Consider the following 144,179-nt stretch of genomic DNA (forward strand, 5'->3'; position numbering starts at 1 on the left):
TAGAGTTCACCCACATGATCCAGAATAATCTCAAGATACTTAGTCATATTTGCAAAGTCACTTTTCCCATATATAAGGCAAAATGCCCAGGTTTCAGCAATTAGGACCTGATATGTTTGGGGGTTATTTAACCTCCTATATGAGACTACAGGCCTCACTAAAACTCCACCAGGCATCGGTATGTACTCATTCATGCGTGTATATAGTTCTCTGCAATTTTATGCCCTGTATAGATTTATGTAAATATACTCAATATACAGAACCATTCACCACTGAAGAATTCTTATCACTAAAATGTTCTTTGCTATTATCCCCCATTTCATAGATGAGGAAATGAGAAATCATACATTTTCAACTTGCCCAGATTTACAGAGTAGATAGCATGATGTGAATGATGTGAAATTCCAAATGGTCATCCTTATATCTTTCTCAAATTTGTTTGTATTTTAGTATATTGTCATCAGGGTTTTAAATTTTTTTTAAGTTTTAAAATTGTGGTTACAATCACATAACATTAAATTTATCAACTTTTGACTACTTTAGATCCCTCATGAGTGAATCATCACTATTTGTTTTGTGACTGGCTTATTTCACTTAGTATAATGTTTTTGAAGTTCATCAATATTGTAGTGTGTGACAGGGTCTCTTTTAAGGCTGCGTAATATTCCATTGTATATATATACCACATATTTATCTATTTGTCAATGGACGTTTGGGTTATTTATACTTGACTATTGTGAATAATGCTAGAATGAATGGATATGTAAATATATCTTTGAGATCCTTTGAATTCTTTTGGATATCTATCCTGAAGGGAATACATTACTGGATCATATAGTAATTCTATTTTTAATTTTTCTGAAAGCTTGATCCTATTTTACATAGCGGTTGCACCATTTTACATTCCTGACTACCTTTAGATTTTTAAAGAAATCTAAATGAATACCCTAGGGAGTAACTCCCCACTAGCATGGTGTCCTTGTTTTTATAGGCAGCATATGAGAGTTATAGGTACCTGTGTATCAACAAAGTCTTTGTACCTGACCATCATTGAATCGTTGCATCCATTCTCAAGAATTAATTGCTCCCTGTAAATTTGCATAGTCTGGGGAGTCAAAAAAAAAAAAAAGACTTAAAGGAAGGGTGATATCCACACCTAGCCCTGACTGGTCCTATCAGTTAGTTAGCTGGGCAAAAAATGGGAAGAAGAGCTTCCAGGTTGGTAGAGCAGCCAGAAACAACCCAGCGATGAGAGAGGACTTGACACATGCAAAGAATTCATGTTCCATTAATATGGCTGAGGCTTAGGTATCTTATAAAAATCCACATTAACTTTCTATTTAATTGTTTTTCTTTGGGAATATGCAGACATTTAAACTTTTTCTGTGGTAATCTCCCTCAAGCAGACAGCAAAGACTGATAACCATCATTCGCTGCAATAAGGGAAAATTTAACTCAACACACACAGGGTCTGAACACTTTATACATGCTAAGAGATGTTGACCTCAGAGTTTATCGTCTTAGTGGGAAAGCCAGGCATTATAGAATTGTGCGTTATATAAAAGGGGTAAAATTGTATTCTCTAGGAACCTGTAGGAAGGGGACTGAGGAAATACACTTAAGATGAGATTTTCGAATTGGTCTAGAAATGTCAATATTATATAACAGCTACACTCAATTTGGAATCAAATGTTACAGTGCTTTGCTTAATTTACACAATGTTTTTGTCAGTTTTTAGGGTCATATCAATGCACATACTCCATTTGTATCTGAAGAATAAACAATTCAACTGTTCAAAGTGAGTAATTTGATATTCGTTGTCTGAGAGGTCTCTGAGCTGGAGGTGCAAGCTTACAAACCAGAAAAAGAGGATTAAAGATTTCTAAGCCAAACGACAATGACTCAGAAGCAGAAGCAAAAGATAATTTCAAGGCCTCGGGTTTCTGTGATAAAATGTGTTTATCTATATCGTAATTGTGAAAGTGAAGGGTAGGAAGAATTACGCATAATTTACCACCAAAACATCACAGCTATTGATTTTTTACAAAATAATTTGTGTATCTTGTACAATTTCAGAGCACTATTTTATTTTCTGCATATGTCCCTTAATAAATGGTATCTTTTTATTAAAAGGCTTTATAATAATTTAATAACCATATTCCCTCAAATGTACCATAATTTGTTAAATCCACTACTTTTGGATATTTTGGCTGTTATAAGTATCTAATTAGCATACGTTCAAAGATAGACATTTTTATGGATTGAAGTGTTTCCTTTGTTTAGCTGTACCCGCTTCACTACAAAACTCCTACCACAGGTCAGTCTAGCAGGACTGGAGTTAATGAATCAGAGAACATGGTGGTTTAATGACTTTGGCTAAATATCCACATTGCTTTCGAAAACAGTGTTAGCAATTTAGACTGCCTCAACTGAGGGCCAGCTTCTCGCCTCTGGCTGCCAACACAGAGTATAATTAAAAACACATTTTATTAGGAAAAAGAGTGGTACCTTGTAACTTTCAATGTTGATTTCTAGTGAAATTACATATCTCTTTGCCTTATTTCACTGCATATCATGTTCAGACACTGCATCCATTTATCTACTTGTAGATTGTGCTTTTAATTTTCTACCTTTAAGTGCTCTTTATCTCATTTCTTTTATGGGCTAATCTTCACCCACTGAATCTTATCCCCTCGAGTTTCATGTTTTTTAACTTCTTGCTTTGGTTTTAGGCTTGGATACGTTTACATTAAATATGCATTATCATGTCTCCTTGGCATTTCTAGCACTTATTTAAAATTTTTGTTTTATTTCTTTTACCAATATTTACCTTATTAATGTAGTTAGTTTGAAGTCACTTCTTTACTTTTATCATTTTCTACTCACATTAGGGTTTGTTTGTGTGTTTGCTTCTTTGCTCTTCTGTGTTTCATTTTAGTTCACATTTAGAACAAGGACTGGAGAAACCAGTTCTCTTGGGAATAAGTGTAGGGAGGATCCAATATGTTCACAGACAAATGTGGAGGCCACTACTGCCCATAAACAACCCTGAATCCTAATCCCTGTCCAGCTGGGCTCTCCAAAATCCTCACTTCTTGGACCTTCCCTCACCCTCAAAAAGAGTCCAGGGAGCTGGGGGAGAAACCCAAACAGTGGGCCTTCCCCCACCCCCTCCATCTAGCCAAACTCCCAGAATTTCCTGGCCAAACAGCTTGCAGCCAGGGCTTTCCAGCATCTCTTATCTAACTTCCCAAGGATGAACACCTCATGTGAGCATCCCTGGGCCCTAAAGGTGGCCAAGGGCTGTTTGATTGTGGTTATTAGGGAGAGGTGTGGATGAGTCTGGGTATCTGTGTATTATGAGAAACCTCCAAATTCAAGAATGTGCAGGAGTAGGAATGGGCTATGGGCCAGAGATAGTTTCTCCCTGTCTCCATGTTCTAATATGGAACTGAAGGGTCTGAGAATTCTGAAGTCGAGCTTGGCATTCTACGTCCTCACGGTTTAGTTTATAATTTTTAAATACTTAAGTAGGATATGTGGGCCTCCATTTGTACTCTTGCTTCAGTTCTTTCGTCGGTAGGCAAATGATTTTCTACAAAGTTTGAATTATCCAAGTACAATTCATCTGGTAAAAGCTGGCGTGTCCCATCAACAGTTATGTAATTGGCAGCTGCCTTTCTCTTCTAATACACTATCCAAGCAAAATTTGTCTGAGAGAGACAAAGGTTTTGGATATTCTTATATCGTAAAACAGTGGGATCGTCAACCAAAGGTCTTTAGAATGAAAATTTCAGTTGCCTCTGATGAAGGTGGTCGCTGGTAGTTCACCACCTTCGCCGTGTCAGGACAGGCTGCAAGGGAAAAAGTTCTTTGAAGCAGCAGTCTCCTGGGTACATGCGTGGGTGAACCAGATGCCCCAGTTGGAGGGATGTACAGTCTGTGTGCCAGGCCAGGTGCCTACTTGGATTCATACGCCAAAGCCAACTGGGTGTCTCGAGATTCCAGCAGCTGGACTCCCACCTCCTTGAAAACCTTGCAGATCTGCCTGACTTCTTTTAAAGAAAAACATTTTATTATACTTTTTTGTTGTTGTTGTCATGGAGTTGCTATGCCAAGCTCTGCATGTATTTAAACTCCTTGGGCTGAAAGCTCTTGTACAACTATAAAATGGAGACAGGCTTACAACTGAATTCCAAACAAAGCTGCAAGCCAATGAAATTAAAAACATTAATATCATATTCATAATGTTTTTCTGGAATTTAATAATTGCTCACAGCATGATTATAGTCCTACCCACTCCAGAACAGGCTCTTTTGAATTCTGCCTGGCTTTGAGAGACCTTATTCTCCAAGGACATTTTATTCTTCAAACCAACTAAGAAGCCTTCCTTCCCCAGTGTGCCAGGGCAGAAGCAGCTCTGCCACTGTGAGGCAGAGACCCAGAAGATGCTTGTATTAAGCTTTTTTCCCCTCATTCTTTCTAAATTAAAACACAAAATTAAATTGTTCTTGAGAACACGAGACTCCACCCAAAATTCGTTGTTTGAAAAATTCGGAATTCTGCTGGTAAATTGTCAAGAAATTAAGGCAGCAACAACCTGATGCAAGAAGCATATGCATCTCAAAAGCAAGATCCTTGCTGTGTCAGAGTGAGTGGGGTATGGTTCTGCCCCTTCCAGCCCCAGAGGCCCTCTCACCTCTGCCAGGGACTTAGAAACAGAAGCCTCTGTGTTCCTAGCAGAACCCAGGTGTACCAAGGGCAGAAAGCTTAGGAAACTTTACGGAAATTAATCATTATCCACTCATACTTGCAGTGATTTCCAAATTTGGGTATGGTAGCCTGGTAATAGGTCTCTTCAGATTAAGATAAGGTTCTGCTGGGAAGAAAGATATATGTCATACTCTCTGCCATCCAAAAATTTATATTCTAATTAGGGAACTTTTAATTTAAAAACTCGTATGTGTTCAAGGGACAGCTGAAACAAAGTTTAACATTAACTCAAGGCAACAAAGATTTTAAAGAGACTAACTGTTTTCCCCCTTACCTCATTACAGTTTCCTACCCAACCTCTTTAGACTGGCAGTTCTCTGAATGTACCGTTCTCTCCTCTGTCTTTACCTTTGCTGTTCCCACTACTTTCTCCCTTTTATCACTTTGAAATTCCTTCCATTTAGCACTTAGCTTCACCTCGTCCATGAGCTGTCTCTGACATTCAAGCCTAGATTACTGCCTAAGATGTATAGCCCTGTTCACTCTCTTTATGTCCCAGGCTGCAGGCAGGCACTCAGTAATTGAAAGCCCACCTTGACAAGAACTCCATTAAGGCTGCTGCCCCTTCCTGGTATCCCTTCCTATGCTGAGCTAGGGATGGAGCTGGCAAGACGGCCTAAGGAAATGAGGACACTCTAGGTAGGAGTGGATTGAGGCCCTTCTTCAACTCCTATTAGAAATTCATATTTAAGGACCAGTGTTGGAGTGGACTGTGGCGCCTTGATCGCATCAAGTATTGCAGAGGGAGTTGTTAGGGCTGTAGAGGTGGGTCCACAGGGACCTAAGCTAGGAGATATTTGGGGAGAACAAATTCTGGCAGAGCAAGTGGCTAAGGCTGGAACCCTTACTGGCTTAAGTCATGCTGGTAGAGTGTCATCTCCTATTTATGCTTAATAGCACTATTCTGTCCTTATTTGAATATCTGAAATGTATTTAACAACTCATTTAGATTATTTTAGTAGCTTTAGTTCTTCAGGAGTGAGTTCTCCCACTTAAGTATGTAGATTGTACTTAAATAACATTGGACTTCCTCGCATGTATTATAATTTTTGCTCAAGAGATTTCTCCTCTTGAGACTTGGCTTGTAGAGTTCTCCATTTGGGCAACTCCATTAGGTTACCTCTGCAAGGTCTTATTTTGGGTTCCCTGATCCTAGATTGTCTTTTATGTTAGTAGATTAACTTAGATTTTCCTGTTCTGAAAATGCAGGTCCCACATGTATATGGTATAGACTCAGGAACACAATTTTATGGTTCCAGTATAGGAGAGGTAACTCTATCTTCTAGTAAAGAACCTGGGCTAGTGGAAGAACATCCAGATTTCTATTTGTGGGTGGGCAGCTTGATCATGGCTTCAGTTTGAGCTCCTCATTAAATGCCAGGCCGGTGGGTATTCTAAACCCGGCTCCTACAGCCTGTATCTGCTCCTAGTCCTGTCATGGGTTGTACAACCTCAGCTATTGCTCTATGTATGTGATACCTACAGTGTCCCCTTTTCTAGCCGTTGAGACATGTATTCTTAAAATATTTTATTACTCAAATATTTTAGGTAATATTCTATCTAGCATTTCTATGTATTAAATACATAGTGTTTTTGAATATGCCCAATCTACCATTTGACCTATATTTTTAGCAAAATATTCTTTTTGGTATTACTTTTGAAAATAATTTCTCTATTCACCTCTTATTTTTCTAGTAGGTTTAAGCAGTTTTTTTAAAGATGTTGTAATCATACGATCTGTAAATGACAGTTTTGCAACCTCCTCTTTATTAATTACACATTTGAATTCAGTCCTTGTTTAAAAAACTTCTAGAACAATTTTCAATAATAGTGGTACTATCAGGTCCTCTCTTGTATCTGACTTTATCAGAAATGCTTCTAGTATTTTAGCATTAAACGAATCCTGGCTTTGGTATTGAGAAATGTTTTCATTAAGATAAGGGAATATCCTTACATTTTTATTTTATTAAGAGGTTTATAAGGAATGGGTGTAGGTATTTCATTAAATGCATTTTCAACATTAATACTTATTATTTGAAATTAACTTATATTACTAAATATCCTAATATAGAATCATTCTTGATTCCTGAAATGAACCTCAGTTGGTCTTGGTGTGTTATTCTATTACTGTCCTGCTAGTTTGATTTCATATATATAATTTATATGAGGTATATATATAGATATAAAACACTATTTTCTTTTTCTTCTCTATTTTATTTACCAAGTAAAATTGCTCCATAATTTCATCTTTATTAGGTTCTTAGATTACTGATTCGTCTATTTTGTAAAATGAATTAAGATATTTCTTTTATTAAGATATTTAGTACCTTAAAGGTTCATTTCAGGAATCAAGAATGGTTCTATGTTAGGATATTTAGTAATATAAATTAATTTCAAATAAGTTAAAAGAGTAAAACCATATGATTGCCTTTATTAATGTTGAAAATGCATTTAATGAAATACCTATATCCATTCCTTACAAATCTCTTCATAAAATGAATTAAGATATTTCTCTATACTCTTAATAGTTTAAAAAGAATCAAAAATATTTATTCATTATTTGAAAGATTCAAATGCGAAATGATCTGAGACTAGAGTTTTTGAGGAGAATTTTCATAATTTCTTCCAATTTATTAATTTTTTTAGGTTTTACATCTTTTTCCAATCCCATTTTGGTAATATATAGTTTCATAGAAGAGCATCAATTTTATTTGAGTCTTCAAGTGTACTAGATTATAGCAGTATTTAATAATCTCATACTATCTATATATCCTGTGTTTCCATTTATCCTGATTCTATGTTTTTCTGCTTTCTGTTTTAGTTTCTTCTTTAAATCTAGCTAGTAACACCCATATTGTTCAGTGATCCAGTATTTAGATTTATAAATTCATTTTATTGTTTCATTAATCATTAACTTCTGATTTGAACTTTATTGCTTCCCTTATTCTACTTTATTTGGGTTTATTTTATTTTTCCAACTTCTTGAAATAGGTGAATGTTCATGTATTTTTTCTGTAATGGCAGCTAACAGAACTGGATTTTCCTCTAAGGTAGTGAACACGCATCATCTGTTGACCTGGTAGGGTATTACACTCACTGGAACCGGCCTTTGGGGATTTACTTACTTTCCAAAGTATTTTGCTACCTTAAACACAAAGGACTAGGTAAGAACCCTGGGTGAGATCTGAACATGCAGAAAATATAATAGCAGAGGAAACATAAACAAATTCTCAGAGGTAGAGAAGGAAGAGAAGTGTTGTCTAGCTGAATGGAATGACAAGTGGTGAATATTTGGAAGCCAGACACATTGGATCTTGAATCCAAGGCTAGAATCTGAGAATTTCTTTAGGTAGTGGAGAACTCTTGATGGGTTTTGCTTATGGTAGGACACCATAAGCTCAGAAGAGGTTTAGGCAGATGCCTGAACAGGGTGTCAGACACAGTGGACAGGGCGGGACATCAGGCACTCCTGCATGACCAGTATTCAAAGTCAAGTGGGATGAATGAAGCTCAGGAGGGTCAGGACAGAGATGTAGGAGTGACAATGGTTTGGATGAAAGTAATCATAGAAGTCCTGAGGGGTTCTAAGGGAGAGGATGGAAAAGAAGAATTGAGGATGAAGCTTTTTAAAGGAATTAAAGAGAAGAGCATGAGATGGAGATAAAGGAGAGAAGAGTCATAGAAGCTGAGGGACAGCTGCACTGTGTTACGAGGAATCGCCGGAGTAAAGCTGCTTGTGGCTGGAGGAGTGAAAGAAAGGTGAGGAGGAGAGAATGCGTGTAAAGATTTCTCTTTCTAATACTAAATGAGGAAATGAGTGTTAAAGAACAAAATGGAAGCATCGGTGGGGTGTAGGTTCTTCACCCTCTCAGATCTTTTTATTTTGTTCACAATTAACAAACGAAATATTAGAGAATAGTTGTTGCTGTTGTCGGGACTGGGGGGTCAAATTTCATTTTAGCTGGCTGGTTAGCATGTGTTCAGTGGAAAATATTGACTGGTATCTTCTTTCGGATAACAGACTTTATCAAAGAGAAGTCAGTCGGATTTAAACAATGGAATGTTTCCTTCATTTCAGAGGTTTACTACAAATTTCTTTTAAACAGAGGTTTCTTGTAGAGCACTGAAAATATTATTCAATTTTAGAAAAATCGTAGATTTGCTGAGCTTTCCCATGAAATGATATGTTAAAAATGCCTTGCAGGCCCACACTAAATTTTAGTAATCCCGCCACCTCCCTCGCCCAATAGTTTCTAGGCAAATATTCCTGATGTTTTGTCACAGTGAGCTGTATTCTATCTGCTTAGAAATTAAATTAGGTCTTTGTGTCTGGGGCCAGATGCATCTGTGTCTCACGACCAGAGGCTGTGAGCTTGCCAGTATCACTTGACCTTTCCAATATGCATCAGCATTCACCCCCACTAGGCCTGCTCATTTCGCCTAATGTCTATAACAGAATAATTGCTTTGGAACTGCAGGGCAGGCCTCCTGCGTCTAGACTGCACGCAGATTAGGTGTGTGTGTGGAAAAGGTCACTGGTACAATCGTATATGACTTGTCCACTGGCAGATACATGAACCATCGTGGATGCTGGGAGAAAGGGACAGTCTGATTAGATCTTAGGCACCTCTTCTAGCCTGATGATTGAGTTACAGCCAAGGGGGTTAGAAGGAGAGGAAAAATGAAGGAGGAAAAGCAAATGGCTGTCCAGGGGACCAGTGACTAAAAGTCAATGCCAAGAGAACAGTGAATGTACATTCAAATGGAATTATTGTGTTATGTGGTTATGAAGGAAGGGAGTTTCCCATTGCAGGATTATTTTTTAGCATCCAGATAAGCAACCGATGTGTCTGAGCCTTCTTGGCTGTCTCTTCCCTCGTTTGGGTCACTTGACTCCTGAGAACTGAAAACATCTCGACCCACACAGCTACTGTCTACATGAACATGACTTTCCTATTTGACTGTTCTCATCAACATAATTTGACTGTTTCAGGAAACTCTTGCCCAAAAGATAAAAGTTGAAACAATTATTGTTTATTCTTGGAAGTTTTCAAAAAGTGATTTAAATGATGATCAAACTGTTCAACTCTTCAACAGAAAAACATCAAATAGCTTATTCTCCCCAGTTTATTGAATCCCTCACCTTAAAAATGTTCCCCTTGCTGTGGTCACCAATCCGAAACTATCATTTCGTGATCCTTAAACCAGTCCTAATCAAGCCCCACAATGAAAGACCTGCCTTAACCCACACTCCAAAACCTCATAGCGATCCCAACTTTGCCTTCCTCTCTCTAAGACACTAGTAAGAATCAGTCTTACTGAGAGAAAAATGAACTCAGCCTTGTCTTATCAATATGGTGTTCTGATGGTATTTTGGGGAAGGCGGCATTTGAGAATCTCATCTGACTCTCCCAAAGTTCTGGAGAAGAGGTCACAGAAGGCTTCCCAGAAGAAGTGAAACTTCTAGAAAAGGTAAGCATTCATTATCTGTGAGGAAGAGTGAGAACTAGAAGTAGAAGGAAGAGCAATTTAAGGAGAAGAACACAAGCTTGTGTTATGGATTGAACTGTATCACCTTCCAAAAAAAAAAAAAAAATCTTGAAGTCCTAACCCTCAGCACCTCAGAATGTGATATTGTTTGGAAATAGGGTATTTGCAGAGGTAATTCAGTTAAAATAAGGTCATTAGGGTGGACCCTAAACCGATATGACTGGTGTCCTTATAAAAAGGAGGAAGTTGGGCACAGAGACAGACATGCACTAAAGGAAAACAATATGAAGACGCACAGGCAGAAGATGGCCCCACGGAGTTGGAGGTAGAGATTGAGTTATGCTGCCACAAGCCAAGAAATGCCTGGGTCTACCAGAAGCTAGGAGTGGGATGCTGGCCGAGTTGACCCCTTGGTTTCTGTGTGTTTCCCTTTGGGCTATTTGAGCTTTAAAATCCAGATCATGTCTGATTGGGGCTGGCACCCAAGTGGCTCTATAATTGTTGCCATCCTGAATTGTTGCTTTCTTTGTTGCCTGGGCTGGGCCCCACCTTGTACAACTAACTGACTTCTTCCCTCTGATTCCTGGATGGGCTCTTGATGGGCAAATCCTGCCCCCTGATACTGTCTTACTTCCCTGCATCTCAGTCCACCTGCCTGCCTGACCGGACCTCTGAACCATGAGGCCTGGATGCCCCATTCCCCCACCCCCACCCCCCATCCCTGTCCTATCTTGAACCAGGACCCGGGGCACCCTGTTGCACAAGGCCAGGGGGGCACCGTTGTGTTATCTGTGAATGGCAACTCTAGGAACATGAACACAACTCCAGAAAGTAACTTTCAGTAGAACACAATGAGAGGGTGCCCTCTTGAGTCATGCAAAGGAAGTGACCTTGACAATGGGACAAGTGTCAACTGCAACCTTAGACATTCTGGAGTCTGGCAGTTCCTCCTTCAGACAAGATTTCTTGAACTTCTATGCCACCCCCACCTACCACCCCTCTTTTCCATCCCATTTCTCCTAGCTGGACCAGGTGGTCTCACAAGCAAAACCAGTGTGCTGACCAGGGAGCGTAGGGGCCTTGGGAGGAAGGGAAGTTGAGGGGCAATAAATAACATCACTTTTCTCATTTCTCAGACTGGGAAACAACTGGAAGATAAGATACCAGGGATGTAAACTTTATTACTGATCAAGCCTGAAAGAAGGATATGGCTTAGATATACACAGTGAATATCCTAACACGTGAGCCCAGAATCACAGTTTCTCTGATTACAGAGCTGCAGTGCCCCCTGCAGTGTCCTTGTAGAATTGTGATTTATAATAAATACATATTTGGTCTTTGTAGCACAGAGCTCCTAAAACTCTTGGAATTTCCTAAGTGAGGAGAAAGACGAAGGCGTCTTTTGTTATGTTAATGAGGTGACTTTTGGGAAGCGCCTAAGGATGGAGGTGCTGGTTGCTAGTGGAGCCAACCATAAGATTAGAGGGTTGGAACTTTCAGGCCCCCACCACTACTTCTGGGGAAGGGAGAGGAGCTGGAGGTTGAGTTCAATTATTAATGGCCAATGATTTGATCAATTATTCCTATGTAATAAAGCTAAAAAAACCCCAAAGGAGAGGGTTTGGAGAGCTTGTGGGTTGGCAAACAAGTGAGGGGAGTGGCAGCCTCCAAGAGGGCATGGAAGCTCTGCACCCTTTCCCCATACCTTGCCCTGTGCTTCTCTTCGACCTGGCTATTCCTGAGGTATATCCTTTTATAATAAACTGGTGATCTAGTAAGTAAAATATTTTTGAGTTCTGTGATCTGCTCTAGCAAATTAATCACAACTCAGGAGGGAGTCCAATCTATAGCCATTCAGAAGCACTGAGGACAAGGTGTTTGAAAGGGGTGGGGTAAGGGTAGTCTTATAGGACTGAACCGCTAATCTGTGGGATCTGATGCTATCTCTGGGTAGATAGTGTCAGAATTGAGATCAATGGTAGGACACCCAATGTGTTGGAGAATTGCTTGGATGTGGGGAACCCCCACCCACATTGAAATTGGTGTCAGAATCTCAAGTCCCCCACAGGGCTGGGCTTGTGCTGCTGAGCCCAAGCACAGACCAGTGGGTGTCCTCTGTGAGCAGGCAGAGCACAGACAGGACCTGAGCTTTGCTCCATTTTTGCCCTGGATCTGACCACTGCGATAGGGTATGGGGAGGGGGGTCTAAGAGTTTCTTCTTTAGTTTCCTTTCTGAGGAGAAGAGCGAAAATTTCCTCATTTCTAAGACGACATGAAAATTGGAGAATGCCCCCCTCCGCCCCACTCCATCAATAACAGAATGGTTTTGTCGTCTTCAGAGCAAAGACCCAGGAGCTGTTACCAGGCCCTCACCAAGCATGGAAGCAGGATGGGGTGCAGGATGTGGAGGTGAGGCAGAGAGGAAGGCAGGCGGGACACCCCTCGGACACCAGCTGGGCTCCTGTTCCAGGCCCATCTCTCTTCAGGATGGAAGAGGGGCTGAAGGAACTGATTTGGAACTGTAAGGAATTCCTTTCTGAGGGGGCAGCTGAGGCAATGTGGGGTTCAGACCGTGTGTACCCTGGACAGAATGCTGCTTTCTTTCTCAGGAATGCTGAGCACAGTGGGGAGTCTGGACCCCTCAGCTGTTCCCCTCCTAAACACTGCCTGTGTGTCTCCTCTGTCCTAGGGCCACCCAGCTGGACGTGCAGGTCAGCCACTGACTTAATGCTGAGTCCCTAAAGCAGCTTTGTTTCCTCAGCAGTGTCCACCTTCTGCTGCTGGACACCCCTCCATATCCTGGGTCACTGGCTAAGAAGCAAGAAAAACTCCAGATGTATGGCAGGCAGTGAAGTGTTGTCACTGAGCCAGATCCCCTGACCCGAAATCCCATTTCTGCTGTTTACTAGCTGTGTGGCCTCGGATGAGATACTTAACCTCTCTGTGCTTTAGTTTCTCCATGTGTGCAGCAGGGATAATATTAATGCCTACCTCATTGGGTTATTGTGAGGAGTAAATGATTTTGTATCATGCTCTTAACTCAGAGAAGGCAAGCTGCTATTTTTATGGCACCAGCTCTAGAGGAAAAGATCAAATGGCCAGGGGAAAGGGGAAGAACTCTACTTTATACTGAGCTCTTTTAGAGGAGCCAAGCTCTATGTGATCTTGGCCACTTACAAGAGCAGAGGAGAGGAATTACTATCTGCCAGTTTACAGATCAAGAGCCTGAGTGGCCAAATGGTCCAGCTGGGATTCAACACTTGAGGTAGCCTATTCCGGACACCATGCCCTCTCTTGCCTCCCACCGTGCTACACAACCCAGAGAAGAGGTTAGGGAAAGAAAACAAGTAGGGTAGATATGGACTTAAAGGGTGATTATCTACTGCGCCTGAAGGAAGGAACAAGGATTGCTCTGATGAAGCCAGGAAGTCTGCTGCCGTCTTTTTGGCTGAAGAGTCACTTTTGTTTCTCAGTCTACAAAGCTGAACCAGCCACCAGTAGCTTCTGAGATCTACATGTTATAATCCAGATACCCAGAAGGAGGCTTCATCTCTTTCCTTCTAAATCTCAGCTCAAAAATTCCTTGGAGAGGGCCTGCTCGAGCCAGGTAATGTCCAGTGTCTATACTTAAATGGCCAGGGACCAAGTTTTCCTGTAGAAATGTGACAATTTCTGTTGCAGTCATGTGGACAGTGGAGGGAGCTGGGAAGCGAAGTTACCTGGGAAAGGAGGACCTGGCAGTCTGCAGGTGTTTACTTGTTAGGCTTATTCAGCTCTTTTTTTTTTCATCTTTTCTCTACTCACACATCCTCCTTGCTCACTCATATTGTCTACCTGTGTTCATCTCCATGTATGCAAATAATGCCTCTCTTTTCAGGCTTCACTCGACCTCATGACTTCTCACTCCCATAACCCACTGCTGCTGCCTGAAACTCTGCATGTTTCCTCGTTTGAATTTCTCAGCTAATTCAAATGGTTTAAAATGTCTACATTTCCACACTAAGCCACTTGATAGGCACTGTCTCACTTAAAGACCGGCTGCCCTGTGGTGCAGAGCCTGTGGTCAGGAATCTTCTAGGACAGTGGTCCTCAACCTTTTTGGCACCAGGGACCGCTGCTCTTATTAGAATCTAATGCTTGATGATCTGAGGTGGAGCTGGGGTAGCGATGCTAGTGTTGTGGAGTGCTGGGGAGCAGCTGCAAATACAGATAAAGCTTTGCTCCCTCCCTACCCCCACCCTGCTGCTCACCTCCTGCTATGCAGCCTGGTTCCTAACAGGCTACAAGATAGGCACGTCTGTGGCCCTGGGGGTTGGAGACCCCTGTTCTAGAGCAATACAAGGCCACACCTTTTGCAGGACTGTGGGCTGGGCAATTCTACTTTGGCATGGAACCGGGATTTATACCGTGAGGAAATATAAAAGGCTCCTACTTCTAAAAGCCTTCCCAAGCTTTTCTGCCCTCAAACTCACTAACCATAGCATTAGACCCTTGAGCCTGCCACAGGGCTCCGAGTGCATTTGCCCAACTCCTACTGCAACAGAGATCCAAATGCACAATGGTTTAAACAAGTTAGAAGATTATTTCTTGATTACATCAAGAAATTATCAGATGGGAAATAAGCAGTCCAGAGCAGATTTGATGGCTTTATGGGGTTGGGGGTCTAAGATCTTTTTCTTTTCTTTTCTTTTTTATATATTTTTAATTATTATTTATACCTACAGCACTTGGTCTTCCTAGGTGGTCTCCCATCCAAGTACTAACCAGGTGCGACCCCGTTTAGCTTCCGAGATCAGACATCAGGCTTGTTCAGGGCGGTATGGCCGTAGACAATGGACCGTGGCTCCACTGGCGTGCGAACCCAGGACCTTATGTGTGTAAAGCAGACATGCTAACCGCTACACTATGGAGCCAAGTCCAATCTAAGCTCTTTCTGACCTGCCGTTGTATGATCCCTAGGGTGTTGGCTGCATCTTCATAGATCGAGAAGTACTGTTACTATCTTCTAGCCAGTGGGAAAAAGGAAATGCATTTCTTTTTCCTTTCAACACAGGAGCCAGAGTTCACACACACATCACTCACATTTCATTTGCCAGAACTTAGTTATATAGCAACATCAAGCTCTAAGGGTGGCTGGGAGGAGTCTCTGCTCTGGGTGGCCATGTGTCCAGCTAAAAGTCGGGGATTCTATTACTAAGGAGAGAAGGAAGAATGAGTATTGAGGATAATAGCATCACCATTTTTCTGTCACTCATTTTCACTCTTCTCTACTAACCAGTTTGTCATCATATCCTGGCACATCCCATTCCTGATACCTTTCTCATAGAATCCTCTCCTTTTCTTCCACTGATGCCATCATGAACAGGGCCCTTACAGCTTTATACCTAGTATCTCAGGAGAACCTCTTAACTGATCCACTTACCTCCAGTCTCTCTTTCCAGCCTCCTTCTGTGATCATTCTAAAGTGCAAATCTGATCATCTGGCTCCATTGTTTAGAAATTCTTCAATGGCTCCCTACTGTCCATAGTAGTGAGATTTTAAATGCAGATTTCTAAATTCCTGAAATTACATGCAGATTTTGCAGATTTTGCAGATTTATGCGCATTTTTCTGAAGAGAGCTTTAGGTTCTCAAAGAGTTCTCTCATTCCCCCTCAAATTATAGGCTTGGGTCCAAATTCCCAACCTACAAGTAAGATGTGTCTACTGACCTTCCTCTTAAATCTACTCTCCAGTCACTTCCCCCATGCAACCTAAACTGAAGTCATTCTGAAATTCTCTACATTGCCCAGACAGCCTGTCCTCATTCACACTCCACTCCACATCTTTACACCTGCTGTTCTAGCTAGCATGCCCTGGGAAGCTCCTACACCTCCTTATGGCTTAGCTCAAAAATCACCTCCCCCGGGAGGCTTCCCTGACTCCCTCTGGCCAAGTTCGTCTCCATGGCACTCTTTGGACCTCCATTACTCATCCTATTCATAGTCGTTGTCAGCCTACATCTGTCTCCTCCACCAAACCATGAACTGTACAGTCCAGGACTTCAGATAGTCCACAAATGTTCGTTGAATAAACGTCGTCCACGTCTCCACAAATCTAAGTCAGACTTACATTTCTAACATGTAAGTCTGAGCATCACTTCCTGTGTTCCTATTTCCTTCAAGTCCAAACTTGTGTCTTTCTTTGTGGCCTTATCTTGCAACATTTCTCTTTTTTCTACTCCGGAACACTGAAGTTCTTTTAATACCAAAATCAGTGTTCTCTCTTATCTAGCAGTTATTTTCTTGCTTCTTCCCCTGCTCCTCTTGGCTTGGCTAATGCCTACTGATCTTTCAGATAGTAAAGATTTATCAGGAAGCTCTCCTGGGCATCCTCCCTTCTCTCAAAATAGGCTAAGGGTCCCACTATGTATCCCATAGCACCTTGTCCTTTTCCAGTCGCAGCATGCGTAATACTGTTCTGTAATGACTTGTCTTCCTCTACTTCTAAATTGTAAGTTCTGTGTCTACCTTGCTTATCACATCCCCAAACATAGTACTTAGAAGGGAGTGGGTACCTGATACGTCTGTTAAATGAAGGTTAGAGGAATGAATCTCTCAAACATAAACCTGGTTTTCAATAGCTTTCCCTTGCCTTTAGAACAAAGCCTAATCATAACTTTACGGCATTTTGTGATCTGATCCCCATGTTTTTTCAGTCTCATCTCTTCCAAATCTACCCTTTGATCTTAGCATCCCACTCAAACTCTATATTACAGGTTAATTCACATGAATGAAGCTTCTCAAATGCTTCTTCTCCCATCTTTCAGTACTGGTCTCCCTTAGCAATACTGGTCTCTGTGCCTGGCACACTCTCACCTTGCCTCACCTCTTACTCCTCTTCCTTTTCTGGCTGACAGCCACTAATCTTTAAGTTTTCAGTTCAGATATCTCTTCTGCCAGGAAGCCTCCTTTGACTTCCTAAAATCAGCATTGGTGCCCTTTCTTGACTCCCCTTTAGTCTGGGCTTCCTTCTCACCATTCTGTTTTCCCAAGTAGATTGTGAGATGAGTCTGAACTGTGTCACTGTGATGACTCTCATGCAAGACCAGTGCCTGCACAGTGAGCACTCCAGAAACATTTGTGGAATAAACTATGTTGCCTGACTTTACTCCTTACTGTTGGCACGTGTCTTGTCTTCCAAAAGCAGATTGTACACTCCATAGAGGCAGTGAGCGGAGCTAATGATACCTGTGTGTCTCTCCCCAGGCCTGAGCTCAATACCTGTGCCAGTAAGCCTGATATATGTTGCTTGGAGACTATGCTGTCAGGCACTTGATAAATGTGTTAATTAGTGGAGCCTTGGCTTAAGGTCCTGGAAAGCCTGGGTTTTAGATCGTGGAAACCTTAGACACTGTTTTTGTAGAGGAGGCCAAAGCTGCTTTCTAAAACCCAGTGTTGAGAACAATGTCAGGCACCTGGTGCTTTCAACAGACATTTGTTGAATGAATTCTAGAGCCAAGGAACAGTGGGGCGGGTGGCAGACAATCCAGTGGTTATAAGATCATGCGTTCACATTCCAAACTCAAGACTGAAAATCTTGTCTACGGCCATGCCACCCTGAACAAGCCTGATCCCGTCTGATCTCAGAAGCTAAGCAGGGTTGGGCCTCGTTAGTACTTGGAAGGGAGACCACCTAGGAAGACCAGGTGCTGTAGGCATAAAAAAAATTTTAAAAATTAAAAAATTAAAAAAATAAGGGATTGTAAACTGACAAGGTCCTTGCAATCTGTGAGGTGAACCAAGGGTTGCCTTGCCTAAAAAATAAATAAATAAATTTGAAAATCTTGGAAAGCATGGACAGTCTTTTTGATAATGATTCAATGGCTTCAGACTCTAGGAAAACCAGTTTGCTTTCTCTGGTGAAAAAAAAAATAGTTGAACACAAATGAGATTTAAAAAAAAAAAATATGACCAAGTTAAAGTTGCTACCCTAATGCGAAATGCAGAAATAAACCCTAAATTGGCAACCACAATAGTAAATAAGACTCACATTGCAAATTCCCAAGAACTAAGAGCAGAAAAATGCAAAGACAAAAAGATTGAGGGGCAGCATTTTAATATACTAACACATGTGGTGTAGCCCAACATCATTGGAATACCCTGGGAACTGGTTAGAAATGCAGAATCCCAGGCCCCCTTCCCTCCTCAGACCTACTGCCTTCTAACAAGATCCTAGATGTGTAGGCACGTCCAACTTTGAGAAGCACTGGGGGAGAACATTTATTAATGTAGGGTTTTGCTCTTAAAATGTGCTTTGAGGTCAAAATAAACCCGTTTAAAGCATTACAGCTTATTATTTGCTCTATTCTCTCTACCTCTGAACAACACCGTCACATGCTTGTGTCCTTCTCTGGAACTCTGAGCCTTTCTAATGAATCCCAATGGCAAACCTCTGTATGTAGTTTTTATGGATTAAAAGTGGATTCCAAAACTTCCATCGCTGTGCCTTGCACAACACTCCCAGGAGGTAGGCTGTATGCTAATTTCCGTTTTCAAAGATGATGAAACTGGGGCCCAAGGAGGTTTCATGACTCACCCAAGGGGCAGCAAACAAAGTGGCATCTCAGTCAAAATGAGAACTCAAGCTTTTGTGTTTTCAACGTGAGACTCACTGAATGTTGATGTTTTTCTTTTTTATATAAGGTAGTTTTGTGCATAAGAGACTTCAAGGAAGAACATATTTGTAGATACCCTGTGTAAGTTGCTGAGTATGAACCATGCACATGTGGGCCCTGGGATTACGGAACTTAAAAAAAAAACTATCTAGTAGAGAGCGATGTTAGCCTAGGGGGTGCCTTGCCTCGCCTGGCTCCCATACTCCTGCTAAAGTCCAGGCTGGAAAGTTCTGCAGTCTGGGGCCTCAGAGCCACATGGGGCTTATAGTTTGCTCACAAGGGCTATGAGTGGAGAAGAGCTGGGATTACCATGGATACAGCTATGGAGGAAATGTGGTGGCTTCTGGATGACAATAACTCATCCTAAATACATGTGGTGTGCTTCATTGGATTGAATTTCCTGATTAATTCCAATTTCCCTGGAGAAAGCTGGAGCCACTCAGTGACTCGGAAATGGTTGAGACTGTAGATCTGGCACTGACGCCAATGTGCTTCATCCTACCTTGTCTGAATTTAAAATTTCTCTGTCAACCCCAACTGAACAAACACCCAAAATGGAGTCTGTTCAGTTCACCTGTCTGTGTGGTGATTCTCCTAGGGCCTTCTAGAGAATGATAGCCAAGATGGCTGCTTAAATCTTTCCCCCATCCTCTCAGACATGCATATTCAAGGGGACATAGTCATATATGATTGATAAAAAACAAAAAGATGGTGCACTTTAAAATTCCATGTGAAAAGTATTGCTTTTCTAATGTGCTTCTACCTGCTCACCAAGCAGTGCTACAAAGGGTAGAGTCATGAGGAATTTCAGGCTGAAGATGTTTGGGATTTTAGATGACACCAGTGCACCTTGCACCTTGCACCCTGCTCTGCAGCCCGCATTGTTTGTGGGCTTGGCCTAAGGCAAAACTATGAAGCATCCTAATGAGCAGAATTATACAACAGGAATGTATGTGCATATTTGACATAGCTTCTTCTCTTGAGGGGTGGCCCTCGGCCTATAACCCAAGGGTGAGGGAGAAGTCCAGAGAAGAAGCCTTTGTTCCTGGCTGCCAGTTTTTCCACAGCCTCTATGGCCCCAGGGACCTGCCCTGCTCTGCGTGGGCCCGCAGAAGCCCTGCAATTTCCACATGGGCGGGTGATTTCAGAACGATGGACAAAGCTGTTCGGCCAGCCTACAGGGGAGAAAGAAAAGGAAAAACAAATTTTATCCTGTCTGCCTTCTGCCCCAGAGAGGAAGGGTGAGTTAGGAGTAGTGGGCATGCATGGAACATAGAAGTCTATTCCGAGCATCTAGCCACCCTAGGAGTGGAGGAAATTCAAATGGCATGAGGATCATGAGAAATGGACCCCATCCATGGAAACAACATTCACTCCTGAGAAATTCGTGTCAATAGAAATAAAATGTCACTTGGTTTTTAATACATTTTTTAAAACTGGAAAACAGAAAACATTAAATAAAATAATCCTTTCATTATTCCATTACACTGACCTAAATGAAAGTTAGCATTTCGATATGTCTGCCTCCAGTCTTTTCTCCTATGCAAATTTATTGTTGGTTTTCAGATAGAGGAATGATATAAATCTACTTCTATTTTGAACTTACCATGGTATGCTGTAAGATTTTTCCCTGTTCATACGTAGTCATCATAACACAAAACTTTTCTTATTGGCTGTATAATATTCCATAATTTACTCAACTATTTCCCTCTCTTGGAGACTTCGTGGTTTCCAAGTCATCATAAACTTAGTGCCAAAAGCATTTTCCCATTTCTAATTATTTTCTAAGGACCGATGCTTAGAAGTGGGCTCACAGCACAGAAAGACATGCCCCCTTTGACCTCCTGGCGCACGGTTTCCCTGGTACTCGTCACGCTGCTGCGGCAATGCAGGCAGCTGCTGGGACCACTGCCTGGAGAAGCTGTACTTGGAGGGGCTCTAGAGTGCAGGCAGCACCGACCGTTCTCTCGGGGAGACGAGGGGAAAAGCCAATGTGACGTGGTAGCCGTTGAGCCTTGTGAAGGCAGCCACAGTCTCATGAGTGGGCTCAATCCGATATTCAGAATTCTGAAATCCAAACATCTCTAAAAACCACTCATTTGAAGGTAAAACCCAACCTGATGGTGTGAATATGTTTACATTTTGTTGCATAAATATTAGGGTTTGATCTTTGGGGGGCACCCAAGATCCTCCCCCAGATTGTTTTCTATTCTACTGTATATTGTGGGGGATTACTTCCTAAATGCGAAAAATCCACAGAAGCAGGTGGGCAGTGTTCACACTCAGCTTAAACTGCAGTTTTTTCTCCATGTACCAGGATGGAGTCCAGCTGCCATCAGAACTCCGCCCCCCGCCCCCTGCCCAACACACACACACACACACACACACACACACACACACACACACACACACACACACACACACGTAAATAGCTATAATGCACAGCAAGAAGCCAAATGAGCCAGAAGAGGAAGCTCGAGCTCAGGAGAGAGGATAGCCAGGGTGTGTGTGTGTGTGTGTAGGGCAGGGGGAGCAGAGGAAAGCCATGGAGTGTCAGCAGGACCCCGAAGGATGGCATATGGGCTTCATAAAACGTATGAAGTTCTTTCCCTGAAAGCCCTCACGACTGCCTGAACTTCCCTTTACCACCCTTTTAAAGTTGCATTTGTGGGGTTATTTGATAAATCTCTGTCTCCACAAGGTCAGGCCCTGGATCTGGCCTGTTCCTGTGGCCCAGTGTGCATGTCCCAGCTCCTGGCCTTGTGCCTGCTCTTCAGTAAGCACTCAGTATGCACTGCTGTAAGAGGGAGTGGTGGCATTTACCTGGGATTCTTATACTTTGGATTCTTATAAGAACCTCTGATGGTTTTGTCTTGTATATAAATGTAATTTATTTAGCATAGACATTAAAGATAACTTTCTGAAAAAAAAAAACCCAAAAAAACAGAAGGAGTGCTAGATGATCACAGAGAGGTACTGTATTCATTTTAATTTGATGAAGAACCCGAGCAACCTAAATCCTAACGAGCGTCTTCTTAGATTGGGCCCATCTGGAATAAAGAGAAGATTTAAAGCAGAGGAGTCTCATAAAAGCCCCACAATGGAAGAGCCTGGCTTTATTTAGGCCTGTCCTCCTGCACTCGAGATGTCATTGCTGTGCTTTGTCAACTTTGAGGCTCCAAATAACCTCGAAGATAGTGTGATTACTGTTATTATGGAAAAGAGCCACAGGGTCAGTCCCAGAGGACCTTTGAACAGGACCCATGTGGAGATGACACAGCCTGTATCTGTGGGCCCCTCATCTGCAGGCATGGAGAGTGGGAGATCCCATTCAGCTCAGGAAGTGTGGCCAAAAAGACCACCTGGGGAGGGTGTGTCCCTTAAATGCTTCTGCAAGAGTCCTGGGAACAAGCCCACTGTGTGGCGCTGCAATGGGAGCCAGGTGTGGCCAGCCGCTGCTAGGCGACACTGCAGGCCTAGAGACAAAGGGGCTGGGGCAGCCCCCACACGCACGCACAGGTGTGTGTGTGTGTGTGTGTGTGTGTGTGGCGAGGTTCTCTTTCGACATGACAAGAACCCATTATGTATCAGACAACGACAAACAAGGCGTAGTATCTTCCTTTAGGATGCCTTCAATTTGATGGGTGTTTCAGAGAGCTGCCAAAACCAAGCCTTTCAAAGGGTGAGCCTCTGGGGCCTGGGGCTCAGTTCTCACCACCACCTCCCCGACCTCATCACTCTTGCAGCTCCCCCCACCCCACCAGATGCTGGGCAGCTGATTTCTTGAATTACTTTCTAAACCTAGGGAGCATGCCTTGCTGACTGCTCTGGCGGTTCTGCATTTATATCGACCACTAAATGTTGGTAGGATGAGAGAAACCAATTTCAGAACATTAATTCTCTCAGTTTTTAAGGTTATTCCCAAATAATCCCTGCATCCAATCTCCGTAGGAAAGGTGAACAATAAAACGATATGGACTCTGCCCCTCAGTGTAAAGCTTGAGGCATAGGGCTTGGTGCTGGGTAGGGCCCCAGTCAGCAGTCAGTCCCCACCTCTCACAGAAATTTCTCATCCAAGTCGGCCTTGGGAACTTTGGGCGTGAATCCTGAGTTGACCCTGACTGGAGCAGGCAGCATGTGACTGGGTGGTGGGGGTCTAGAACTCCTGCACAGCTTGTGCTCACTGGGCATCTCTAACCCTCTCTACCTTCTGCTACGACAAGCTTGCCAAGCCATTTTTGGTTAGCTGTCCAGTTTCTCCCTTCCAGGCTTCGAGCCCTGCCCCGAATTGCAGGTAGCCCGGTCCTCAAACCCAGCCTGACTCTTCCCCAATGCAGAACTTGACTGAGATGGCTGTCTGAGCCCACCTGGATTTCAGCACTCGCCAACATAAGGGTTTCTCAACCATGGCACTACTGACAATGTTGGGCCAGATCATTTGTAATTCTTTGTTGTTCCTGTGCATTGTAGGATGTTTAGCAGTGCTCTTGGCCTCTACCTACTAGATGCCAGGAACACCTCTCCTGAATTGTGACAAATTCAGATGTCTCCAGACATTGCCAAAATTACCTCAGAATGAGAACTACTGGACTAAACCAGGTATGTAGACCGCTTGGCTTTGACCTTTGGGGGCCAGTCTCCCTTTGATTGGCTCTCTTACCTAACTCCAGACCTTCATGCTTCCTATTCCCTCCAGACTCTGTCTGCAAATGCCAAGGACCCTACTTGTTAATGTAGTAGTTGCTTCATTTCAGCTCTCACTGTTGACCTGTTCATAAAAATTACAGTTACCACCAACTGAGTGCCTCTTAGATGTCAGATACAGGCTGTACAAACATTACTATATTTAGATAATGTCTATTACTGTCCCTATTTACAAATGAGCATACAGAGACTCCGAGTGGTTAGGTGAATGGGCCAAAGGCACACTGTCACTGATCCCAGTTTCAAACCCATGAGTGTTTAAAGTCCGTGCTTCTGACAGTCACCGGAGTTGTCACAAGTACCACACAGCCCTCCTGCCATAACTCTTCCTCCACCTCCTGCAAGCAGCCATTTAGCTCTCTCTCATCTGTGACAGATCTCCACAGGTATCCAGGAGATGCTCTCAGAGTCACTGCTTGATTATCCCAGCTAACCGGGGACTTCCGAAGCTCATGCCCCTGTCCCACAGGCCTGCTCTCTCAGGCCTCCCTGAGGCAACAGGAGTGCTCTTTCCTAAAAAGGCCCTGGGCCTGTTCCAGATTAAGGGGTTGTCTCCTTCTCCCTCAGGGCGACCTTGCAGGGAGCTCATTAACACAAATAGGAGGCTCTTATTTCCAGCAGCCGATGACCATTCCCACATGCATTTCAAGAGGGTCTGTGCTCTCTATCTCAGAAATAGCTTTGGAGTAGAGCTGAGTTCACGGGTCCTGAAGACCGTGGACTGGAGTGCCTGCTGCCTGGTGTGTGGTTTGAGGGACCTAGCAGCTTGAATCACTCACTGATGGAACAATCTTGGATAGTTCCCTCATGGCCTAGTAAGAGGGGCCGTCTCTGGGAAAGGAGGGGACTCTTTTCCCCTCCCCACCCAGGCCTTTACTCCTTTTGAACCGTGGATGTTAAAAAAATACAGAGAAGTCTGTTTAAAGCATTAAATTATAGTGCCAACATTAAGGACAATGCAGTCAGACCTGATCTTGAATCCCTGCTTCGAGAATCAGTATCTTGTGACCTTATGATAGTTACATAAACTCTCTAGGCCTCTGTTTCCTTATCAGTAAAAAATGTGGATCACAGTATCTGCTTGACTGAATTATTGAGAGGATTAGTGAGGTAATGCATGGGAAGAGTGTAGCTCTTACTGCAATGATCAGTCATAGTATCACATGACTGATTTATTTATTCAGCTATTTGATTCATTCATCTAATATGTGGCAGACACTCTACTAGGTGCAGAGGATTTACTAGGGGACCAGAGATGTGGACTCTACAGTGTGACAGCAGTGACAGTGATGCAGCTGTGTGATCTTGGGTATGTCACTTAACCACTTGGTGCCTCTGTTTCCTTGTGAGCAAATGCGAGGTATCAACAGAGTCAACCTCACAAGGTTGCCACGGTAAATGCTTAGTATGCTACCTGGCACCGAGAAAGCACTTGATACATGTAAACTATTATTATAATTGTCATCATCATCGTCACCATCACCATCATCATTATCATCATTGCCATCACCTTATAAGGAAGTTTATTTAAGAACCATGTGTTTGGCACTGTAACTTCAAGAAGGTTGGCTTTATGAAATGGGTTACTCTGTAAAGTGGGTCACTATCAAGGAATAGACCTAATTTACATTTGATTCCTTCATCTAGCCTTTCAGGAGTCCCCATGGATGGCAGAGGTTCCCCATCCAAGCTGCTGCCTTAAAGTCCACATGCTGTCATTGTGGTGACTAGATGAGGTTCAGGGCCAAGGCCAGGCATGGGCACAGTCCCTCATAATGGTGTGAAAGGCTAGAGTTTGGGGTTTCTCAGCTCCAAGACTCCAGGCATTCACCATGAATCATCTCATTTAAATCCCACAACAGTGTTATGAGGTCAGTTCTGTCGCTACTGCTATATGGTTCCTTGAGTTCTGCTGGCTGGCAAGGAATGTCTCAGGGAGGGAAGTAAAACATTCACTTGTTAATTTCCTGGAAGTCTCACCTTGTCAGTCAGGCTGCTGTCGCAGGCCGGGTGTGCCAGAAGCAGCCGCACCATGTCAGCATTGCCATGGCGACAGGCCAGCATGAGGGCCGATGATCCATCATGGTCCTGCAGGTTGACATCTGCCTGGCAGCTCAGTAGCGCTTGAACCATGTCCTCCCTGTCATGACTGACTCCCAGCATCAGCGCAGTCTGGCCTCCCTGCACACAGAGCACAGAATGGGTGAAGCTGTTGCCTACGGGGAGGGACCTTACTCCAGCCTGGGTGTGCTCAGGAATGACTTTTCTGGAAAATGTCCATTGACCTTAATTTCCTTCTGCCATTGGTATGAGACATCCTTCTCTGCCTGACAAACTTCTATTCTTCTAAGACACTAGCTACATCTTCTCTAAAGCCTTCTACCAATTCCTAGGCACTGGATTCATAACACAGAACTTACCACTTGGCATCACAGCCTGTTAATCTCTTTCTTGTGGACTGAAATTTCTGATGGCAGGGACTAAGTCTCTGTATTTCCAGTGCTTGGCAATAAGCATGCACTGATACGTGTCAAACGATGGAATGGAATAAATGAAGGACATGACTTCTTACTGCCTGTCCCAGCCTGACTTCTACCAGGAAGCCTCAGTCATCTTGAAATACCTCTGGTATTTTCAGTTTAATGACACTCAGGACCCTCTTGTCTCAACAAGAACTCTGTTTGCACGGTCCTATGGTCATTTCTGATCCATGCCCACTGATAATTTATCACATCCCTGAGATCATCAGTGGACATGGCAATAGACTTAGAGAGTGAGTCCAAGCTCTGGTTCTGCTGTTGCCTCGTATGTGATCCTGGCCACTTCGCTTGTCTTCCCTGAATCTTGGTTTTTCTTTTCTTAAAAATTAAAATAATGGTCTGTCCTATGTATCTCATAGGGCTTTTGTGAGACTCAAATGAGATAAAGGATATAAATATAATATTATACAGTGGTAATTTTTTTTTATTACAAATTGACCATCATTTCTCTGAACAGATTTTCCTGAATATACATAGTCTTCCCATAGGACTCAATTATGTTTGCCCTCCTGGTTCTCCTGGGTTCCAGGCAGGTCAGGCTTGTCCCTCTGACTAAACGTCAGGTTTTGTAAGGTGGTAGAAATGAGGCAAGGATTGTTTTCTCTTCTTTCAGATCCCCCGTGGTTCTGAGCACAGTGTCTTACAAGTAAAAAGTGTTAAGGACATGTTTGCTGATGTGTTCACTGATTAAAGTGCCAATCTGTAGTCACAGATGGATTGTGTTTCCCTGCCCAGAACTCTAGGGCTTCGAGAAAGAGGGTTTGCAATTGGAAAAATCCTAGCTCTGCCGCTTATTACCTACATGAATCTGGACAAGTTAACCTCTTGGTGACATTTCGTGATCTGGTAAAAGGGGATTCATTAACAATATTACCTGCCTCATGGGGTTGTTGTGAGATCTGAGCACTAAGCAAATGTTAGATAAGTGTTAGCTATTATTATCTTTATGAAGGGTAGAGATAATGTATGACAAATGCTCAGTGTGCAGGAATGCATTATTAGGTGTCCTGGTTCTCCATTTCTCTGGAACCCAGACAGATCTTTCCAGAGAAGGCTGTTTGCTTTTAGATTTGTTTATACTCAGCCCTAAGGTTGTTTACTGAACTAACCAGGCCATGAGGTTTCCATCCAAACCCCTCTCTCCAAGTGGTATTATAGCTGGATGACATATGCAGATTGTCTTCATGTCTGCCCCTCTGTCTGACTCAGAGCCCCTTCCTTCCTTACCTCCCTCCTGGTCCAGTTCAATACAATTTAATTCAAAGATTGTTTACAGAATACGGCTATATGCCAACTGCTGTGCTAACCCTGAAGGTACAAGGAGAAATAAGTAGCTTAGCTCAGAACACTCTCAGCCTCCCTACTCACTCCTATTTAACATTGTATCTGCACCTCTCCTCAACAAAAAGCCACATGGGGAGCTGAAGGGAGCAGCTGCAGTTATGAATTCTCATCACTCCTTCGGTGACTTGGAATGAGTCCCTTTACCCTCCTGGACCATCAATTTCTTCTCTGTAATAAAAAGGTGTTGGTTTTGTTTGTAAGTAAGCATCCTCTCTTGCAAGAGGCCTAATTTAGAAAAAAATAACATGCTTATGGGAAACATTATTTAAAATGAAAAGTTTATTGAGTTGTATGGAGTAGGAGTTGTAGGTGGGTGAAATACTTTGAAAATCAGAACGTGATCTACATATTTCTGTTTCTTGCCATCAATAGGATTGCTATTAGATGAAGTGTGCAAAGTGACTTTGCCACCAGGTTAGGCTACTGTCTGCAATCACTTTGGTGGGGTGAGGGGGAGCGAGGTTAAGATATCGTTGGGAGACAATTTTCCATGTGTCTCTTGGCTTTCTGCACATCTTGTGAGTGAAGCGTTATCTGGCCTTTTGTTCTAGACTATCTTTTTAAGGATGTTTATACAGTGAACAGCCTTGGAAGATAGAGATAGTGTGTTCTCTAGAACAGAGGGTAGACATGCTTACTGACCAGTATAAAAGATTCAAGTTCTTTTATACTGGTTCCTCTCTACAGGGTTCCTATCTAGTAACACAACCCACTCGGTGCACAAATCTGACCCTCTCGCACTACCCTATAGAAATGAGGAATTGAGATTTGGGAAACTGGTGTAAATACCGATGCTGTGGCTGCTGCTACTGCTGTGAGTAATTCACTGTTCTTTGTCTCTGGCATAGGAGTCTCGTGTCATCTGCCAGCTTCCATGATACTATAGCATGCTAATTTGTTAGCTTTAAGGTAGAGTACAATCTCAGACCCTTCACAGTTCTTGATAGTTAGTCTACCATCTATGATCACTCTAGGGGGAAAAAAGTTGAATGCACTCTACTCGCTCTTGTATTAGTCAAAGATGGGTAAGTGGCCTTTTGAGGAGACCCTGTTGTTACATAAGGACACTTACTGGGTCAGGACCATACTCTTACTCTGTATTCTCAAGTAGACAGGTCCAGAAGCTGAACAGAAATACCCCAACCCCCTGAACCGCTTTGTAATTCATGATTAAGGTTCATCTTAATCATAAATCTAGAGCAGCCAACTTGCAAATCATGCTTCTAGAGTATCCAACTGGCAAACGCCTTCTCAACGTGCTAACTGTGGGAACATTTGGTTTGAGAAGTTGAGTCTAGGTGGAATTTGCCCAATTTCAGACTAGGACATAGGTTACAAGGTCACTGACCTCTGTCCCAGCCTGTCTGGGTCTCAGAAGCTTTTGAGGAAACAAATGGTCAGGCTTTGGACAGACACCATTTGGAAGCCTCAGCCTTTTTTGGGTTAAAAACTCTACTTGGATCTGCATGGAATTTCTTACCTCACTGGCATAATAAAACTGGGAGGTTCTCACATTTATTAAAGATGAAGTCAGGTTCACACCTCATACCTGGGTAGCTTGGATGTTCACATCTCCTTCTTTTAAGAGCTTCCAGACGACAGCCATGTCTTCATCAGTCTCTGCAGAAGCCAAGGGAGTGATCATCACGGCGGTATATCCAGCTTTGTTCTGATGGTTCACATTGCAGACGCCTGCAAGAAGAGCAATAAACCCTGGAATAACTCTCAAGGGGCCAGAAGCAAGACTGCTTTAGCCTGGTCAACAGGATGCTGCCTGCTGGTTACAATGGAATAGAGCAATCCTTTCCCAGGAGGTGGAATCAATGTTTTACATTTTTAGCAGCTTTTAAAACTGGTTACTGTTCTTTATAGGTTTTCTGAGGACACCCAGCAAGAAGGTCCACAGCAGAGTTGGAGATGGCCAAGGGGGCCAATGACCATGACTTTTCTCATAAAGCAGAGAACAAGACATTATTCTAATTTTACAGATGAGAACACTGAAGGTCAGTGAAACTGCATAAACTGCCCAAGTGAACGTGAGTGGGACCAGGACTCAGGTCTGTCTGGCTCTAGAGCCCATCACTTACCCAGCCACACATTGCCCACAGCTGTGCATTTTAGGTTTCACTCTTTCTATGTCTGTGTGAAACTCTTAAGCTGATGGCCACGTTTGTAGGTTTTTTTCAAGGGCTTGGTGATATGCTATGCAATATACGAGGGGGCATGAAAAACACCACAGGATAAGCATAGGAAATCTTCTAGGAAAACTATCTCACTTGAAACACAGAGAGGGAAAAACTCCATACTGTATTATGTTAAAACAATTAAGACTATACATTTAGCAACAGAATGAGAAAACTGGCATATTTTAAAGATGAAGTATTAAATTTGAATTCAAAAGAAATTTCTGTTTTGAAGTCCTGGAAATAGGCATTCATATCCCTCTCCACCAAAGGAGACAGTAGATCATCGATCTGTTATCTGTTGTATAAATGACCCCACCTTTAGGGGGAAACCAAATCTTCCCTGTACTGTTCCTTATCCAAAAAGCCTCTGGTTCTCTTTTGGACAATAATAAAACTATTTCAGGACATCAAATCTCCTGATTTGTATTTCCTCTGTAAAATGGGGATAATAACAGAACCCGCCTCATAGGGTTATTTTGAAATTTAATGAGTTTGTGTATTAGAAGTACTTAAAACAGCACTTAGCACATAATAAACACTCAATAAGTGCTGTTATTATTTTTTTTAATCCAGAATGGTTTTCACTATTCATACTCTTGCTATTTGCTCATGAATATTTAGGTATTTATTGTAACATATCTGGTTTAGAAGAAAAATGTCGGTTCTACCCACACGTTCTGTGCAAGGAAAAAAAAGCCCAACATTTGTTTGACATCCCCTCCACCCCGCCCCAAACACTTTTTCAGAAATATGACATAGTGAAACGAGGATGCCAGTGGATATGGAAAAATCAGCAGTTTCTTTCCTGAAGCCCCTCTGACCACTGCCATAACCAGCTGGGCTGTGAAAGCTGAAAACGAATTCCATGTGTGGCCTTATAACTCTATCTTGATAAAGATGGGAATATTTGCATTCCCTTATTAATCACTTTTTAATTTTTACTCCATGACTATTTTATGAAGTGTAAACAAGTACAGTTTCCATTCCTCTCTTCGGAAACTTGACTTGTAGCCCAAGTAGAGTGAGGACTGACTCCTCCCCAGGTGCTTGAAAAGGAGCTGAAAGCCCTCCCCAGGGCTGTCACACTTCAAAGCAGCCGGCCACCAGGGAGCAAACCAACTCTCCCTGGAGGGGAGGGGAAAGGCTCTTGACTCAGCACACTTAGACTCAACAAGCTTTCTCCTCTACAGTGGCAGCCAGCAAAATAAAAGATGGATCACAAAGAACTAAGCTGGTGGAGATGCACCCGTTGGCTCTATTCTCAATAATGACGAGTCACTACTGTACAACGCTTTGTAGACTGTAGTGTGCTTTCTGGATGCTTCACAACTGCCTAAGAAGGGACCCCAGGTTTGAGACTGTGACGGATCTGTCATCCTCAACATCCCTTCCACATTGAGGAAAAGTAATGGCACCTTCAGCCCTTTCCCCCTTCACACTTTATGCTTTGGCTATTTAGCTATTTCAGCGTGTTAAAGGGAAAAGCTTCCAAACTACTTTAGGGCTGATGGGTATTGATTAGATTCTCAGTCAAAATCAGCAGAAATTTATAACAACCAAGTCTTAGGTTGTCCATTCCCCAACCTGGCCGGACCCACCTGGAGAACTATTAACAGGCTTCATGTCGGTGAGCTACTTAAAGACAAGGGCTCTATGCCACAGATCTTGGGATTCTTCGTGCACATCATAGGTGTTCCCAAAGTCTCACAGTGCCCCTAAACCTAGTTTGGGGTATTACAAAAAGCCCAGATCATAGCTGGAATTCCGGCTTAGCTATTTACTGGCTCTGTGAATTTTACCACATTACCTGACTTCTCTGAGCCTCAGTTTTCTCACTTGAAAAATGCAATTAATATCTGCTTCAAAATTCCTACAAGGATTATGTATGATAGTGTTTGTGTTTATCATACCTAGCACTGTGTCTGGAATAAGGAAGACACTCAAAGAGCAGTAGGTATCATTGTTATTTATGTTCTATAATGAAAGTCCCTAACACTGAGCACAGTGAACACAGAGGCATCTCCCTTTAATGACGTGTCTTTAACAGTTGAGCTACCACTTTTAGGCTACCTATAAATCCACGAAAAACTGAAATCCAGTGAAATTGGTTCATTGTTAAAATTGTAAATTCATCTTCCTCAGATGAATGTAGGGAGGAGGCAAGAGAATTAAAAAATGTTAACCAAGCCACAATCAGAAACTGCAATACGCTGATCAGCCCTGCAGCCAGGCCAGGGGGACACCTGCAGAACAAAGGAAGATTTCTGCTGGGATTGCTCACAGCCCCTTCCCCACACCTGTGAAGGGGAAACAGGAACCAAGAGTCATTCCCTATGGCTAAAACCATGGGGAACCTATGGATTAAAGGCTGGGAACTGCCAGCAGGACATTCACTCTACATATTTTTACCTTTTCATGCTGCTTACTATTCCCCTTCTTCACTGTATGTCCATATCAAAGGAAATAGGAAGTAAAAAATGACATACAAACTGAATTCCCTGTACACTCAGGGTCCCTTTCAGTGCCTTTACTCATCGTCTCTATTGTCTCTGTCCCTCTAAGTCCTTCTCAGTGTCTCTCACTGTCTTTCTCACTGTCTGCCTCTGAGAGACCACACTCTGTCTGTGGAGTGTTACCCCTTTTCCAACAAACTTTCCTTTTGACGCTAACTTTGGCGTGTGTGTTGAATTCTTTCCACACTCTCCACCGAAGGACCCTCTTCTCTCAGCACAGGGCTTGGCTTCCCCACCACTCAGGGAAATTTGCCCTGTCTTGCATCATGATGATATGGGAAGCAGAAAGAACTTTAGGCTGACATTATGCATGTCACTTACCAATTCAGGTGAGGAGCCTAAAGGCTGTTTAATGGAATTTTTGAGAATTGGAATTTTATTGAAATATAACCTAGCTCCCAGAAGTCATCTGTCTACTCACGAAACATATATATTCACTCGACACCTACTAAGAGCCAGGAACTGGTCTAGGTCCTGGGGATACTGAAAAGAAGGAGACAGGCAACAACACCCTTCGATTTAGTTAACTGAGTTCTGTTGGGTAGAAATGACAAGCAAAGATCATATAAAGAAAGAAACAGGGTGTTCACCTAGAGAGAGAGAGATAGGGTAGCCACACACTGAAGAGGGATCTCCTTCTTAATTGGCCAACATTTTTAATCAGCTCTTTTCTGCTTCTGTAAACATGCTTGTTGCAAAGCCAGAGATCTCAAAGTCAACTGAGAACTCATCCTCCCCTAAAGATGCATTGCTTTGGTGTTTGTTAGAAAAGATGTATTACTTTAGTGCTTGTTAGACAGAAAATCCTGTGATCTGTAACTGCCTGTAGCCTATAGCAACTTCAGGGGTCTGTAAATCAGCCCATGCCAACTGTAACAATGCGAGCATAAAAATAAAATTGCCCCTAAGTTCGGGGCCCAGATTTTCAGAGCACTAGCTCTTCTGGGAAGCGTGATAAAATTGAGTTACTCCAAACCTCTGAGTGCTGCTTGATTTCTCGCTGGTCTGAGTGTTTGCAACTTTTCTACAACACCAGCAACACATTTGGTCATTGAGTGATCTAAGGCAAGTCTGTTGACTTCTCTCAGTGTCATGCTTCTCACCTATAAAACAGACATCCAGGGTCACAGGATCATTATGAGAATTAAATGAGATCTATCCACATGTTTAGCAGAGGGTCTACCTAATCTGGAAAGATCATTTGGGGCCTTATACCTCTCATAGGTACCCTCTTAGATATCCCTCATACAGCCTTCCTAAACCCATAGGTGACATTCAACTGGAAACAACACATCTTCAGTCAGCCCTATCACCCACCTGTCTATACCGTCATACCTAGACCACTTGATGTTGTCGTATACTCTGCTGAAAGGCTCTACTGTAAGCCCTATGGTGTCATCTCAGCAGACTCTGGAGCCACTCAGAAGTCCTTGAAGAGTTCCTTTGATTAAATATTAACTACCTCTTTGCAGTTGCCAAAACCCAGATCCTGTTCTTACTTTCCTGAGAAGATCAAGGCCATCTAAAGTGAGTGGTCTTCTCTTCCTTTCTCTCCTCTTCCTCATCTCCCTGGACCTTTAACTTCCTTTTACTTCTCTCTCAGAGGAATAAATATCTCAGCATCTTGCCTCAGGTGACCTCATCTGCCTTTGCTGTGGATTCCAGGCTTTTCCAACTCTTCCAAGATCTTGCTCCATCAAGCATCCTCTGTCCTTTCTATCTTTAATATCTTAGTCTATGTCTCTCAGATTCTTCTTCAGTGCCAGTAAACATGTTCACAAACACACAAAAACAATTCTCTGTAGTCTCTCTTGCCTCTGTTAGCTACTATGCTATATCACTGTCTTCCCTACTCCGTGCACTTCACTTATTTTAACTCTGCAAGGTGGTTTACTCCCAACAACCTCTCCCCCCAAAACAGTTGTTTCCAAAGTCACCAGTGACCCCTCCCCAAATATGTCCAACCTATGCATCATCCTTCAGGGACACTATGGTATTTGACTCAGTGGTCAATCTTCTTTCTTCTTGACATTTTCTTCTTCACTGGCCTCTCTGTTGTCCACTATCCTGATATTTCTCTTACTTCTCACATAGCTCCATCTAGATCTCCTCTACTGGCTCTTTCTCTCAATTCAGACTTTCCATAGGGCTTCTCTCCTTCCCTAAAGGAATCCACTGGCTATGCTCTAGCCGGCTTCACCCAAAATTCTATTGCCTGTTAATTTCAGATCCAGAATTCTCAACAGCCTTCTGTGCATTTCTACCTGGATGACCCACTGGAAATTTGAAATCTGTTACAAACTGAATTATCTGTTTTGCTTTCCCCACACTTGCTCTTCTCCTCCTTTGCAGCATCACCATTTTCTCAGCCATCCAAGCTTATCACATCAGAGTTCTCACTCCCCTTGTCCCTCACAGCCAGTCAGTCACTAATGCCCCACTGGCTTTTTCCTCTTCTATTCCTACTGTCCTCACCTATTGCATTATTTCTCTGTGGACCCCTGGAATGGCTTCTTGTCTGGCCTGCTACCTCCTACCCCTACTGCCAAATTAGCCTTCATGGAACCTTCATAGAGAACTCCCCTGGCTATGGTGCTCCCTTACCCAAGACCCTATATAGACTTCCCAGTGCCTGGATTCACACTATTCAACCTGGCATTCAAGGTCCTCCATGCTGTGGCTCCAACTCTCCCTGAACTTAATTCGCATCCCATTCAAACTGGAAGTTTTCTGGTCTCCAGATTTTCCTTTCTCGAATTCTACAGTGTTCTTTTTATTGGGGACATTTCTCTGCCTTCTGGGACTCTTTCTGCTTCAGTGTGCCTTTCCTGCTCCCTGAATAGGATATTATTTCACTCCTTCTGAGACCCAAAATAACATTCTCTATCTCTCTCCATAAACCATCACCCTGCTCCACCCTGGTTATCAGGCTATAAGCTTCTGAGACACAGAGGGCTCACACCTGGCTCATCTTTCCAACTCGGTAGTAGCGAGTGTGGCCCTCATACATAGTCTACACATATCTGATGAAGCGTGAATCAATCAAATTGAGTCAAATTAGTCAAATGGACCCATAAACTTTGTTAAAAAGTACTTACGTAAATGGTAGAATGTGACCTTTCCTAGAGGCGTGTGGTGTAGCTCTGGAGTTAGACTACCAATTACCTGCACTGTGACCTGAGCAAGTTTTCTAACTCTCTGAGCCTCAGTTTCCTCATCTGCAACATGAGAATCACACCCACATCACAAGAGCATGGTGAAGAACAAATGATATAATAAAGGCAAATCGTCTAGTCTAGTTCCTAGAATACAGACGGAACTCAGAAGAGTGAAGAATCTTCTTGCTGTAAAGAAGTGAGTACGAGAATTGCCCTTCCACGAAGGACAAGGGCTGCACGAAGGCAACCATTTCTGACCTGTCTCCAGCAGCAGTTTCACGATGGAGAAGTTGGAGTGGGACACACTATAGTGAAGAGCTGTGTTCCCGTTCCCATCAGCCAAGTTGACAAGCAGCCTTAGGAAGTGTGGGGAGTGAGGCTGGAGATAGGCAGCCACCACAGCAGGACTAGATGACTTCCGGCTGGAGACACGGAACCACTCTTGACTGATGGTGTTCAAGCTTTGCCTCTGAAATACCAAGAGAATCCAATGCCAGAAGGTTATCTGGCCTGGGGTGCTAGTTTTCAGCGAGAGTGTCAGTTTCCACTAGGAAAAGTTACCTTTGGAAGATTCCATCTCTACCTCTTCAGCTCCTTCCAACTCTCCATGTGATTTACTCCTGGAGGTCTCAGAACTAGTAGGGCCCAGGATATAGCAACATTGCCACTGTGCAGTTGCCACTCCCCTCCCCCCATGTGAGGTAGAAAAGGAGGACTGGGAGGGCAACCCAGTAGCCAGTAACAAAGCACTTCACTAGGTGACAGTTGGAGTCTACTGTAAGTTTAGGTCACATCCCTTGTGTGCACGGGACAACCAAGACCCTCTCTTTCATGCTCATACAGCCAGCCTATACTGACCTTAGCCCAAATTCTACCAGGACTTGTATGTGTTTTTAATAGACATAGCTGGAAAGTCACAACATTTTATTAATAGGAAAAATGCATGCTGAAAACTAAGACAAACGACATGTCCAATTTATGCTTGAAACAAAACCCAAACAGCTGTGCTTGAATTAGTTTTGGCTTTTAAGCTTTGTTAGGATCTTCAGGGAAAATGGCTGAACAACCCACGGCAGGACCTCACTATCTGCAGTATTCAGCTCCTTGGAACAATGAATGAGGAGCGTTCCAGAGTGAATGACATCAACTCTGTGTGTGACATTACCTAAGTGTTCAAAATGGAACATATTTAGATAATTTACCTAAAGGGAAAGAGACATACTACGAGGATGTGAGTATCAGAACTGATTTCCTACTCATTCTGGAAAGGGCACTGCATTTGGAGTCATTAAACCAGTGTGGCCAGGCTTAGGTCCTGGCTCAGTTGTATGACCTCGGAAGTCATATAACCTTTTTGAATCTTACTTGTGAAAAAAGAAGCGGGCTCCCTAACATCCCATGGCTCTACAGAGTTTGGTCCTTGTAGGACCTGCTTCATCTCTAAGGAAGGGAGGCAGGGGTCTTGTGCTTTTGAGCCTAACATGGGTATGGTGTCAAGTTTGCATATTCTCTAATGGTTTTTCTAGGCAGAAACACTTTTGTGTCTATTAGAGAATATGCAAACTTGACACCATAGAGGCAGTATAAGCAGGACTTTTTTGCGGCTGAAACACTTTTTATATACTATCTCCTGTACCCATGGAATCTTCAGGTAAAACTGAAGAAAGATCCTAATATTAAGGAAAATAGTGGTGGATTTTAAATGAAGAGCTAAGAAAGAACAGTTCTGTAATTCATTTAAGAATATGTAACAGAAGTTTTGATCAATATCCATATCACATATCGGTTCTTTAACAATCTGGGGACAGTTATTTGACAAATAAGCTAAGATAAAGTAATGAAAATGGGTTGTGCTGAATCGATCGTTTTTACTCCTATGGCCCTTCTGGAAAGGAGAACAAAATGCACTTTGAAAATGCTTACAAGTTGTTACACGCTGGGACTTATCAGCTGCTCTCTTAACTTGGGAGAATATGTCAGTGCTAGTATCTTTTGATTAAAAGTAGAACCCAATCATTATATGTTAAATCTCCATGGGCCATGAAGGTTTGTTAAAGAGCAAACAGATGCAGTTTCTTGATCTTGGTCTCTTGACCCCTAGGTCCACTTCAAGAAAAAGAGTAAAGACTACAAAATTAAATGCCAGGGTTTGAGGTTAATGGAGACATGCTGCCCACAGCCCTCGTTTTATTAATGGGGAAACTGAAGCCCTGAGTGTGGAGCTTACTTGCCCAATACCTCACAGATTGCAGTCCTGGGAATAGAACCCATGGTTCCTATTCCACGTGCTCTTTTCCACTTCACTCATAGTTCTCTCAAATTGCAAGGCAATTTTGAGCCTAAGCCACAAATAGTTTTATAACAAGACATCCAGGGTTCAATGCCTAATAACCCCTGGTAAATTCTCTGAGCACCCGGCCTGCTTTCTTGTGCATATCCATCAGTTCCACTTTCTCAGCATAATCCATCACCTTTGGCAGCAAGCAGAATTTGGGCAAATGAGAAAGCACCCAGAGGAAATGGACTCATGTGTACACACTCACACTGCTGCCTCAGGCAAGGGACCAAAGTCACCCAGTTGAAACTAATAGCTTAAACAGTCCAGAAATATCTACATGACAATGAAAAATCAGAGTACCAAAAGTTGGTCAGTGGTGGTCCCAGTTTCCGGCAGATGTTGGCTTAATGCCCGGCATGCATTAAGAAATTCTTCTGAGGGTTTATATCTAAAGAGAGAGAGAGAGAATATATATATATCTGTATATATATACATATATATATATACACACATATACGCACATGCACATATATATATCTTCATGTTGATAAAAAAAAAAAAAAAAGGTTATTTTCTACTTTGACTTTCATTCTCAGCAGCTCAAACATCCAAAATGGGCAACTTCCCAGATTAAGGGGCATTCCTCAGAAATATGGGGTGAACACAGTGTCCTGATGGTGTGGCTTGGCTTTGGGATTCTTCTGAAGAGTGAGTCAAGCACATTGTCCTTTTTATCTTGCTGCTTTCAGGGTGACAGAGCAATCACTAAAGCATTTTGAAGGCCACAGGCCCAATTGCCATTTCTGACATCCTGGGCAATGGAGAGTTGTCTTTCTGACTTTGGACCAAATGTTTTCTGCCTGAGTGACTTGAAAAATTCAAAGAACCCAATTCATACCAGTGAATTTCTGCAGGTTATCCTTCCATGAAGGACACCATAAGTGCTAATAGAGTCAATAAAATAAAAATCAATTAAGCTGGGCGATCGCAATGATAAACACTCTTCCTGTGTTAGTACAAGGGCACAGTCAGTATCGAGAGGCCTAAATTGGGACTTAATGGCATTGGTCGCCAAGACGTTCCACTCACTCATCACATCTTTATCATACTACCATGTTAGGGCACCCTGTGGACCTGCTTAACAATCAGCTATGGTTCACTGTTCACCGCTCCTTCATCAACCAGGCTGGGGATGATGATGATGATAATAGTACTTACTATTCTTATTTCTACCATTTATTGAGAGCCTATTATGTGGCAGGCACTATGCTAGGCATGTTACAAACTTTTTTCTCATCTAGTCCTCAGATCAAATCTATCAGGTTCCTGTTGTCTTCATTTTACAGATGAAAAAACTGAGGTCACCACAGCTTAAGTATCTTGTCTAAAATAACACCGTGCAAACATAAGATTTAAATCCAGGTGTGCCCAATTCCAAAGTACTCTTTTCATCATGCCACATGACATTCCACCACTTTAAAAGATAGGATTACATCAGCACAGCCAACGGGAGAGGCAGAAAAGTGTGTGGGTAAGAAGCAGAAAAGACCTGGAAGGAATCCCTGCTCTGCTAGCTGTGTCATTTAACTTTTCTAAGCCTCTATTTCCATATCTGTAAAGCAGGGATTATCATCATGTCTACCTTGCAGGATTATTAAAAGGATTATATAAGATAATACATGAAAATCCTTCACATTTTCAGTGTTAGGCCTATGTTAGCTTTATATGTAGAGCTCTGTCTATGACAGTATATCCCATGAAGGTAGGGGTTATATCTGTTTAGTTCAACCAGTGCACAGTACACGGCATAGATTAGAAACTCAGTGGTGAATGGATGAACGGTGAACAAATGATTAAATAAAAGGGTGAAGAAATGCTCTTGCCCTTTCTCAGAGGATCAACTACCCCATCTGACCCATCTGACTCACCTATCAGGCTTGGGAAGGGGGAGTTCTTCCCTGGGCCCACATTCCTGGCCTGTGTCGCGGGTGCCCTCAGCGATGCCCTGCCCCACCTTGCAGCTGGGGTGGGCATCCTTGCCCCGCCTATGTTCTGGGCCATCACATTTCTTCTCAGCCTCGTTGTCAGACAAATCTTCTGGGGAGCTGTCCTCGCCACTGGTCTCTTCACTTGAGGTAGTCTCATAGCTGGGGAAGGAGACAGAGGTCAATTGTTCTGTGCTTCCTGCCCAATGTCCATGTCAACACAAATGAGAACTAGATGGGCTTTGATAACACTTCTCAGCTTGCTAACCACACCCTCCATTCTCTACACCTGCAGATCTGGGGAAGGGGACCCCCAGGAACTGTGGTGCCAGAGAAAAGTGCAGTTAAGAGCTCTGACTCTAACGCCAGAGGCCATCTGGTGAGGAAAGATAATTAACTAAGCTCCTTGTAGGGAACACACAAACAGCCCCATGCCTTAACTGGCCAATACATTTGGGATGATTCAGACAGGAAATACAAAGTTCTCATGAAAGCATTTGCTTCTGGAATCCTAATGTCCTGTACAGAGAAGGGCTCTAGACAAATGCCCCCCATTCGTACCCCGAATCTTCTGAATTGCCTGACAAATCTTCACATCTTTGGGTGATTGTGAGACCTCCCTTTAGCTGCCTGTTCTAGCCCAGCTTACTCCTGACAAGGGAGGAACTATCTGTGTCTTCTCCCGGCAGGGTTCCATGGGATATGTGAATAGTCAGGACACCTGGACCCAGCATCTGCCTTTCTCAGCTGCAGTTTGTTTCAACTATTGCTTGGAACAGCAAAAATAAGGGCATGGGCTGCCCTCCCCAGCAATAAACCTTCTGTTCAATTATATCCAACACTGCTGATGGTCAAGAAGAGACTTCTAATGGATGAAGATTCTGGGATCTAGAATGCTGCCACAGAGACCAGGGGAGACCAGTGGCCACGGCTTCCACTGAGGCCCCTCGTGCCCTTTCTCTGAATGATGGCCCTATGTAAGGCCCCTATGCTCACTGTATTTGCAAACCCTGCCTGTTCCCTGTTATACTCACATTCTGTCTTGTTTAAACCCCAGATATTTCTTCCTCTATTGTTCTTGGAACAACCTTTCGCTTTTGTGATTAAGAGAGTGGGGGACATAATACGTTTACCAAGCAGTTCTTGTCTTAGAATTTTTTCCATAAAAAGGTCACCTGGAAGTTCATTTATTTATACAACAGAAATTTGTTGACCACCTACTATCTGCCCGGCACTTTTCTAAATGCTATCTATACTGAAGTCCCTGTCCTAATTGAGCTTATATTCTAGTAGGGAAAGGCAGAAAATAAACATGTAAACAATATAATATATTCAGATAGTAAATATTGAACATTGAATAAAATAATAAATGGCCAGGGGATAGTGATGGGAGGAGCTACTTTAATTAGAGCAGACATTTTAAACCTTGGCTGCACATTAGAATCACTTGAGGGTGTTTACAATTCCCAATACCTGGACTATACTCCAGACTAATTAAACTGGATTCTTCAGGAAGGGGACCCGGGGGTTGGTAATTTTTAAGACTCCCCCTAGGATTTCCAAGGTGTAGCCAAGGTTGAGAACCATTCCACTAGAGTGACGAATATTGAGAAATACGTAGGCTAGGAGGACTTTAAGTGGGGGAACAGGAGATGCAAAGGCCCTGGAGATGGGCCTGACTCGCACATTTGAGGGAAGAATGGCTGTAGCCAGTGGTTGGGGATGAGGCAGGTTTCAGCCATGAGATGGACTTCCAGCTTTAGTACAGAGCGGGGACTGCTGGGCACTTATGCAGGGGAGGGGTAGGACCTGCTTTAGACTCAGATTGGGCTGGTCTTGCTTTTCTTCACATGAACTGGTAAAAGCTCAAACACAGTGGTTTTTCCTCAGGCCACAGTGTCTATGTTAGTGGGAGCAGGAACCACAACTCTCCTGTGACATCGCAGAACGTGCAACAGTGATGTCACTGTTGTTCGAATCTGGTGTCTTCCTTCCGGTCTGACCCAAATTAGCAAGGGTTCCACCCTCTTCCAGGCAGTCTCCTGGGCCCGCCACTGGCTGGGTGTCCCTACTTTGGGCTTCAACAGCACGCTATGCTTCCTTCTCTATTAGAACTCATCTCAACATACCACTATTTTCTCTTTATTTCTTGTCATTTTTCTGCCCATGCCCAAACTGTGAGCTAAAGGCAGGGACCATGATTTATTTGACGTTTTTTAAAATCCCCATCGGCTAATACATTGTTGACATTTAATAAATGTTTGTCAAATGACCGATTTAGAAAATATTCTAAATCCAATGATTTACTCTCTAGAATATGTAAGTTTTGGATCATGTTCTGAGTCAACAGACATTGGCAGTTTTTCTTCATCTTAAAAAATATTGGTTTGGTTTGTAGCAAGTTAGTAAAAGGAAGAAAAAAATTAAATGGATGAAATTTGAAGTTCAACAAGTTAAGATTTTGTCCTAGTTTCAGTGTTATGGTTCAGATTAAATGTCTTCCTTAAAGGGCCCATGTGCGCCCCCCTCCCAATCTCCCAGAAGCCACCTGGACTCCTGGCCCTGGGGGGCCCCAAAGCTAGGACATATTAAAAGCACAGGATCCAACAGACCACCATAGCTGGCAAGGAGCCAAACACATGCAAACCCGAGATGGAGTTTTAAAGGGCTGTTGAGATTAACTCCCTTGAAGAAGAATAAAAACCAGATGCTTCCCCCAGGCAAAAGAGCGTGCTAAGGACGACAGCGGAATAGGCAGTATGGAGGGCAGTCTGGGCTTCATGAGCGATGCTTACCCACCGTTAACCCCAACAAACTGAAGGTTCTTTTTGGTCCCATTACCTCCTGCACGGAAGCCATAGTCTTTCTTTTTCATTATGGATTTAAGGCTGGCCGACGGGGACATCTCTAGGCAGACACAACATCACAGGTTAGAAAGATCTTGGCGATGCCCCAGAATGCAGTAAAACCAAGACTCTTGCTTTGAGAGGATACAGATTGAAGGCATGCGAAGAGGCAGAAAGAGACGGGAGACTACTTAAAGTAAATCAAATATTTTGAGGATCTTTGAGGAGGCCCAGGCTTCTGGTCAGTGCCAGCCAAATTGTCCCTGGTCACAAAGCCGCTCTATGTGGGAGCTCTCTTTTGGAAGAGGCATGAGGTGTGGGTGCCGATGTTGTCCATATCTTACAGCTGGAAAATCTGAGGCTCAGACTTTCTCAGTGAATGGCAGAGCAGGAGTGAGTGAGTTCTAAGTGAAGAACTTAATTCACGTGACTCCTGGCCCCACCCCTGCCAGTCGACACTTTGCAATATGTGATAGGCACAGAAGACACATGAACAAGAGAACAAGTCTTCTTTGGCTGTACTCAAAGGTACAGGAGGCATTTCCCAACAAGCAAGATTAGAACAGCACTAAAATAATGAGAAAGCAGCCAATTTGCCATCTGTGTCAGGAAGCAGCCTCGCACGTCGTTCATTGAGCAAAGCAAAATATGGTTCTGCTTTACTCAACAGTGTATGACTGTTACAAGAGGAAGTGCTGCTCAGCCAAAGGATCAGCTTCCACATGTGAGTACCACTCAGTTTCTCCCTCTCTCACACACACAGAAAATATTCAGTAAGTATTTAAGATCTCAATACAAAACTAGGCTAGGAAAAAAACTCTAATGTGCACAAACCAGAGAGCACCTCAGGAATGCAAGAGCACAGGGCAACAATGAAGAGAGGCTGAAGTTTAGAGCACACACAGCCAGGGCCATTGCTGGTCATGGCTGTTGCCTTTGTGCAAATGCAAATGAGAAATCGGCACCCTTCTGGGTAAACACAGTGCTGCAGGCTTGGCAGGTGAGGAGTGGGCTAGATTTAAGCTCTAATGTACCCTCCCTAGCTGGCATCTCTGTGCCCTGCGCTATATTTGTGCAGCTATACATGGTGGCCCTGCAGTCAATCTTAACCTTAGAGCAAGGACACGAGTAGGGGCACAGAGCCTCCACTGTTACATCAATCAGTTTTTATTACACTGCATTCTTGGAGGTGCTTAAATCTTTTAAAAACATATTCATGCAATTAAAACTCCCTTTCCTTTTGACTTGTGACATAAAGGAGAAATGGTTCCATCTCAGGCTCTGGTATTTACCCACTGGTGGAGGGGAAGAGGCGGCTGGGGACTCCCTCTGGGGTGGAGTCTGAGCCGAGTAGGCAGACAGCAGCAGGTTGAGGGAGCTCAGGAGCTGGCGCTGGATGCTGCTGAGCTTGGAGGCAGGCTGCTTGATGGCGCTGGCCAACTCTGGGTACCCATGCTCCAGGCAGCTCCACTGCTCCTGCAGGAGCTCCTGGATCTTCTTAACATATTGCCCAATACTGGCATCTGTGGGTGAGCTCGGTGGCCTTCCGGGACACTCCCTCCCCGGCAGCTCTGAACTCGCCTCCTCCTTCCCTGCTTGGGGAGCCTTTATATCGCTGCTCCATGAAGAGCTTCCTGCTCCCCGGACCGGACCCTCGGCTCCCAACTGAGAGTCTCCCTCTGGCTCAGAGCCTGCTTCTTCAATCCTGAGCTCAGTGGAGAGGCAGCTATGTAAAGAGGAGGTGAGGATCATCTCGGGTCCCTGTGGCAGTGACAGCTGGGGTGGTGGCACCAATTCTGCTGGGCTCTGATCTCTCTGTTTGTGACTGTCCTGCCCACATAGGAAGCCATTCTTTTCTCCTCTGGCCCCCCAGCTTTCAGACCCCATGCTGCTCAGAAGGTTGACCCCAATGCTCTTGTCACACAATTCCCTGGTCAATAGTCCATGGAGTGGGTCAGTGTTGACCATAGCGTCAATTTGGCCCTGGGCGTCTTTGGTGTTCTCATGGCTAAGCTTTTCTGCCAATTGAGCCACAGTGCACTCTAGCTCTTGAATCCTCTGCCCCCTAGCCTTGATTTCCTCCTCTTGCTGCTGGAGGGCAGCTCTGACGTGGGCCAGTTCCTCAGTTCTCCCAGACAACTCGCCCTCAAGGTCCGAGAGCTGCTGCTTCAGACTGGAAATGCTGCCAGGATCCATCGTGGCAAGGCCCAGGCTTTCTTCTGTGACCCGGATGCCAATGCTTCTCACATCTACCTCTACCGGTGGTGGGGGTGGGATCTCACTGATAATGAGCTCTATTTCTTCTAAGGGGAGCTCATTCTCAGGGATGGGTGATGGCAGAGGTGGGGGGCTTGGTGTTGGCAAGCCAGAGGTAACCACCACCTCTGCTTCTCTGGTTTCGTGTTCATCTTCTGCATCTTCCAGAACTACAAGTGCATTCTGGGATGAGAAAGGAGGACTTGGGAGAGAGAGGTGGTGTGGAGCCTCTTCTTCAGCCTCTGGAGGTTTGGTCCCCTCCCGGACCAGCTCCGGAATCCCTGGTACCAGGTCTCCAAACTCTCTGACTTTTGACTGGGTTGCTGCTCGTGGGGAGGAGTTGTGAAAACCTGCAAATCCTTCAGCAGGGCCAAAAGTGCCATCACTGACACTGTCTTCACCCTCAAGTGGAGGGAGGGCGGGAGAGGTGGGGGGACCTGAGTTTAGGTTGGGGTCCTCTGAGGCCCTGTTTTGCAGCAGTGTGGCTGGCATGCTGGATGCTCTCAGAAGCTGGGGCCGCCCATACCCAGAGCTGAGCTCAGCCTCCCTGGATGCAGCGGCCTCCAGCTGTCTGGCGGTCTCTCCCAACAGGGCCTTCCTGTGGTAGCTCACCTCACTCCCACTGGCAGAGGCTTGGGGGCCACCAGGCGGCAGTGACTGCGCTCGCTCTTCTGCCCCGAGTGACACCTTCCTTGGCACCACTGGGAACCAGTTTTGGTGGGGAAGAGCAGCATGGGGGCGAGCCCCGCTGTCAGGAAGGCTGAAGTTTCGGGGCAAAGTGCTAAACTTGGCCTGCTTGGCCCTTCGGTGGATAGGAATCCTTTTGATGGTGTGTCCCTTCTCAATATCATCCACATATTTGAGGAAGTCCAGATCTAAATGAAAACCATATGGGGTCTCCACGGAGTAGGGGTGGCTCTTTGGAGGGTCTTTCTCTTCATCTCCCTGAGAGGACTGGTCTTTGGCTGAGAGACATAAGACATGTGAAAAAGAAGCACAATGTTAGTAAGAATTACAGGGTGGTGAAGCCTAATGTCTGTGATTTTGACTTAACGCTCTCTTGTGAGACTTCTAAATGTTCCAGCCTCTAAACTATCTGAGATGCTCACAGTCTTTTGGCTGTGCTAAGGAATCGTGTTATTAAATCAGTGTGTACTTAGCCAATGTCTGCAGGAAATAGAGGGAATAGTTTCCAATTTGCATCTTAGTTATTACTGTGGAATCTGCCTGCACACCAGCAAAATAAAATAGTCTCATACTGTTTTACTGGGTTTGAGTCATGTAATTGCTGAATTGAAGTGGCCAAGAATTTGCCAAATCAGGGTACTAATTGGCAATTATGAATATGGAGATTTTCAAAGGATGAGGTGCATAATTGTCTCAACATTAAAAGAGAATCTCGCATTATTCAAATAGACACCAGTAAATCTTGGTAAAGCTAGAGACATCAAGGAGTTACGCTTTCTACATTATTTAAGCTTCCTCAGAAGCCTGAGCCTCTAGGTACTAAGATCAGAGAGAATTGGAACATATAATCACATAGAGCCCACCCTCTTTTCCACCTGAAGACTGCTTAGTGCTTAACAAACATAAATTTCACTTTCAAAAACTCATGTCTCTAAATAAGGAAATACCATATTTTTCATAGACTGGAAAAAAGGTAGTGAAGGAAAAGGGATAATTAATGCCAAAAGGCACATTGGCGTACATACTCCAAGAAACGTGGGACTCATGACTTTTCAGGGCAGCTCAGATTATCAGAGTACATCAAAAGTTCTTCATCACACCAAGGCACCACTGACCTTGACTCCAGTTGAGGACACTGAGACACATCAGTCCTTCGAGTACTCGAATCCATAGGAACTTATCTCCAAATAGCTTCTTAGGATTAAATAGCCTTTGTTCCTTTGATGTTCCTCATGTGACACCCCTTATTATCTCTGTGACATCATGCTTTGAAAATGCTGAGCTCAGCAGAGAACATCAGTGGAGAGAGCACAGAGGCCAAGAATATAGACTCTGAAGCCTGGTCTCTATCTCAACTCTGTGACCTTGGAAAAATTACCTAGCCTCCCTGTGTCTCATCATTTATAAGATGGGACGAATAATAGGTAAAATGAGATTATTGATACATATAAAGTGCTTAGAACAACGCCAGTGAGAAACATTCAATATATGCTCAATATTATAGTTATTCTTTGTGGAAACCCAAAATATAAAGAATTGAAGCCCCATAACAGAAGCTGACATGCTTAAATCACACAGCGGGAGTTCTATAAATTCTTTATGACTGACTGACTGTTTGGTTCTGAGGGTAATAGACCCTGGGGGCAAAATTACAATAGCAATAATTCAATGCACTTACCTCAATTACTATTTATTGAGCATCTATGTTTTGGTTGCTAGATCCTAAAGACACAGAGATGAATCAGATATTGACCTGCCCTCAAAAAATGCATGCTCAAGTAGGAGAAACACCAACAAGTACAATGTAGTGTGACAAGGATGGTAACAGATACATGCTCAAGGAATAGTCTTCCTTCCTGACTTATTTTCCCAGTTTATCCAGAATAATTTTCTTGGACTTAGAGGTTAATTCTGCCTTGGTGAAGAGGGATGACTCCACAAAAGAGACATATGTCTGGGTATTAAATGAACAAATAACAATTTGTCAGAACAAGAGGCTGACAGACATTGTAGCTATTCATGTCCAAGGTGGCCACCATCAATTCTTACCCTCTCTAGATAGGTAAGGGAATCTCACATTGAGAGATGGGGTCTACTTGTCCCCCTTTGAATCTGGCTGGCCTATGACTGCTTTGACCAAAAGAAAATGGCAGAAATGATGCTGACAGAATTCCAAAGCTAGGTCGTAAGAAGCCTGTAAATTCTACCTGGGTCTCTTAAAATGCACACTCATTGGGAAGACAGATGCCATGTTAAGGAGTCCAACTTCCCTGAGATGGCCATGCTATAAGAAGCCCAAGTAACAAGAGGTCACGTGGAAGGAGGAAGAGTGATGCCTAGCCAGGCTGAGCCAGTCCAGCCATCCTGGCCCAGGTTCCATGGCAGGCATGAATAAAAGAGCCATCAGATGACTGTGGCCTCAGCCATCATCTGACTTCAATGACAGGAGGGACCCCAGGTAAAAACCATTCAACTAAGCCTGTGTCAATAATACGTGATTGTTTTAAGCCATTAAGTTTTGGGTTGGTTTGTTACACAGCAATAGATATATCTAGCAGTAGATTCTAGATATATGTCAAAAAATGTGCAAAGGCATGGAGGTGTGACATTCCACAGTAATTCAGGGTTCTGTAAATGCAGTCGATATGGAAGGAACTTAAAGTGCAGTAGAGAAGGGTGAAAGCTAGAAGAAAGACAAATTTGGAAAGGTCAGCAAGAGCCAGACCATAGAGCAACTTGTATGCATGCCAACAAACTCTGACTTCACTCTCTAGATAATGGGAGTCACTGAAGGGTTTTACACAAGGTAGTGACTTGGTCCAATGTGATTTCATAAAGAGCATTCTTGCTGAGGATTAGAACAGGGACAAATCGGAGGCCTGAAGACCAGTTGCGAGACAGCCGACATGGTCAAAGTGAAAGATTCCAAGGAGAGAGCACATTCTAAAGGCAATGGAGGGAAGCGGCAGGTTAAAGGAAAGGTGCAAATGATGGTGTTACCAGGGACACATTTTGGGCTGCTTTTCCCCTCAGGGTGATGACATGTTGAGGCTGAGCTCTTCCCACTTGCCAGTGTGATTTCTCCTTCTGGTTGATGCCACATGCTTGTCAAGTGGCCCTCTGTGCTTAGGAAAGTACAGTTATCTCCACAAAACTAAACAAAGCCAATAGACACAGGAAGGCTAAACTCATGAACGCTGACATAATCGAGCCTGCCAGCCTCAAAGCTAAGTAAAGCCCCAAGGCCTATGGGTAACGACATCATAACTAGAAACAGAATGAAGCATTGGTGCTGATATTGGGATGGTCCTCATTGGTTCCAGAGCTTCTGTGGCAGATACCTAGATTCCAGGCAGATAAGGAGTAAATCTCCAAATAAGTTTCCATTCTTCCACACAATTTTTTAACCAACCTGCTTCCCTTCAAACAGGTGCACACTATAATAGTTTCCATAAAGGAAAACACTCACTCTCTGTTAGTTTTCCAAGCCGCGCTCAGCTATACTCAGGCCGATTGGTCTACTCAGTGGCCTCCTGGATTACAGGGACAGGCCAAATCAGAGAGGGGATATTTGTCTAAAGTTAAGCAGAGAGCAGATTTATGACCCAGAAGGAAAAGAACTCTCTTGAAGGAGAGTCTGCATTATTTATTTTCTTTTTGCCTTTATTCAATAGAAATGCACCAATTTACCCAGCGGCCTCTGGGAGCAGGTCCAGAGCACAAATACAATAATAGCATCAAATAAGAAGCAGGAGATTCAAAGGCAAAATCTTCCACAAGGGAAATTGAGGAGAACCAAAGGAGTCTGTGGAACTGAGCAGCTGTCATCCAGGATGCCAGGTTTAATGGATGCTTTCCTAAGCTAGCACTATGTGGTATCACAGACACACAGACACACAGACACACACAGACACACACAGACACACACACTCAGTGATCCACTGTGCTGCTCTGCCTGCCATCTGCCACCCTGCATTCCTTCTCTTTCTCCAAGAGGAATACTAGACCTCCAATGAGGGAGCTTGTCAGATATGCTGTGAGACCTACACTCACATTAAGCTCTGCTCCTCTTAATTCTACCTGGTGACAAGTATGCAGGAGCTCAGAATTCTAGGCATTGGGCCAGTGCAAGAATTAATTAGGAGGACTGACTCTGCTCAAAATGAACTTCAGATCAAATAAACCAACTCGTAGCCAAACTGACTGGATTTGAATCCTGGCTCTGTCATCTCCTGTCTCTGTGATTCTGGGTAAATTATTTAATTTCCCCATGCCTCGATTTCCTCATTCGTAATGTGGTGATACTAATAACTGACTTACAGAATTACGATTGTTAGCACTAATGCAGTAGAGATCATGGCATAGGTACTCCACGAAGGGGCCAGAAGGCAAGGACAGGCCGGTACTGAGTAGGGCACAAGGGGGGATTTCCTAAGAATGTGCTCTCTCCTTGGAATCTTTAACTCTGTGTTAGGACTGTAGCCTCAAGAGAGTCCTAACAAAGTTAAATAGAATGAGAGTCCAAGAAAATAATTCTGAAGATACTGGGAAAATGAATCAGGAGAAAAGAAAAAATTAAGATATATGAGACTCAAAGCTACCTAGAATTCCCTACAGCATCTCAGTCTGAAAGCATGCCAGATCACTAGACCCTTGGAAAGGACATTTAGACACAGTCACAAGCCTAAGAGTTACACACAGACACAGATAAGGGTTAGAAGCAGACAAGGGAAGAAGAGAGGTGCCATGATAATTACCTTGAGGGATAAAGTGAAATGCAGCAGGTGAGCAAACTGATTAGAGGCATTTAAAGTGAGAAAAAAAAAGTTCAAAATCTTATACTCTGTTTCTAAAGGAAATGGGAAAAACAGGCACTAGAGAGAACGTGGCCAAAAACACAGCTGGGCAGAAGGGGAATTAAATGAGCCTCTTCAAAAGGTCAGGACAGTGATGGAAGGTTTTCCTTCTTCTGCCTTTATTTTGTGAGATGTGTGTGCCTGAAGGGACGGGTGCCTCTTGAGCTAGTTGTGGTTAATCACATGAAGAGCAGCAGTGCGAGGATGCTGAGCAGGGACAAATGAGGCAGGCAGGAATGACAGGCCCCTGGGGCATCCAGGGGATTATCTCGGGTTCTGTGGGACCACTTCCAGGGATGCACTGAAAAGGCAACTCTCCGGGGAGAAAAGCAGACTCTTGAAGTTTATGGGGACTGCATTTGGAAGGAAGGAAGAAGCAGGGCTGGAGCTGCTGTCTAGTCCCTAAGTCCTGTACCAGTGAAGGGCCATGTGATTCAAGGGGGATTATAGACTCTCCTGTTTCCTGACATTTAGTGATCTGGAAAAAGCATTTCATTAGAAGTCAGGAGATCAGGGTCTAGTCTATGACCTTTGGCAAGTTTCCTGGGAGGGCTGAGAGGGGAACATTCATTGAGAGATTTGTTATGCTAGGTAGTTATTACTCAACAATCTTACATGCATTACCACATTCGGTCCCTTACTGACCCTGTGAAGTAGGTATTAATACTTGCTTTTTTATGAGATGTGGTGGACTATGTGCAAAGATAGCTAGAATTATACCCCACCCTTGGCTATTCCCTTTCTACACTAACCCTGGGCTTAGCCTTGGAACTTGCTTTGGTCAATGGGTCAACAGCAAGTGTGACACATGCAGAGACTTGAAAATCACTTGCGCATAAGGGTTTATGTGTTCTTGCTGTGCTTGGAACCCTTCTGTCACCGTGCAAACAAACTTCCAGCTAGACCGCTGGACAAGGAAAGACACATGGCCAAATCATCACCAATGCCCCAAGTGACATGGCATGCGAGTGTAGTCATTATAAACCATCTGGCCAAGTCACCCAGAAGACCACAGACATGTGAGCCCAGCAAAGGTCAACCATGTTGGTCTAGACCAGAATAATGGCCTTGCAAAACCTATAGAATCTTTTGAGAAATAATAAATATCTTTATTTTAGATCACTGAATTTTTTCCCTCTCTTTAATTCCCCACCCCCCTGCCCACTTCCACCCCTTACCCATGAGTGTTGCCATTTCCCCTTAAGAATTGGATTTCTGAAGGCCAGGCGTCCCTTCTCACACACTTGTGGTGTGCACCTGGGGCCTGGTGCACTTGGGGGCCTGGTGCATCAGGGAGGTGTGGCGCATCTGGGGTATGGTCTGTGGCTCCACCTGGGGCGCGAACCCAGGACCTTCTGCGTGCAAAGCAGACGTGCTAACCACTACACTATGGAGCCACCCTAGATCACTGAAGTTTTGAGTGGTTTGTTACACAGCAAAACTAACTGATACATGAGGGGACTGTGTAATTGGAGAATTACACAGTTAAGAATTTCACCATATTGTGCCTCTTTCTTAGACTTCAATTCCCTCACCTCTAAAATGAGGGCAACGAGTGAGAGCATCCTGCTCCCTTCTTGGAGCTTGGAAGAGATGAGAAAATTACATAAGTCTGATATAAGCATCAGGCTTCATTCTCATTCCCTACCATTTTTTCTTCTTCGTACCTGAAATACATGGTTTGGATCTTCCAGCACCACCTCTGGGAGAATGTCTCCTGTAGGCCTTCCCCTGGCTACTTCCAGGACTTATAGTAACAATCCCTTTCCAACTCAAATGCTCACTTTACACCAGGGAATACAAAACAGCCTGCCTACCATCTGTCTTCTCCATCGTAAGGAATGCTGACCGTCAGTCTCTCAGGCACTCTTCATCCAATAAGTCTGTAAAATCTGTCAGACAGTTCTGAAAGAAAGGATAGAAAATTGGAAAGTCTTATTAGAGTTAGAATAAGTATGGAGGGATCATAGCACCAAAGAAAGTAAAACCCATCTCTACCTTTCTCCCGGGGCATCTATGAGCTCATACCTCTCCAAGGAGGAATAGTAAAAGCCTGTATGCACTTCTAGAGTCCAAACCTGGGTGTGCCTTCATGGAATGTTAGCAATTGCTGACACCAAAGAAAGCATTTGGTTCAACCCTCTCACTTGACACATGAGGAAACTGAGACTTGGAAGTTAACTGCTTGGTGCAAGGCCTCTCATCATATTAGCGAAGGAGCTGGGACCAGGCCCAGGGCCCTGATAACCAGCATATAACATCAAGAGCTGAAATCTACTCATCTCCATCATAGTAAAAGAATTACAACCCATTTGGTAAAGAAGCCGCAATCACAGTACCTACAAATGATCTATGACATCCCAATCAGATTCAAGACAAAGATGAGATAATTGCAAGTATAGACTAGGAGCCAACACTTTGAGGCAATTTCCAACTATGGGCAGAACAAGGGGAGGTTCAACCTAGGTGGCCAGAAGGCATCAGTAAATACTCAGGCAGCATATTGTCCCGACTCTAAATTAGGGTACTTTCAGGTTTGATCATAAATTCTCCCCAAAGTTATAATCTATTCCCAGGACTCTTTCTTCAGATGGTAAACAACCTGTCTTCTGCCCTCATTACAATAAATCGCCCAGGAAATTGTTTTTTGGGAGGATTGTAACTCCATATACATCAGAATAATTAATTATCTATGGCATATCAGCGGTAGAAGCGGCATTATTTTAGGAATTTCTATGTGCTTGAACTCAGATGAGAAAAGTGTACCAGAGATGAAGAAAGGATTAGGAGAAAATGGGAGTGAGAGAAGGATGAGCAACTCAGGACGGAAAAAAAAGAGGAACAAACAAGTACACTGGAGAAGAGGGCCAGGAATTATCAAGCCTGCCAAATAAGGAAGTCTAAACTTTTCCCAACAGAAAGTTTTGTGTACCCTCTTTCTATCAGTGCTGCCTCCGAAGCCATTCGCCCTGCTCTTGGCCTTCACTTCTCCAAAATGTGTTCCTAGAAGCTGTCAGAGGGGTGTTTCCCTATGCAGGTATGACGGAGGCCAGAAGGGCAGGCAGGGTTTCTATAGGCAAAGAGACTTCTTGCAGAGGGAACACCAGCACTAAGCACCTCACTTACCTTTAAGGCAGAAAGGATTTGAGTTTGGGGCCAACGTAAAGCTGCAGTAGAGGAGGTTCTAACTTGGAGTGAGGGAGGGTCACATTTGTTAGAAAGAGAAGGTTCTGAAACAACCTAAGAGTCCATCGACTGATGAATGGATAAAGAAAATGTGGTATATATATACACAATGCAATATTGTTCAGCCATAAAAAAGAAGGACATTTTGTCCTTTGTAACCATATGGATAGACCTTAAGGGCATTATGCTAAATGAAATAAATCGGAGGAAGACAAATACTGTATGAACTCATTTATGTATGGAATCTGAAAACAAACGAAACCGAGCTCATAGATACAGAGAACGAATTGGTAGTTGCCGGAAGTGGGAGGAGGGAGATGGGTGAAATGGGTGAAAATAGTCAAAAGGTACACATTTCTAGTTATAAGATAAATAAGTCCTGGGTATGTAATGTACGACATGGTGACTATAGTTAATAATGTTTTATTGCATATTTGAAAGTTGCTTTGACAGTAGATCTTAAGAGTTCTCATCACAAGAAAATAAAATTTGCAACTATGTGTGGTGATGGATGTTAACTCAACTACTGAGATAATGATTTTGTAATCTATACATATATCAAATAATTATGTTGTATACCTAAAACTAATATAATAGGTTCTATGTCAATTATATCTAAATTTTAAAAATAAATATAATAATTTTTTTAAAAAAAATAAAAGGAAGAGAAGGTTCCCAGGCCAGGACACTGGCCGGTCCATAGGCTGCAGTCGGTGGTGGAACTTCCCAGAGGCTGGTGGGCAGGAGACGTTCGGCAGCTTCGAGCTGAAGCCTGGGGAGGAAAACAGTGAGGACAGAAATCCTAACCTTGGCCCCTCGGCCCGTTTCTCCATCATCATGGCCTCTCCTCTCCCTTTAGCTCTCCTCTTCCTCCCACCCCATAACATTACTGAGCAACAGAAGCCCTTGACATAACCAAGTTATCTCATGTAATCCACACCCTCACCCCAAGAGGATTATTATTGTCCTCATTTTTCTGATAGGGAGGCTGAGGCTGAGAGGATACAGCCCTGCCTAAAGTCACCTAACAAACAAGAGTTGGAACAGAATTTGCCCTCAAGTCTAGCCCACTCTAAGCCTGTGCTAGAACAAAAGTGAACATTTGTCCATCTTTATAAATCAGCCTGATGCCATGACTGATTCCTAGCTCTCCTTGTAAGGGGAAACATTCCTGACCTTCACGCTTCTCTGCTTCTCCCACAAGTGCATATGAAGCGCCTTCTGAGCATGGAGAACCTCCTGGCCATATAATCTGCTTCTCCAGGGCTGGACACTGAGCAATAAGGCTCCTCCCAAGCAAGAGGGGGGCCACCTTGGTTGCAGGTGGACCTTTGGTGGCACAAACTTTCATCATCACCTCGGAGAGATCAATATATATATATCTTGATTTATATATATCAGATCAAAGGGCTTCCAACAATTATGCCACACGCATTAGGTCAAGTTTTATTTAAAAAAAAAACTATAGAGACCTCTAATAGTTCTCTTAAACTTGAATTTTACTAAAATTAATCATTCCAAGGCTACAGAAATTAAATAGACCTGACACCCAACTCTTTGAAGAAGAAGAATCCGCACGCATTCCCTCTAAAGGGCTCTGAGTACAAGAAGGAAAAAAGGGAAATGTCATGGCCACATCATGCCACTTCTGGTCCCCACTCACCTCAGGCTTCTCCACTTTGGCGTGTGATCCTTATGGCGGACACCTTGGAATTTAGCTAAGGGGGTTTTCTTTGAGTGGGTAGATGTTTGATGTGGTTAGGTAAGTGGAACCGAGGAACAATTGCCACATCAACACATGCTACTTTGTTTGCAATACAACAGAATATAAAAATATCTTTGTTGGACAGAATTCCTTTTTTAAAATAGAATTTTGCAATCTTCTGGAACATTTTAAATTTTGACATAATATAATTTATTACTTGTTCTATTAAGTTGTATCCCCAGTGTTCAGAACCTTGTAATACCAGGTGTTGTTATGTAACTTTTCATCTGTTTATCCCAGGATCAAGGATGCCCACTTAGGTCCCAACCGCTCTCATTAGCTCATCATTCTAGATGTTTTGAGTATACACAGCTTTATCTCTCTCTCTCTGGCTCTCCTCCCATACTAATCTGTAAGCTTGTGAAGGTCAGAATTCCAACAGGACACATTTCTGTCTCTCCCCACTCTCAACCCTCCCTGTATCTTAACATGTGGCAGTCAATCAGTCCAGGGTATCATCTCCAAGTTACAAATGAGGAAACAAAGGCATGAAGAGGTTATGTGGCCCATACAAAGTTACCCAGTTAATTAGGGGCAGGAAAGTTTGTGTGACTCTATCACTCCACCCTGCGTCTCAAAGCCAATGGGCAGTAAAGAGGTGAGGACTGAGGCTATTCTTTCAAAAACCCACTAAGGAGGCAGTCACTGGCAAACAGCGGCGATAGCTTCATGTGTAACACCCAGGCCACGTTACAAACGGTTCCAGCAGTGTCCATGCCCAGGAGCATGGATTTCCCTGGGTCAGCCCGACTCCTGCAGTATACACTCACACCCTCTTCCTCGCCACATTGATTCCTTTTATGATGCCATTCCCATCTCATTTCTAACCTCGAATCTGAATTCAAAAAAACCTTCCTTTACTTAGTCTTGAAACTGAAACCTAGTTCTGTACTTTTGTTTTCTTTAAACCTCCTTTTATTCTGCAATAATAAAATTGCTGTATTTCATCCCAGAACAGGCTGCATGCCAAAATAAATAGCACCTTGGATTTCCTTGAAAAGAAAGCTTGGCTCAAAGCACAGCTTTACTGCCATGAGAATCCTTGGAGAATTCAACCTTACAAAGTCAAATATTTAGCAAGGTAGCGCACCAAACGGCGACCCTGTCAATCCATGCATAATCACTTGCAAAGATAAAGCGCTCTTTCCGAAAGAGAAAAAAAAAAATTTACCAGTGTCTTGTACCAATCCTGCCAAAATGAGAGGAGCTTCCCATTTCCCCATTCCAGGACCAGGCGTCTCCAAGTGTAAATGTTCCCTGCGCTAAGAAGCAGGAGGCATCTGGCAGCGCTGCTAACCATTGAGAGGGCTGCAGCCCAGTCGCCGGGGGAGGTGAGACGCACTCCCGAAAAAGATTCTGCCAACTGAGTTCTCCAGCCGGCTCACTTCCTACAAACCCCGGGAAACAAAGAGATAACTCAAGCTCAATAAATGACACATTAACACAATCTCATTAACTCCATTCCCACATTTTTCTGTGAGTGTCTGTCAGTTTTGCCTGCATTGCAGCAGCTGAATCTGGAGCTTCATGAAGAAGAGAAAACTGTCACGAGGAAAGCCACGGCCACATTACCTTCTTTTGGCATCCTCCTCCTGCCATAGCGTGGAACAGGAGTCTCACAGAAAGCGAGGTTCGGGCTGCTGAACCCAGCCGATTGCTCCTGAGTTCAGCACAGCAGCACTGGCTTCCCAGCTGTTAAAGGATTTTAGTCAGGTGATCTGTGACCTTGCTGGAAAAGCAAATACTGACTTCCTTTTAGATCCAAGGAAAAGGAGAGTGGGGTCAGGAAGGAATTCAACACTCAATGAGCTGATATTGGATCTTGCAAAAAAAAAAAAAAAGAAGAAAACTCAAATCCTTTAGTTGGAAAGTTAGTTTCCAGAGCTGCTACCATTCCAGAGGGACACATTTAAAGGCACTGAAACAGCACACACATTCCTCCCCGATTCCCTCAAAACTAGGCGCTCATTTCAGGGTTCATAATTAATTATACTTTTCTTCCTTTCTCCATATAGATGATGTGGTTCATTAGTAAGATTGCTCTAATGAGGACTCAGCTTCCTTAGAAGTTAAACCCTCCAGTAATGCACTAATCTTCCTGGCTCTGCATTAGGATCGTCCTCCCATACCGATCTCCTGGGATTCCAGAACCACGAAGTTTCTGTGAGCAAGCCCCAGACCGACTGCTCACTGGCTACTCTGATTATTCAGTGACTGGAAGTCTGTGGGGCAGAGCAGGAGATAGAAACAGTGACCAGTGAGTTCCCGGGGCCAGACAGGCAGCTCCTGTTTGCTGACTCTCTACCAGTCGGCTGCCCCGAACACAGAAACGCACCCAATTCTGGCAGAAAGAGAAAAGCAAGGAAGTACCTACTGGAAGGATCCAGCTCTAAGCAAGGTTTCCAACTGCAGGTCTGACCAATGACTTCAGAGGGGCGGGTGCAGGCGCCAGGGAGGAAGCAGCTGCAGAGGAAGAAGGTCTCAGTGTCCCAGGCAGGCGCCGTCAAGAGTCCCAGCCAGACCACTGCAGCTGCAGCTCTATGGAGCAGAGGCGGGTACAAGGCGCGGGCACAGAAGCTCCAGGCTCTTCAAACTCAGCACCACTACTGGACCTTAAGATGGTACAGGGGGTGGGTGTAGTCAAAATAGAGGCCAGGGGATCCGTGGGCTCCCATATGCAGGCTCAGGATTACAGGGACCTAGTACACTTGACCTTATGTGGCTCTAGCCAAATGAGGCTGTCCTAGGAAATGAAACTGCATAAGTAAGACATGTCTAAGCAGCTCTGACCTTCACAGACACAACCGGTCAAGATGTGCTTTCAAAGGCCAGGGCAGATTCCTGTCTAACCCACGCTGAAACTGATGCCAGAGCCAAGTGTCACCCTGAAATGCTGCCTGCATCCAGCCCAGTACACTCAGAAAGCACTTCACATCCTCGGTCCCTTTTATTCTCACACTAGCTTAAGGCAGCCAGACAGGGATGAGCACCCCATTGTACAAGCGAAGGAAATGATAGCCAGTCTAAGTCACTTCCCTTGGCTCATGCAGGAGTGAATCTGGATGAAAATGAAAATTCCTGGGGTAGGACTCTGTGTTCTTCCCACTACACTGGATTACATTCCTTACTTTCCTGGGCAGACTCTAGAGCATCTTGCTCAAGAGAGAGATTGAGAGACTTACCAAAGGGCATGGGATGATGTGATGGACAAGGTTATGGAACATCAACAGTAACTTTTCTCAACTGCTAAAAGTATTTTTCTGTGTTGACTGAGTACACAGACCAAACCCAGATTTTAAAAAATCAGAAATATATCTTGAACTCTGAGGTTATATGAAAAAACATACTGAAAAAACATATTGAAAAGCCTCACTGACAGATTTAAGGTGATCATTGACCATCCCCTACAAATCGGCTAGAGAATGGCTAGAGGCATATGACATTTCATCAGGAAACTGAGTGAAAAACAGCTCTGCATTTAACTAGATCCCATGACTTTCCAGCCACCCACTCTGTCTGTCTAGTTTACCTACGTGAGGAAGATAAGCATTCTCTTTTCCTTCTAAATAAATTCTTCCTTATTCACGATAAAGAAGTGACAGGCTTACTTCCAGAGCTTCGCCTTTCTGCTAGACCCAACATTCTTCCAGGAATACTGGCCAGTTCCCACCTGACCTCCAAGCTCCATTCAGCAACCCCTCCCAGTGCAGCAGCCAGTCTTCCTGCTTCCACTGCTCCTGTCTGCCTTCTCCTACAGCAGGAAGCATCACCCTAATTGCTGCCTCTTTGTCTATCTTCCCAATCAGCATCATGAGCTAGATGCTCTACAAAGTTTGTGAAACTGAATTTATCCACAATACTAATAGCTCTAAACATATGTGCCTTCTACAGATACACCCTTAAGTATTAAGGGAGTACCTCTGCTTTTCCGATAGGCTCCAGGCCTCTCATCAGATTTCAAAAATTAGGAGAATGAGGGAAGGAAATACAAGGCTCCCCATCCCGCCCCCGCCCCAGCAATTTCACTAATCAGCTTGGCTCAGATGCTAAGATCGAAAACCCACAAGAAAACACACACACACACACACACACACACACACACACACACACACACACCCTAATCAACCAACTTCTTCAGATCTCTTTCCGGAGAGAAGTAGCACTTCCATTCTCTGGGTCTTGCAGAGATGATCAAACAGACACTGTGCTGACCGCCTATGTCTCCAAAAGGAGGAGAGATTCTCCTGTCTTTTGCGTCTTTCTAACTTACCCAGTACACTATTTAACTCCATGGTCAATCAAGGAGTTGACCAGACCAGGGAATGTTACCCTCCATTTTCCAGATGAGATAACATAGTTTGTTCCCAAGGTTACTAAATTAAAAAAACAAGCAGAGCCCCAACTTCAATCCAGATTTTCTGTCTCCTAATCTAACACCCTCTCTTCTAAACCGCACAGACTGAACTGCGCCTGCAGGTAAATGCAGGAGACAAACAAATGCTAGGATGTAAGCTTCAATGTTGATGCTGTCCAAGCAGAAGTGACCTCACGTGGAGGGAAGGTCTTCATGAGAAACCCTAACAACTTTCTCTAGGGGAGTCTGTGCTTCCTTGGGGGAGGGGCACCCCCTCTATGGCTTTGGCCCTTGCCATGTCTGGGATACCACCCCACGCTTATGCTTGATTCAGACATTTAAGAACAGTAGCAAACTTCATGTAACCACCAAGCTACCCAAAGAATCCCCTGGACTCCACAAGAACTATTCTGGCAGGAATCATTTGACCGCGAGAAGGTTTGATTCCTTTTGTAATTTAGAAACCTCCAACTTCTGCCCCTTCTTCCCCGTAATGGAGAAAAGATGTCAGGAACTAGACAAGAGGGAAAAAGAGATGGAACTATCTTAAAAATGTGCTTTTTATTATTTATTTATTTTTTTTTTTTAGGAGAGGCAACTGGTTAACCTCACAGACTGTAAGAACCTTGTCAGCTAAAAATCCCTTATTTTTTTTTTATTTTTTACACCTACAGCACCTGGTCTTCTTAGGTGGTCTCCCATCCAAGTATTAATGAGGCCTGACCCTGCTCAGCTTCCGCGATCAGATGGGATCGGGCTTGTTCAGAGTAGCAAGGCTGTAGACTAAGAATGTGCTTTTGATCTAAGAGGTCCCTTAGGCTTTTGCCCTTTCTCCAGGAAGGTCAGCTATTTGTGGTCTGTGTGATTACGCTGGGCTGAGGTGGAGCACCTTGGTTAGCTACACTTGCTGCTGAAACAGAGCCTCCCAGAGCAGACTGTTCTGGCCACCACCATTCTGACGGAATGCGACTTAAGCGGACGGAGAGAGAAATCATGCGTGTGAGACCTGTGGGTGTAGCAGTCCAGCGAGGAATCAGCTATTCTAAAGATTGACTCTTTAAAGCAGATTAAAATTTCTCAGGGAGGAACTGGTTAATTGTGGGAAGACAGGAGGATGCACTGACACAAGAAAGGCTTCAGGGCTATAAGGGAAAATATCTCCGCTCCTCATCCCTTCCTTCCTTTAGACCCTTCCAGAAGGCTCTTCATCTTTGATTCAAACACACTTTAGAATCAAGATGTCAATAGACAAATGAAGAAGGGGTATGAACAGGCAATTCAGAAAAGAAATACCAATGGTTAAAACATGAAAAATGTTTAACCCCATGAATTAACCATTAAAGAGATGCTGTATAAACATCAAAATGCCTTGTTCTTTACTTACCCTACATTGTGCCAGTCACTCAAAGTTTATTCCAATACCATTCAATTTAATTCCCCTGTCTACAGCCATGCTACCCTGAACAAGCCCGATCTCGTCTGATCTTGGAAGTTAAGCAGGGTCAGGCCTGGTTAGTACTTGGATGGGTACTGTAGGAATAAAAAAATTTTAACAAAGGGATTGAAATTTGTGACGTCAACCAAGGGTTGCCTCGCCTAAAAAATAATAAATAAATAAATAAATAGATAGATAAATAAATAAATAAAAATTCCCCTAGTAACCCTATAAAGTCATAGTTATTTCCATTCTCCAAGGACAAAGCAGAGGCTCAGAGCAGTTGACCAGGTACTGATACTATCAACGCCAAGATTCGAATCAGGTTAATGTGCTACTCCTATCCACGGTGCAGCACAGACTCTCTAACAAGTTAGAGGAAAAAATGCTATTAAAGAAAGATCCTCAGTGTGATGAGAAGAGGACACACTCTCTGCAGAAGATTGCAGCAGAGTCATGGCAGCTGCAGCCAACAGAGGTGATGCACATTCAACACGTGCTAGAGGATGTCCCAGTACACTGCCTGCATGTTCAATGGCACTGGCTTGCCTTGTGCATGTGCACAGGCAACTTCAAAATCAAAGAGAGCAAAATAAAACGGGGAAGTACAAAGATGAAAAAGGTCACAGTGACAGCATAGGGAATATAGTGAATAATATGGTCATAACCATGTATGGTGCCAGGTGGGTACTAGACTTATCGGGAGATCACTTGGTAAGTTATATAAATATCTAACTTCTATACTGTACACCTGAAATTAATATAATATTGAATGTCAACTGTAACTGAAAAAAATTAAAATACATAAAAAATCATCACTATTATGATGTATTCTTGAGAACTAAAAATAAATTATCTGGGGGAAAAAAGTTGGGAAAATCATCATAATACAATCATTTTGATGCTAGTTTCATCTTATCTATTTTGCATATTTTAACATAATCAAAGAGTAAGTTCTGTGGCAGTTAAGAGTCTGATTCCAAGTCAAGGAGCTGTTGCTGAAATCCCAGCTCTGTCACTGACTGTCTGTGTAACCTTGGACAAATGATTTACCCTCTCTGTGCCTCAGCTGCCACAACTTTTCAAATAGGAAAAATAATACACCCTACACATCATGGAACTGTCGAGATGATTAAATAAGATGACTAATATATGTCAATCACTTAGAACAGAGGCCGGCATATAGTCTGCATTCAATCAATAATAAATATATTAGCTATTAATATTATAACATACATTCAATTAGGAATTCAATTTTATATTTAAAATTCTATCATATAACCACTTTAAAATAATAATTACACCTGCTTTATAATGATTTCTATAAATGGCTATGCAAAATTCTACCGACTTAGGACTTATTTTCCAAACCCACTTCCTTCTGGAGGTCATTCCACTTCACGTTTAACTCTCTTCAACACTACCAGATCAGCCAGCCTGACAGGTGCACCTCAGGGCAGGTCTCCAGGGAAGACCGGATTCTCCTGGCTGGAACTGAGCTGCCACACATAATGATGAATGGTTAAGAGCATGGGCTTTGAGAGAAGAAAGACCAGGTTCAACTCCTGGCTGTGTGACCTTGAACAAATTTCCTTATTCAAGAACCCAGCTCACTATGCAGTTGTGAGGACTCCAGGAGACAAGGTATGTAAAGTGCTTGTGTCAACACTAAGTTCGTAATACTCAATAAATGCTGGCTACAGTTCACTTTTAAAACCCACAGTGTTTTAAGCAATGAAAAAGCTGGGAACTCAATAACAAGGTGTTGAATCAATGACTAAATAAATGGATGTATTATAGAGACAGTCAGAGCTGGAAAGGATGTTTTTTAACAGCTTTATTCAGATATAATCTATATGCCATATAATTTACCCACATAAATTATACAATTCAATAGTTGTAGTATACTCAGAGTAGTGCAAACATGGCCACAACATAATTTTAAAAACTGTGGTAAAATATATATAACATAAAATTTACGAATTTAACCATTGGTACATGTAAAATTCAGTGTCGTTAAATACACGCACAATGTTGTATAACCATCACCGCTATATATACCCAAAACTTTTTAATCATCTCCAACATAAATTCTGTAACCCATTAAACAATAACTCCTCTCAGTCCTTTTTGTCCCAGCCCTGGTAATACCTATTCCACTTTCTGTTTCTATGAATTTGACAATTCCAAGTACCTTATATAAGTGGGATCATACAATATATGTTCTTCTGTGTCTGGCTTATTTCACTTAACATGTTTTCAAGGTCCATTCAAGTTGTAGCATATATAAATTTTCATTTCTTTTATGGCTGAATAATATTCCATTATACGTATGCAGCACATTTTGTCTATCCATCCATCAATTGACACTTGAGTCATTCCATCCTTTTGGCTACTGTGAATAATGCTGTTATGAACACTGGTGTACAAATAAATACCCATTCAAGTCCCTGCTTTTATTTATTCCAGATATATACCTAGGAGTGTATATATCTGGGTCATATGGTAATTCTATGTTTAACTTTTTAAGGAAACCACCAAACTGTTTTCCAAAGCAGCTGCATCATTTTATATTCCCACCAGCAATGCATGAGGGTACCAATTTCTCCATATCTTCATCAACATTTTTTTCCATTTAAAAAAATTATTACAGCCATCCTAATAAGTTTGGTAGATGTGAAGTTTTATCTCATTGCGGTTTTGATTTGCATTTCCTTAATGGCTAATGATTGTTGAGCATCTTTTCATATACTTATTAGTCATTTGTATATTTTCTTGGGAAAAATATCTATTCAAGTCCTTTGCCCATTTTTGAATTGGGTTGTTTTTGTTGAGTTGTAAGAGTTCTTTATATATACTAGATATTAACCCCTTATCAGATATGTGATTTGCAGATATATTCTTCTGTTTCATTGGATGGCTTTTGCTTTTTTGATAGTATCCTTTGATGCACAAATGTTACTAATTTTGATGATGTCCAATTGATCTATATTTTCTTTTGTTGCCTGTGCTTTGGTACTGTATCCATGAAATCATTGCCAAATTCAATGTCATGAAGATTTTCCTCTATGTTTTCTTCTGAGTTCTATAGTTTCAGCTCTTAGGTTTAGGATGATGATCTATTTTGAGGTCATTTTGGTATATGGTTTAAGATAAAGGTCCAGCTTTACTCTTTTCATATAATGATTCAGTTTCCCAGGCACCATTTGTTGAAAAAAACAAAATGTAATTTAAGAACATTTTCATCACCCCAAAAGAAACCCCACACATAGGAGTTCATTTTTATGAGGAACTAGGAATACAATAAGTGAATTTTTGAGAGTTAATAAACCTGGGCATTCATAAACAAAAATTAGTTCATTCCAAGAGTTTACTGAGAATATTAATTCTCTGTTCTACAAAGATGCGTGGCCTCCATCCTTCGCTGAACAACACTGCAAAACTTCTGTGTATGCACGCAAGCCAAGAGCTGGAATTCCTGCAGTTCTAAGGAAGGGTGCTTTGTTCTTAGTGTAGAAGACATTTGTCGTGCCTTTTTTGGATACCCAGCATCTTGTGAGCACCCTTCCTATGCTTGGTTTATTTCCTTCCTTAGGAGTCCTACCTCTCCAGGATTTACAGTGCTAGGCTCCTTTACAGCTAGCTAGGACTTAGTGATGGACCTAAGCTCAGCAGGCAGAAGCACCCAAGCCAGACCTCAAACTGGAAGAAAGTGCCTTGGAAAAGAAAAAGCTGCTGGCAAGTGATTCTAGGGAGGGTGGTGGAGTGATGACATCCTTTAATAAATTCCTCTTCTACGTAAGCTTGCTAGAATTTGTTTTGTTGTTTGCAACTATGACACTTGATTGCCAATGCAGCATCAGTGTTAGCTTGTTTTTTAACTATTTCTATTCGATTAACTTATATTACTTATAGAATTACCTTTCAGAGTTTTAGTTGATTGTTTTGTCCTGAGTTTTTGCTGCATGGCCATTTTGATTATATTTCTCTTCCCCTTCTTTTGCTATTATCAAATTCTTTCCCACTGGAAAGTGGGAATGAGTGGGCTTGGTGGGCCACAAGGTCTTTTGCTTGGAGGAATTGGGCCACAGTCAAAATAGTTCAGGAACCACAACTTGGAGTAAACCCAGGTGAGGAATTGAGCCTCACCTCCACCTGCCTGGGTCATTTCAGTGAAAGCATCTCAAGGGTAGGCACAGACACACCCACTGCAGTGGGACGCCCCTGCACCCACCCTCTTTGGGCAGCCTCCACCTCCGGCACATTTGTCCTTGGTCAGAATCCAGCGGAAGCCTTCACAGGCATCAGCCTGGCTTCAGAACACAGGTTGCAGGTGCACTCTAGGGCTTGCGTGGGCTGTGGCATCTGCATTTTGGGTAGGGAGGAAGATTTTTCTTGGCACTGACTGCATATTCAAGAAAGTCAGTTAAACCAAACTGAGCCTGATAAGTAATCTGCAGACACCTGGGTGAAGCCAGTGATGTTTCCAGATTTTTCAGACAAGTTGAAAGGCTTTTTATTACTATTTCACAAGGTCACACCTGGCCTTTCTGCAAGCACACTCAAAAGAGAAGTGGGCATATGTGATATGGGTCGAACAAGGATGATGAGTACTCAGTTTCAACAGCATGCGGCCAGTGGAAGGCTGGGCATCATGTGAGTTGAATCAGAGAAAGGCAGTGAGAGAAAGGCTTTTGAAATTTTATCAATTCAACTTTTCCTTGAAGGAGATGGGCTCGTTGCCAGTGTGCCACCTTGCAATACAAAGGAAGGCCACATACCGTTCTGGTTTGGGTTTTGTTTTGTTTTAATGTGGGTAAATGCACTAAGAAAAGGTGTTTCCAGAATTCACATCCCATGTTTATATCACTCCACAGCAGCTCAAAGGTGTCACTAAGTGGTTGGACACGTGGAGCATATCACAGGCAGCCTTTTATTAGGTAGCACTAAGAAATAAAAATAATAAAGATGGTCACATATTTTCTTCCAGCCAGATTATGGGGCTCTTTCAAGTCAAGGCACCTCTATCATGCTTCTGGGTATTCTTGAGCGTACCAGGCCAGGGCCTTACAGGTGGCAAGTACTCAATCAGCCCTGCTGATTATCCACTGTTGGGAGCAAAGAAATAAAACAGGACATTGAACATTATCTTCACTTACTAATAGAGAAACTAAGGCTCAATGACTTGTTCATACCGTAAAGCAGGCAAAGGTCAGATTCTGCATTTTAGACTCCTGCTTTCCTTTATAAACCTCATGCTGAGGACACTGGTCTGCAGTGTGGTATCGGAGGACACCGAAGTAATGGTTTCTTCAAAAACAAACAGTGTGTTTGGCACTGCTAGTTTAAAGGTAAGTAGTGCCATTATTGTGGTTAAGAGGGCATACTCCTGTTGGTTGGTGACCTTTGCTGCAGCCTCTGGCTACAGGGAAATTATGATGCACAATAATAGGAATAGTTGCCAACATCAATTAAACACTTACTCTGTATTAAGTCCTTTCCCAGCTTCAGTCAGGGCTAAGATAGTACTGTCCCAACTCCCCTGTAAATGAGGTAAAGGTGGCCATCTCATAGCCCAGCCTCAGCTCGGTGTGTGTTCAAAGAAACAGCAGTTAAGTAGGAAAAAATAAATTGGAGGCAATCCAAACCTTCACTGCAGTCTCTAGAGAATATATCAAAGGGGAAATGCATTCTTAGCACGAAGCAAAAGTCTTAAATTTTTTCTTTTCTATCTCTGCTATTCTCAGTATCTATTTCCAGCAAAGCAACTGCTCCAGAAGCAGTGTGCTGTGTTCTCCAACATCCCTTATGCAAACTCTTCCGCCTGACTCTTCCTTCACTCACCTGCCTCACTTCTGGCATCTACCCATCCATCCTCTGCCAGTCTCTCTCTATCTGTGTCACCAGGAATCCCAATATTGGCTCCATTTGTCCAGTGCTTTCTCATCACTAGATGACCCCAGTCTGCATAATAATGGAGGGGCAACAGCCAGGCAGAAATTTTCAGAAATTTTCTTGGAAGGGAATTACTTGAAAGTTCCACAGGCAAAAAAGTTTTGAATACTGAGGTGTTTACAGTTTTATTCCCTGTCACACCCATTTTACAGATTAGAAAACTGAGGCATAATAACAATAGTGATTAATTATATAATAATAATAATATAATTATATAATAATTATTATTATTATATAAAATAATTAATAATAATTATTTGATATAAAATTTTAATAAAATATAACAATATTAATATAATATAATATAATAATATAATCAACATAATAATAAAATATGGATATAACATAATAAAATAATTAATATGATAATAAAATATTAATATAATAATAATATTATTATATAATCATATAATATTATTTAATTAGTATTATAATATTATTATTAAAATAATAATTGATAATAATTTATTATATAAGATATTAATATAATAATTATTATTATTTTACATATAAATCTTAATATATAAAATAATAATAATAATTATTATTATTAGCCAGGCACTGTCCGATACGAACAAATGGTAACTTATTTAATTTCACAATGACTATATTAGGCAGGTGCTATTATATCCTTTTCACAGAATATAGGTTCAAGGCACAAAGCTAGCAAGAGGCAGGGCTGGAATTCAAATTGAGGTTTGTCTGACTCTCGAGACTAAGCTCCCAACCACAGTGTTCTCTATCTTTCAAGTTCTAGTTCTGTCACTGTGTATGAAATGAGTTGCCAATAGAGTCTAAATAGAGAAAGAACCCGATAGAAGGATTTAGCAAAGGAACGAATCTTAGTTTAAACGCCACCACAAGCCATGCCCATTAAATATCAGATGATTATTAAAATATAAACATTTTCCAGGAACGCAATAGGTCTATAAATAAGATAAATTTATTTGCAAAGGAATTAAGAAATGCAGTGACTTTCTAATTAGCTTAAAATTATTTAATCAATATGACACAATTACTTTTCAAATAATCTTTGAAAGTTCCAAGGAGTCTTGAGGTGTTTAATTACTATTTAACCAGATAGCAACAGTTGAGTTACACAGATTTCTATTTCAGAGAAAATGTCCTTTGTAGATCTAGCACTCTGTCAAAATTTCCAATAGAAAGACACATTTTCAGGCCAGATACAAGGGTTTTAGGTTACAAATTAATTTTGTTTTTCTGTGGTTCACCAGGGCAGGGTGGGGAGGGGAGCGGGCTGGAGACACTGATTCAGGGATCCATGGCTCCTGCCTTGTATAACTCAGGAGAGATGTACTTTCTTGCCAATGAGGCAGTTTCCCCAAAAGCAGAGAGATGCTGCTGCCAATGACTCCAATTAGCAAATCTTGGTTGGACTTTGGTCTTTCATGTCCCATAATAGCTCCAGCAGATATAAATCATGAGTCACGTTGGGCCAAGACTTGAAGTAGGAGTTTGCCTGGGTCGCACTCATATATGTTATACCTGCTCTGAGGAACCCATAAAGTGAATGCGATATACTGCAGTAGAACAACCAATGGATACAAAATCAGAACCTCTGGGGGCAGGAATCTGTGTTTTAACAAACACACTATCTATAGTTTGAGGAGTCCTTCTCTAGCCTACTTTTAAAAACACTTTGTAAACTAAAGTTCAGTGCTTCTTAAACTGTATTATGCACATATATCTCCCAAAGATCTTAAAATGCAGATGCTGACTCAGTCGATGTGGGATGTGCCTGAGAATTTGCATTTCCAACAGGCCCTCAGGAGATGCTGATGCTGGTCTCAACACCAATAAGCCAAGCATGTGATCAAGGTGTCCATCTGGTTGGAAAGGGATGGGAAGGAGTCCAATAGAGGTTGGCACAATTCCTGGCTCCAGTGCTTACAAGCTGTGTGACCTTGGTCATGTCTCTCCACCTCTTCGACCCAGATTCCTCAGCTATGAAAGGGTATAAAATAGGACTACACGCTTTATAAGGCTGTTCAGATGGCCACATGCCTGTATCTAACACAGCACTTGGCACGTAGGAAACACTCAGACAGAAGTGTGGTTGCCGTTGTTTCTGAGAGAAGGATGAAACTAGTAAGTGCTCAATAATCATTGTTTTGTTGTTATTTATTGAGAGTTGCCATATGGTATGATAGACACTGTGCCAAGTAGCACACTATTAACATCTCCTCCCAATGGCTCTGTGTGCTAGGTCAGGTATTATTTGTTCTGCCTTGCAGAGTTAGGAAGCCAAAGTCCAGAGAGGTTTAGTCACTCTGTCCAAGTCATAAAGACAGTGAAAGGCAAAGCTAGGGTTGAATTCGGGTCTTCCTGCCTAACCTTCTAATCACCCAGACTGAGGCATGGTTCTGATCACACCCATCTGTTAGGCTCGAGTTGAGAGAAGGGTGGTGGAAGGTGGTACAATAAGGGACCAGGTTGTAGAGGTAGAAGACAGACGACAGCCTTGAGGTGGGAATGCTGCAGAAGGACATCAGGCCCAAGAGAAGGAGCAGGACCAGGTTCCACAAGGATTAGTATACCCAGCAATAATAGAGCCTAAAAGGGATGAAGACGGTCACCCTAGAGCCCATTACTCTACTGAGCTAGAGCAGTGCTTCTTAAAGATACAGTGGGTGCACTAATAATTGATGGATTCATAGATTCATTAATAGTTTGAAGGCAGCAACCGATTTGGAATTGGTGGGCAAGATGTGTTGGAGTGGGGGAGAGATTTTCACATCTGGACTTTTCTTCCATAAAAAGGGAGCAATTCAAAACAGAAGAACAACAGGAATATTTCTCTTGGAGGGCTGCCAGCACACACAATGCTTCCTTTTCTTCCCAAGGCAGAAGGCGTTTGGGGCGCAGCCTCACGGTGGGCGTGTGCAGCCCAGAGCCTGCCTGACATACTTACCCACTTGTGCTCTGGAGCACAAAGCTCCCTGCCTGCCAAGCCCAACACAAATGCCTCCTTCACCACAGCACTCTACCGCATGCACTTTCAGCTGCCACTGCTTTGAAGCCCTCCTCCAGGGCCAAAGTGAGGCTCTTGTGTCGGGGTCTCCCCATTAGTGTTGGAGACAAGAGACAATGAGTCATTCTCAATCATCCAGTCACCTTCACAGTCCATGAGGCATGAAGTTTAATAGCCCAGCAGCTTGAGGGGTGCACAGGGAGCCTTTCTGTTCAAAGATCAGCCTCTACAGATGGTGTTCAATCAGCAATTCATTGGAAATTATTGTTCAGGCATAGGGCTAGGGTCTGTGGATTCATAGATGAATAAGATAGGAATAAAGACCCTTTAAGGAACCCATGGTCCAAAATAAGAGGCAGAGACCTAAACCAAAACATAGGGTGTCACAGAGGTAGGCAAAACATTACCGAGGACCACAAAAACATCACAATCATGGTACTTAAGCTAGGCGTTAAAGGATGAAGAAAAGTTCACCAGACAGACTGGTGAAGCAGCCCTCTAGCTCAGAGATAAAAACATGTATGGTGGGCTTGAGAAATGACTGATTAACTAGGCCCAGAGTATAAGGTGAGGGCCCAGAATGGCGAAAGCAGGGGCTGGAGGTCATTTTTTTTCTGTAGAGAGTAGGAAACCAGCAATGGTTCTTCAGTGCAGGAGGAACAAGATGAAGGCTGGGTTTTAGATATAACTCAGGCTTCGATATCCCAAGAGCTGGGCCCATTAGTAGACCATAAATATTTAAGGAGTGAACAAATGATTTCGAAAGGGAAGAGAGAGCAGCAAGTCTGACAAGAAGTCTGGCCAAACTTAATGCTTTCACTAACTGATCTTGTTATGTCTTTTTTAAAGAGAACAACAGCTTTTTTCTGCTTTATTGAACCATCACCAATGTATATTATACGAGATTGCAGGCATAATTACATAATGTCTTATACTGTTGGCAGTTTCCTGAATGTTGTTTTTCTCTTCTAGAATAATTTTGTCAGCTCCTTGACGGCCGGTGCTCTCTCTCTGCATTGCCCAGCAGCATCTAGGATGAGCTGAACACACAGTAGGCTCCAGGTAAGCAGAACCATGAAACACATTCACAGAGCATAAGAGCTAGACAGGTTTTTTGCAATTAACTGATCTAACTCTCTCATTTTATAGATGGGGACACTGAGACCCAGAGAAAGAAACATACGGCCCACTTGAAGATGTGTTCACATTTCTACTTCTAGACTCTGGAATTTCACAGCAGGGACCCAGGCTCAGTCAAGACTTTCAAGTGCTAACACCAAGGGTCAAGGCATCCAGTGATAAGCTGGCATCCAGTGATTAGCCTAGATAATAGCAGGGTAAATAGAACACCGACACACAAGCAATATACATAGTATTCAGCTTCTAATCCTTATTCGATTCTGAAAAGAGCATACCCTGGTTCTAGAACTGCTAGAGGCAGGAGAGCATAAAGATGAAGAGTATGGGCTTTGGAGTAAGGCAGGTCCGAGTTTGAATCCCAGCTCTGTCACTTACCAGTTGCATGTTTAGCAAGTTCCCTAAACTCCCCCAGCGTCAGTGTCCACATATGCCAAACAGGAAAAACACAATTTCCTCCTTACAAGGTTGTACAGATTAACTGGGATGAAGTATATCAAATGCTTAACACCAGGCCTGTGGTGGGAATTAAAAGGTGATGAACTAGAGAAAAGTAAGAAAGAATAGCAAGACTTGGCAACCAATGGGATTCATTCATTAACCACCCTTGAGTTTCTGAACACTTACTTTAGTTCAGGCATTGGATCAGGAAGGAGAGAAAGGTGCCTTAAACTCCAGGTTTCAAACTTGGGTAGCCAGACAGTGGCGAGAACACCAATTGAGTTAGGAAAATCAGGAGGGAACAGATTTGGGAGTAGGAGGACAGATAGGTTGTTCTCGGGCATGCCATATGCCTGACTAGGGGTTCACCCATGAAGAGGTGGTCATCCAGAGAGTGGGCCAGCAGACAGCAGAAAATGTGGGGCTCGGACAAGGGAGAAACCCAAAGATTAGAGGTGTAGATTCTTTACTCATCCTTATCTGTGTGATCACTGCAGAGGTGAGGGGGAGGTGAGGAGCAAGAATGAGCGGAGGAAGAGTGTGAGAAAAACTCCTGAAGGAAGTCACATGTGTGGAGCGGATGTGGAAGAAGAGCCAAGGTGACTTGCAGCCCAGAACTTTAAAGCACGTAAGTCCGAGAAAACGGGTGAAGTCGGGCTCAGCTTCAGTAGAACAGGAGGATGTTGCCAATGGTTGACAAGATGGGAGAAGCAGCAGGTGGGGCTACTCTTTGCTACTTCAGTGGAATTCAAGAAAGAAATGGGCAGTAGTAGCTCAAGGAAAGGGAAAAGCGAGGATGTTTGCAAGCCAAGGGAAGGAAGTCAGGAGAGGGAAGTGGACTGAGATGCAGGAAAGAGAAGGTGGCGTGATCGCCGACATTTACTCCAGGCATGGTGCTGAAATATGCACCAGAATTGGATGTAATCCTACCGCAATCATTGGAACTAGATGATCTGATGAGTTATACTTTGCAAAGAAAAAATTAGGCACAGAGAAGTTAAATACCTTACCCAAGTTAGCAGTAGGTGGAACTGAGATTTGAGGCCAGAAGCTCCAGCTCCAGAGTCCACGGCCAGTTTAAAGAAGAGTGTTTCTGGAGGTGGGAAGGGAAGGTTTTTAAGGCTAGACTCTGGCAAGGGAGGTGAGAGCAAAGACGGAGAGAAACGGTGAGGTGAAGATGAGAGAGTTCGAGGCACACAGCCTCCACCTTCTTTATAAGATAGGAACAGGCCAAATGCTGAAGTGAAGGGTGTGTGAATGGATTTGGGAACCCTAGGAAAGCAGATGAGGTTTGGAACCGTCAGGGAGGGGACTGGGATGAGAGACGACTGTGACAGATAGGAGGGATGCCAAGTAGCAGCTGAGGTCAAAGGGCAGTCCCACGGTGGGATCGGAGAAATGGGACAGTAAAGTTTAATCTAGGATTGGCATTTACAAAAGTGAAAGGTATTAAGAGGGGAGATAATAGGGTATAAGGGGGAACACAAATAGTGTGGGTGAGAATATTTTCAACATCACATCAGCCATCCTAACCAGCAAAGGAGGACAGGTCAAGCAGCCATGATGTGCTATAACTCAGGTCTGCTGACCAGTCACTCCACTCAGACACCTGATTACAAAGGTGCCCGCAAAGTACCTCCTAGCCACCCCAAAATAAGTCTTCTTGGTTTAACAGTGAAGCCTTATATCTTATGCCAGCCAAAACCGTAGCCACAAACTATTGGGCACTTGAAATGTGGCTAGTCTTAATTAAAATGTGCTGTAAATGTAAAGCGCACACTGAATTTCAAAGACTTAGTATGAAAGAAACAAATGTAAGATACCTCATTAGTTTCTTTGGTATTGATTACATGTTGAAATGATAATATTTTGGATCTATTCAGATAAATGAAAATATATCATTAAAAATAATTTCATCTGTTTCCTTTTAATGTGCTACTAGAACATTTAAAATGTGACTCACATTATATTTCTATTGGCCAGAGCTAGTCTATAAGTCGGTTATGATATTAAAAATGGGCTAAGTAAAAGTATTAGGCCAATATGCCCATTTAAGCAAATGAATTTATCTGACTAGCTCTCAGATATTCTCTGAGAGAAAGGGAAACAGAACTGATCACTTTTGATCTGTGAGAATAGCGGGCCAGGGAGATGGGACCTGAATTAGGAAAGGGGTCTTCTGTGGGCTATCAGAAAAGAATTTCATGGTGAGCCGCTGACTGGGGCAAAAAAAAAGGGCCAACCATCCCAAATGAGACCAAATGCTGGAAAAGTCCACAAACCTACTAGTGATGACAAAGGCTAGTCACTCCTTCAATGTTCTAGCTCTGCACCAGGCCATTCTCAACTTCTCCAGCTCCCATCTGCCCCCTCCACTGACCTTGAGGTGACCTCCAAACCTGTTCCCTTCATCTGCTGCCACCAGCCTCTTCCAGCACACTAAGCCCAACAACCTCACACATTCCAAAATGTAATTACCGACTGGCCAGAACTAGGGCCCCCCGTTTTAGGAGCTTCTTGCCAACAATAAGAAAAGGAGGCAATATGATACAGTGTGACTAGCATGGCCCACAAGCCAGAAAATCCAGATTTGTCCAATTTTTGCTGTGTGAGTTTGAGTCATATCACAACTTTTCTGGGACTCAGCTGCTTCATTTGTCACATATTACCTAAATCTATTGACTTGTCAGAGGGTTCAATGAGATAACAGGAGTAAGAGGTCTTTGTTAAAGAAGCATTACACAAATGAAAGAAAAATATTGTAATCTAGAGCCAGAAGGAGAAGGAGAGAAGTGAAATAGGAAAAGTAGGTAGCAGGAAGCGGGTGCCATTTACAAAGACAAGAGGGACTGACTTTCCCTTCTGGCAAGAGGGTGCCCCGCTGAAGGGCATGCACAGGTTACAGCCTTCCTATCAGACATACCTTCCTATCTATGTACCTGGCTTTAAAAATTTTCCTGCAGCTGAGTAAACAAAAGTGAGTCCAGAGAAAATTCCTAAACAAAGCTGAATATATCTATAAATGAACTGCTTGAGATTTTAACGTTACTCAGCAATGAAAAGAGGATTTTAAATTCCATTGCGAAAAGTTATAATTTATCCCAGATTCACTCTCCCCACCCCCACCCCATTTCTCCCTCAATATGGTAAAGGGTGGAGAATGAGGAATTCAAAGAATGGAAGATGTAAGCAGGGTTTGCTTTTCCCAATGGTGCAGTGGGCTCTGATCATCTAATACCCAATAAGCTGTGCTGAACACATTTGCATTTTATTAAACCCACATTCTAACCTTCAAAGGAAGGAATTATTATCCCCATTTTATAGAGAAGAAACTTGAGGCTCAGAGGGGGCACAATGGGGATTCAAAACTAGATTTTTCTATCCAGCAGTGTTTTCTATTGCAGACTCTTTACATAGGCTTAGAGGTGATGTAATGACCTGTAATGTGCTCAAAATAGAGCATTAGGAGAAAAATGTCACAAAAAAACCCCTCATTTTTATTTAAAAACTTTTTCTAACCAGATAGATGTAAAGGTATAGATATAGTTATATAGATATAATACCAAGTCTACTACAATACACTCTAAACTGTCCTACATGCCCCAACTACCGATTCTTGACAGTTTAAAGTTTCTCCTTCTAATGTTTCCATATTACTTTAAATGTTTGCTACTAACTGGTATAATGTTTAAAATAATTTTTTGTTAAATATTTCCCAGTAGTGTTTACTGAGCCTTTCAAATTGTAAAGACCACCCGCTAACACAGACAGACAGACAGATACACACACACACACACACACACACATTCTCTCTAAAAATTATTCAAAAAATGGAAAAAATTCTTTTTTCCATTAGTTTCCTCACCAATTAAATAAAACCACAAATTTCACCTTGTCCTTCAAGAGTCCAAATTTTATGCTTACAAGGTTAATAAAGTTAAGGTAGTAAACAACTTAAAATGCAATAAATATTTGCAAGGACAGGTGTTTTGGTGTTCTTCTCCACAGAGACGCCAGATGCCATGACTGAGAGGAGTGGGCAAAATGACACACTGCACAGCCCCAGCATCTTCTTCTTTCCAGTTGTCAGTGCTCACCCTACACTTCCTAGAGTTTCCTTCCCAAGCCATCATGCACGAAGCAGCCCATTTTCCCCACCTAACTGCTTCTCCACAATTAAGATTTTCTGAGAGAGTAGTAAAATTCATTCCCTAATCTGATAAAGCAATTACAATGCTAATGGTTCAGAATTTTCTTTTACCTTCCAGCTAGGTGTTGTCATGTGGGGATTAATTCAAGGCTAGGGGTGCCAGATGGGATTTATTTTTCTCCAAAGAAGCCAGGAGTGTGGATTTAAGTAAAATCTGATTTTTAAAGGTTGACTTAATTCTTTTTCTTTTTTTTTTAATACTGTGCAAGTCAAATAAAACCCACATGCAAACCAAATGCCACCCACATGCCCATCAGTTAGTCATTGAAGTGGTCTCAGCCCACCTTTCTAGTCTCATCCACAATACTTCTGCTTCTCACAAATGCAACCCGCACCTCATCCTGTGCCCAAACACCTCTGTGCCTTCGCTCACATCTTCCCAATCCTATAAGATGCCCTCTTCTGCCTTCTCTCCCAGAGTCTTTCTTATCCTTTAAGGATTTACTAAATTGTCCCAATTCTTTCTAATCCTAAATATTAATGCCAATTTATACTGTCCATCTTCCAATGCTCTCTTCAAAAAAAGCTACATCCTTGCTATTGTATTTCCATTGATTCTAGCGCTTCTCACATACTGCCTCTCATCACCATTATTTCTGCATGTTTAAATCTTTCTAGCAGACCATAAATTGGAAAAAAGGAAGGAAGGTCTTCTTGAGTGTGCCAGCTATGACTTTTGTACTATCATCTTCATTTTACAGGAGAGAAAACCAAAACTCAGTGAATAAGTGATCATCCTGAGCTTTCCATATACACTATAGCTTTGTGTGCCTTCTAGGCCTCCTTCTGCTCCCAATACCCAGAATCCTCTTCCTGCTATCTCCATCTGGTAACTCCTACTCAACCCTCAAGACAGCTTTACCTATCAGTATCTTTCCCTTCTCTACATACCAGTCAGGATTGGTCCTCCCCTCCCCAGTTCTGTGCTCCCACAGCACTCTGTAAGAATATCTGCCAGAGCTTTCATCAAACTGCCTTGTAATTAGCTATCTGAGTCTGTCTCCTCTGTTAGACTGTAAGCCTCTTGCCTAGCATAGTACCTGGCCCAAAGTAAGTGATCAGTCAGTATTTACTGGATGACAGGAAGGAAAGCAGAGAGGGAATGATGGAAGGAGAGAGAAAAAAGGAAGGTGGGAAGAAAGGGTAGTAACAGCCCACAGGCAATCAACAAATGTGATATATAACGAACCACTGGCTCCCAGCCCCAATTCTGGGCTGGAATTGATGCTGGTTCCTCTGTGCTCCAGCCTCAAAGCATATAATTGGAAGGCTCCAGCTGCACATTCCTCTCCCAGGGTGGGGCAGGCAGGTGGCAGGTTGCTGCTTGGTTCCTGGACCCCAGGAACCAGCATTCACCTCCACTCTTTGCTCCTGGTCTCCGGCCCTGAGGAAAGTGATTTTCTGCGTCAGGCTGTGCTTTGAAAGGATATGATGGATGTTATGATGGATAATGGTGGGGATGAGTTTTTCCCAGAAAACTGGCAGGAAAGTGAACTAGAGAAGCTCACAGCAGGCCACAAGCTATGCTGACAACAATTCTCATAGCCTAAGGCAGACAAGTGGGGAGGAGAGCCCTCTTTCAGAGAAGCCTGGAAATGAGGCACTCTGCTCTGCAGGTTGCTAGAAAACTCCTGTGACATTGCCCCCATGCCTCCACCAGCTCTTCATTCACAGGCTGGGAAGCTGGGCCAGGCTGTTCCTGGACCCTCTCTCTGGCCCAGGTTGAAGAGAATCACCTTGGTCTCAGGAGAAACTGAAGTGGACCTAATGTAGGGAAGAGGTAAGAGAACTAAAAATAAAATGTTAAATTAAGCTATATTCAGAGACTTCAATATGCTGATCGGACCTACAGTAGCCCTACAGCCAGACCACAAGGAAACCTGCAGAACAAAGGAAGATTTCTGCTGGAATTGCTAACAAACCACACCGTGAAGGAAAAACAGGAAAGCAAAGTCTTTAAGTCGAGCCCTACACAAAATAAAATCATTCATTCCCTGTGGCTAAAACCATGGGGAACTTATGGATCAAAGGTGGTTAATTGGCAGCAGACCTTTCACACTATATATATAGTCTTACTTTTTCTCGCTACATACGCTTACCCTTTCACACTGTATGTCCATACCATCAAAGGAAAATGGATAAACCAAGTCTTTAAACTATAATTCATAGAAACTAAGAATGATATATAAACCAAATTCCCGAATACTCGGGATCCCTCTCAGTGTCTTTTTTCTCTGTTCCTCTCACGGTCTCTCTCTCTCTCTCTCTCTCACTGGGGACTTTGCCCTGTCCTCATCAGATCTAGCCTGGGCTAATGTTCTCAAAAACCCAACTGCCCTCTCAAAGGAGCAGATTACAACACCCACTGTGAGATCTAGGGTAAGGAAAACTCTAGTCTCCTCACCATTTCCCCAAGATCAAGCCAAGGAGGGAGGCCAAGGATACCATTTCTCCAGGGAATTCAGAACCTCAGAGAACTGGCCTAGAAGGCAAAGGGTCTGGGAAAAGGTCACAGAGTCCACCTTCTCCCAGAGTCAGGCAGGATTCCCAGGTCCCCTCCCACCAAGAGTCCACATCTAAGCTTCTGGGGCAGAGGAGCAGGATCCCCTCACTTTCCCTTTCTCCCTCATCCTTTTCCTCCATCTCCACCCAAGCTCCCAGGGTCTTTCAATCCTTACCTCCAGGGTAACTCAGAGTAAACACCAGGTTTTCACTGAGAGCCCTGGGCAGGTCTAGGAGCCGCAGGCACTTTAGCTCATAAATCCTCAATGAGCCAGAAAGATAGGATCTCTTACCCTATTTTAAAAGCAAAAGATTAAGTTCAAAACTATTTTATAACTAGAAAGGAAAAACAATCTAAAAAGAAAAAGAAGCCACATTATTTAAATAAACAAAATATTTTAAAACAAACAAACTAATAAAGAACCAGGACCTCAACTATAGAACTGACCAAATAATCCTATTGCTTTAGGGACAAAAAAAAAAAAAAAGCTAATTTTATTGACTATTTATTATGTTAAGTGCTTTATGTGCACTGTCTAATTTTATCCTTGGGGTGACCCTATAATGCAATCTCTCATTATCCCCACTTTACTGAGGTACAGGGAAGTGCTGTGACTTAACCAAAGTCCAGGGCATCCCAGTCTTCAGCGGGGCCAAAACAGTGGGTTAACAGGTTGCCCTTCAGGGTAACATATTAGCATTTTAACAATAGCTCTTCAGAGAAGACAAACAAATCCAAAAGAATGACTCCAATGCAGGGAATTTCAGGCCTCAGCTTTGCAAGAGCCTTTGGCACCACCAAGCATGACCCAAAGAAGCCACCCACACACCTGGTTAACACAGGGCTCTCTATTCAACATTTGGCAAAGCCTGAGGGTAGAAAGAGAGAGATTAGTTCAGGGAAAGCCAGCTCTGAGGCAGGTGCAAGTTGGTGGCAAGTAGCAACTGCAAAAGATTGTGATTTCAGGTGCTCCCTGAGTGTCCTTATACTCCAAAATAGCCTGCTTAACAGTGGGGAAGAGACACTTTTGGCATTAGTGTCAGGGCCAGGTGGTGGTCCTGGGTTCTCATTCCGAATCAATTATTCATTCCCCACGCCACCTAGAGTCTTCCACTTGCCCTTGCTGGTCCTCAGTGTCCTCATCTATAAAGTAAGGTTGGTCTAGGTAACTGGGAAGGGTTCCTAGAGATAAACTTTAGGTTATGGGACTCAGAACAGGTGCCAAGAATGGACAATGGGGCCCCGAAAAGGAGACTGAAGGACACAGTTCACTTGATGTTGTCAAGATTCTACGAAAAGGACTCCACGCCAGATTCATCACTGAGCACTGCAATCGGGAGAGGGTGCTTCTACTCAGAGGGGACAGCTGCACAAGTAACGCTCATGAATTCACCACAGAGATCAGAGCCAACCCCTATGGGGAGTGATGCCTGCTGCCCACAGTGATGCCTGAACCCCTTGGTTTAATGGGTTCAAGGAAGCTTCTTAGAGGACCCCACATGTGAAGAAGATGGGGGCAATCACCCAGTGTAAGAGGAGAGTGGAGGCACTCAAATGGAAAGACTTATCTAAAATAGTGCCGAAGCACTAGAGTGAGGATATGTCAATGTAGGAAAGAGGAACCATTATTTCCATTTCACTGATACAAAAGGTGAGGCTTGGCAGGGTCACAGCCAGGTGGGCAGACCGGAATTAGAACCCAGTTCGGCCTGATTCCACAGCTTTTGCTCTTAATTTTTATTCTGTCCTCACACTCACAGTACATGTGCCTGTGAATGGATTAAGGGTGGGGAGGGAAAGGGAAGGGGCGTGAGAACAGGCAAAGGCTGGAGAGAAGGATGGAGAAGACTGGGCAGATAGTAAGCACGTTCTTACTAAAACAAAATGGCAACCATGGTTTTCTCAAACACATTTTCCTGTGGTTGCCTGAAGTGGTTTTAAGGGAAAGGGTTCTGAAATCAGCAAGATTTAGGCTGAGCTCCTGACTGCACAACTTAATACCCCTGTGACCTAGAACAAGTATTTAACCTCTTAGAGACTCACTTTGCTCACTAATACAATGAGAATAATAACAGTCATACCTTATTGGGTAGTTGGTAAATAAATAACTGTTACATTTAAAGGGCTTGGCACAGTGTCTGGAGTATATTAACTGTTCAATAAAATGAAGCAAAAACCCAACCACTCATCTAATGTTGCTCCAGTGGGCTCTCCTCTCTCTTGGCTTCCTCTTCAAAATCAGCATCTGGCCAGTCTCCCACATCCTCACAGACTCCCTCCCTCCTTCTATCTGACCTCCTTGCATTCCCTCCATTTCAGAACCTACTTCAAAGTTACTTCTCCCAGTGCTTCTCCTCCTTCCTAGGATTCTAGCTTGCATTTATTCAAATGATTCATCAATTAACCTTCACAACTCCTTAACCTCTCAGGAACATAATTGTCCATTCAATGGTTATTTCCATGGACTGGTTTGCATGGGGTTGGCCAAGCAATCAATGCAGGGCCTGGTGGGTTTGTGGGCTGATAGGAATTACCTAACCAGTTGCCCATGTGTGCCTGCAATTTGTAAATTAACCTCTGGATATACATCAAAACCTTCTATCCAAACCACAAATTATGTGTTCTTACAAATTTGCCAAACTATTCAGTGGAATTTACAACTGCTCAAGAATGTCTTATACTAATTAGACAGAGATAGATGAGAACATGAAAGATTAGGATGAGGGAGAGTAGAAATTGGGAACTAAAGCTGACTGATCTCCTGTAAGGGGGTCTTAACCCCTTTTGTGCGATGGACCCCTTTAGCAGACTGATAAAGCCTATGGATCCTTTCTCAGAACATTTAAAAATATATAAGATAAAATGCATAGCTTGACTTCAAATAAAACCAATTACATTGAAATATAATTATTAAAAAATTTTTAAATGAGTGTGGAATATAGTAATCTATGTTCTTTATTAACACATTAAATAACAAGCTCTAGCAGCTAGTGTAAGAACTGCTATAATTTCAAAGTTATAATAGGCATAAATCATAGTTCAAGATGTCTGCAGCAGCTGAAATGTGATAGGAAAATATCTGTGATTCCTACTGGTGATAATGTCATGAATACTAAAAATACATTGTGGTCTGTTGGTTATATTGATAATCACAGAAAATTCTGAATAATGCTGTCAGTTTTTCCCCCCACCCAAGTTCATAGACTCCTCTGAATACTACACATGACCCCTTAGAGGTGTTAACCCCCAAGTTAAGAATCTGTTAGATCCTTTACAACTCAGTAAGTATTTGTATTGGGCATATTCTTTTTTGAGGAATCTCCTCAAAAAAGCCTAGCTGCCCCAAATGGTCAAGTTCTATACATTTGACCGTCCTCTGTTCTCCCCTCTCCCATCTGATAGAACTAGGGAGGACACGAGCTTCAGCGGCATCCTATGCCCAGGCTGACCAGAGACCAGCCGAGATGGCCTGAAGAGAAAGCCTCAGCTTCCAAAGAACAGGCTCCTCTTTGGAACTTGAACTAAGCAGCAAAGAGATTAGTGCGATAGTAGGAGGGCAAGTTGAGCTGAGCTGAGCTGATGACACTCAAGGTGAAGACCAGTGGATACCTGTACTGGTAGAACTCAGAACCCTCTCCACCCTGCTCAAGGACGCCTGTGCTTAGATAGCAATACTTCATTTTATGGCTCTTCGTCTTTTTCATTAGAATCAGCTTAATGGATTTTCTGATGTCTGTATCGGAAGAGCCTTAAGTCCACATTATCAACAGTATTTTACAGATGAGGAAGTTGAAGTTCAGAAAATTTGAGTCATTTTGCTCACAGGGCTACTAAATAGTGAAATCTTTTTGCTTCTCTTACCCTTCTCCTTTTTTTTGAGAAGTAGAGGGGTGATTTAAAATTATGTAACTGACACATGAAAACCATCTCTTAAAACATTACGCAAACATCACTGATAAAATACTCCCTCTCCCATACACTCAATATGGAACCTAACAAAAGTGACCATTCTGGGGTATATTCAGCCACCATCCAACTTGGCATGTCTGGTCTTTTAAACCTGTCCCCAAGAGTGGGATAGCTACATTTTCCAAGGCAGAGGGAGTGGGGAGTGGTACGCAACAGCCCATGAGCTTGCCACCTGGAAACACTCAGCCCTGCTGCCTGGTGCTCTGTTATAAAATCAAAATCAATTTCACTGAGAGTCAGCGTCTCTGGCTTCTGGGCAGAAACCAGGCTGCGGAGATAAATCGGCATCCAATTCTGCTCTTCTATCTTTGCATGGAGCAAATTCTCTTCAACGTCACATTTCTCTGTCCCCTTGTCCCTTGACATCAGAGCCACAAACTAGACATAGCAAAAGATATGCAGACACAAAGGGTCCTTCCACACAAAGGAGAAAAAGCCACAGACACATATAAAGATATATATCCAGGCAATAAATGTTATTTACTTTGGGGGAATAAAATGGGGAGGGGGATGGGAATTGGGATTTGTGTTTTCTCCCAAAAAGCTATATGAGGGGCAAGGTCCAGGCCCCAAGGCTCTGGCGAGACAGTGAGGTGTTCTTTTGAAAACAGACTTCTTTCTCTTGAAGAAGGAACGGTCAGCCAGCTTCTTCAGACACCACCAATCTATAACTGCCTGCATATCACATTAACCATCTTCTTGAAATCTTGGGGCAGCATTTATTTTATCCTGGAAACTGCAACAGGCCTATTTTTAGCCAGAGGGCCCCTTTTCTTTCCTTTAATCCTACTTTGAAATATTATCCACATAGACTGGAAACTGTTCACAGAAAGACATTTATTAGAAGCTTCTTAGTCCAAACTCTGGGACTGGGAGATTAGCATTCTGAGGCCCAGAGAGGTTAGGGGTGAGGCTGTACATCAGCTAGGAAGCAGCAGATCTAGGCTCCAATCCCTGAACACTCTGGCCTCCAAGCCCGCGCCTCTTCCCACCTACTCTACTATGGAATAGCACAAAGTGGTTAGCCGTCTGGTCTCTAGGGACAGAGAGCTCAGTAAATCCCAATTCTATTACTTATTAGTTCTATAACCCTGGGCAAAGCACTTAACCTCTCTGAGCCTCACTTTCCACATCTATACATCAAGGATTATGATTGTAACTATCTCTAGGATTATTGTGAGGATTAAATGTGTGGGGGCTTGACACATGTGTATCCTATTATGATATTGTATTGCTCTTGTGTCACATACAGAAGTGAGTGGATCTGCCATCTGAAATGTGATAACTGTGCCTGCACTCTGGCCAGAGATAAGCAGGAAAAGATTGTTATCAAACCCATTTTACAGTTAAGAACATTTAGTTCCCCCCGCCACCCGCAGAGATGACATACTTGCAAGAGATCAGAATTTCAAAACTGAGGATACTTTTAGCCATAATAAGACCTGTGTTTCCTACCACACCTCTCAAAGGTATGGGTTGAATTAGAAGTAAAGTTGACTTTCTCTCCCTTGACCCCCCCCTCCCCCGCCCCCACTCCGCACGGAGCAGAACCACATATCACTGGATCACACGCTACCACCCTTCCTTTTGACAAATGAGTGAATTACAGAATTAATGAAGATCCTGATCTGCAAATAAGAAGCCACTGCTTGGCCCAGTAGCCTGAAGTAAGTGTCTTGTTGAAAAAGCAGAAGGGAGGCCGGCAGGCAAGAAAGAGCTCCAGTGTCAACAAGCAAGAATCCCATTCTCTCCATTCATTCTCCACATTCTGCTCTATGGGCAAGAAGCCTTTGACGAGACCAAGAGCCAGTCCTCTGATCTCAATGGTTCTGTCCAGAGCATTTCCGAACCTGACCCACATGGCTCAATCCAGGGCCTAGAAGATAACTGTGAAGCACACGTGACCTTCTTCTAGCTAAAACAGATGTATAACATTACATGCAAGGGGCAGCAAATGGGCCAGGGAGATGGCTAATCTGTCTTCCTAATTGTCAACTCTGCCCATAATAAGATTTTTCTCCCTGTCATACCTTAGGCTGCTACTGAACTGAAGCAAAACCAAGACATCCATCTTCCAGCCATGAGCAGTAGCCTTCACAAGTACCAGAGACAAAAGGAGGCTACTTAGTTAACAGAGCAGAGAGAGCTAGAAGGAGCCCTGGACTGGTTGTCAGAAGCTGGGGGTGATGTGTGTGGTGGTGGGGGCAGGTATTTATGCTCTTAACTAGCCGCAGATGCTTAGGTAGTCATCGGGCCTGTTTCCTGTAAAATTAAAGTCCAAAGTTCAGGAAATGGAATCAATAGGGGAGAGAAGGGCTGTGAATCATGTGACACTGTATGCATACATATTTGAAGAAGGGTATCCATAATTTTCAACAAAATCTCTAAGATATCTCTAACACTCCCCACTCCCATAAAATAGTTAAGGGATACTAGACTAGATCGCTTTCAGCCAACAAATATTTATTGAGCCCCTTCTATGTGTCCTTCTCTATGCTATGTACTTGGGACACAGGTCTGATAGGAGAGTTCCACTTTAAGATGCACAGTGCAGTTGATGCTCACTGTGACCGAAGCATGTTCGGGTTGCTTCAGAAACAAAGAGAAAGTACATTTGACTCTAGTCAGTAAAGGCCTTGCCTGGGGTGCGGCTGGGGAAAGGAAACCTTAAGTTTAATGTTGAAGCTGAAAGCCGAGTGTGCATTCACTGGATGAATAAGTAGGAAGAGTATTTTAGACAGAGAGAGGGCAGCATGTGCAAAGGCAGTGTGTGTTCCAGGAACTGCTTGGAGTACCATTGTGAGTAGAACATAGCTGGTGCACATTGAGGAGAAAGGAAAGGGGGAGAAGTGGTAGAAATAAGGCTGGAAAGGTAGGCAAGGCCCAGATTAGGAAGGAAATGCCAAGCAAGGAATTTTACATTGCAGGCAATGAGTTTATTCTCACTTCAAAAGTCTAAGATGAGCTACTACTTCCAGCATGAACCTTCATAAAAGTTGAGCAGAGGCCTCGGACAGTTGTGAGCAGTCAGCTACAGGGAACAACTGGAGGAAAGAACTGCTGTTTTCTTGCACCCTCAGTGGGCACGGACTGTCTGATCAAGGTGCTGGTAATAGGTGCATGCATGGAGGGTGAGTCCAGCCTTTTTCTGTCAGTCTCTCCCTCTTTCTCTCCCAGCCAGGGGGACTCTAACTGCCTATTACTATGGCTGAGAAAGGAAGGTACTGATCGGCCCCAGTGATGAGATGCATGAAGGGGCATGCCCATTTGGTTAGACCTCTGCTCATCACTTGTAAACAGTCTTTCAGTCCCTCTAATGGACCCTGCTACCTAACTCGGGACCCTCTCACATGCTATTCCTTCTGCTTAGAAGGCGCTTTCTACACTCTTCAGCCACTTACCTCCTATCAACCTTCTAACTAGGCAGCTACTGTACCTATCACAGATTCCCATAGCATCTTATCCTTTCCTTTCAAAGAATTCAGGACCTGTTCATACTTCTATATTTATTTAAGTGATTTGATTCAAGTAGGTCTTGGCCACTGGACTGCAAGCTCCATGAGACCAGACCTGCCAGTTTTGTTCATTTCTGTATCCCACTACCTCGTCGGTGCCTGGCACAGAGCAAGTATTTATTGATTAAACGAAATCTGGTGTGGACCCTGAACCATTCCCTGTTCTGAATGCCCTTTAACATTCCCCATAAGTCACATTATAAGTCCAGTGATAAGGACTTTTGTACAATGGCAGGAGGGCTGGACTTGAAAAGCCAATATCAAAGTGGACTCTGCTTCTATTCAAAGTGTAGCTCTGTGTTCTCCTGTGTCATGTCTCAAAAGACTCTAAGGAACCTGCATTTGGTTTACCCAGGCAGGTCCTTGGGAACTGTATTTAATTCAAGAGGCTTTCTCCCTAGGCTTCAACCTGGTCACTGGCTGCAATCTGACCTTCCCCTGACCCTACTTGGTTAAGAAAACATTTTGCCCAAGCTTCAGGGGGTCATCCTTAGGAAGGGGAGAATCTATCTCCTCCTCTCCCTCCAGGACAGCCCCCAGGGGCACTTGGGAACTAAAACGCTCGTTCCTAGCGATGCCCCAGGGCAAATGCAGATTCAGACCCGGTGTAGAGGCCATGGGGCTCCACTTTCTGACAAGTATCTGGCCACTCTGCAGGGACAAAGTACACGGGGTCAAATGTTTGACCCTAGGGAGAGATGAGAGGGAAGGAATCTCACCAAATGGTGCACAGGCTTGCCAAAGCTCCCTCGGCCGCCGGCGCATCCGACCCCTCAAAGGGCCCGACTGCCTCACCCAAAATTGTAGCCCGACGCGAGCACCGGAAAGTTCAGCCAGAGGCCGAGGGGTACCAGTGTAGGAACTGGGGCCCGCTTTTGCGAAAGACAAGAGACTAACAGCTCGATCCCAGATAGTCCTGGGATCCCGCGAAAGGGTGCCCAAGTCCCGGACTCTGCATCCCAGACCGCAGCGCCCGGTTTGGAAGCGCTGGGTAGGGGCTGCACCACCCTGAGCCGCAAGGACAAGGCGTCCGCCCTCTCCCCCGCCCCCTCCAGCACTGGTCTCTCTAGTCAGCATTGGGGCGCCGAGAGCCGGTCCGGGCAGAAAGGGAGCGGCGCCCGCGCTGGCAGCCCCCCCGCCCCGCGCTGTCGCAGACCCCAGGCGGGGGGCGCCAGGTCTGCCCAGGCTGCCGCAGCCTTTGCCTTCAGGGGAGCTGGGGACCCGCGGCGCCAGGAGAGGGGAGAGGCAGGCGGCAGAAGCAAAGGAGCCTGGCCGAGCGCCGGAGCCAAGACCGGGTCGCGCAGGTCTAGGTGCTGGCGCGCCCCACCAACGCACTGCGCGGGCTGGGGTCGCGGGGTGCCTTACCTTGGCGAGCCACAGGAGTCAGGTGGGAGGCAGCCGGCTGTTCCAGGGGTCGGCTCACAGCCCGGCTTCGGGGCACACGCAACCTACCGGTGCACAATCCCCGTCCCGAGCGCGCACCCCCCGGCTGGCGCACAGTCGGCATCCAGGGCGCGCACAATCTCAGGCGCCCTCTCGCTGGCGGGTTCGGCCTGGGCCTGGGGCGCACACCCCGCGGGGCACACCCACCGCGGCCGCTGCCGGGCTGGCCAGGCGCCGCCGGCCGAAGCTTCGTCCTTCGTTGCGGACTGCCAACACCACCGGAGTCGCCGCCTTCGCCAGGGGGGGAAAAAAACCCTGACGCAGACTTTGGGTGTGTAGGAAGGGGCAGCACTGCGAAACCCAGGGGGAGGGTCTTAGCTTTGATAAACTCAAAAAGCCCTTGGACAGAGTTTAGAAGAAAAACTTTTTGAAAAAAGACCCAAAAACTCCTGTGTATAGCGCCTTTGAGATTTCTAAAGTGCTTTCACATACATTTATCTCAACTCATTTTTGCCCACAACAGAATAGGACATTTCTATCCTTACCTTATAGATGGAGAGACGCCATCACACAAGATAATGACTTGCCCAAGCCAGGACTAGAGAGAATCCAGCCTTGGTAATGGAATCCAGTGCAGTGGAGTGATGAACGTCGCCAGCGGGATTTTCCCACTGAGGAGGTGGAAGAGTGAGGGTGGGGATGCATGCAGACGAATTTTTCTCTCTCTTAAGTCATGTGTTTTTCTATTTGCTTTTTTCCTTCCCAGTCATGGCATTAGCCCCACTCAGGAATCCGAAATCTTACACTTCACACTCCCACCTTCCAAAACGCTTTTTATCAGTTAAAAAGATTTGCACTGCAGTAACTCACTTTAAATGACCAGCTCACTAAGTGCCAGCCATTGTGCACAAAAATGTAGGAGAAAAGAGCTGGTACTACCCCATTTTACAGATGAGGACATATGCGGGTGGGAAGGGGAGAATGTAGCGAAGCCTAGCTCTGACCCACCATACATGCCTTCCAAAGGGTTCATTGGCACAGGGTGAAACAACCAAAGGGGTTTCATTTATATATATATATATATATATACGTGTATATATATATATACGTACACGTATATATATATATGTATATATATATACGTATATACATATATATATACACGTATATATATATACATATATATATATACGTGTATATATATATATATACGTATATATATATATACACGTATATATATATATATTGACTCCCTCAAGGGGGAGATAATTTGGGGCAAGAGACACTTCTGAGACTTTCATTTTACGATGGAAACATAGTTATCATAATGATTTCCCTTCCACTAGGGCTCCTCTGAGAGCAAATCAATAGCCCCAGAGTAATAATAAATGGCAACGGAGGCCTGGCCCCAGTATTGGGACACAATAAGGAGTGGTGGGGACTGTGGTGATCTTAAGGGCCTCTCTAGGCTCCTGCTCAAGTGAGGAGCTGCTGCTTACTACTCAACTACACTCAATTTTTACTATTCAGGGCAAGGAGTTAATATGGTCAGATCTTCTCATTTTTTAAGAGAACCCGTAAATCCAGATATTTAAGTGAAGTTTCCCAATTTGTTGGTAACTCACTTTAAAAAATGCTAAATACATACTATCTAGGTCAACATTGTTCAAGCTAAATGAATGAGTTTATGAACAGATCCAGTCCATGGAACAGGGGCATGTGCCCTGGGGATTGGGGGAGATTTGGACCTCCCAACACTCCTGAGGCATGGACTTGGCGTGGAAGACTATTTCTGTTTTCTGGAAGAGGAAACCTCAGTTCAAGAGGGTTCCATGACTAGTCCAAGGTCACACAAGCTAATTGAAGCTGGAACCAAAACCAGGCATTCTGACTCCGGAGCCTTTTTCTTTGTGTTTTCTGATCTCATTAAGACTTTGTTTCGTGCTTTCTAGGTGTTGTGAGCCAAATTAGGAATGGGATAGCACTAAGGTCTGAAAACATAGCACCTTCCTTGGGAAGATAAAGCGGGAGTGCCAGACAGCTGTCCTCGAAAGCTTGGTCTGATGACTCAGAGATGAAGCTGTGTCTTGAGGGTAAAGCTGAGTCAGAGGAAGCAAGGCTGGAACTGGGGCAGTCGGGCCTTCTGAATCCCAGAGTAGGGAATCACGAAACAAGAGGAAGAATAGACTAAGCAAATATAACCATTCCCAGCCTTCTCTCTCCTCCCAAAAAAACCAAAGCTGCAGACACAGAGACATCAGCTAGAGCATTGCCTATTTTTCTTGTCATCACAGAAAAGAAGCAAGAATTAGACTGGAAAGTAGACTCCTTATGTGGTCATGAGAACAGGGGACTATCACAGGCAGCAGATCTCAGGTTTGGGCATATCCACTGCAGGACCAGCCTGAGCCTTTCAGACAGAGTGAGCCTGAAAAGTTTATTTAGAATGACTGGGCACAACACTGCTCTAGCATAAAGCTCCAGAGTTCTGAGCTACAGACAGAGAAGGGAGTGCTTCCTTTCCCTCACTCTCTGCTGGAGTTTGGGGTGGATTGTAGGAGGATGAATAAGTATTCGCCATCTACCATGTATGTGCCAGGCACTGAGCTGAGCATTTTACATACATGATCTCATTGGGCCTCACATTATCCTACCAAGGATAATGAAGTTACAGTGTCACTTGCCTGAGGACTCACAGCTAGTAAATAGGGGAGATGAGATTCAAACTTGGGTCTTAGTTACTCCAAAGACTAAACTTTCTCTAACTGAGGGCCTGAAAATTGTGGCCACATAGAGATGTGTCACCCAGATCTTGCTTCAAGGAGGACTGTCTAGCTGTAAGCAGTGTGGTTAGCTGACACCCTCACAGTGTGGTAAGCTCCTGCAGTGTCTGCCTTAGTCAATGGTTGTTGGTAATGTTTAACAACTAGCTCTGGGGTGGGAGGGGGTGGTGGTGAGTGGTGGTGATGGAATGTGTGTGTAGATACAGTCAATTCTCATTATTCACAGTAGTTCTATAAAGTGGTCACAAACACCGAAATAGCTAATATTGAACCATTGTTCCCTGGGAGAAATGTAGGGTTCCTACAAGCCTCTGGGCACTTTTTCATCAACGATTAATACATAACCTTATTTTATGTTCTTGTTTACAGATTTTATATATATATAAAATAAATATATATGATATATATGCACATTATATGTTTATTTTTAATATATTTTTAATATATATTTAATATATATTGTTGATTCATTAACATTGTACTAATGGCCAACAGCTCTATAACTCACACCTGAGCAAATGTTACCTAACACACATGTTTTCTCCATAAGGCACATAACAGCTTTCTTGTACTTAGGAACACTAGGTAGCACTTCAGCACTCTGTCTTGGGGCTATTTTAAATTGTGAAATCACCTACAAAAAGAAAAAAAAAAGCAAAACAGTATCACTAAATAGACTTCAAAAAGGACACTTATTTATAGCATGAGAGCTGAAACAAGAAAGCAGAGGGTCACCTTGTTCCTTCAACCTCAGCTGGGAATGTGCATGTCAGGTGACTCAAAATTTTCACTACTCTGCACATGTCTGTGAATGACTGCTAAAGTCCTGTGAATATTGATTTTAGGGTTACAAAGAAATGTTTGCAAGTAAGTGAATTTGTAAACACATTATGAGGATCAGCTGTACATGTATGTATCCATATGTGCCTTCCGGGTCCTTAATATCCACAACCTTCAGCCAGACTGGACAATATACCATTCTTCAAACATGTCCCACACTTATCTAGATTTGTGACTGAGTGCAGCCTGCTGCCTACATCTAGACTCTTTCTTCTCTGCCTCCCAACACACACATTCTGTCTTCCTGTGTCCGAGTGATTCTGCCATGCAATTGTACATCCTCCATGAAAGCTTTCTTGATGCCTCCAGACAATGAGATTTCTGCATTCTTGGGACCACCATGGCATTTTGAAGCATGAGTCAGACACTGTTCGTGTTCTACCTTGTATAACAAAGGCAGCCTTAGTGATCTTCAAAAAACACAAATCTGATCATGCCACTCTATGGCCTAAAACCCTTCAAAGGCATCATCACATTGCTCTTGCGATAAAGTCTGGATTCCCTCAAGAAGGCTTACAAGTCTAGCCCCTTCCTACCTTTCCCGTCTCCTCTCGTGATCCCTTTATCCTCTCTCTTCTGGCCTCACAAAACTCCTCTTAGTTTCTCTAATACACTGGGTACCTCTGCCTACAGTTCTCTACACATGCTGTGTATTCCTCTGTCTGGAATTTTCGTCTAGATAATTAAAACTCATTCCATGAGTTTCAGCTTAAACATCACTTCTGAAAGAATCTCTCTGATGCACCACTAACTCCAGACTAAGTCAGGAGTTCCTGGTCTCCACTCCCATCACATTTCTGGTTTTCTTTCATAATACTCAGCACAATTTAAATTATGTGTTATTGACCGTTTCTCCCACAAGATTGTGATTATCTGAAGATAGGCTATACCTCGTTTGATGTATTTTAGCACCTAGTTCAGCATCTGGCCCATAAAAATGTAAATCCTGGCTCTCAATAAATGTTTTATGAATGAATAAGTAACTAAATCTCCATTGTTTTGAGACCTGTTGGGAGTGATGGGATAGCAGATAGGTAAAATAATCATGGAGGTTTTAAAGATTTTTTTCCTTACTTCTAATGCTAAAGTACTGCTATCTTGGTGTTTCATGCCACACAATTCTAAATTCAAAAGAGTTATTATTATTCAATTAAAAGAGAATATGCCCCCACTACATTATATCGCACACAAAAATCATTTAGATAATGTAGATTAAAATGTGAGATAATTAATAGGCTTCTAGAATTTAACATAGGAGAGCACTTGTGCCTTAGAAGGAAGCAAATATTTCCTAAACAAGACACCAAAAGCACTAACCCTAAAGGAAACAATGATAAATTTGGAAGAGGTTAAAATTAAGAACTTCTGTTCATTAAAGCTTATTGACATAAACGATAACCATTTTACTCCCTCTTATGACTGTGGGTTGACTGGGCTCAGCTGGGCAGATCTGCTGCTCCACATGATGCTGGTTGGAGTTGAGTCATTCAAAGGTTACTTGGGCTGAAACATTCAAGATGGCTCTTTCACATGGTTGGTTAGAGGGAAGACTAGGCCAGAACTGGTACAGCATCACTTTTAACATGTTTTATTGGTTAAGCAGTCATGGCACAAGCCTAGATTCAAGCAGAGAGAGTAATTAACACCAGCTCTCAATGGGGAGAGTGAAAAAAATTTGTGGTCATCTTTAATCTACTACAGCACCATTAAGAGTGTAACAGTAAACCACAGACTGGGAGAAGATGTTTTCAAAACATATATGTTATCGATTGAATTGTGCGTCACCCCCCCAATTCATATGTTGAAGTCCTAACACCTAATACCTTAGAATATGACCTTATTTAAAAATGAGGTCATTGCAGATGTAATTAGTTAAGGTGAAGTCATTCTGGAGTAAGGTGGGCCCCAATCCAATAAGACTGGTGTCCTTATAAAAGGAGGAATTTGGATAAAGAGACATTTACACAGAGAGAATGCCATGTAAAGGTAAAGACAGAGCTCTACAAACTAAGGAATACCAAAGATTGCCAGCAAGCTACTTGAATCTAGGAGAGAAGCAAGGAACAGACTTTCTCTCATATCCTTCAGAAGGAATCAGCTCTGACTATACCACCATCTCATACTTCTTCCCTCCAGAACTGTGAGGCAATATATTTCTGTTGTTTAAGCTACTCAATTTGTGGTGCTTTGTTATGGTTTCTCTAGGAAAGTAATACAACATATGAAGAATGCCTATGAAGCAATAAGCAAAAAATCCAATAGAGAAATGAGCAGAAGTTTAAACACTTTACGAAAGCAGATATTTAAAGGGTCAATCATATGAAAAAGTTCTCGATATTATTAGTTATAAAAGAAATGCAGTTTAACCTCAGTAAGATATCACTGCACACTCTTCAAAACAGCTTATAGTAAATATGTTAATAAACCAAAGTGTTAGCAAGGATGTAGAGCAAATGGAACTCATAAACTTTGCTCCTGGAGTATAAATTGGTACGATCATCTTAGAAAATTGTCAGTATCTACTAAAGCTGAATATATGTATGCTCATGACCCAGTAATTCTACTCCTAGGCATAGATCCAATAAAAATGTGTACATATGTATACCATAAGGCATAATCATGAATTGGTATAGTAGTGCTATTTGCAATTTCTCCAAACTGAAAAAAATTTAAATTTATGTTCAGTGTAGAATGGATAAATAAATGGTAGTTTAGTCACACAATGGAATACTATACGGCGGTGAAAATGAACTAACTACCACTACAGGAAACAACATGGATGATTTTCACAAAAAATACATGATTAGTATTAAGTACAGAGTATAGACTCTATGGTTAAATAAATTTCAAAAACTACTCCATGATAATAGAAATTAGGATAGTGAGCATCTTTGAAAAGAAAAGAGCAACTAGAAGGTTGCACAGGGAAGTTTTGTGGGGTGCCAACGTTCTTTGGTGGGATAGATTTGGGAGTTAGTAACACATAGATGGTAATTGAAGTCGTGGGAGAGAAACCAGAGTGAGATAAGCTGTGGGATGAGAATAGACCCTTAAGGAGCATTCTTATTAAGAAGAAGACAGAGGTACACATGAAGGGTGGGAAATGGACACAGATCTGCCTAAAATTGGAAGAGTATGCTAATCCAGATGGTTGGATGTAGACAGTTTCACAAAGCAGGGAATGGTCAACAATAACAAATACAGCAGAAATTAAGATATTAGCTGGAAAATATCTGTTGGATTCAATAATTGGAAAACCATCGAAGACTGTGGTAGATTGTATTTTTCAAAGATGACCGGAACTATATATTTTATGCCACATACTCTTCTGCAACATGACCTCACCACTAAGAAATGAGGTCCCATTGAGAAATGAGGTCTGTACTATCCTCCTTGATTATGACTAGGCTTGTGACCACTTTGGCAAATGAACTATGGTGGAAGTGGTGCTATGGGACTTCTGAAGCTATAAAATCATGGTTTCTGAGTCATATAAGGCCATGCCTCTTCTACTCTGTTTCCTAAAATACTAGAGCATGGCATGTAAGACAGCAGACTACCCTGAGGCCACCATACTGTGAAGAAGTCAAACCACATAGAGAGACCATGTACATACAGGTCTCCAGTCAGCAGACATCATGGAACAGCGACAAGTTCTACTATGTGACTAACCTGACTTCCTGGTTCTCAGAATGCACAAGCATAATAAAAAATGGTCGTTTTATGTCACTAAGTTTTGGGGGTAATTTGTAATTTAGTACATATATAGTACAGTAATAGTACATATTACATGACTTTAGAAAACATAGTTTCCATGGAGTGGTCAGGACAGAGGGCGGAATGCAGTGGTTTGGGGAACATATACGAGGTGAGGAAGGGGATGACACATGAGTGAACTGTAGAAGGGGGAGGTCAATGGAGGGTGATAGAAGGTGGCTTAGGAGAGTTCATGTCAGACAGAGTAGACTGGACAGATTTATAGGACAAGAGGAAAGTATCAGAGGAGTGGAACAGTTGAAGCAGAGAAGGGAGGTTACAATAGAGGAGTCAGCAGGAGAGGTGCAGGGCACAGGTTCAGGAGCTGGACTTGAATGGTCTACATTGAGACTGGAAAAAATTAACAAATTCATGGAGGAGGAAGGCACAGCAGGATAGCGGCTTGAGGGAAATGGCAGTGTGAGTATAGTTCACATGATTACCTATGGGGTCTGGATTTTCAGCCAGAAGGACTAGAAGACTGAGGGAAATGGTAGAACCAAAGGGCTGGGGTCTTTCGGAGGTCAAAGTGCAGATGTCATGGATATGAGGTCATGAGATAGCCCAAAGAATGGGAGAATGTAACCATAAAGAAAGTTATCAGAATCTAGGTGACCCAGTCCTGGGTCACAGTAAGATCCAGGATGGGGTCTGGGAGTGGTGGCTGAAAGTAGTGTGGAGTGAAGTTCCTTGGAGTTAAGGAGATTCAAGAAGTAACAGTCCAATCAGTTGTCTGCCTAGGCACTGAAATCTTTCAGAGTGACACAAGATTTGAGCTAGAGAGGAAGACTGAGAGCCAGACCATGAAGGACTCAATGAATGAGCACTGGATAATTTTCAGTGCTAAGGAGAGAGTGGATAGCAAGAGGCTCAAAGAAAATTATGTGTGAACAAGCAGTGGTGTGGAAGTGACAACAGAGAGCCAAAACAATTCAGTCATTTCTATTTCAGTGGTCTAGGGTATGAGTCTGAAAGAGTGAGCAACTTTTTTCTGTAGGGCTGCAGAGGAAGTGAAGATTTCTGTTAAGACAGGAGGTGATGAGAGCCTTCCGTGTGTGTCTTGGGGGAAAGAGAAAGTGTTCCCAACGGATGGAGAGTTCCTGAGGGTAGGGAAGAGAAGTGAGTAAGAAATGCAAGGAGAGAAAGAAATAGTGGGGGTTGGGGGGGGTGTGGGATTTGAGGTTGGGGAAGGGACTTGTAATGAAGCACTTGTTGTAGACAGGGACCCTCTTAAAGCATTCCGAACAGAGACAAAAGCCCATATTAGGCAGGCAGTTGGGACTTTGCTCTATGTCAAGGTCCTTGCCGCACAAGTCCAGTGCTCCTCCCCAAGACAGACCCCTCCTATTGGAGCCAGCAGGCCCCTATGCCTGGAAGATGACTTCTCCCAAGGACACTGTAAAGAAGGATAAGGGGTGGGTGGAGGGTGGTGTGGCACTTCACTGTGAGACCTCCCAGACAGCCTGGGCAGCCTTGACTCAGGAAGTTACGCAGAGCAATGGCTCTTTCTTTTATGACTATTGGCTATAAATGAAACAGGAAAATATGAGAGTTCTTGAAGTCTCCTGAGAGGAAGACAATAAAAAGCAATATCACCACCCACCTGGAAGCTCATTTAAAATAATTTTCTAGGGCTATTTTCAGACAGAAACAGACACACTCCTATTAATAAGCCTGGCTAAGTAAGGTCTGTCTGTGGCCAGGGGGACTCTGAAGGTCTCCTTCTTCACAGGGTCCCTGAGGGTGACAAAGAGAAGAGGTGTACTCCTGCCACAACAGGCCTATGTCGGGCATTGCAAGTAGAAAATTCTACGGGAAGATTTCTCAACCTATAATTCCACCTCTTGCCCTCCATGAAGGAGTTGATATACCTAATAACAGCAGCTAAAGAATAGACCAGCCATCTTGCTTTCCAGGCATCCCTCCCCCCACCCCAATAACATCCCAACAACCTGAGGGAGGAGGTTCTACCTCTATGTTAGAGATGAGGGAACAGACTTAGAAAAGTACATTCCCCCCACCTTGATTTCCCACGGTTAGAAAACAAAGTTGGGATTCGAGGCAGTCTAGTTTCTGAGCTTGGGTAAGTAGCCACTCTACAGTTTTCCTGCCTTCCTGAGGTATGGTTTAGATATGTGAAGGCCTTCAAAGTCAGATTCCTCTTGTATTGTCCCAGCTGATGACCACATCTACACTCTCTGCCTTGCTCACATAGTTCTTCTACGTCCTTGTCATAACCTGCAAAGCCATCATGGACTGAAGATTGCATCTCCTACATCCCAGAACCTTCCCAACCATCCTGCACGGAGGTCACCTCCTGTTCGGTCAGACATGCTGGTTTTCTGGTTTCAAGGAAGAGAGAGCCCTCCGTTCTCATTACCTTAGGAGAAAGAGAGTGAGGTGGGTTTGGAGCTGGAGCAGGGACCGAAGGTGCCCTGGGTGCTTCTGAGGGTCATGGACTGCGTGGTTTCCATTGATGTCACTGCCTTTCTCACAGTCTTTTCCAGAGTTTCATGTCTCCCCACACACCTAACCAGTTCTCTGCTTATTCTGGGTCTCCCTTCCTCACATGGCCTTGAAGTTTTGAGTCCGCCGTGGAGAACCTTCCAATGCACTCCTGTGGCCTCCGTCCCTGCTGCTAACTGCCTGCGTATTTCAGCATTTTTTGGTTCAAATTCTTGAGGTGGAAATCTGATTGGCCCAGCTCCCTTTTTGTGCTGGGCTGTAGGTCATAGGCCGCTGACTGGGCTGATTTGGCTCAGATGACTTTCTCTGCTATACTGGACAGCTAGGAGTGAGACAAAACACAGCTGAGGAATGTGTCCTCTTCCTTTCTGCTAGGACTGTTCATTGAATTGTTCCTTTTAGAAAGGACAATAGCTGACATTTGTACTATTAAAATCTCCATTGGCTCTGAAGCAGGAACACAGCCTTTTGGAGCCTTTATAAGTAAAGGTTTTAACTGCTAGGAAAGATACCGTCGGGTAAGCATGCTGTCACTCCAGCGTTTTCTATCAACACAACCCTGCTTGCCTTTAAACTGTTTGCCAAACCAAAACATCTGTCTGTCTCTGGGATCTCCCAAATAGTAACTTTAGCGTTAGCAATGAGTCCCGTCTGCTGCGGGATGACCTCTGTGCGCTGTCCTCTTCTGCTCCTGCCACACATACCGCTGGCCCTATCACCTCGGGCATTTGCATTTTTGTAGCTGTCACTGTGTCCCCCCACCTCCACCCTCCAGTTCTAGTGTTGCCTCTGTTGATCCTTCGGCACACCCAAGTGATTTAAGAAACAACCAAAGAAAGAGAGTTCTCTGTTTACGATACCTGTTATCAAAAGGGACCCCCGTGCTCCAGCCTCCCATGGCTTGGGGAGGCTTGAAGGAATCTGCTCTTTCAGTTTGTGCAGTGCACAGGCTGCTTTCCCTAGGACTCAGGCTGAAGAGTGTGGGGGCTCAGGGGACTGACTGACTGGGGCAAAGTTAAGGACAGACAGCAGGTCTCAGTCTGCATAGGCCTCCATTCGGTTTCCTGGAGTGAGTTGTTTTCGGGGAACCTCCTTGCTCTCTCAGACTGATAGACTTGGCCTACCCCTGAGTCTGACGCTCGGTGGTGGAGGTGGCCTAGGATGGTGCACCATCCACTCGATGTCTCTGACCTGGCAGCGGAAAGTCAGGACCAACTCTTCATTCTACTTGGAACCGGGTATGAAGAGGGAAAGACCAACCCGCATCCTGGAGTGGCCTGGAGCCAGGGCTTTGCTCAGACAGCCTGTGCTCTCAACACCACCATTTGAACTGACCATTTGGCATCTCTGAGCCCTAAACATGGGGCTATAGTCCTTGCCTTAAGGGACTATCATGGGAATTCAACTGAAAGAGATAACGTTCCTAAAGCACCTGAGCCTATTCTGGTCCCTGACAAGAGCTCTATGAATGGAGATGTTATCATGACCCCGAGGACTAAAGTCAGATCCCTCAGCGAGTCCGAGGCCCAGCACCCCCATTGCAGGGGCTGTCGTGGCATCGCCTCCGACAGTATCAGCAGGAGGGAAGCCTTTGTAGTGATGAACACCACGGTACCAGTACTGGTGCGGAAGCTGGCGGGCAGGGAGAAGGATGGGCCCTTAAGTTTACAATGGCCTCTTCTCTGTATCTGTCTCTGCCTAGTCTTGGCGTGACATGAGAAGTGGAAATAAGGTAGGAGATGTAGGGAGAAGGATGGGGGAAGAGATTGGGCACAGCAGGGGACCTAGAGCAATGGGTCCCTGGCAGCCAGTACTTCGTAAGGGACGTAAGCCTGACCCTTGCAGGTCAGCCGGGAACTGATGGTATACAATTGATACTTAAGAGCTCATTTTCAGGAGCCAGGCTGCATGCATTGGAATCCCAGCTCCATTCGCAAACTGTGTGACCTTGGACCAGTTACTCCAAGTCTCAGTTTTCTCATTTGTTAAACGGGAGTCATAATAGAACCTATCATGTAAGCTTGTTGAGCAGTTAATCATATAATACGCACAGAAAGGGCTCAGAACAGTGCCTGGCATGTGGCAAACATATTCATTATTGTTATTTAAACTCTTCTGTGTCTTACCTTCTCCAATAAGATTCTAAGTTCTTCAAGGATTTTAATTTTTTTTTTGTTTTTTTCACTGTAAGTCAGTGTTGATGATGAAAAATGAATGAATGAATAATGGAAAATAAAACTATTTCTAAATTTTCCATGAAGAAGAGCTTATTTACAGTGCTTAGACATACCTGATTTTATTCATTTACTGAGGCCCATCCCCTCAGTGTGACTACAGACACCCACACCCCACACCACAATGCCCTACACTTCGCTCCCTACACACTCCCCTCTCCTAGACCAACCCATGTCTGCCCACCCTGTACCCACGCCCCTCCTCACACTCTTCCACACATCCACATCCCCTTTCTACACACAAACACATGCACATAGCCACACTCTTTCCTCTTTACACGCTCATACACAAGAGTGTGCACACACATGCACACACACACACTCTCATTCTGAAGTAATCTAAGGAAAAAAATTTTTCTGCATTCTCTTTTAGGGTGAGTCAGGAAAAGAAATCTGCCTCCCAGCTACTTCGAGTCTTTAACCCGTCCCTCTCTATCCCCGATCTCCCTCTGCCCCACCACACTTCTCTCTACCTGTTCCTCTCCCAGTCAGAAGAAAAGACTTTCCTCATGATAGGGGAAAACTGATTTCCTCGTTGTCTTCCTGGGCAGAAACTACTCTTTTCTCAATTCCAGAGGAGCACAGCCAGGCCTGTTCCAGAGAACCTCAGCCACATCTAGACTTTCCCCTTCGGGAGAGATTCCCAGCACTCATCTCTGCAATGATTTTCACATTGCCTAGAAGACAGAAGAAAAGAAACATATTTAAGACAAATATTTGTTATAAATATTTAACAAATATTTATATTTGAGTGACACCATTTAAATCTCACATGCCTATGAGGTTAAGTAGTTCTCTATTTTATAAAGGAGGAAATTGAGCTCAGAGGTGCTCAGTGCCTTAACTGTGGTCACACAGTAAATAAATGGTGGAGCCAAGACAGATTCTTCTGACTGCAACACTGCAGCAAAAAACTGAAAGGTCTTCTCTATAATCTTACGTCTGGGGAACAGCTTTGCTAGAGCACGGACTTGTCTTGCACTGATTCAGTGATAAGCACAGATTTTTTTTCTGTGAAGAGCTTCGATATGAAACCATGTGTGACAGCTCTGCCTTTTTTGGGAGATGTAAACACTTTCTCTTGACTCTGGCAAGAAGTTTATTTATCTACTCATCCAGCCAGCCAGCCACCATCCCAACCATCCATTCACCCATGCACTCATCCATTCATCTGTCCATCCATCCATCCATCCATCCATCCATCCATCCATCCATCCATCCATCCATCCATCCATCCATCTATCCAAAACCTTTCTGAGCCCAAATTTATTTGTCCATAAAAAGGAGGATAGTCAATGTAGGATTTAAGTGATACAAAACATGTTAAATACCATACAGTAGGTGCATTAATGTTTATTCCATGGATGTCTTTGCTTTGTTAAGGAGTCAACTTCCGGAAGATTTTAATTCTTTGAAATGCCCCATCCTTGTGGCTGGACAATGTTTAATGAGCTGTCCTTTGATTTATTGCTCTGGGGGTCCCGGGACAAGGGGTTGCACTAGCTTTTTTTTTTTTTTAATTAAAAGTGTCTAGGAGAAGCAGTGAGCAGGGGGATCATGAACGACACCAATAAAAATCAGGAACAGCCTACAGGCTTCCTCTTAAAAGAGTCAAGGATGGGGGCTGGGGAGCAGGAAGTTTAGATTAGCTTCCCCACATTTCCTCCAGACTTTTCCTTCTCAGGAAAAAACTTGTGCAATGTTGAACTATAAAAACCCTCAGTCGGGGCTTTGGTGTGTCTTCTCTATAAGAAGCCCCAGCCTTGGCCCTGGGGGAGGAGGAGGAAGGCTTAAGGGCCTGGGTTTGGGCTGCTGCAAATAAAGCTTTCAAGGCTGTGGTCTGGATTGTCTCCTGGAGATGATGATCATGGAAATGGTTATGCCTGACATTTGTACAGCACTTTGCAGTTTACACATAGTTTCCACATGTGCCATCTCATCACAATCTTATGTGTTGGGAAGGACAGAACTCTTTAGACTGTAGGGGATCAGAATATGCCGCCTAGAGATATGCGACTTTGGTATAAGGATTATTTTGAACTAAAGACAATCGAGAAACAGCAGATACTTTAAAAAAAAGCTTCTTGCCCTTGCCCACTATTTGCTTAAAAGCAGAACATAAATTTCCATCTGTAAAGGCATCTCCCTCTCCTATGCCAGAAAGAGGAGGACCCAGGGGCACAACTCTTAGACTCTTAATTGCAGGAGACAACTCTAGACTTTTATCAGACCAGAAATGGCACCGAGAGGAATCTACATAATATCCCTTACTAAAATAACTTCTATCTTCCATTAGTTTCCCCATATATTTACCTACCCACAATTTGAAGTCCTCAAAAATTTAAACCTCTTTTTCTTTGTCTTATTACTGGTCTGAAAATTTACTGTTCTTCATTAAGATGCTATAAAACTTCAAAATTTAACCACCCCTCTGAGTTACTTATCACTGAGTTTCTCTCATGCAAATGCATGCTGCACACATTCATAAACTGTTTTTTCTCTTATTAATCTGTCTTTTGTCAGCTTAGTTTCCTGGGCCTCAGCTGCAGAACCTAGGGGAGTCGAGGAAAAGTTTGTTTTCCTCCCTTACAATACCTGTTATAGAGATGAAGAAACAAACAGAGGAACAAATAGGTTGTCCCCCCAACCCTGATCTCATGACTCCAGGTCCAGAGCCCCATTCAGAGGTCCTCTTTTGACAAGGCTCTTTGACACTAGGAAAGAGTTATTTGTCTATGTCACCAAGTCACCAGGTAGGCTGTGACTTCCAAAATCACTTGGAGAGACCTCTCCTAGGTTTTGTTGTTTTTAAGTTTTTAATCAATTAATTCAATTATTATTATTTTTTTTTACAGAGTACCTGCCACATACCCAGGAGCTCCTGTCCTGTGCGAATGCAGGCTATTACAATATCATGGATAAGAGACATGATCAGGAGCAGGCTGCTCTGTGAGCATCAAGTTACCCTGCCAATAACCGTCCAGAGGAAGTGACTCAGCAGCTGAAACCTAAAAGATAAGTCGGAGTGACTTGAGCAAAGGGAGCAAGAAAAGAAGGTCCTGGGTAGAGGAAACCCACCTGCAAAGACCAAGATGCAAAGAGCTTGGTGAGTTTGGGAAATTGAAGAGGTTCAGTAGCTGGAGGGTGGGGTGGAAAAAGGCAGAAAGAGGATGGGGAGTAGTGAGACTCAAGCAAGGTTGGAGAGGGGCAGGGGACAGATGTCAGATGACCTAGACGACAATGTTGAAGAATTAGTCTTTATCCTAAGAGCAAAGAGAAGCCTTTGGAAGGTCTTTGCAGGGGCTTCATATGGTTATGTTTGTATCTCACTGAAGTGAGTAGAATGGGTTGAAAAAGGTGAAAGATGAAGAGGTAAAACAAGGCGGGGTGGGGAGTGGTTGTTGTATTTTCAACATGTCTTCACCACAGGACCGAGAACTCCTGGAAGTTAGCAAATGAATCAAAATATATGGTCTTGAAGTTGCCAGTACTTCCACAGAGGCGCACTTCTGGAAGAACCAAGCTTTTATACTTATCACTAGGTATTGGGCACCAGACAGAGTCTACACACACCCAACCTTGCCCTCAAGGAGCCCACATCTAGTATGGCATACAGAGATATTAACTCCACCCAGGTGTCTGCACCAAGTCCTGTGGGAACACCATGGAGACATGGCTCGCTCTGGAGAGATCTAAAAAGCTTCTCAGGGGAGGTGACACCTGAGCTGGGTCTTGAAGGATGAAGAGGAGTTTGTTGGGTGGCTAGATTTTGATTAAAAGACAGTAAAGTGAGAGATGAAAGTGGTACATTGGAAGGCATTTGTCAGGACTGCCCTGTACCTGCTTCCCTACTCTTACAGGTGATATCTAAATCCCCCACCCCACTACCTCATCCATAGCTGCCAACTGAACAACACTGGGATTTCAAATCTGTTCTATTCTCTGACCTTCTTAACATAAAAATGTAAAGGAAACTTGATATAGTATTGCCATTAAAAGCAGATGGACCTGGCTTCAAATCAGGGCACAGCCATATCAACTTATTAAGCAAGTCACCATGACTTCTCTAGACACTCAGTTTTCTCATCTGTATAATGGGAGTAATGGCAGTACCTGCATCACAGCATTGATGGGAAGATTCCTACACCAGTTATGGTTCTATGGTGTCTCAACTCCAAAACTCTTCTGTGATGATGGGGCTGGGCCTCTGCAAATCACATTTGTGCTCGGCCAGCTGGCTTTCTCTTAAGTTCTGCTGATGGGGATGTTAGAGGGGGCCGCAGAGCTGGAGGGGAAAGACGAGACTTGCTTCCTATCTAAAGGAAGAGATCAAGAAGGCTTCTCAGAGAAGGCGACATCTGCATTGGATCTCGAAGGCTGAAGAGGAGTTTGTTGAGTACCCATGAGCATCACCCCAGCAATGCCTTTTTACCCTGGCAGCAATGTCTCCCAGAACAAAAGCTGAAACCAGTTTGCAGTTTTTCAACACAGATTAACTTCATAACATCCAAACAAAAACATCAGCACTGGTTCAATAGTCTGCATTTCAGCTCAAAGTGTCCCTCCACTAAGACTCTAAATTTTCATAATTCTAACTTTTTTCTCTGTGATCTTTCATAATTCTAACTTTTTCCTCTCTAAGGTGATAACTGTTTTCTGCAGCTGCTCTCTCTATTTTACCTTATAGTTCTCATTTTACTCTTTCAGTTACCTAGTTAACACTCTTATACATACTTAACAATCCTTTACATTAAATTCTCTCAAGTAACTCGATGTAGTTTCTGTCTCTTGGCTTCATGTTGACTGTTGTAATTAATTAAGAAGATATATATAAAATGTTTGTTACATACAAAATGCTCAGTAAATGCTTTTTCTCATTTTGATTGCTTATGAGTTCCTAACATTTATTCATTTATTCATTCATTGATTTAGCATATGCTGTTTCCTACTATGTGTCAGGCCCCATGTGAGGTACTGGGGTGCAGAGCTGAATAAAACACAGTCCAGCCCCCACAGAGCCCGCAACTTGAGTGGAGGAGACCACCAAGCACATGAGCCCACCCTGGAAATGGTTCTTGTCACCTCTTCCAAGAAGCTCCCATTGCTGATCTCACTGCCCAGTTATGCTGAGATCATCCAGAATCCTGATGTCTGACCACACAACCATTCTTCACTGGGAGCATTTTCAAACACCTGTTGTTGACAAACTCCAGAATTAATACTTACGGTAAGGTTAACTTGGTAATATTTTATGCTATTATCATTTATTTGCATCTTATCATCCTAGATGGTAAAATTACTTGAGTTGATTTCCCCAAATGGTATGTTCCTGTATCAATTTATCAGCCTAGCACAGTGCTGGGACATGATAGGACATCCAAAAAAATAGGATGAATGAATTAATTTATCTATTCATAAACATCTTTGAGCTCTTACCAATACCTAGGCACTGGACTAGGTATTGCAAAGACGGAAACAGAGAAAACCATAAGAGTCCCTGCCCGCAAGAAAGGGATGTCTGATTTGGTTATTGAAGCTGGACAACCTCTAAGGACCAGACCTGCATGGGGTTGGATGTGGTTCCATCAGTCTGGTATGATACAGACTTTCAGCATAAACTCTGCTTCCTTCCTGCTGAGCCAAGAGAGCCCTTGGTGGGAGATGCTGCCCAATGTGGTTTACCTCTTGTCCTGATCGCTGGTGGCCAAAGGCTATATTTAAATAGCAAACATTTGCATTTTTAATGTTGACTGGAATTGAAAAGGCTGTGATAACCTTTCCATACTCATATTGGTTTTTGCATGATCGAAACAGGGCTGGCCTCAGGCATTTCTAAATGGAAAATTTTAAGTATTTTCAATATCAGTGAAAATGCAGAACCATCTCAGAACACGTGCCCTGTTTGTATCCTCAGAAAATATCACCTCCCTCCCTTGAGCACACTCAGTAACTGCCCTGTTAACATTTCAGTGTCCTCTTAACCTTTGGTCAGAGCATAGACAGCATGAGGACCGCTGGTCCTGTCTCGTTGGTGGTGGGAAGAGCTTAGGGCAGAACAGGAGTGCAGTGGAAAGAGCTTTGTCCTTAGAAGTGGCTCTAAATATTTGCATGCCCTCTATACATCCCACAACCTGGGTGAATTGAACAAATTGCTTAACTCTGAAATCCTCTTTTTTATCATCTGTAACATTGGAATAAAAATGATATTTCACAGATTTGCTGTGACTTCCAAATGTGGTAATCTATAAAAATGCTGACTACCCCCTGCCCCCTTGTCTGGGACTTTGCTAATGCTCAATGGACATTAGTCCTTGTCCTTCCCCTGGCAGTGACCTAAGGTAACACATCAAAATCGGGTGAGAATCCCAAGCTCCTGGCTCCCAGGTCTCTTTCCAGGAGGCCCAGTGGACCCATATAGGTTAAAACATACATATTTAGATTAAAAGCAAAAGGATTCATTTCTAACTTTATTCTGACTACTCTCATTAACAAAATATGCCATGACAGCCTGTCTGAAGACTTCTTGGCATTTATATTTTCCTTCTCCGTTTTCATTGTAATAAAGCCACTGCACTATCCAATATGGAGCCAATAGCTATATGTGGCTATTTAAATTTAAATTAATTAAAATTAAATAAAATTTAAAATTCAGTTTCTCAGCCATAGTAGCCACATTTCAAGGGCTTGGTGACCACATGTGACTAGTAGCTACCAGTGCAGACATAGGCCATTTTCATCATCAGAGAAAGTACAATTGGAAAGTGCGAAGTAATAGAGAATAAGAGAGAAAAAGGAGGAAAAGAGAAGGGGAAAGAGAAGAGAGAAGAGACAAATTGGTTTTCTTGAGCATTCTTCACTCATGCACATCCTTAGGCATGTTCATTCAGGCATGGAAATCAATCTCTGCATATTTGCACATTCTGATGGAAGAGAGAGGGTCTCTTCTGTGGAAGAGGCAGTGACAGAGAATTTTTAAAATTTAGTTTAGCTCAACAAACATTATCGTTTAAAATTCAGATGTGTCTACGGCCATGCTACCCTGAACAAGCCCGATCCCGTCTGATCTCGGAAGCTAAGCAGGGTCGGGCCTGGTTAGTACTTGGATGGGAGATCACCTAGGAAGACCAGGTGCTGTAGGTATAAAAAATTAAAAAAATGAGGGATTGTAAGCTGACAAGGTCCTTGCAATCTGGGCGGTCAACCAACGGTTACCTTGCCTGAAAAAAAACAAAACAAAACAAAACAAAAAAACCCCTCAGATGTGATCATTTCCTTCCCTGCTCAAAACAGGTCCACAATTCTTCATAGCCTACTGAAAAGGCCCCAAATCCTCAGCATGTTTCTAAGGCCATCATGATTTATTCACTTAGCCCTTCCGGGTTGCTTTTCCACTATATTCCTTCTTACTGCAGACACACCCGAGCATTTGGCCCGTCGTGTCTGATGACCACCTTCTCTGATTCATCTTATACTCCACACTTTTGCCTTAGCTCTCGTTGAGTCCATTGTCTGGAACACCCTGAAAGGCATCATCGCCACTTATAATCATTGGTCGAAACACAGCTCAAATGTTTGCTCCTCATTTAGCTTTCTGCATCCATCATTTTATTCATATTTTTTGGCCTAGCCACATCCTTATCTCTTTCCTCACTCTGTCCGTTGTATTTCCCCACGATGGTGATTCTCAAACTCTGTGTGGAGGAAAGACCAGCATTTTTGTTCGTTTGTTTAGTTTTCATTTTTGTAAATTTCCAATCCTTTGCAGACTGATGATTTTATAAAATAAAATGAAATTTAGAAAACAAGGACATACAAAATATAAGCTTTCATTATTTTATTGTTAGATTCAAGTCGCTATAAAAATTTCTAAACCCTTACTCTCAATTTCTGTACTTTTCTCATCTTTGGCCTATAACAGTTTTCAAGTCACACTTGGAAGAGCAATGCCCTCCAACTCCTATGAGAAGGTTCTGCATGTGGTCAGTGCTTGATACACTTCGTGAAATCTATTGGAAACTGTCTGCCAGTGTTCCTGCAGAGGTCTGAGTAAATGCAGAGAGGAGTGTGTTTGTGGAGGAGCCTCAGAATGAGGAAGTCTCCTTTGTGGTGATGCTTGCAGGCAGATTTGGGTGTGGACACCAGCTCTGCTGTCTAAGTAGCTTCGTGGCCCTGGACGTGTTACCTGAATGTGACCTTGACCTGAAGCTGGACCAATGTTCTTAAACTCTTTTATGCCGTGGACCTACTTGATAGCCTAGGGAGGCTTATGGATCTCTTCTCAGAATGTTGTATGTTTAATATTTTAAATGCAGAAAATAAAAAAACAGGATTTCAAAGGATATCAATTATTCTCAAATACAGTTATTAAAACGTGTGGTGTAAAAAAAGTGTTTATTAATATTAAAATAATGATATTTGTTGGTGGGCAAAGTACTATATTCTAGGCATTGTTCCAGCATAGGTAAATTTCTGTCCTCATTGAGTTTTCATTTTTGCTTTGAGTCATGTAACAAACAAATAAATATAGTCGATTCTCGTTATTTGTAGTAGTTATCTTGTATAAAGTTATCATGTACACTGAATTAGTGAATATCGAACCTTTGCTCCTAGGGAAAATACTGATTTAGCTTTCTGCAAGCCTCTAGTCAAAACATTTCCATTTATCTATCTTTCTCTCTATCTATCTATCTATCTATCTATCTATCTATCTACCTCAATCACAATATAAACTCATTTTATGTGTGCTTCTATTTAAAGATAACTTATTTAATATATATTGTTGACTTATTAACATTGCACTCATAACCAACTGCACTATAATCTCTAACTATAACAATCAGCACAAATGAAGCTTATCTAACACACGTATTTTCCCCATAAGGCACAGCACAGTCATCAAGAGCTTAGAAATGCTAGATGGCACTTAGGAACACTGTACAGTAAAATTTTACTTCAGTAAAATCACCAAAAAAGGGGTGTCATTTTAAACAGTCTGACTGGAGAATGTCAAGTGGTCAACTCATTCGAATTTGAGGGGCGCAGGGGGATAGTCACAGTGGGAGTGGTGGGAAGGAGTGCAGGAAGTGAATCTGGAAGGGGCAGCAGGCAAACGAGAAACCCTGAAAAGTGTTTGAGCAGGAAAGTGGTATGATTACAACTCTTCTTTAGCAAGATGACAATGCCAGGGGAGGAGAAGATAAATTGGAGGGAAGAGACTATAAGGAGGGAAACCAATTCGGAAGCCATTTCTTTACACTACGCAAGCAGTGGTGGAAGCCTAACTAAGGGCAAGGCTAGTGAGAGTGTAGAGAAAGGGAACATTTTTGATATACAATCAACGGGGCTTGCAAAACTCTTTCTCCTGTCTCTCCATGCACACATCCTCCTGGACTGGGTGGGGTGCGGCAGGGAAGGTATGTCGAAGTTTAGGTGACTGAAGTTTCAAGTTTGGATGACTAAATGGTTGTTGATGCCATTCATTGAGGGAGATTTGGGAAGCAGAACAAGTTAAGGGCGAAAAGCAAGAAGTCCGTTTTAGATATTCCCGTAAGGACAACTGGATGATGCCCTGTGTCATGGAAATACGTCTGAAACTCAGGAGAGTAGATTTGGGGTCATCAGGGTGCAGATGGTAGTACAAGCCATTGTGGATAGATAGATAATCAACTTTCAGGCTGGTTGGGGAAGGGCGGGGTGGTCCACACCAAGCAAGTAGAAACCAGCACCTGATAAATTGGATATGACAAAATGTCCAAATATGTGACAGAATTAATACTGTTGTCAAAAAGAAGAGAAATGAGTAACAGCTGGAATTGCTAAAAAAGTTCTTCCTGGAGAAGACGGCTTGAATAGATGTAGCAGGATGTGTAGGATTAGGAGGCCAGAAGGAGGGCGTTGCTGGTGGGAGAGAGCAGTGGGTACATCTTTAGGGCAAGAAGGATATTAGGCCAGAAGTACATTCCGCTGATAGTGCAGCCAGAGAAATAAACAAAGAATTGATTTTAAAACACACTTTGAGTAAATGGGTCACCATGGTTGCCTCTAGTATGGGGAGCTGGGAGTCTAGAAAGCAGGATGGTAGAAAGACATCTCTCTATACCTTTGTGTATCTTTGGGTTATTTTTACTTTGTGCATCAATTTAAAAAAAAAAAAAGGTTTTGATAAGTTATTTGACTTTGGCAGACTAAGAAGTGAGTCTGGTGCAGACAGGAATTAAATGGATCCCATGTGTAAGGGTCTGATTCTTGGCCTGCCTTTCAGGTGCGAGAGCAGGACAGTCTCTCACTGAGAGACCAGGATGGAGGCTGTAGGTCTGAGTCTCTGTCCCTGGGGAATCTTTTACATGCATTTGGTCACTGGGGAAGCTGAGTAGGTAAATGAGCCCTCCAGACAGCGGAGGAATACAGGACGAAGAGTGGCTACACGCTGGAGCTGGACAGCTTCCAAGGACATAGACATATGCCCCAAAGCTGGATCGATGGGTCAGGACTGGATTCTAATTTCAAAACTTTCTCTTATTACTTGCAGAGACAGCGCTGAAACTCAATGGCTTGAGACATCAACAAATCTTACATAGAGTTGTTGTGAGAATTACAAGAGATCATTATCATTCAACATTTTAAAGGGCTTGCTATGTGCTGGGCTATGTTGTTCACTTAGTTTAATCCTTATAAAAACCCTATGAGGTGGTTTCCATTATTATTCCCAGTTTCTAAATGTGAGAAATAGGTACAGAGAAGTTCATTGATTTGCCCAAGATCACATCCTGAGAAAGTAGCTAACCTAGATTGGAACTCAGGCTCTCTAACTCTAGAGTTTAATCTCTAGGGTAAAATACTCCCTTAGCCCAGGGCAAGACACATAGCATCAGTTAGGTTAGGCTAAGTAATGCTGTGGAAACAAACAATGCCAACAGTTCAGTGGCATAGCACATAAACGTTTATCCCTCCCTCATGCTACATGTTTAGTGCAAGGCAGCAAGCAGGGCTCATTGTAGTCACTCACAGACGTGGGTGATGCAGGCCTCATCTCTCTTGTCGTGTGCTTCTGCAATCACTGAGGCAGGAAAAGGGAAGGGGAGTACTTTTACCCAGCACGACACACATTACTTCTGCGCTTCGTTTCTTTGCCAAAGCTAAAGCAATAGGGAAATAAAATTTGACCTTATATCCTGAGGTAAGAACCAGAATATTTATTAATAGCCCTAATGACTTTACACAGTTGCTCATTAAGTGTTGATTGAAATGCGGTTGAATGGCCAGTTCCGGCCAGATTGAGTAGACTCTGTCTCACCCAGCTCAATCTATAAAGTTTTGAGGGTTTGCAAACATAAGCATTATCAATTCTGCACAGAAGGCTGCCAGAGAACAACTGTGTCACCAGATCTGCATGTCAGGCATTTTTCCATGCAGTCTGCATGTTGCCAAGAGACCGCAAAAGGCTGCTGGTTACAAGATTCGAATACTCTTGGAAAATGTAAGTACTGTCTTCTAACCACTGTCAGTCATCTCCTCGTGACATCCCAGACCACACTTTTGTGATGGCTTTTTATTTTTTTTATTTTTGCCTTTTTATAGTTTCCTTTGTCATGCTCTTCCATAAACCCCCATGAGACAAACACAGAAATATGGCAAGATCATGAGGTAGGAAATTTTCTAAAGTATTTTTAAGTGTACATTTTGGTGACAGTAATTTCATTCACAATGTTGTGTAATCATCACCACTACCTATTTCCAAAACTTTTTATCACTCGAAATAAAACTCTGTACCCGTTAAGCAATAACGTTCCATTAAGATAGACATTTTTACTTTCACTTTAAAGACAAGGATACTTAGGAATTTTGAGATTTTCTGTCACATACATATGAATCTAGTTCTACCTCGTATAGGTGGTGGGTGACAAGCAGTCAAAAACTGCTATGTTCACATTCATCAGCACATGAGTATAAAAAACATTTATAATATTTTTCAATATCCAAATCACAATGACTTGAACCCTCACCATGTTATTTATTCTTATCTCTTTACCAAAATCATTTTAATGTTATTGAGTCTTAACCGTGAATGGGAAACACAGAATTATAGTTTTTTTGAATTAATAATTTTGTTTTAAAGCACTATTACAAAAACATGAAAAGGTCACTGAGTGCCTTTTGCTGTGGCTTTTGTTTAGTGATGATCAAAAACAAGGAATTTATTTTAGAGTCTCATGAACATTTATACTCCATTTAAACAATGTCTAGGAGTCCTAAAAAGGTATCTGCATTTGGGCACCATATGCCAATCCCAAATTCTGTTTTGATTATTCTGTCTCACCCTGGATGATGTCCACTGCTTAGGAAGCAATCTGAAGAGGGAGAAAATTTTGGGCTGCTGCTGAAAGCTCTTTATAAAATTGTCATTGCTGCATCAGGGTTCTCTCCTGGTAACCCTAAGTTGCCAGTTGCCTGGGGTGACAGTGTGATATTGGGCTCTTGTACAGGAAGGACTCTTCTTGCTACATTTAAAGCCTTTCTGTCAGGACTGTCTCCTTTCTAGCAACAGGTATGCTTCATTCCAGGTAACTGAGGTGCCACTGGGATTCTCTGTTATGTTATATGTCCCAGACACAGGAATTCTGCCACTCTGCTTCTCTACTCTGTATTTCCTGGGACAGTAGGAGCTGGTCCAGCCTCATCAAGACTAGGCACCACCTCAACGGCAGTGACAGATTAGTTCAAACATAGCCAGGAAGCAGCTCTCCCCTCCTCTCGTCAACAAAGCAAGAGCTGAGGTATCATTCCATTGCAACCACATGCAACAGTCTATATCCCCAACCAGGCTATTCACTTCCCAGCCCAAACCAGCTGTAAATGATGTCTTCACAACTTTCTCCTAAGATCCCTGGATGGCACCTGGCTTACATTCTGGTGTCTTACATCTCTAGAAGGTACACCCCGGAGATTTTGCAAAAACGAAGCAACAATCCGCTCTGAAGGTGAAGTCACACTTCCATTTCACAGAAGACCGAAAACCACTTACAGTTCCAAAACGGCAAGCTTTTCAACTCCCACTCATGAGGTTTCTAAGTTTCAGAATCATATCACAGCCTAAGTCCCGCCTAATATCTGAAACAAAATGGTTACAATCTATCATGATAAGGGCTCACCCAGAAGCATAAGTATGGTGTGAGGAGGGAGAGTCCCTGCTTGGAGCCTCAGTTTCCTCATCTGTAAAGCTTCCGATATCATCCACTTAATGAGGTTTAAAAAAGACAATGTGTGTAGAGGGTCTTAGGCATAGACTGGCTCAGAGCGCCGGATCCCAGGGGAAGGCGGAGTAGGGTTTGCTAGAAGTCATTATCATTGCCCTTCCGTCCAATAGGACCTTTCCCATCTGTCAGTCTCAGGACAGCATGGACCTGGGCTCTGGGAGCTGGTACCCCTTAACTTAGCTTTATTAGGAATTTAATTTAGTCACCTTGGTCATATCTTTCAGGGGCTAGATAACAAAGCAAAGCTGAATCTATCTACTTTACCAAATGGAGGCCGATGTACAAACAATGTAGGCCCTGTGGCTTTCCCAGTAGAGCATCTGTTGCCTCTGGTCTGCACATGATCAGCCACAGAAGGGGTAGGTGGAGAGGAATGGAAGACACCATGTAGTTTTTCCCTTTTGGTTTAATCTAATCCCATTTTCCTGCTTGCAAATGTAGATCAAGTGTCTTGATAGGATCTGGCTCCAGACACCTGGTGTACAGTTGGTTTAGATTAAGTTTGTTATATATAAATAAAACATCAACAGACACTCTATTCAAGCAAAGCAGAGGAAAGACATGAGATAGGGGCAGGCGGGGGAGATGAACGGATGGTTTGTCAACACACACTAGCTGGATGGGGACACAAGGATTTCTCATGGATTTTTTCCCCGAATATTTATTTCCACACTACTCTAGGAGGCAGTGTGGCATAGCTGTTAAGTATGAGCCAGAAAACTGACTGATTTAGAATCCAGGCCCAGTCACTTACTAATTATGGGATATAGGTAAATGACTGAATATTGGTGTGCCTGCTTTCTTATCTGTAAAATTACCACCTCCCAACATTGGGCTGTTGCAAGGATTACAGGAGACATACAAGCAAAGCTCTTAGAAATGTTAGCTATTGCCATATTATTGTTATGTGCTAAGCCCTAAGCCAGTCAGGGTTTCCAATGAAACACTCAGTCCTTGACTCAAAGTGGTAGCACAAGACAGCAGGGAGGTAATGGTCTCACTAGAAAGAAAGTTTCTAAATGTGGGAAACAGGCCTGGAACATTGGGAGAACTCAATACATTTTAGTGTAATAAATAAATTTCAACAATTCAGGAGCTATGCTAAATCATATAGGATTCCAGTAGGGCATAAAAGAGGGATATTGATAAAATGATTATAAAAATTAGATCAATAAGATAGGTAAAGAAATAAAATATGTGAACAGCATAGAATCCTACTAGGCAATAGAAAGGTATGAAAGAAGTTACAATAAAGATTTCAAAAATTAACAAAGTAGAATGACTTCTTCCTGCAGCTCACAATTGAAGTCATAAGAAAATGTGGGAATTTAATTCCTATGACTTTAAGACAGGGTTAGGGATGTGAATCTGAGTCTTGAGTTAAATCAGCCCAGAAGTATTGTCCAAGTTGAAGGCCAGAACATCTGACTTTGAACTTGAATGTGTAACCCTAGTTTCAGTACAAGGTCTTCAGCTGGCCAGAGATGGAGCTTCTGCTCCCTGCAGTTTGGGGAGTGACTTTGCTACTTAGAAAAGTTTATAATCAAGTACAGAGATGATAAAGTAAATTAAACCCATGAGGTTAATACTTTCATGTGAAGTTTAGGAATAAGTTTTATAACCATCATGAAAAATTCCATGTAATAATTATTTACAGTGTTTGAAACATTTAAGATAATTTAACATATTAATTGAATTACCTTAATTCGAAATGTTTAATTATTATTAAACCTCATTTACCTTTAGAATGCATGAAGATTTGTTTAATTTTGTAAATAATAATTGACTATCTAAAAGACTGAAATGTTTTTAGGTCTTTTCAGGCATTTTAAGTTTATAACTAGAGTTTCCATGCTAAAGAAAGTTTTGCTTATCTTATCAGTAAATCAACCTCAATGGCTGTCTTGCTTGAGAGAATCAGGCTTGAAAAAAAATCAAATATATGATATTTGGGATTATAATTTAAAACTCTTAATGAGATTTAGTTAACCATGATAGTTAAATACGTTAATTGTTTAAGGACATATTATCTTTTAAACAACTGAGTGTTAATTAAAGGACAAGTAACAGTGATGCTTTTTTCACAAAATTATAAGTTATGCATAAATTCTCAAGATTAGTACATTGAATTTAAATGCTTAAGAAAAAGTTATGTTTTAAAATTTCAACTTTTCTAAATTGGATATCCACGAGAACCAAAATTAATAATTTTTACTACTTCATCAAGAATGTTCTTCAGCGAAACTTTCTTCCCACAAGTGCTTGGTGATAAAGAATCCAGTGACTACTCGTATAGTTGACACCTTCACCTTGATTCGTGCTAAAACACCAGCAATTTTAACCATCATTGCTTTTATACCATGAGGACAGATGTCAACCCAGCAGGGACAGGATAAACAAAGCAATTGAAATCATTATTTGAACACTTTGAAAATTTCAGTACCACTTGTGTTTATTGTGTTCACATAAAGGAAGCTCTTTGATGATTAGTTGGTGCTGAACCCGAACAAATAAATACAAGCAAAACTGAAAGTGTAGGCACGTATGTAGATTTGTTCATTTTAAAGCAAAAGTTCAGCTCTGCAGAGAAAATATTAATGCAGTCTTTTTGTGTACAGCTAAATCTTTACTTTGAGTTACTAAATCATTGAAAGGTGGAGGTACTGTGATTTTTTTCAGTGACTTTTCATCCAGCAGGCATTCAGCAACATTAAATCTACAAGGTTGTATTAGTCTCTCTGTTGTCGTGTGCACTTTTCCAAGCAATGCAGTGTGATAACTTACTTTGTAAGGTGCCTCAGTAGCTTTTTCATTTTTAATTTGAAAAGCTGTAACCAGCAATTACTGGATTTTAAAGAGCTTATCATATCTATATTTAAAATATTTAATTCATTTTTTTTAATACTCTGTATGCCTAGCCCTAATACGAAGCTGCAACTTAGGGATCACCATATACTACTAGAAAATGCATAAAAAACACCAAGGTGATTATTAACATTTATAAAGCTTTTAAAAAAGATAGCTTTTTTCTTATTTTTGTTTCTTATTTACAATTTTGCCAGTGTCTTTTGAGTATATTCCTCCCTTACACGAGTCAGAGAATTCCTTGATATATCAGCTTCACCATTTTTTAGCTCTTCAGACATGGACTATGTAGGTGTACGTTGAAAAAGTGAGTCTTCTTATCTCACCTTCTAAAGCCAATGACACATCTTAAATATAATACAAATATATTTTAAATAAACTTCTTTTATTTTAGAAAAAATAATAAATTCTAAAATAATAATTTTAGTATCAAAAAAAATTTTTAAGTTTAGAAAAACAATTAAGTATTTTGCAAAACAAGTAAAAAAAATTGTACTTCTTAATATATTTTCCCATTGGTGCAAGGAAAACTTTGGGCGGTCACCCACAACTCCTTTCTTAGTCCCTGGAAGTCCTGGGCTTCACTTCTGTGTTGGATCACCTTTTCCCTCCAAGCCGTTTGGACTCACCTGAGAAGATTTGACTTCAGCTCTCATTCTTACATGTCCAGGCAGTATTTGACCCATGGAAAACACTCAGTCATCTTTTCCCCAACAAATGAACTCCAAAGGTACGGACCATTTTAACACAGCCTCTCTTGTCATTCCAGTCTCTAAATGAGCTACTAGCTAGGCTCTCTCCTTTTAAATTTCTCAGTACACGAATTCACCTTTCTCTGCAACCCTGTTGAATTATTTTTCCCTAGACGTGAGGTGAGGCAATTCTCATTCTTCACCCTGAAACTTATAACACAACAGTTTTCTCTAAATATTTGCTCACTCATTCATCCCAAAAAGTAACAAAATAGATTTTTTAAAATTCCTGCTTTTATGGAATTCATATTCTAATGCGCAACACTAAATAAGTTCAAGAAAATAAAATTCTCCCCTAATTTCTTACTATACACTTTATGGCCACGCCAACCTATTTTACAGGTTAGAAATGTGTACTGAGCTTAGAGTTGCTAAACCAATTTTCCAACACCTTCTATGAAAAGTCTTCAAGATGTTCTGACATATCAGTTTGGAATAGAGCATCTATTATCTTGGTTCCCTAGCCAAAACTGAGATAAGAACAGACCCAATTTTTAATATCCTGTTACAATTTTATCTAACACATTACCTAAAATACAGTCTCCCAGAGCTAAGATATTAGAAAGTCAAGTAATACTTCTGATAAACTCATTTCTTCCAGGTCTAGGAAAATCAACATCTTTGCTGCCTTCAACATTATAATTATCATCCTCACTTGATTCACAGTTCTTCACCCAGCTCCTTCTCTAAACTGCCTCATTAGGCTGGGTCAAAGGGTGGGATGAAGAAGCCTAGCATTCATGAGGATGCTGCGATTTCATTACTTAACCCTTCCTCTGCTTCATATGAAGAAATGACAGACTATTTATATATGGAGAGAGAGAGAGAGAAAGAAAGAGAGATACAGAGAGACAGAGAGACAGAGAGTTACAAAAATATAAAGACATAGCCACCCTCAAAAACAAAACACTACAAAAAACCATTTCCATAGACATTAAATTTAACAGATAAATGATAATGGAACAATAAGTGGAGGCAGAATGTAGATTTTCCGGGCTGTGATTCTAGAAACAGGTAGAGATACTTGTAAATTTAACATCCCCTCAAAAGTCAAATGAAGGAATGAACACCCCACAAGCGACAGGGAGAGGGGCTACTATTATGTGAATCAAGTAAGTTGTTTTACTTGACCCACAGGAAGAGATTAAAAGAAGGTGGATCAGGACCAGGGCTTCTAATAAGTGGTTTCAAGAAAAATTCATCCTAACTGGTCCTAGGCTAATATATGTCTACTGGCTCAATGACCAAATTTTAAATAGTCCCAATATCACCACAGGAAGAAATATGATATAGGAGAAAAAGAAAACAGTAAAAGATACTAGAAAATCTAAATAATTTAAACTTTTTTTAAAATACAAATTTTGTTATAAAGATATAGAACTAAAATTCAAGACAAGAAGAAGAAGAATACGTAGTTAAAACAAGCTAAGCTCTTTATTTTGTTCAGAAAGAAGATACAAATAGAAATGGAATAACTTTAATCTTTGTAAAAAAATAGTTATATATAAATGTTAAATACTAAAAAGTAAATACTAAAAGGATAGAAAATAGAATCTTTTGCTTTGAAACCAGCTTTTAAGAGAGAAAAGTATCACTTCTTCAACAGAGATTTTACATAATGACAATGTGAAAGGTTGACAGTTTCTCTCTGCAAAAATAGTAAATATAAAACTGGATGAAATTGTCAAAAATAACAATTTCAGAACACTGGAAATAAAGGTAGACAACAAATTGAGGAACATTTATTTGTGAAAAACTGTTAGAGCTTAGGGTAATAATAGCAAGATTCTCTGGCTTTCTTGCCTGGGGCTGCTACCCTCCTGTTCCCTGCCCCATCCGCAACCCATCAGGCAAAACTAAAACTACAGCTTTACCAGTCTGGAGCTAGCAGTGAAAACCAGCAGCTTTGCTTCCAAAGAAGGATAGGGGTAGGGAGGTGGGAAGAACTCTATTTAGAGTGAGGGTAGGGAACAAAATCCCATAATTTCACCAGCTAATAGTGGCAGGCTCTGTAACAGAACAGAAGAAAGCTCACAGCTTTGTTAGCCTAAGGTTGTCCCAGTTGGAATGAGCAGTGGATCAGACATAAATTCAAAATTGTTAGAAACTTGAGCTAACACATATATAGAAGATTCTACCTAACAACAGCACAATATACATTTTTTTCAATTTCACATGGAACATTTTCTACCATAGATTATTTGCCAGTCCGCAAAATAAGTCTCAATAAATTTAAAAGAATCTAAATCATACAAAGTGTGCTTTCTGACTACAAAAAAAAAATTCATATTAGAAATTAACAACATAAAGAAACCTAGAAAAACCCCCAAATAGGAAATTAAACAGAGCATTTCCAAATAATCTTGGGTCAAAGAAGAACTCACAAGGGAATAATTTTAAATACTTTGAACCAAATGAAAATGAAACCAAAATCTATCCTAATGATTGGGATGCTGCTAAAGCAGGTCTTACAAGAAGATTTATACTTTTAATGATATTACAAAGGAAAAAAGATCTAAAATCAGTAATCAAAGCAAATCAACCCTGAAGTAAGTAGAGGAAGGAAATAATAAAGATCAGAGAATAAATTAACGAAATAAAAAGCAGAAAAATAATAGGGAAAATGAATGAAGCTAAAAGTCAATTTTTTTCTAGGATAAATAAAATCGATAAACCTTTGACTATATTGAAAAAGAAAAAAATAAAGAAGCACACATTACTAAAATCAGAAATGAAATTGCAGTCTATGGCCATGCCAACCTGAACGTGCCCGATCTCATCTGATCTTGGAAGCTCAGCAGAGTTGGGCCTGGTTAGTACTCGGATGGGAGACCACCTCGGAATACCAGGCCAAATTCCTAGAAAGACACAAATGACCAATTCAAGATGTCGAGAAAATAATAAATAAATAAAAAGTTGTAAAGGAAAAAGTATGTTAACAAAAAAAAATCCAAATGTTAGAGATAAGTTAAATGTAGCAGAAATGATAATAAATGTAAATGGATTAAACAAATTTTTGAAAAGACAAAATTTAAGGTTGGATTTTTTAAAGCTAAAAATCCACCTATATGTTGCTTGCAGGATTCGTGCCTCAACAAAATGATAGAAAATGATTAAACATAAAGGTACACAAAAGTACGTTTGTACTGCAAATATAAAAATCAAAATCAAGCTGGTATACAAAAAATCAAAAGCAAGCTGATATACAAATATTAATATCAGATAATACGTAGACTCTGAGTAAAGAATTTAATAGTAACATGAAGATCAATGCATCATATGAAGAGTCTACCAAAAAAATGTAACTATTATGATCTTGTACATACTTTGTGCTTGTTTAGGAAATCTTGCACTACCTCTCTATTGTAAAACTATTTTTCTAAATTTTCTTTTAATAATTCTGTTTTGTTTCTATAATTAAAGCTTCAATATATGGATGCCTTATCTTTTTTTTTTTGAACTGTGAGAAGGAACTAAGTCGATTACTTTTAAAATTTTAAAAAACATTTGCACCATTAATTGAATAATTCATTATCATAAATTGCATTTATTGTCAATTCATTCTTTATCATATTCAGAAGTCTGATATATGACTAGATCTATATACAGTAGCTCTATTCAGTTTTATTTGTATATTTGCATATTTCCAAACCCACACTATACTGTCTTAATGAATCTAACATTGTGTCTCTTTTGTTTAACTGGCAATGGCATAGCTCAGGGTATGTTTTAAATATTTATTACATTTATTGAATAGTTTTTTCACTCGTTTGTTTCTGTTTTATTTTAAAAGTAAATTTGGTACTGTTATCATCTTAAAAAGAACCAGGGATCCTGAGAGAATGACTGATCTCAGGCTGGACAGAGAAGGTTCAAGTTGAGCCTGAAATATCTTGTTATCTTACAGAGAAAAATAATACTTAAAAATAATAGAACATGTCAAAAGAACATGGGAGCCAACTTAATCTAGGAGAATATGCACATCAAATAAATAATAGTATTAACATATTATAACCCCAATGACTAAAAAAATAATTCAAGTCTATGCTAATATAAATAAATACATTGATAAATAAATAGAAGAGAAAGAGGACAGTTTTCTAATAGTAGAATGCCAACAAATGTAAAATGAATGATGAAGTTAGAAAACCACTATCTGGCAAGTATTGTAGTAATAACTAACTAAAGCAAAAAATATCAACAAATGCTAAAACTAACAGGTAAAACTTCAACAAGGGACAGAGTATTTACACGGCTTCAAAGTACCTCCCCAAAATACTTATTAACTACAAAGGGAAATTGCAAAGGGGAAAATAGTAACCTTACAGTGGAGAAACCTAGCAAATACCATCTTATTCAAGTGATCAAGGTTAACATCACCGGTAATGGAACATACTGATGTCTGTGCTTCTTGATATGATGCACTGCAAAAGACATAACATTATTTATCTGGTGATTCTACCAAAGATGCAAAATCCGAGTTTAATCATGAAGGAACATCAGGTAAACTTTATTGAAATATACCATACAAAATAATTAGCCTATGCTCTTCAAAAATGTCAAGATCATGGAAGACTAAGAGATTCAGGAACTGTTCCAGATTGAAGGAGATTAAAGAGATGTGATAACGCAATGTGTAATACTGGATTGGAGATTTTAAAATTATTTTTCTCTTACTATTTAGGATATTATTAAGATAATGAGCAAATGTTGAATAATGTCTATAAGTTAGATAATAATGTTGTCTCAGTGTTCAGTTCCAGATTTTGACAGTTGTATGATAGTTATGTAAGAGAATGTCCTTGTTCATAGGAATTACACACTGAAGTATTTAGAGGTAAAATGGCAGCATGTCTGCAACTTACTCTCAAATATGTATGTGAAAGCAAGTGTGGAAAATGTTAAAATTTAGGGAATTTGGATGAAGATCACCCAGGAGTTCTTTGTATAACTTTTGAAACTTTTCTATAAGTTTGAAATTAGTGCCAAATGAAAAGTTATCAAAAACTACTGCACTTTCTTCCTTAAAAATCATTGACTTTTTAAAAAACTTGAGGCTTAATTATGTTTTTTTAAATTACTCTTTGGGACCTTAACAGTGCTATTCAATTTATATTGTTGGCATCAATTTGTACTAGAGTTCTAAGAAGATAAAGTGAACTAAAAAAAATTAGCCTTGAAGTTTACAAAACAACTATGGTACAAATAATTGCATAAATATAGTTAAGTGATTTATTCCCGTAGCAACACGTATATTTCACAAAGTCTCACTGATGTGCAGACTGCATTACATTCCTTCTTTATGAAAATACAGATGCAAACTCACTTCTTTCTGAATGTCCTTTCTGTCTCACAATAGAGCTACATCTACAGGAAGCCATTAAGGGTCCACCCAACTGACTAGTTCTTTCACTGTGTGTTTCTGTCAAGGGATCGGAATTTTAGAGGGAGGTGGTAGAGGTGGCGGGGTTTATTTTCCCTAGTTTTCTAAAAAACTTTCCATCTTAAAAAGCAATAAAGTCAGCTGCAGAAGCAGGGCACATTTTCAAACCTTCTGTTCATTACAGAGATAGGCATCTAAGGAACTTCGAGCCATGTTCTAGATGACTTTTTTGAAATTTGAACAAAAAGGAGTTTGTTACAGAGCTCACCAGGGCAGTTCTGAAAGCTTCATTAATTCCAATAATAATTTCCAATTAATTCATTAGTCACTTCCTCATATTCTGAAATCATGTGTTTTGAAAGCAGCTACTTTTAACCTTAGGTGAAATTTAAAATACTATAATTTTTAAGATGTACAAATCACCAGTTATAAAAACAGTCATGGGGATGTAAAGTACAGAATAGGGAATATAGTCAGTAATATTGTAATAACTATGTATGGTGTCAGATGGGTACTAGACTTATCAGGGCGATCACTTCATAAATTATATAAATGTCTAATCATTACGTTGTACACTTGAAACTAATATAATATTTTATGTCAACCATAATTTAAAATTTTTTTTAATTATAAAATAAATAAAATGCTATGATTTTAACTGATGCAAACTAAGCTAACCTTTAGCCATCTATAAAAATGCAAAACAGAAGTCTGGGCCCAGGTCTGAGATGAGTAGTTTGCAATAATACTCTTCGTTTGTGCAATCTTTGGAATGAGGAGTCTTGACACTCCCTGGGGATATTAAGGATCTAGTGATAAATAGAATCAGACCAGGTGCTTCTCCTGGCTGGGGGCCCAAGGCATGATAACAGAGGGGATATCAATAAGGCCATAATGGGAAGACTTCCAAAATTCTCCAGCTCAACCCATCCAATGTAATTATAGCTCCCTGGTGAGGGGGTGGGGAGAGGAGAATTTGTGGTGTTGGGGTTGGGAAGGAAAGCTTGTTCAAGAACCTTTCCTTGTGGTATCATTGACCTTGTTAACCTCTGGGGTTACTGGTGGTCCTCCAACCTGTGTCTGAGGTGTATCTAGGCCCTAGAGTGCTGCCTCCCTGCTCAGACCTGGCGCTTAGCCATGGCTGTTAACACTCTCAAAGCTATGCTTGAAGCAGCTGGTACTGACATTTCTTTTTCTCCCATCAGCCACTACACATAGTCTTTAGCTCTTACATGCAGGTGTCTCTTCATTTTTAGAAAACTGGAAATACCTCAGCCCACAGACTAATAAATAGAGGAATGAGTCTCTGTTCTATAAAAGGATTTCTCAGAAAATCCTTCTGAAAACTGAGCTTTCCTGATAAGCAGAGGCAGATTTACCGTGAAGCTGACCAAGCTCAAGCTACAAGGTCTCTCTCATTTACAGAGGGCTTCCAAGGCCCTGGGAGGATCCCTAACAATGCGTCTATATGTGGTCACATATTTTTTCAAATTTGCAAAAGCACAATATTTTAACTGCTATTGTCTCTTTTTATTGCAAATAGCGCCCCCTCCATACCACTCCCCCTTGTGTTGGTGGTTTGGGGACGTCTAACAGCAATTTTAAGATCCAGGTAAAGAAAGAATGAGTTGGATCTAAACCCATTTAGTCTAGGTTTAGTGGAACATTTTTACGTGACTCAGATTCACTTTGGTGTATAGTCTAGGTATTACTAGATATCCTGGTGTAGAAATGACTCTCAGTAACATCCCTGCCAACCACATGCTAACCCCCCCACCCGCAGACTTATGAGAGGAAGGGGCAATGCTCATAGTATGTGAATAATGGAGGATAAAACATGCTAGAAGAAAGACTGCTGGAAGAGACATATATATGCAAATATCTTCCTTAGGTAAATGGTAGCATCCTCTACACAAGTTTCTCCACTTTGCCAATTTTTAAGAAAATAAAACCAAATGATGCACTTGAACCTAATTGTGTAGAATTGCACAACCATATAAAAACTATTCCAAAGTGACTTTAAAGCATAATTATTTGACTGCTTAATTACTTTGGAAGACACCAGAAAACTGTGACGATTTTGAAAACTGGTCAATTAAAGAATAAAAAATTTATTCCACCATTTCTAAAATAAATGTACTTTAAATATTCAAATATATGTGTATTAATTGTGCAAACTATTGATGAGAAGTTTCTCTTCATAGAAGTATTTCAGCTATTAAAATGATAGAAGAAATGATAGAATCAGAGGATCACCATTTTGCAATCCCTAATAAATTCCTCCATGCAGGAATGATCATCAAAACTACTAACATCACAAAAAGGAGACAGTTAGATATCTGAGTCACAAGGGTAGTAGACACCGCCATCTATAAAGCCATCTTGCCAAAAAAAAAAAAAAATTCAAACTGATTCCAATCAAGCCTCTTTATCAGTCACAGAAACAAAGGAGAGAAACATGTTATAGGACACAATGGGGAATGCAATTGGCGAACTCCAGACCTTGGGGCATTCTACGGGGAAAAAAATCTAGTTTCTTAGACAAATAAATGACAAGGAATAAAAGAAGCAATGAAAAGGAGAATGCATAAATTAAAGAAAATTGAAGAGACATAATCAATTTTAATGTATGTTATTTGGGTTCTGATCCTAATTGTCAAAACATTTTTAGGACTATAGGGGAATGCAGTGGTTACTGAATGAATATTTGATAAAGTTATGAAGTTAATTTTCTTAAAACTAAAATATTTAAATTTTAAAAATGAGTTACTTGCTCATTTTTTAGATGCATTAATGATACTGTGGGGTTTTTTTGCTCTTTATATCTTAGACATACATTCTGAAATATTTATAAACAAAATACAATAATGTCTGAGATTTGTTCTAAAATAACATAATGGGAGGAGGAAGGGGGCTAGGAATACAGATGCAACAAGGTTGGCCTTGTGCTGATAATTATGGAATCCAAATGGTGGGTACATGGGAGGTGTTGTATTATTCTCTCTATGAATATATTTGAAAACCTCCATACAACAAAAATTTGTAAAGTCTTAAAAAAATCTACTCTCTTAAACACTATATTAGTCTCATCTGTCATCAATATATCAACCCACAAATATAGATTGGTTAATTTTTTCTCAGTTTTAAAAAGTAAAATTTATCAATATTTTTAATATATCCAAATCACTCCTCACAAAATATAACAATTTTCCCCCTCTCTACTTTGGTTCATTGAGCATGATTTGCTCTCATTCCAGTTAAATTGTCACCTAACTTCCCTATTAACCCAGCCAAGAGAATTGAGGATTCCTAAACAGATTTTCAACTCCTGGATCATGGAAAGGCACCAGTCAGTTGAAGAAGTTTGGTGATGATAGATATCAGAATTTTTCTCTACTCCTGTTAAGGTGTTCTCCTTAGAGAGGATGAACAATAATTGCTTTACAAAGTGAAAATGGTTCTGTAAGTAATTCTGGTAGACATGGAGATGAGCCACCCAGATCCCATTCCTGGAGGGACACGTTGCCCAGCTGGTGAAGTGTTGAGCTCTTCAGAAGTTGTCTCAGTGAGATGCCTCCTTCAAGGTCATGCCCTTCCAGGAGCAGCCCACATCCAATATGGGGTGGTCTGGCCATTTTGGTCTCATGCAGGACAACTCTGACAGGCCAGCTGATACCCCAGAGTTCCCAGTGAAAGTCAGTTGAGGCTGTTGAGCCTGTGACACTACTTGCCATCTCCTCCCATCCACTCTTATTTTTCCTTTTCCTTCCACGGTGTTGATCCCAAGGGCTCTCTCAATACATTTTTGCACACTACTTTCTGTCTCAGAGTCTGCTTCCTCAAGAACCCAAATGGCAACAATAATGACACATTGAAATATTTGGCTTTCCCAGAAACCTGAGCTGCTTGCTTCATTAAGTCATTAATCATTCAAGTCTTTGATGCATAGCTCAAAGCCTTGAAGTTGTCTTGGAAAAATTTCAAGTGACCCATACTTAAAAAGAGTTGACTCTTCTTCTTCTTCTTCTTCTTCTTCTTTTTTTTTTTTTTTGTGGTATGTGGATATTAGCAAAATAGTTTGTCTTGAACACTTCTCACAGCATCCTAGACCTGAAAAGTGATCCAGAACTGAGTGAACCTTTCCCAGTTCTCTTCCTTACAACTGTTTTTGCCTTCAAGAGACATATATCAATGCTGATAAGTGTGTCACCCTCCGTCTATCACGTGGACCCCGCAACTTCACTGAAGTAGCTAGCAATCCATCTAAGGGTGCAAGTTCACCCTTAAGAGAAATTCTAGGCCTCACACATATATTTGTATATTATTCTTCATTGCCCCAAATTTCACATTGACTGAACTTGAAGTGCAAATTATTCCAAGTCTTGTTGCAGCTGCCACATGTTTTCTACAACTGGGTTATGAGACACGACAGGCATCTGGATTGTTAGTAACCAAGGACAGGAAATGTCAGGCTAGTCTATTGAGCATAGTGTCTTCACTGGCTTAATTTTAGTGAATATGAATGTGTATCAGGGCTTTTGTGGCTATGTTCATTATTTTGGTCCCTTTTCACACAAGATTTTCTATTCTTCAACCATGATTTCTATTAATAAAGTGTTTCCATGGTCGGAGAGGAAATACAGGCATAGCCCAGAGATATTGTGGGTTCAGTTCCAGGTCACCACAATAAAGCGAGTATCACGATAAAATGAGTCATAATCTTTTTGCTGGTGGGGAGCCTGCCTTCAATTTGTAAAAAAACTCAACATCTGTGAAGCACAATAAAGCAAAGCTCGATAAAACGAGATATGGCTGTAATGTATAAATTTTGACCATACTTTCCATTTGATCTTTATATTAGAGCCAGAGGGTTTTTTTGTTTTTGTTTTTTTCTTTCCAAATAGTATCTTGCAGTGGGTTTACCTCAGGTGTTTGTTGGAAAGACTAAACGAGATGCTACAGTTAATGCCCTTGTTACAGAGCTCGGCACAGAGTGAGTGCTCAATAAATATTGGCCAGAAGCAGAATTAAACCACTCTAGAATTGGAGTGCTTGAGGGTGAACTTTAACTCTACCACTCACTCTCTTTAGGACTATGGACAAATCAGGTGACCTCTCTGTGCCTCAATTGTTTCATCTGTAAAAAAGTTGTAAATATCACAATATTTTCATCAATGAACATCAGAAATATGTCTTTGCATAAGTTAACATGTAAAGCACTCAAAAAAGTACCTAGCACACTGTAAGCATTATTTAAATATTCACTTTATTAGGAATAATTCTAAAATGATAAAATGGTTTTATCAAAATGTGCACATGAAGTATTTATCATTTTTTATTGTACTGCCTAATTTTTATTGTTGTTGTTATGCACAGTTAACACTTATCAAATACTCACTATGTCGCAGGCACTCTAAGCACTTTCTAAGCATTGACTTATTTAATCCTCTCAACATTCCCTATTACAGATGAGGAATGTAAGACACAGCAGAAAAGTGACTTGCCCAAGGATCAGCCGATTTGAACTCTACAACTCTGAAGTGCATCCAAATGCTAGACTCTTACATCACTCTATTCTACCTCTTAAGATAGTTTGAAACTATTGCTAACAAAAAAAGCATGGACAATAGCATGCTAAAAATAAATAAAGCCTCTGGGAAGGAACCAATAATTGAAACTAGAACCCAAAATAAAATAGTTATCACTTCAAGTATTAATTTAGAGCTAAGCCTCCCAGCAACCAATGCACAGAAAACATGTGTCATATGGTATCTGATTTTAAAAAACAAGACATGCCTTCCTTTTACTCACCCTGAACTGGGCACACTCCTGTGCATTTATTCATCAATAAAATATAGTAAATATCTACATTTGCCAGACATTTTTCAGTGCTTCAAAAGACACACTTGTTCCTGAAATCAAACTTTATAGTATTGTTGTGGCCTGTATAGAATAGACCAAACCAAGTATGCTCTCAAAGGCTGTTTATTAGCCAGCAGCTGTCCTGTACAAAGGAGCAGCCCCGAGATGCCAAGATACAAGGTTTATAAGCCCTAAATCCCATTCTTCATTCCATCTTAAACACAAAGGTCTATTTCTCTCCTGTTCACTACCTGTCAACCCACTGGTCAGGTGTGCAAGTGGGGAGTACAGAAGCAGAAAGCTTGTTGATAGAATGTTATGTCCTATGGGTGATTGCCTATGTTCCCATGGGCAATAGCCAGTATTCTCATGGGCGATGGCCAAACAGTAATTTTCAGCTTATATACAATTGATTATTTTTCATGCCATGCAAGCAAGCAGGGTTACACAGGCTAACATTGGCAGTCAGCGTATGAGCTCATTGTTACAAGTTTCATGATTAACAGAATGCGGTTAAGGGTTCCAGAATTTAGGCCTAAGGTATAGACTTCCTTTGTCCAGTTTCAGGTTTTAATTATCCTTTAACCTTTTCACATTTCAGCAGGCTGTCACAGTATGGTTTACAGTATGGTTTCTCATAGAACGAATATGGGGAGACCTATTGAACAATTTATGACAGTTGCTGCAGGAGCTGCACGACCACAATCTAAGTGACCATTTCTGGTGCTGGCCCCCAACAGACAGATAACAGAGTGTTCAATCTGTGGGTCCTGATGGAAATAAGCACCACAAGGCTCTTTGCACAACCGTGAAATACTATAAACAATTCAACTGAAAATAACCAGTGACAACATTATATGTAAAATCACGCATCGCTTTGTACTATACTCAAATATGGACAAGGAGTAAAAGGGCCAAAGATTTAAGAAATTATGGAAGAAATTAGAATTTTAAAAAATGTTAATTCTATCCATTGGCTTAATGGATTTTCCTGAAAATTGGGGAAAACACAGAAGTATGAGATTTTGGTAGCACACATCTTGGCGCAACCCACAGAAAAGTAGTGATCACAAATTAAGGTTATAAGTGTCAACATAAGACACATCCAAATCCGCAGAGAATTTTTATGAGTTTATTTAAGGAGGGAGTGTAAGGAAGATTATATGGAAGTTAGAGAAAGCAAAGCAGGGACTGGATTATAGAATAGTTAACAAGATTATGTGCTCTCTTGAGGGTGGTTAAGTTTATTTCAAGGGTGTGTTAATCTAGGTGCACAAAAACAATGGACAGGGCTTGTTTAAGGCAAAGATAAACCTTTCACTAAAAATTATATGCCTGGGGCGTGACTACTCACCATTATCTGCTCAGTTAGGAATAGGTGATCAGATCACCCTTTGAGGTCACTTTCCATAGAACTGCTTTTTTGTCCAAAGAAGACAGAGTTCCTTGATGCCTCCCTTGTTGTTCACAGGGCTGTGCCTAAAGTTTGAGAGTCAAAGCAGAGAATGAAGAGCTGGCCAATCCAGAGGAAACCAGAGCTGTTGGCTTGCTGCCTTTCCAATCCCTAGAATTAGTGAGGGGCCATCAGCACTCAAAAGTCAGCCTCTTTCCATAGAAAGGATTCCTTGACGTGCCATAGTCTAGGTAATCTATTTTTTACTCTGCCATTGGGCTGAACAGCAGTAGGCTAATGTGCTTTCTGTAATTCTGAGAGAGTAGCTCAATGCAGTATTTCCCAAACTTTGATAAGAAAAATCTTTGTTGGCAGCACATCTATTAATATCTCCAGAACAATATTCTTATGACACACCGATATAATGTCATAAGTACACATAAGTGAATAAACTCTGGCCAATGCCTAAGATAAGGGAAATAATCTTTGTATTACGCTTTTATCTTGCTTTTAATTTTAAATGTTAGTTTTTTTTTAAACAAGGTTTTCCGACTCACTAGAGCTCGTTGTGCAAGGTGTGTTTGCATTTCAAAGTCTTATTTTCCCAATAAAGTCGTTCTGAAGACACATTTTGTTATGATAAAGACCTTTCTGAAATTATAAAGTTAAACCAAAGTACAACAAATTAAAAAGTTCTTCCTTATGATAGAATTAGCCATGAGACCCATAAATACTTATTTACATAATCTTCTTTGTCTATGAATCCATTGGGCAAATACATAATCAACATGTTAAAGAAATGCTTTGGTTATCCATATATGGATGGGTTCATGAGTAGTAACTGTAGGGTATGTGTCCTTCGAGAATATTAACTATTCTCCTCCAGCTGGGTGACTTTGACAGATCACCTTCCCTACATGCATCTCAATCTCAGAATCTGAAAAATGAGAGTGTTAGATTACAGTGTTTCCAAAACTTCCTCAAAGAGAAGAATCATTGGGGGTAGCGGTTAAATATTGAGGTACTAAACCCTCTACTGAAATTCTGATTAAATGGATCTAGGTTGTTTGTTTATTTTTTTGTTTGCTTGCTTATAAGCTTGTTTGCTCATCTGCTTGTTTTAAACCAAAGGCTCTAGGTCCTTATTTTCAAAGACTTTGAAAACCTGATTAGATGACTCAGGGACTTTCAGACTCTGCCATTCTTTAATTCTATGATTCATTGAGATGGGAGAGCCATCTACCCCTCACGGAAGCTACTACAGCTAAGATAAAATCTTGGGCAATTTCTCTTTGTTATGTTCTCCTCCATGAAAAAGTGGCATCCAGATAAGTGTGTACGAAATAGATATCAGCCTCTCATAAGTCAACAAGATGATAAGACTTGTGAAAAACAACAAACTCAAGTTGTTTTGTGCTTATTAGCTTATTAGAATTGTAAACATTCTTCCCTTTAATTCTTCTGATGCATTCTTCTAAATACGCATCCTAAGCAGGATCTTAGGATTTGTCCTGCTCCTCAAACCTCAGATTGATGACTTTTGACATTCAAAAATGGTTTCAGAACCTCATAACTCCACGAATGGCTCCTGAGGTGAGGAGGGTTGTGACCTTCAATCAAACCCAATCTCCCACAAACACCAAGTCTGGTCACTCACTCTTGCTTCTCTGGAAGCCGGTTGGTCCCTCTGAGACTAACCTAACTATCTCTGAAAATTGGTTGGAAGAATGAGAGCTGGTTTTCCAACCAACCCTTTGAGATAATCAGAAGACAAAAGACTATAAAAATTCCTGAAAGTTTAGCTTCTCTGAAAGAAAACCTAGAAGAGAGCTCCCAAATACAGTCATTTTAATTTTAATTTTTAAAATTTAAGTTGCCCCTGCCCCTGCCCAAATCAATGATTTTGTAGATGAAGATCATCACATGATGATCTGATCATAAATTCCTAAGTAGGCAGGTCATGGTGGGTAGTCATGCCCCAGGCATATAACTTCTTTAGTAAAAGGTTTATCCTTTCCTTAAATAAGTAAATGCCACCATTGTTCTTACTGTAGAGAATTTTTATAAAAATTTATTTGATCCAAACAGAGGATATATCTGGAAGCAAGATCTCAACAGACTGAGAAAAACGCTTCCTAGAATGACAGTTTGCAACTTCTTTTATGCATTTGAATTAAAGAACATAAGGAAGATGACATGAAGGTAGGAGAAAGCCAGGCAGGGATTGGATTACCAGAGAGTTATCAAGATTGTGCGCTCTCTTGAGGGTGGTTCTGCTTCTGAGGGATCTGCAAGAGACATTATTTCAAAGGTATATTAACCTAGGCGGTTTTGCTTCTGAGGGGTCTGAAGAGACATTATGAAGGTGTGTTAACCTAGCTGAACAGAAACAATGGGCAGGGCTTGCTTAAGGCAAAGATAAGCCTTTTACTAAAGAAGTTATATGCCTGGGGCATGACTACCAACTGGGACCTCCTTATTTAGGAATTTATGATCAGATCACCCTGTGAGGTTACTTTCCTTTGAATCCCTTTTGCATCCACAGATTCATGTGGAGAGGAAAGCAGCATTGTGTTCTGTTCCCAGAAGACTTTTCAATCTCTGGAACATCTTTAAAAATAGTGTTGATCAGTGTAAGAGAAAATAATTAACACTGGAGAAAAGAAATACTGATATGAGACTGATGAGGTTAAATAAAAGTCTTGAATTTGAAATGGAAGTATCAGTATGAACACATGATATTTCTTTCTTTCTTTCTTTCTTTCTTTCTTTCTTTCTTTCTTTCTTTCTTTCTTTCTTTCTTTCTTTCTTTCTTTCTTTCTTTCTTTCTTTTTTTATTATATATTTGTCCACGGAAAAGGCCTAGAAGCAAATAACCCACCCAGTAAAATGAGCACACATAGTGTGCTCATTTTACTGGGTGGGTTATTTGCACACTCTGATTGTGATCTCTAAATCCTATTTCTATCAGAAAGAACCAGGGCTCTTTAGAGAAATGGCTGATATAAAATCTGAGGCAGAAAATTTTAAGATGAACCTGAATTGTGTTGTCATACAGAAAGCAAGGAACCTATTAAAGACCACTAGGGTTGTCTGGGAAGGAAGCAGAAGCTAACTTAAAGAGGATCCCACTATCACTCTGTAAGTTATATAAATATCTAACCATTATGCTGTACGCTTGAAACTAATATAATAGTGAATGTGAACTGTAATTTAAAAATTAAAAAATAAAATAAATTTAAAAAGAAGAGGATCCCACTAGTCAAAGATGGAACAATTTGAACAATAATCAATAAGAACAACCACTACAATGTTTTGAAAACATCAAACATACTAAAGATCCATGAATTTATTATGACACCTTTAATTTTCACTGTCAATGAAATGCACTGGTAATATTTGGAGAATATTGGGAAACCAATTTTTTATTTTGAATATTGGGAAGTCAGGAAATGAATCAAGCCCTTAGCTTCTTTCCTATATAATCTGTATTTCAGCCAAGTAGTAGATAAAGTTTCTCTTTACAGAGTGTTTCAGTGTGCTGGCTGGAAAATTACTGCTTGGCTATCACCCATGAGAACATAGGCTATTGCCCATGGGAACATAGGCTATCACCCATGGGAACATAACATTCTAACAATAAGCTTTCTGCTTCTGTATCCCCACTTGCACAACCGACCTGTGGGCTGACAGGTAGTGAACAGGAGAAAAATAGACCTTTGTGTTTAAGACGGAATGAGGAATGGGATTTAGGGCTTAAAAACCTTGTACCTCTACATTTCGGGGCTGCTTAATTTGAGGTCTGCGTACCCCTGGCAGACCCAGCTGGCTGAATAAAGAGCATGTTTCCTATAACTCACTGATTTCTGGTGGTCCATGTGTCTTTTGGGGGCTGGCGGCTACAGCATCAGCAAAATACACTATAAAGAAATCATATAATTCAACTATCACCAAATTACATTTTTAAATGGATCTATAGATAGTTGCTAATATTACAAACACAATAAAAGAGACAACCACACATTATGCACCTTCTGTTGGAAGTACACAACATCTATAAAATATTCTTGCCAAAAACTACTCAAATTTGAAGTCTCTACAAATGTACAGGACATGCAGCAGTCAGAGAAAGAGGAAGTCGGCAAAATATAGACTGTGTTGGAAGGCACTGACCCAGTTTGTCTAAGGAATGAATTGAAAGGAAAGCGGGGAAAATGGAGGAAGGAGTGACTTTTAGATTGAAATAGACTTAAACATATCAATTATACAATACATGGATTTTATTAGACCTTGATTCTAACTAAAAATAATAAACAATTATGAGACAATAAAGGAATTTGAACACAGACTGGATATATAATGATATTAAGGACTTCTAATTTTTTTTTTAGTGTAGTAGGAATGTTTCTAGTTATGTGAAAAAACTGTTCTTATATTTTAAAGATTCGTACATATTTATGGGGAAAAAAAAATGATCCCATGCCTGAGATTTGCTTCAAAACAACACTGTAAAGGGGAAAGCAGTAGGAAACCAAATGGGTTATAAGCTGATAACTGTTAAGATGGATGATGGTTACATGTGGGCTTATTAGATTGTTTTCTCTACTTTTGTATGCAGTAAATGTTTTCCATAACAACAATAAAAAAAGATTGATCATTTCCTCTCTTGGAAGGATTTACCTTACACATTCTTGAAGGTGGCTAAGGAAGTCCCCTTTGTTCCTGTTCCTATGAAATGAGGTATGCATGGAAGTGGCAGAAGCAGAGTAACCCTGTTCTATCCCTTACACCATCCTGAGGTCTTTAAATATAAGTGAATCAAATAAACATTCAAAAGCAACTTTTTCTAACATCAAGTTATCACACAGTTAACTTGAGGTGAGGGCAGAGGGCCACAGAGTATCATGATGTCAGACTCCAGAATACAAAGTTTTTTTTCCCTTGACACCATTTAAAACTCAAACCATCTTCACATTTCCTTTTGAGTCCAGAAGGACAATCACGGGCTCTAAGCCAGCACCTCACCCTTTTCAACACTGGCCTCTTTCCTCTTATTTTTTTGTAGAATGGAGAAGAGTTGAAAACCTAAAAAACATTATACATCTTTGACAAAAATAAAATACAAACATACTATATCAATTCTCTACAGGTAATGTAGCCAGAACCTCATTTTTTTTTTTTTTTCAGATATGTGGGATAATCTTTTGTTAGATTCTTAACCCAGCACAGCAGGGAGAAAACAGGATATACTGTAATTAGGTTGTAAATAGATTTCAGTCTCTTGGGCCACCCTTCCTTTAGTTCCTAATGCCTTGCCCCACAGTGGAATGACAAGATCAATATCCTATATCTCAGGGGTTTTGAAAATTTTCTTCTTCACATAGCCCTGGAATTCCTTATATCACAGACTAAATAGAAACAAAACCAAATTCATGACAAACAACATTTTATACTTGAAATAAAACATTTTTTTTTCTGAACAGGAAGAGTAACAAACCCAAACAAATTCACCCAGACGGTTTTCTTCACTTGCTGCATATCTTAGTTTTGCACTCCAGTTCCTGATCCCTGGGGTCGGTGTCCTTGTCATTAATTTGCTGGTTGATTTAAACCAAAACTGATTCCTATCCTTTCCATAAAGCCTTCAGTCTCTCCTGAAAACCAAAGTCTAGTCTGAGGAAGTTGCAGTTAAAAACAAAAATGAGTTAATACCAGCCAAAAAGTATTGAGTAAAACATGCCAAACTTTCTTCATGCCTTCTTTCTTTTAATGCTTCCATGTCTCTCTGAGGTGGCTGCTCTTATTTCCTTCATTTCACAGTTGAAGAAACTGAAGCTTCAAGGGGTTACAACTAATAAGAGGCTGAGCTTTGACTTGAACGAATTTTCGTTTTACTCCAAAGCTCAAGCCTATAATCGCTGTGATAAACCTTTTATCAGGAAGCTTTGGAAGGACTTAGATATTTATGCTAAAGGTAGCAGAGCTTTGTAGGGAAGATGCCAAGACAGCAACACATAGTAAGAAAGGGCACAGGCTGCCGCATATGGTTGCGCATATTGTGCACCACACAACTCCATGGGGCGCCATTCACATTATAGTTTATGGGAATGGTGGCCTTGAAGTTGTGCTGGGCACTAATACATGGCCCTATGCCCTGAATGGGCATAGGCTTTGCAGTTTAAATAAGCTCCTATGATCTTTGACCTTGGTTGGGTAAGTTGCTTCATTTCTTTAAGCTTTGACCTTATCATAAGCAAGCTGCGGTTGCCAATAAACACAGAACAGGCAATACTACTAAGATGACTGCTACACCAGTGGCTATTACAGTGGTTATGAACACAGAGTTTACAAGTACTGTACCCAGAAAGCAACTACTCTCAGAGTGCTCTCTCTGGGGGTGGAACATCTCTTTGAATTGAGTTTGGCCAAGTGCGAGGCTCCTTCTCCTCCTTCTAAACTTCTAAATCCAGGAGTACTGGGAACCTCAGTCTTTGGGCATCTCTTCCCTCTCTACTCATTCTCAGGATGATCTCGTCTAGGCCCATAGCTCAAATACCATCCAAATGTGATAACTCTGAAATTCTATCCCCAGCTTTATCCTCTCCTTGAACTCCAGACTCTATATTCATCTTGACGTCCCCACTTGGGCATCTAATAGGAACCTGAGACTTAACATAATTTAAGATATATACACAAGCAACAAAAGCGAAAATAAACTAATGGGACTACATTAAACTAAAGAGCTTTGCACAGCAAAAGAAACTATAAACAAAATGGGTTGGGAGAAAATATTTGCAAATTATATATTTGATAAAAGGTTAATATTTGGAATATACAAGGAGCTCATACAGCTCACTAGCAAAGAATAATAATAGTAATAGTGATAATAATCTAATTTTAAAATGGACGAAGGATCTGAACAGATATTTTTCCAAAAAAAAAAAGACATACAGATAGCCAGCAGGTATATGAAAAGGTGGTCAATATATCTAATTATCAGGGAAATGCAAATCAAAACTACAAGATATCACCTCACAAAGGTTAGAATGGTTATTATCAAAAAGACAGGAGATAACAAGCCCTAGTGAGGATGTAAAGAAAAGGAAACCCTTGTACATTGTTCGTGGAAATGTAAATTGGTACAGCCACTATGAAAAACAGCATGGAGATTCCTCAAAAAAATAAAAATAGAATTATTTATTCTATGATCCAGCAATCCCTCTTCTGGGTATTTATCCAAGGGAAATGACATTACTATCCTGAAGAGATATATGCACCCGCATCTTCATTGCAGCATTATTTGCAATAGCCAAGATATGGAAACACCTAAGTGTCCATCAACAGATGAAGGGATAAAGAAGATGTAGAATGTATATACAATGGAATATTACTCAGCCAGAAGAAAGAAGGAAATTCTGACTTTGCAACAACATAGATGAAACTTGAGAGCATTATACTAAGTAAAATAATTCAGAGAAAGACAAATACTGTATTATCTCACTTATATGTGGAATCTAAAAAACAAAACAAAACAAAACAAAACAAAACAAAAACAAACAAAATAAAAAACAGAGAGTAAAATTGTGGTTTCCAAAGGTGGAAAAGTGTGGGAATGGGTAAAGATGGTCAAAGGGTACAAATTTTCAGTTATAAGATGAATAAGTTTTGGGGATCTAAGGTACAGTATGGTGACTATAGTTAACAATACTGTATTATATACTTGAAAGTAGCTAAGAGAGTATATCTTAAAAGTTTTCACTACAAAATAAAAGGTAACTATATGCATTGATAGATATGTTAACTAACCTTATTGTGGTAATTACTTGCAGTATCTATGTATATTAAATCAACACGTTGTACACCTAAAATGTTACACATCAAGTATATGTCGATAAAGCTAGGGAATAAACTCAGTCAGTTAGAAAAAAGAAAAAGATATCCAGAATGGAATTCGTATTTTCCACCCCTAACCTGCTCTTCCACCCATCTTCCCCAAGTCCATGAAAAGGCATCATCATTCACCCACCTGCTCAAGTCAAAAGCAAATCCTCTTGACTCTGACCTTCAACATTTATCCTTACTGTGGTCTACTCTCCCGCCTTCCACTTGCTGCTTTCGCATATGTGTGTGTGTTGATAAGTTTCATGAGTTATATTTGTTATTCAACCAGAGAAATTGATTTATCTTTCGGTATGTGGGATCCATTTTTCTTTTTATAAGGGTCTCCAAGAGTGGGCCTTAAAACTGCTTTTATTGGTCTTAGTCTCAAATCTATCTTAATCTTTGTCTTATTTCACCCTCTTCTCACATCCTCTGCTTCTTCCCAAGCCACTCACTATTCTACCTGCTGTATTTTCATCCGCCCACTACTAACACTGCTCTTGATAAGACCACCAATAGCTACCTAATTTTCAAATCTAAAGGATTGTCTCTAGACTTAATTTTCCTGAACTTCCCCGCTCATTGGAAACTGCCGATCTTTCCTGACACTGTGGATTCTGTCACGCCCGTATCCTGCATTGCTCCCACCAGGTGTCAGACTTCTTTGGCGGTTCTCTTGGCAGACTCCACTCTCAATCTTCCTCTCTTCTCAGTTCTTACATTTCTTTTCTTTCAAGGATACTGTTGAAAATATGCTGAAAGCTCTGGGACACTATTCCCTAAAAAAAAAAAAAGCCTATATTCATGGACACACAGGTTTTAAGTAATTTCAAGAGGTTTCCTCACACCCTGAAGCTAAGTAAGACTCTCTCCTCTATTTTCTCAACTTGGGGGATGCCCACGATTCCTTGGGCTTCAGGTGTCACCCATGTGTTGATGGCCTTCAAATTTGTAGCTTGAGTAGCATACATTCTCTCAAACCCTCATCTTGCATTTTCTATTTTCAACTAAAACATCTCTGTTTATTCCAAAGCACCTTTTGCCCAATGTATCCAAAACTGGCCTGAAATTTTGCAGCCTCTGTCTGGTTTCTTCTCCAGGTGAATGAGGTTGCCATTCACCACAATCACCAGAGAGGAACCTGTTCTTCCCCTCTCTCATTGCAGCTTCCCAGGTTTTAGCCCTTCGCATCTCTTACTTGGATTACTGGGGGAGCCTCCCATCTGGTCTTCCTGTCTCCCCCACTGCCATCTTCAAATCGACCCTCCACATTGCAGCTACCTCTCTCTTCACCGATCCCCTGCATTGCTTACAGCAGCACTTCCCCAGGTGTGTTTCACAAAGATTGTGTGATGTAATTGGTATTGTATGAACAAAAAAGTTCTCACGGTCAATTCAGTTGAAGAAAATAGTGAAAATTAGTTAGTTTCGATTACTTCTCAGAGTCTTCAATATTCCAAAACACACTTCTGGCACTCCAACTAGGGGGTATAAAATAAAGCTTGCATCAAACATTTTGGCAACAAAAGTCTCATGTTCTTGGAACATATTGGTTGGTCTATAACCTGAAATTTAATTTCCTTCTCTATCTTTCCTTCCAATTTCCAGCTGCTATTTGTGATAATGTAGACAATAAGAGGACAATAGTATGTTACTCTGGATTCAGGAAGATCAAAGCACAAAGACTTTTGATCAAATTATTTAATTTCTCAGAACATGTGCTAGCTAGTCTCTGTTTGCCCCTCACAAGGCTGACCTCTGTAAATCGCACCATCTAGGTGTCTCTGCCCTCTGGCTTCCAGTTGGGTTTGGCCTATGGTGGAAGACCAGTGGGTAGGAGCAGTGGGAGAAGAGATGCCAGGGCAGTCAATTCCCTGCCTCTCCCGTCACCTGCTTGCCCTTTGCAGCACAGTGTTTCCACCTCTCCCTCTCCTAGTCCCAGCTCTCTAGCTTTCTGGACAACTCACTCCATCTTTTCTCCCTTTAGACCTAGGGGTGATAATGACTTCAGCTGTTGCTAATTCCTCAAGGCTTCATCATCTCTTATTCGTTCCCTTAATTCTGTTCACACCTCTGTAAATTGTCTGTAAAACTCTTCAATTAAAGCCCCTGAGTATGCCATCTGTTTCCTGCTGATTCAATACAGAACTTCAGTCTACTTACAAAGCAGCTATAGTGATGCCCCTGTTAAACAGAGTCGAGTGAAAGTACATGAGTATGGAAAGTACACAACACAGTGCCTGGCATAGCAGTGCTCACTAAATGAAAGACGACTTCCCTGGTCCTTCTGCCTTCTGCCTGTCCTCCAAATAGTCAAATAAAAAGAGATCTTCCTGCTTCATTGCCAGTGGCCCAAGTGGAGGTGGGTTGAGGAAAGTAATGCTGGGCCCCAGTCTGAAGACACCAAGCTGCCACAGGGGCCCAGGCTCTAGTCAATTCCCTACCTGTCTCTTTACCTCCTTGCCTTTTGTAGTATGTGAGAAACATCAGCAAGTGCTACGTGGTATTCAAATATCCCCGAAAGAAGAGATAAGAAACTGGAAATATTAGGAATAAAAATACACCCCAGCCTAACATCGATACTCAGTGTTAACATTATTAGAAATATGTATTGTTCTGAGCCGAATCATGTAGTGCATTACAATTAACTTTATTATACAACTTGTAATTTTCTGTCAAGTTAATAATAATTGCTTTGGTGTTATTTGTTCAGTTTTCTAGGTAACCATCAGCATTTAAATTTTAAATTCTGGGACTGAAGTATAACTCTCCTCTCAAGATATTCAAACACATGAGTGATGCTTTATTTTTTCTTGGTTACATCTCTTCTGAGCCCGTCTGTCCTCTCACTTCCTTCTAGACTGGCTCTGCTCTACGCTGTCTGCAAGAGCTCTTTCTTATGCTGGATTAGTTCTATTTTGGGGTTAGGAGTACTAGACTGGCTAAGAGTTACCCTAAAAACTGTCTTGTGGTATATGTCAATTCAAATTCTTTCTTGAACAGCTTTTATGGCCTCAGTTCATACAGAGAATATTCTCAATCATATAGATTTAACCCCAACCCCTGATCAACCCCCAACATTTTTAACTGACAGTGAGTCAGGTGGATCTGGCAAACAAAGATGGCTGGCAGGATCTCAAGATGGAGATAGATGAACACAGACCTGGGAAAAAGAAGCTATTATTGGTGCCTTGACAGTAGCCTTGGCCCATACTATACAAGAGGACTTGAGTCCATACCAGTTCCTGGACAATCACCCCAAGAAGCAAGTATAGTGGGGGCTTTGGCCCACCAAGGGAGCCACAGTATCAACTGTATTCCTGAAGCCAGATAAAGAGATGGAGGCTATGGATTAAAAATGATGATGTCATGTTGAATAATTTTTTTTCCTGGTTTCCTAATTTCTTAGCGAATTGTTCTAGAGCATGTAGTCTCAAATGAGGGTGGCAAAATCTTAGATGTTACAATGGTTTGTGACCCTCCAAAAGGCCACAGTTCACAAACAGATATATAGTAAATTTGTGATATTAAAATTTTATAGGGAGAAGGGAGATTTGGAAAATTCATCTTAAAAGGTTCCTTAGGAGGGCAACAACAGAAGGTTGAGAAATGCTATTCTAGAGAAGGTTGGTTTTGATTATTGGTTTCTTCATAACGTACTTTTTAACATATTTTATTTGATAATTAAAACCTGAGTCAAATGGAAAAAGGAGTTGTTTTCCATTGTATTTATGATTGGAAAAATAATTCTTACAAGGCCTGCCTCATGTTAGGACCCTTGGATGGTCATGGCTCAGGAAGCAAAAATAGAAATAAGGAACCCTGGGGTTACCTGTTAGTAATTGTCCAGGTTTATAAAAACCACTTTTGGGGGGAAAGCTTGTATATGAAATTCACCCAGGCATAAGATGAGGAATAGGCTGCGCTTGCTTCCAGGACCAACTGGGTGGTGATACTACTTTTTTCTTAGCAGTTACCTGGAATAACATCTTAGTGCTAATGAAAGGACTCCTTTCATGATAAGTTGTACAGTCTGTAAGTATGACCTAAAGACCCTAAAAATCAACTATACTGCCATCTTTGAAAATATTATAGTAAAAAATTGACTAAGAATAATTGTACATAATCATCTGTCAGAGGCAAACTTGGGAGTCCTGGAGTAAAAAATTGGGTAGCTCGAATCCATTAATTGTTAGAAGAAAGAGGTCAAGCTGTGTTCATACCACAGGGGTCAGCAGACTTTTTCTGCCAAGGGCCAGGTAGTAATTGGCAAGTGGGATGTTTACAGTTGAGATGATGAAGAACACGGACACCATCCTGAACCCACAGAAAGGTATCCTACACAGAGATGATTTTACTGCCAGCTGTAGGTTCCTCCTCCAACTATGCAGAAAAGGCTTCTAGTTCAAGAGAGGACCATGAGGATGACAGCCATGCCCTGTAGATGGCTGGGTAGCTGAAAAACCTAAGTCCCCAAGGACCTGTGAATACTGAGCTACTATGTCAGCCCCAGGCTCCCTATCTCAGCTGTTAACGTAAAATTTCCTGGGGCTGAGAGACTGAAGAAAGAGGCTGACAACTCCATCATTATGTTAAAAATTTATTAAGGAAATTTACATACAAGGCACATCTTTGGCAGCAAAAAGAGGACATGGGTACCCTCCCCACCCTCCACTCCCCAGACTCTGTGTTTTATACTAAAAGCAGTGAGTCCACATGCTGACAAAGAAATATGTGTTTAAGAGGAGGGAAACTACCAGGTGCCGAGAAGCTCTGGCACCAGAGCTAGTTGAGAGTCAGATAAGCTCAGGGCGTCTCACTCCAGAGGCACAGAACAGAGTTCTTGCATACATTCACAGATCCGAGGTGGCAGGAGGCAAGGTCTGAGCTTCACCCAGGAGTTAGGATGGTGGATTAGCTTCAAGATGAACTCAGCTCTGTCCAAAGTCCGCCCCTCTAATACGGCTCTTACAATCTCATGCGCCCACCTCTTCCGCGATGTTCCCTGAGCCTTAGAGGGGGCACTCTTGGTGACATGTTATATTAACTTTTGTTTAGCTTGCAGGCAGAGACCTCAACAACAGTAAAGGCAGCAGCAGGCTAGGATACCTATAACTAGTATAAAACAAAAGATAAAGTGTAACTTTCATCACCATTTCCCCCAAGACTCAAACCATGATGATAACCATTGGGAAAAAGAAAGTTCGGGATTTGACAAGATGCTTATCTGCTTATGTGTGTCCTGTAAAGCAAGGGTGACATTGCCCGAGTTATCAGGAATATATACACAACAATGAGTTTTAATGACATAAGTCCCACCTTGGGCAGGTGTTAAAACATCCAGTGCCATGTAATTTTGTAGCACACCTTTGCTCATGTAAACCATTTCTGTATTAGTCAGTGAGGTACTCTGGAAGGTGTCATTCACTGCACGTTGGGTAAAATTAGTTAAAGCTTCTGTGTGCCAAATGGTATCTTCAATATTCAGGGAAGGCACAGAAATCTTTGCATAGTGGTCATACCAGTGGAAAACACTTCTTGTCCATCTACTAGCCAAATGGGTATAATTTTCAGGTTTAGTAATCATTTTAATCCATGGTCTCTGTACCCAGGGAAAACCTAGGGTGCACCGCCCAAGCCAGTCCCTAGGCAGCCATGACCATAGGTTGGAGCTGCATAGCCGTTCTGTCCCATTCAGTGCTAACCAGGCAATGCCAGAATGCTGAAACCAGTCAGCATCGAACCAGCCTCTGGTTTGGAGTGTAATGGCATTGTCATATTGCTGTTTAGGAAGCCAGCCCATTTCTCTGGTGTTATTAGCCCATGAATCATATGTGTGGTTGGTCTGTTCCCAGCATAATGGGGCAACTTGCTGAAGATGTCCTGCTGTGGGTGCGAGCCAGATGAAACCGTCCCAGATTTGCAAAAAACCTTTCTTGTAGCAATAGTTATGGGATTTGATGGCTGGGAGCTTGACTTTTGTTTTTTGTAATTCAGGTTTAGTAATTGTTTTAGTAGGAGTTGCTAGGACAATCACCTGTCTCTCCATGGCATTGACAGAGAAAGGTTTGCCATGTCCTGTGTTGCTAAAAGAGGTATTTATAGGCCAATTGTATACATCACCTTTAGTCAACTCAGTGTTAAACGTGGTGCTATGGCTTTGAAGAGCCTTTATAAATACCTGTAATTCCAACAAATCAGGTCGTATGGGTGATACCCACCATGACAGGCTGGTTGTGCTGGAGAATGGCAACATGCTATAGACCCAGCGTATATCTTTTTGTAAGCTGTCAGCACAACTTTGAGCCCAATGTAGGAAAAAATTCACTTCTCCACAGGCAGGGAGGAACAGCACCAGGAACAAGAAGCTATGGGCAAAAATACATGCATTTAGTGGGTACTTGGCAGGGAAGGTCCTCGCCCGAAATCATGACAACAGCAGTAGTTTCATCCTGATTAAAATGTATGCAGTTAAAATGTATGCAGCTTGTGGATTTGGGGCAAGTGGTGCATACCAGGCATGTTGCCCGAGGGGCCACGGTTATGGGATTATTCGTAATGTCAGCAGGGTAGCAAAAGACCAAGCCACATGGCCTGTCTTAGTGCCCTTTGGTGCTGTTTTCTGTACATTGTACTAGTATGCAGAGCGTTTGGGCCCAGACTTCAGCAGAATCAACAGGGACCGCTTTAGCTAGCCAGGACACTCTTCACTCTCTGAGAAGAAAATATCTTCACTCTTCACTCTCTGAGAAGAAAATATCCTCTCCAACCTGGGGAAAGTTGCCAATCCAAATCCCATCCAAATGTCCCCTCCCTGGGTTCTACATCTCCAGGAGCTCTGAACAGCAGGTAACATTGGCCGCTTTTCAACAGACATGGTCAGTGAAACTTACTTTGTAACAGTTCCTGGGTGTTGGTAGGGAGTCAATCCCATGCGCGTTGGCCAAATTTATTTTCCTAGCTGCCTTGGCAATGACCTTTAAAATACCATTTATTTCTTTCAGTCAACCCAGCACTAGGTGAGTTATAGGGCAAATGAAATCTTTATTTTATGTCCCTCTCATGGGCCCATTCTTGGACATCATGTCCCATGAATCCCATGAAATGTGTACCCCAGTCACTGTCAATCCACCGAGAGTAGCCATACATAATGCTGAAATGTTCTAATCCCTTAATTGTGGCTGTTTGGTTTGCTCTTTTGCAAGGAAAGGCTTATAACAGTCTTGTTGCAGTATGTACACATTAAGGCATATTTCTGTCCTTGGCTCACTGGCAGAGGCCCAATGTAATCTACCTGTCAGTCTTGTGTAGGGACCGATGCTTTGTGTATATGTCCTGGTATGTGTGGGATGCAGCGGGGACACAAGTGAAAATACGCCAGGCAATTGGTTACTGCCACCGCTATATCCACATAACGAAGCGGGCAATCTAGCCTCCTTCATTAATTGCCATCCCTCCGGGCACTGCGGTGCCCGCTATGCTTGCACACCCAATCTACTAGTTCAGGTGTTTGTGAGGGAGGGAGCCAGAGTCCTGATCTTTGCTGGTACATCAACTTCTAAATTTCCCAGAGGCAAGTCAGATCAGTGGGCAGA

General features: G+C 41.9%; 2 protein-coding genes, 3 non-coding genes and 1 pseudogene across 12 annotated transcripts in view; 2 read left to right on the plus strand and 4 right to left on the minus strand.

The window, feature by feature from the left end:
• Window positions 1-17,842: 17,842 nt before the first annotated feature.
• LOC120581037 (5S ribosomal RNA) lies at window positions 17,843-17,961 on the plus strand. The gene has a single exon (XR_005647140.1). It is a non-coding gene; the product is annotated as a 5S ribosomal RNA (ribosomal RNA).
• A 381-nt stretch (window positions 17,962-18,342) lies between these two features.
• On the minus strand, window positions 18,343-87,229 carry KANK4 (KN motif and ankyrin repeat domains 4). Of its 6 annotated transcripts, XM_039887948.1 has the most exons (12): window positions 57,597-57,617; window positions 56,795-57,043; window positions 56,394-56,610; window positions 52,089-52,176; window positions 43,765-45,693; window positions 42,422-42,533; window positions 39,570-39,788; window positions 38,002-38,089; window positions 35,622-35,832; window positions 29,056-29,198; window positions 25,603-25,803; window positions 18,343-20,093 (listed from the first exon to the last, which is right to left on the minus strand). In XM_039887948.1, the coding sequence occupies exons 4-12, from the start codon at window positions 52,102-52,104 to the stop codon at window positions 19,989-19,991; spliced, it is 3,024 nt and encodes a 1,007-aa protein (XP_039743882.1). In that variant the 5' UTR covers window positions 52,105-52,176; window positions 56,394-56,610; window positions 56,795-57,043; window positions 57,597-57,617; the 3' UTR covers window positions 18,343-19,988. The 6 variants fall into 6 exon arrangements, with proteins under 6 accessions (XP_039743882.1, XP_039743896.1, XP_039743888.1 ...); XM_039887962.1 differs by lacking the exons at window positions 56,394-56,610; window positions 56,795-57,043 and adding an exon at window positions 87,099-87,223 and having other exon boundaries at window positions 57,597-57,834; XM_039887954.1 differs by lacking the exons at window positions 56,394-56,610; window positions 56,795-57,043; window positions 57,597-57,617 and adding an exon at window positions 87,099-87,229.
• TRNAA-UGC (transfer RNA alanine (anticodon UGC)) lies at window positions 51,595-51,668 on the minus strand. The gene has a single exon. It is a non-coding gene; the product is annotated as a tRNA-Ala (tRNA).
• Window positions 60,242-60,360, minus strand: LOC120581310 (uncharacterized; annotated as a pseudogene).
• An 18,987-nt stretch (window positions 87,230-106,216) lies between the features above and the next one.
• On the plus strand, window positions 106,217-106,335 carry LOC120622956 (5S ribosomal RNA). The gene has a single exon (XR_005658603.1). It is a non-coding gene; the product is annotated as a 5S ribosomal RNA (ribosomal RNA).
• A 34,776-nt stretch (window positions 106,336-141,111) lies between these two features.
• The window catches only part of LOC120622029 (endogenous retrovirus group PABLB member 1 Env polyprotein), a 6,587-nt gene continuing 3,519 nt past the window's right edge, over window positions 141,112-144,179 (minus strand). For all 3 annotated transcript variants that reach the window (XM_039888005.1, XM_039887994.1, XM_039888014.1), the window contains one exon: window positions 141,112-142,952. In XM_039888005.1, coding sequence (XP_039743939.1) covers window positions 141,734-142,952 — 1,219 coding nt within the window. In that variant the 3' untranslated portion in view covers window positions 141,112-141,733. The remainder of the gene's footprint in view (window positions 142,953-144,179) is intronic.

Source organism: Pteropus medius, unplaced genomic scaffold (genome assembly GCF_902729225.1).
Source record: "Pteropus medius unplaced genomic scaffold, Ma_sr-lr_union100, whole genome shotgun sequence".
In the NCBI taxonomy this organism is placed as follows: domain Eukaryota; kingdom Metazoa; phylum Chordata; class Mammalia; order Chiroptera; family Pteropodidae; genus Pteropus; species Pteropus medius.

Bases quoted from the DNA above. Each gene is read 5' to 3' on its own strand.
- KANK4 (XM_039887954.1), bottom strand. The intron at 35,833-38,001 runs GTACTCTGATTT...TTGGTATTTCAG, and splicing joins CCACCACTGACCAACTTTTG to AGGCAAAGCTTGAACACCAT. The intron at 25,804-29,055 runs GTATGAGGTGTG...CTCTGTGTGCAG, and splicing joins TGAACATCCAAGCTACCCAG to GGAGGCCAGACTGCGCTGAT.